This window comes from Uloborus diversus, chromosome 1 (genome assembly GCF_026930045.1).
Source record: "Uloborus diversus isolate 005 chromosome 1, Udiv.v.3.1, whole genome shotgun sequence".
NCBI lineage: Eukaryota > Metazoa > Arthropoda > Arachnida > Araneae > Uloboridae > Uloborus > Uloborus diversus.
Genome location: NC_072731.1, coordinates 243,140,253 through 243,282,922, shown reverse-complemented (window position 1 = coordinate 243,282,922; position 142,670 = coordinate 243,140,253). Strand labels below are relative to the sequence as shown.

Genomic DNA, 142,670 nt, shown 5'->3' with positions numbered 1-142,670 from the left:
TTTAAGACAATATCTAGATTCCCGAGCACGTTCAGTGGTCCACTGGAGCTACTAGATTTTACCTTTTGAGGAAGTGCTCTTGAAGAGCTGTGTCTTCACGTACTATATAACGAGCTGATGTGTGCATCATATGACTTCCTTTTACACCAATTTAATGTTATTTCCCCATTATTGGCAATTTTAATGTGAGTCAATAGTTTACTCTCTAAATATCACAAACAGCGGCAAAATTGAAACCAGATTGAAAAAAAAAAAATAAAAAAAAAAATGAACTTTGACATGATGAATTCAAATTATGTTTTTCGCAATCACGAGTGTATGTGTGTAGGTAGGCGTGTGTGTATGTGTGGGGGGGGGTATGTGTATGTGTAGTTGTGTGTATGTGGGATATGTGTGCGTGAGTGGTTAAGTGTGTGTGTTTGTGTGTGTGTGGGGGATATGTGTATGTGCTTGTGTGCGTGTATGTGTATGTGTTTGTGTGTGTGTATGTGTAGGTGTCTGTATGTATGCGTGTGTATATGTGTTTGTGTGTGTAGGTGTAAGTGTAGGCAAGTAAGTGACGCAACCTGGAGACGATTTTCGCTAGAGGAGCAGCATCGTGAGGCGGCCGGCCTACGGTGGTGCTGCAGAGGGAGGCGGGGGAGGTGGAAATCATAGGAATTCAAAACTGTCAAGTGAGAACAATAAGCAATCGTGATTGCTCAAAAAATCGCCAAATCTGTCGCCAAGTTGGAGACAAAACTTGGCGACCAAAAGACTGGCGAAAAATTGCCAAGTGTCCGCTAAATTATAACACCACTTGAGTTTGCAGCGAAATTAACAATGATTTCCCCCCAAAAAGATGAAAAGACCCCTAAAAACATCCGAATGAAACCAAAAGGGGAGGTGCAAAGCTAAACCCCACTAGGAGCCTACGTACCAAATTTCTACTTTCTGGGACATACCGTTCTTGAGTTATGCGAGATACATACTCACATATGTACATACATACGTACATACAGACGTCACGCAAAAACTCATTGTAATTAATTCGGGGATCGTCCAAATGGATATTTCGGGTATCTATACGTTGTAAGGCATGTAGCCACATGCAGTAGGGTTGAAAAAAAAAACTCAACCTTCATTCCGGGGCGAGCAAATTGGAAATGAAGGCCTATTTTTGGGTCAAAATTTTTTCGCGAATACTTCCTTTACTATGTAAAAGGAAGTAAAAAGGTGGGCTGATTGTTAAAACCAAGGGGGAGATCTGCGTCACCAACAGGCGTTTAGTAGTTCGTAAAACGTACTTGACGTCATGTACAGTCGACTCCCGCTACAACGCGATTCGACTTACTCGAAATGGCTGTAACGCGAATTTTTCACGAATAACGAATTTTCGAGCTAAAGCGAATTTTTTGCCTAGAAGGAAGTATCAGCTTCGTTCTTGGATACTAAATATTGATTTCGTGAATGTTATTACATCTCTTTAAGCTTCACTGACAACCAAAGTTCCCGCAACAATCTAGTCTAGTGCATCTAATAAACACTCAGTATCTTTCATTTATTTATTTTTTTTTTTCATTCTAAATATAAAAGTTGATGAAATATAATGGCAGATTAGTGTCACCTCCATCTAAAGTTTGTGAAGATGGGAAGAAAAAAAAAAGTTTCTGATAAAAAAAATTAAAAAAGGCTAAGATTGTGGAAGTGCTTGAATAACTACAAAACGTGGACGGTAGTACGACAATAAGTATGAGTGAATCTTCCATACGAACAATTAAAAGTCAAAACAAAAGAATATCCGTAAAAGTTCAGAACTTAGGTTCAATATTGAACCTTGGAGAGCAGTCTAGCAAAGTAAATGTTATGAAAACGGAAGCTGCTCTTGCATTGTGGATTAATAAAGGGATCAGGATGAGAAGATGTTGCCACAAATTGAAACGTTATGAAAGAAATGGCGAAGCAACCGTATTTTAAAACGTATTAAATAAGAATAACGTTCTAATAATGGTGCATAAATCATCACTATCTTAATTTTTTAACTCTTAAATATTGGTACTGTATCTACTGTACTATTATAGTGCATCATTTTGATTTTACTACATGCTGTGCGTACCGTGTTGTTATATTTTATGTCTTTCATTCCCACTGGTCTTTCATTTTGTGCATCTTAAGTATTTAATGTTGAATAACAGTTATTTATTTTTTAAATGTAGTAAAAATTCAGTTCTTAATGCCAGAAACTATAGTGTATGGTTAAGGAATGCTTTTGAGAGGTATTTATACTGTTTGTTTTCTTTAGCCGAGACCTAGCGCCGATTTGCGCATGCGTCAGGTTCGCTCTGATTTTATCAAAATAGGGGGGGGGGGAGGAAAATCCAGAAATAAAAGGTGCAAAAAAACGTGTTCAGCACTTCTTCCAATGTAGCGTCGAAAAAGACAAGAGATAGCAAGGGCGAGCGGAAAGTGTCCATCCTCAACCTATCGCCCCTTTTTGAAATGGAACCTGTCCTGAGTGATAGTCTTTGCTTTCGAGAATGGACAGTAAGTGTCTAAAAGTATTTGGTATGCTCAAAAAAAAAAAAAAAAATTGTATTCATATATTTTTTCGCAACATGAAATTTAGACTTACGCAAGGAGTCTTGGAACGCATCCCTCGCTAAGTCAGGACTCGACTGTACATGATTAATTTGTTTTAAAAAACAATAAAAAATAATTTATAAAAATTGTCTTTTAACACAGTTTTGAATCTACCCGGTATGAATTGACCGTGTTATATGAAGGACATCCGTACTTGTTTTCAACATTTAAAAAAAAAAAATATTGTAAAAATTGGAGATAGGTTGTTAGTAGGATCCCTACAGTTTATCATTGGCACTAGACCCTATAGGTTCACCACTGCACATTAGCGAAAATATTTCAAACGTCACTCTAAAACCTTAGCAATACAAAAATCCCCACTAATTCGTGGCACAAATAAATAAACAGAGGCGCTGTTTCGTAATGCAGCCATCTTTCTTTATTTCCAATGGCAGATTATGAAGACTAACAACATGATAATAACAGGAAACAAAAAAGAAAAGAGAAAAAGTGAACAAAAAATGCTACAACTAAGTTCATTAATCCATAGTGTATCTTTTGGTGCTGCCATCTATGTTCATAAAAAAGAGCTAGAAAATGACCCTATATCAGGGCTGTCTAACTGACGGCCCGCCCACACAGATTGTGTGGCCCGCCAACTTCTTATTCCGTGTATTTCTTTTTTTGACATCTTATAGCATCAACAAGCATCCGAGACTACCATTCTTGGTCAAGTCGGGTCCCCGAAATTTCCTCTTGATCGCATTTTTAGACCTTTCATTGTATTGAGAGAAAAAGGTACAGGACATCTACAGGTCAAGGTTAAGCAGTCTCACCCTACACGCTGGAGTTCAAACGAATACCTAGAAATAGTATTGCCTCGCTTTGGCGGGGGGAGAAATGGAGGGAAGAGAGAAATATTTCAGATAAGCAAAACCTGCCTGCAATTCGTTAAAAATAAAGACCCCCCCCCTCACTGATTCTACGGCCTTTGTTGATTTTGAAAAAGAAATTGAAACCTTGCTCTTTTCCATTGATGATATTTATCTGACTGTTTGTGACGAGTTTTCCCATTAAAATGTAAGAAAATTGTTTTATAATTAATATTATCAATTGTTATTGTATAAGAGGTAAGAGGTTATTCTTCGACTTTTTCAAACTGCGGCCCGCCAGGTATTCAGCAACCCAGGGGTGCCCACAAGGGGGGGGGGATTATGGCGCAATTTTGCCATATCAAAATTTGAGAAAAGGGGGGGGGGTTATTAAAAAATTTTTTTAAAAATTTATTGATTCATTTTTTATTTAAATTATTTATTTTATTTTATTCTGTTTATATTTTATTACATTTATTTACTTAGTTTGTGTATGTATGTATGTATGCCATTAAAAGTCAAAACTTTTCTAATAAAATAATAATAATTGTAAATAATAGTTAAAAACAAATAAATGAATTTAAAAAATAAATAAATATAAAAAGAGAGCTCAAAATAAGAAAAGGAAAGAGGATTGAGAAAAAGGGGGGGGATTGCGCCTTTGAACTTGGGGCGGGGGGGATGAGCACCTCTGCAGTAACCGGAATTCTGGCCCGCGTGCTCTTTGCAGTTGAACAACCCTGCCCTATAACATATTCCATCCCAGGGGCAAGAGCGGTTTTGGAAACATTTTAAAGTTCTTGTCTATCATAACGTAGAGTAATGTCACAAAGTAAAAAAAAAATTATCCAAACGTAGGCATTTAGAAGGTCAGGAAATGAAAATTAAAGGCAGAAAAACATGTTGGAAAGTTGCGTTTCGCAGAAAAGAAATATATTTGGTAGTGTTGCCATCTACGTTCATAAAATGAAACTACACTATAACTGCAATTAGAGCTATGGGGATGAAAGGAAAGAAAAAAAAGTCAGGAAACTTTTAGACTATGTTAATTTTCTCAACCTGTGATGGACAAAAAACAGCTTAAGAAACTCTGAGTGACTCAGGAAAAAAAAGGAAGGTAGAAAATGGATCAAAATAGTAGCATTTCCAACGAAAGAACAATACTTGCAATTCAGTAAGTTACCGACCTATAGCCAGGGCTAAGGAAGAAATACATGAAGTTTGGCACTCTTGGCTTCCTTAAGAGGTTTTCCACCTCCAGCTCAGTCACTCCTACGCCAGGATGATGAGTGCTAACAAGCACGAAACTGCAGTCCTCGGCTGGAATTGACTGCTCTGGCGGTGTATTTCACGTTCGCAATGCTACCTATCTATACTTTTAAACAAACTAGAAAATTTATCATTTACAGCCGCCACTTCCGGATCTATAGGCCCGCTGCCACAAAATCTGTAGGGCCCTCCCCCAGAGGCCAGCAGTGTATATTTGCAACGTAAATAAGGTTAGTGCTTTTTTTTTTTAATTTTTCAATTTGTTGGGGTGTTGGGCTCCTTAAAGACGAGGGCCCTACTGCACTGCGGGGTCTTTTGGTATGCAGATCCGGGCCTGTTTACAGCAATGTTTGGGTTTATTCGGTAACAACTTCTTTTTTAAAATAATTTGTTAGCCTTTTTTGCGATATTCGGGGTCAAAAATTAAGAAAATATATTTAACTATATAAACCATGGAAGGTTGTTAAGCAAGAGTTTTATGAATGTACGGGGGGGGGGGGGGAAATACGCTCAGTTGTCGCAATAGATTTTCTTATCTTGGTTAATCTAAAATTGCCGTAATCGTCTTTTCCTGCCGATTCCACGGCCCTGGCTTTAGCTAACCCCCCTCTCCTCCGGTGCGGTACTTAAATTCCAGTTTCTGAGTGTTTTTTCTTCTCCAGAAAAACTTTCCATGCATAAAGAACAGTGAATAGATAATACCTTAACGCTGTATGAGGTCTTAAACATAACAGATGCAAAAAAAAGTTACGCTAATTTTGAAAATCATATGTATAAAACGAGCTGATGTGTGCAGTACATGACTTCCATTTACGCCAATTTAATGTTATTTCCCTATTATTCCCTTTTTATGTGATTCAATAGTTAACTCTCTAAATATCAACAACAGTGGCCACCAAAAAAAAAAAAAAAAAAATCGCCAAATTTTTCGCCAAATAGATTACAAAATTTGGTGACCAAAAGACTGGCGATATATCGCCAAGTGTCCGCCAAATTATAACACCACTTGAGTTTGCATCGAAATTAATAACGATTTCCCCCCAAAAGACCCCTTTAGAAACACCCGAATGCAACCAAAAGGGAGGTGCATAAATAGACCCCATTAGGAGTCTACATACCAAATTTCAACTTTCTAGGACATACCGTTCTTGAGTTATGCGACATACATACGCACATACGCACTTAAGTACATACGCACATACAAACGTACATACAGACGTCACGAGAAAATTCGTTTTAATTAACTCGGGAAACGTCAAAATGGATATGTCGGGCGTCTATACGTTCTTAGGTATGTATGCACGTGTGGTCGAATCGAAAAAAAAAACTCAACATTCATTCGGGTCTGAGCAAAATGGAAATTAAGGCCGATTTTTGAGTGAAATTTTTTTCGCGAATACAATACTTCCCTTTTTGTAAAAGGAAGTAATAATGGTGAGCATGACTCTGAATCTAAATGAAACATAGCAACCCTGCAAAATCCCAATAAGGCCAAGCAGCCCCTCAACTAGTAAATTTTCACTCAAAAATTGCGAAAGAATGAAATTATGTTATTACTTCCTTTTACAAAAAAGGAAGTATGTATTGTATTCGCAAAAAAAATTTCACTCAAAAATCGGTCTTAATTTCCATTTTGCTCATCCTCAAATGAATGTTTTTTTTTCGACCCGACCACAAGTGGATATATGCCTAGGAACGTACAGACGCCCGAAATATCCATTTTGACGATCCCCGAGTTAATTACAACGAGTTTTCTCGTGACGTCCGTATGTACGTATGTATGTGTGTATGTATCTCGCATAACTCAAAAACATTATGTCTTAGAAAGTTGAAATTTGGTACGTAGACTCCTAGTGGGGTCTAATTGTGCACCTTTCCTTTTGGTTGCATTCGGATGTTCCTAAGGGGGTCTTTTACACCTTTTTAGGGGGAAAACATTGTTAATTTCAATGCTAACTCAAGTGGTGTTATAATTTGTCACACACGTGAAGATATATCGCGAAGCTTTTGTCGCCAATGTGGCGACAAATTTGGTGACTTTTTTTTTTTCCAAATCTGGTTTCATTTTTGGCCACTATTGGCAATATTCAGAGAGTTTACCATTGAATTACATTAAAATGTCCAATTTTGGGAAAATCAATCTGTATAAACGTTTTTTTGCTTCGGTTCGCAACAAACTTGGGGTAAAAATATTTAAAGTGTTTCTTTGCATAATCCAAGGCACTACTGTCATTAAATTGACGTAAAAGGAAGTCATGTGATGCACACATCAGCTCGTTAATTTATGTCCTGGGTATTTACACTACAAAGAAAAAAAGGAAAAATACTTTGCTAGCTTAGATTTTTTTTTTTTTTAAAGCTTGCTCGAATTCTCTTTATTTTTCTCTCTTGGCTGATCTTGAGGCGAACTAAGTAACATTTTAAAGTAAATTTATTTTTCATTGCTTATTTTATCACGCTAATTATGACTCTCGCAAAATGATTTTAAGAAGATCAAGTTAAAACAGAAATAAGGCCAGTTTAAATAAATTTGCACCTGTACGCTAAATTTTGTCTGAAACCTTGCCTTACTTCTTGAGATAATAGCAGTCATAGAAACGAGAAAGAATATCTGTTTGCGCCATCTCTTTAAAAGGATAAACATCAAAAAAATTAAAAAAAAAAAAAAAAAAATCAGCACCTTGTGTTTCACAAGGTCTGCAGACCAAATTTTGTCTGAATCCTTGCATTACTTCTCGAGATATGACAGCTACAAATAATGAGAGAAAAACGTTCGACTGCTCCGCCCTCCTGAAGCTATAGGTACCAAATCGAATCATCTGTACCCTCTGGGATCTACCCTTTTTCTAAATCCGTCAATCATTTCTTGAGATATAGAAGTCCCGCATGACATAGAAACCGTCGCACACCACGCTCTTAGAGAAAATGGAACCAAAAGACCATTCAGCACCAAATCACATGTGATTCCATGCTTGTACCAAATGTCATTTGAACTCATATTGAACTCTGTTTTGAAATAAAGAAGTCACAAAAATAGTAATGTGTAATATGCAAACTATACATGTAATACATGTAATATTACATATATATATATATACACACACATATTACATATATGTAATATGTGTAAGTGTATATATGTATGTAATATGCATAAAAGTGAACATTTTATGTAATATGTAAACTTATATTAAAAACTGAACATGTGTCGAAAACGAAGCGCCCGCCAAAGGCGGCTAGTATTTAGTTAAAAATTGTCTTTTAGTAAGCAAAATTGAGTGTTTGTGTTTAGATTTTGTTATCGGGATTTTCTAGCTTGTCGAGATTTTGATGATTTCGGGATTCTGGCTAGTCGGGATTTTGACCTTGTCGGAATCCTGGCTTGTCGGGATTTTGACCATGTCGGGATTTCGACCCTGTCGGGATTTTGACCATGTCGGGATTTCGACCCTGTCGGGATTTCGACCCTGTCGGGATTTCGACCCTGTCGGGATTCTGGCTTGTCGGGATTTCGACCCTGTCGGGATTTTGACCATGTCGGGATTTCGACCATGTCGGGATTCTGGCTCGTCGGGATTTCGACCCTGTCGGGATTCTGGACAGTCGGGATTTCGGCAGTGTCGGGATATCGGGCAGTCGGGATACCGTCTGCCGGGATTCTGGCTTGTCGGTGTTTGGGCTGTCGGGATTTCGACCAATACCCGATATAACTGAGCCATTTGTTGATCAAATAATGGACGAAGCAGAGCAATTATCTAAAAAGAAATCTAAGAGCTCAGATTTTGCGAATCAAACGAATGATTTTCAAGAAAATGTTAATATAATGGGGAAATACTACATCCAAGAATTTGCACGAAATATTAAGCCAATCCTCCCATCAAATAGGAATTCTTTTGATGTACAAACACGGATTCCAACGAATTAAAGAGGAAAACCGGTTCTATTTTCCTATCATAGGGAAATATTACAAACTTGACTTCTAATGTAAACACCTTCAATCTACAAAATAAGTTTCAAAGGATATCAAAGAAATAAATATAATCATCCAAAATCATAAAATAGTATAATAAAAAATCTTGTAAACAAAACTGACTTTTCATATCTCATGTAACTGTAGAACCTTTTCCCAATAAAGTGTGTGTGTGTGTTCAAGAAAGGCTTCATTGGGAGTTAACTTACTGAGTTCATCTGTATTTACCGCAGTAAAAAAGACACAACTGATTGAAAGACTAGGCGATTTAATTTGAGAGTTTTATATTTCGTACAGTTCAGAGAGGGACGAAACATTTTTTTTTTATTTGATGACTATCTGAACTAGAAACGTATGAAATCCATTCATGTTTCAAAAATTAAGTACTCTGAAAAAGGAAGACAATACAATTTTATTACAGGGTTCGTTTCACAATAAAATGAGTATGAACTATAACGTTTTAAATATTCCGTCATTTATCGCATGTCTGTAAGTCAGCATATAATTAACCCTGGTGCATTAATTTTTGTGTCACATGATAGAGCTGTTGCCCGGCAGTTAGCTTAAGAAAAATCTATTTCTTAATGCTAAAATAGTTTTTTTAAAAAATATGTTTGTGCATACTGACTGAACCATCTTGCGTACGGCATAGATGGTTTCTTTAGTTGAAAGTTTTAATTTAATAGTAGTTATCTTATTTAACTGTAGTATTTATTGTAAAATAAGCATCCGAAATCATTGATCTGAAACGTGAATATATTTCGATGAATATAATCTGAAGACATTTTTAGTTAAACTGCTCTGCTATCTTTAAAATAAGCTTTACTTTTGCGTTAATTTTACGTGCCTAATGAATGTGTCTATTTGCTAAATAAAATTACTAATGAAGGGACAATAAAATAATGATAAAAGAAGGTTACTACTGTCAATTAATTTAGGACAAAATTCCATTTAAAAAAAAAGTTATGTATTTTTTTTTTAAACTACAAGTTATTCATTCAACGTTCTTTCCTATATTTTTTTACTTGAAGAATTATTAAAAAAAACTATCTTTATTTCACTTCCTGAAAGTGTTTATAGTAAGGAGAATATAGCTATTTTTGTTCCCGTAGAGACCATTCCTTAATTACATAAGGAAGATTTTGGCAATTTTAACCCCTCCTCCCCCCACGTAAGGGTACGTAAGACTTTTCAAACCCCTCCCCCTATTCTTTAGTAATATTCCATTTCGTTTTTCAAAATAATAAAATAGTAAATCTTACATCACTGGAATCGTTGTTTAATTCACTATTATTAATTAAGCCTTTTTGTGTAAAGAAATATTTTCTAGAATCTAGACCGAATGTTTTTTCGACATTTCTTTGCATATGATGCGATACTAATTAAAAATAAAACATGCCGTACATAGTGCGATTCTTTTATTACATTATTTTACACTAATTTATTCTTTGTAAAACAAATAAAAAAAAGCTTATACTAATATGTTTTTTACCTTCCAGACGCAAATGAAATATGATCACTACAAAACCACTTGACCGCGTGATTTCTAATATAAAATATCGACTTGGAAAATATTACGTAAGAATGGGTTTGGACCCCCCCCCCCCCAAAGTAAGGGTATGTAGATATTTTTTCAACCCCCCTCCCACTCAGGACCCTTACGTAATTAATGAATAGCCCCTTAGCAATCTAAGTTCATGTGTTTAATGCAAGATGCAACCGTCAAAATATCGATTTTCATTGTTTAGGAATTATAGTTAATATAAAATAAATTTTTATTATATTAGTTACCAAATGAATCAATATTCATAGAATAGTCTAATAAGCCTAATCGCTTTTAATCATGTTTTCCATCTCAATAAATAAATGGGTAGATTTTATGACGTATGGACGGAAGGCAATACGCATCCATCAATGGTAGCGCTGAAACTGAACTAAAAACTCTCATAAACCTCTAATTGTGAAAGAAAATGACACCTTTGCACGAACTAAACATCCTCATAAAAGAACTAAATTACTACTTCCGTAATGCATTTACAAAACTTCTCTTGATAATTATCGATCTTTTTTCTTGGGAAAATGCGCTTAGGTCGTTCTTGCAAAAATAGTACAAGCCATGTAAAACTATTTCAAATTTCTTATCTATTTAATTATTGCTATCGATTCATCGAATTTTTATTGATTTTCCATTTGTGTGTAGTAAAGTATCAATGTTTTGCACATAATTTCAGAAGGGTTTTACAATATTTTTAACACTTCGCTACAAGTTGACTTCTAACGGAGTGGGCAACTAAGTCTTAATAAAAATTATTCTAATTATAAAGGAAAAGTTGAAGTATTTATATTACTTAGTCTTCTTTGATATCTTGTCCGATTTCATGAAATTTTTTTGTTTTATTTTGAAACGGCTAACCGAGTGGACAGTATAAACCTCGGAAAATGTTGGGTCATAAATTAAAGAAAAGGGGGGGGGGATTCTTCTTTCTCTTTTACTTCTTTTTACGAAAAAGGAAGTATTGTATTCGCGAAAAAAATTTCACTCAAAAAACGGCCTTAACTTGCATTTTGCTCACCCCCGAATAAATGTTGAGTTTTTTTTTTTCAACTCGATCACACGTGGATAAGTGCCTAAGAACGTATAGACACACGATATATTCATCTTGACCCATCCCCGAGGAAATTACAACGATTGTTCTCGTGACGTCCGTACGTACGTATGTGCGGATGTATTTCGCACAACTCAAGAACGGTATGTCCTAGAAAGTTGCAATTTGGTAAGTAGACTCCTAGTGGGGTCTAGTTGTGCACCTCCCTTTTTGGTTGCATTCGAATGTTCCAAAGAGGGTCTTTTACACCTTTTTGGGGAGAAATCATTGTTAATTTTAATGAAAGCTCCAGTGTGTTATAATTTGGCAGACACTTGGCGATATATCGCCAACCTTTTGGTCGCAAAGTTTTGTCGCCAACTTGGCGACAATTTTTTTTTCGAATCTGGTTTCATTTTGGCCACAATTGGCAATATTTAGCGAGTTGACCATTGAATCACATTAATTTGTCCAATATTGTGAAAATTAATCTGTATAAAAGTTTTTTTGCTCCGGTTCGCAGCAAACCTTGGGTAAAAATATTTAAAGTGTTTCTTTGCTTAGTTCAAGGCATTACCACCATTAAATTGACGTAAAAGGACGTCATGTGATGCCACACATCAGCTCGTTTCAAGCTGTATTGTCAAAATTTACTTACATGAAAGATATTACTTAACTGATATTTTAAATCATTGCCGAAGTTCAGCACGATCTAAACTCACATGCTAACTCCTTATTGTTTGAAATTAGGAAAGCCTAATGATCTCCTCCTTGCTCTAAACAAAGTATTTTTCGTTCTTCATAAATTACTTATGTAGGGGAATGTGGGGCAAAGTGAAATGGTTAAGATGACTGAGTTTTTTCAAAATAAACAAATCGGTTTAACAAACTAACGAACGGCTGCTTTGAGATTGAACTCATCAGCATTTTAAATTTCAAAGTATTGAGTACCAGAACTACAATGGGGCTAAAAGCAGATTAAATATTTCACTATTTCACTCTGCCCCGCTATTTCACTTTGCCCCATGTTCCCCTACTAACTATTGATACTGGATTATATAATAAGGTGGGTGTTCAAATAATGCCAAGTAGACCAAAGATCCCCTCCGCAGTTTTACTATTCTAGCAAAAATCCCTTCGATCGTGATTTTATCTTCATCAGAAAGTCTAACTGATGATAAAGAGTTTCCAACAAGCAGTTTGTAATCAACAGGCAAAAGTGTATCAATAGTTATTGGGGTTGTTGGCCTGATCGGTAAAGCATTGGACTTGCGGTCGGAGGGTTCCGGGTTCGATCCTAGCTAGTCGAAGATCCACCGTCTTCATAAATGGTGACAATGCTCGTGGTCACAAAGTCCTTCAAGTCAAATGATACCTCTGGGGGCTAGATCAGGGATTACTTGGCTCCTGATATGGACCAAAAAATCAGAACTGTCATCAGGGTTCCATCTAACTGGCTAAACCAAAAATAGTGGTAGGTAAGGGGGAGCCTGGAGTGAACAGTAGCAACAGTTATTACCAAAAGAGCTTTGTCAAAGTTGCCTGATCTTATTTTGCAGTAAATTTTGCTTCTTCATAGCTCACTGTAGTTTACTGGTGTAAAAAAAAAGTTGTTAATTGTTCTAAGAAGCCCGGTTTATGTAGTGGACGAATTCAAACAGAAAACAGAAAAAATGTGCTGTGTAATGTCATTTTCTCCAGCGATTTGATAGCCCTCGAAAATTAGATTGCAGCCCAATAAAGTCATTCCTGGCTCTATTCTTTGGACTTTGATGTCCTTATTAAGAGACCGAAGGAAGAAGTGCGCAGGATATGATCCTGTGCTGTATATGCTGCACATATGCGCACGAATTGACCAAAAAGACGGGAAATAACGACTTAACAGTCGTTCCGTGGACATACATATCTTACCATTCGGCAACTGAAAAATATCTCACGAAATTAACTGTAATTGCTTTATACATCTAAATCTGAATCAAGTTTTTTTTATATATTTATTTTTCATAGGCATATTTTCTTACTTTTAGATGTGACTTTAGTAATTTGTTGTTTAGTAATTAAGTATGTCGTGCAGAGGGATCACCTGCAACTTTTCTAAATGAACGAAGTCGTTCAAATGAACGAGTTGAAAATGAACGGATCAAAAGAATGAGCGATCCTCTAATGAACGGATCATTAAAATGAACGACACTGCCCACCTCCATTCTCTTGCAATGTTTAAGTCTCCCACATAGCACACAGAATATGGATTTTTTAAAGTTTAAGATAAATTTTTCATTTTAAATACGTTATTTTTTTATTATGTATTTGAAAATTTTGATTTGAAAATATGTTCGCTAATGATTTTTGAACTTGATATTTTATTGAAAATGTATATGTAATTTTTTAAAAGAGAAATTGAAAAAGTCATTTTTTTGAAGAAAATCATGAATTTTAGGCCTCCTGATGGGCACCAACATATTTTTTAATTTGAATAAATTTATTTGTGGTACATGTGGGGCTATAGGGGCAACGTTTTATTAAAATGAAATTTCCAACTTCGAAAAAATTTTTTTTACAAATATTCTGTCTAGTAAACAGGACTGATTTCTACTTTCGGGCGCAAGTCGGCACGGGTTGCCGTTGCTCAAATTATATGAAACTTTTAAAAAATTGCTTTGACCTAAAAAGAAAAATATTAGAGGGTGTGCGACTTGAAACATCGACTTTTTTTTTGGATACCCTAATGTGTAGATATTACTCCACCAACTAAGTCTACAGTGGTGGCCAAAATTATAAGGACAAAAGAAAAAATCCCAAAATTTTGACTGCATTTAGTTGGAAAGTTATGCAAAATTTTTAAGGGGTCTAAGGACCTTTAATCTTCAAAATTTTCGAATTTCTGGAAAAAATATATGTTATGCATAATTTCATTCTGAACAATTTGATACCTTATTTATTACCATATGCAAAAAACTTTTCAAGTTATCGGAAAATTGCGTATACTTTCCCCACAAAGATTTATGTTAACAGCAGCTGTTTAAGCCTCTTTTTCTCAGGTGCCGTTTCGCTAGTTTCTCATTTTCCGTGCTTGATATCTCAGAAAGTGTCTTATATATTTTCGTAATGCATCTTTGTCTGGTTTATTTTTATGACCTGGGCCTAAATTTATTTATTTATTTTTAATTAATTAATGTATTTTTTTTTTGAAATTTTATAACTCAATATCAAAATTTTCGGCGAAAATATTTTTTAAAAAAATAATAGCTTTCATTTTTTTGTTAAAACTTAGATACAGATCATAAAAATAATCAAGACAAACATGCATGAAAAGTTTTACGGAAATGTATAAGAAACTTTCTGAGACATCAAGCACGCAAAACAAGAAACCCGCACCTGAGAAAAAGAGGATTAAACAGCTGCTGTTAATATAAATCTCTGTGGGAAAAGTTTACGCATTTTTACGATAACTTGAAAAGTTTTTTGCGTATGGTAATAAATAAGGTATCAAATTGTTCAGAATTAAATTATGCATGACACATATTTTTTTTTTACAGAAAGTCGAAAATTTTGAAGGTTACAGGTCCTTAGAATCCTTTAAACTAATGGTAAAAGAAACCTTTTAAAACTAATTTCATTGGAAATACACAGGAATTTTGCATTCATAGAATGAATTTTGAATTTAGACATCCCTGTAATATGGACAAAATTATAAGGACACATAGATTTGTGTGCTCTAAAAAAAAGCAAAATTTGCTCTCTTTTTTTGTGCTCTGCACACTGCACTACATAACGATATAAATGTTTCGTAAGCGATAGGTGACGTCACATTCTATTCTTAGTCATGCCGCTAGGTACTAAACTTAAAGAAATTGAGAGAAGGAAAGTGGGTGATTGAAAATCTTCACGATTTATACTGTAGGGTAGACCAAGGCACGTTTACGCGGATTTTTTTCAATGAATTTTCTAATTTTACTCTTTTAACTTAGGAACTTTTAGACATTCAGGTTTTATAAAGCAGTTACTGGAATCAAAATTGGAACATCCAGTTGTTGCTCATTTTATGCTTTTAACCGTTAAAAAATATATTTTTGAGTCCAAGTTGGTTGTGTAAACCTGCCCCAGACACGGAGCACGTTTACGCATATTTATTTTGACACCAAATGTGGCTGTGTTAGTGTTTTGATTATAATGTCTAACCATCGTTAAAATAAAGCAAATTTACTACAGACTAAATAGTGTATAAAGTTAAAGCTGAAGGGGCATGAAGACAGCACTTTTTGATTGTAAGCTATAAGATACAAATGTGTAACTTAATTAAAAGTCAAATGGTAATTTCCAAAACTAAATAGCCGGAAAATACTAAAAAGGCTTGAGACAGATTGGAGCAAAAAAATGTCAAGGGCACGTTTCAGTAAGAGACAGTAAGAACGTGCGTAAAGGTGCTCCGACGTCAAATTTTTAACGTATAGTCATAAGGGGAGGTGCACAACTAGACCCCACTAGGAATCTACTTACCAAATTTCAACTTTCTAGGACATACTGTTCTTGAGTTATGCGACATACATACGCACATACATACGTACAGACGTCACGAGAAAATACGTTGTAATTAACTCGGGAATCGTCATTATGGATATCTCGCGTGTCTATACGTTCTTAGACACTTATCCACGTGTGGTCAAGTCGAAAAAAAAAAGTTTATTATTCATTCGGGGGTGAGTAAAATGGAAATTAAGGTTGATTTTTGAATGAAAATTTTTTTTTCGCGAATACTTATTTTTTTGTAAAAGGAAATAAAAAATAACTGAATTAAAAAAAAAAAAAAAATTGCCGAATTTGTCGCCAAGTTGGAGACAAAACTTAGTGACCAAAAGACTGGCAATATATCGCCAAGTGTCTGCCAAATTTAACACCACTTGAGTTTGCATCGAAATTAACAATGATTTCCCCCCAATAAGGGGGAAAAGCCCCTTTAGAAACACCCGATTGCAATCAAAAGGGGAGGTGCACAACTAGACCCCACTAGGAGTCGACGTACCAAATTTCAATCTTCTAGGACATACCGTTCTTGAGTTATGCGAAATACATACGCACATACATACATACGTATATGTCACGAGAAAATTCGTTGTAATTAACTCGGGGATTGTCAAAATGGATATTTCGGGGGTCTATACGTTCTTAGGCACTTATCTGGTTGTGGTCGGGTTGAAAAAAAAAAAAAACTCAAAATTCATTCGGGGGTGAGCAAAATGGAAATCAAGGTCGGTTTTTGAGTGAAATTTTTTTTTTGCGAATACAATACTTCCTTTTTTGTAAAAGGAAGTAAAAAGCAGTTACAAAATGAACATTAGGTCGGCCCTATTTGGCGCACTTAACTCACTAAATGAAAAACCGATGAAAAAGATGTATAGTTAGTTAGTGGCATTTATTGAAATTGATTTAAAAAAATCAAAAGTGTCGGATATTTTTTGTATTATTTTGGCGAAAATGATGCATTTATAAACGAGATAAACTACGGAAAACACATAAAATGACATTGGTGTTGATGAATGATTTTTTTTTTTTAAATTTCCGTACGTATCTAATAAGATTTACCTAATCTTTAAAAATCCTCCAAGCTTAGAATTCGACGAACTTGATTATAATCCAATCGTCTTCTACTATCTCGCTTTCTCAATCAACAAGGAAATAAACAGAATGGTTCCGGAAGTTCGTATTTAATCTTTCTAAAGCATTATGTTGACAGGTTTCGTCTTAATGCCTTTATTTTTCAGAATCAATAAATTTTATTATTTGTGAAAAAGTTTTTTTGTTTTTACAGTCTTAATCCTGCAATCTTTTGTAGAGCACTGTGTCGCATCGTAAATTAGAAAGCGCTTTGTCTCTTGTTCTGTGCAATGAATTTCAATGCTTTCTTGCTCACAAATATAAAAAGTTAAAAAGTAGGAAAATGATTCGTAAAATCTGGAAATAATAATCGTTTTAATGATCGGATATAACGAAAATTTTGAATGTTTTGAAGGTAATCGAAATTTAAAATTAGTTTGAATAAACTAAAATGAGAAAAGAAAATTTAAAAAATCATAAATAATACAAAAAGCATTAATATCCTTCCTTATAAAAACTTAAAAATTTTATTGAATCGATTTTTTTTTGGAGATTCAAAGATATAAAATTCATTATTATATATTTATTTCATTAAATGAAACCAAAACATTGTATACAGATGATTTTTGCTAAAGTTTCAGAAGTTTCTAGAATCTTATGCTTGTTAAACTGTTCACTTGTTTACAGCACAAAATTAATAAAATGTTCCCCCTTTTCAGCACTTATATGCCTTAAATCTCATACTGTTCCTTTCTCAAATATGAGTCTTGAAATGCAAAGAAGTGTCAACAGGATTGAAATTTCATATAACTCATACAAATTTACCACTTTAGTCATTAACTTTTTTGTATCCTCACGCGGCATTTCAGAAGAATTATTGTGACATGTATTGACATTTTTGAGAAGGCTACTCTTAAGTGAAGTTTAAGAAGGACTAATTGTACTAAATTAAAAATTAAAGATTAAAATAAAAAAAAAAATCAAAGGGACAATAGCTAAGAAAACTCGATATCAAATCATTTTTCAGACATTTTTATTAAAACCAAAATCCGTTCTCCTGTTTAGGGGTCAATTCAATGTCAAAGACAGACATACTTAGGTGAAAGAGGAGCACATGTGAACGAAGTATGTTTTAAAGGACAAACTCACGCAAAGAATCTTGAAAACTTCTCTAGTAATGTCAAGACCAGTCCAACCGTTTCGTCAAACCTTTAGAGCAATGAGACATTTTATGTTTCTGTGGTGGCAACTTCTTTGCTTTAGCAGGTGTTGCATGTAATTTTATCACCGTCGTTCTTTCGAATGATAAGCTTAAATTAAGTATTGCATATCATTGTATGAACATTCAAGTGCATTTATGTCAATATTTAATTTTTTTTATTAAATTAAGAATTCTCTTTTTTTGCAAGTTAGTTCTGAGCTAAATGATGGGGCACTTGTGAACACACCATCTAGGAGCACATGTGAACAGTTTTCATATTAACTCCGCAGCATTAATATTAGTGTTCTTATTATAAATACTAAAAAGTGCAAATTTATGGTTACTTATAATTGTTATTAAATAGGTATTGATTGATATTTGGTGTTTCTTTTTACTCTTATGTTACTAAATAGTTAATCTGCAATTTAGAGTTATATAATACTTTCGGAAAAGAAAAAAAGGCACAAAATATTTTCCTTTAATCAAAAACTGAATTTAAAAAAAAATAAAATACGTTATCATATTCTGTATGGAACTTAAAAACAATGTATGGCTAGATGAATCCTTAAGTTATAAAAATATTTTGTACTATTTAGTCTTATAAGTGTTCTTCGTGTCTATCCAGTGATAATAACAGGCTAGGAGATTTTAAAATTCGGCAGTGAGCAGTTACATGTTTGGAAAAAATAATTTCTTAGGTTACAAATCCTTCAATGTAATAAGTATCTACCTATAAGTTTAAAACTTAAGTTCATTAAAATGTGATGTTTTTCATTAAAATATGATGCTTATCCTAAATTTTTAATCGTGTTCATATGTGCCCCTGGACTTTTTACATGTGTCCTACTAAAGAGGCACATCTGAACAATTGAACATACTTTTTAAAAATATTATGCAGTTTAGAAATATTTTTTAAAAAAATCTCAAAAAATGCCACGGCATAAAGAAAAGACTTTTTAATCATGGGGACATTTTTGTGCTTAGAAATTGACAATATTTTTTTAAAAATAATGAATTGGAAAGAAAATGTTCAAATGTGCCCTCCTTTCCTTATGCCGGACATTCTCCAAAAGAGTGCTCCCCCCTTAAACTTTTGAATTTTCATTTTTTTTTTTTTTTACAAAAGATGCAATTTTTCACTTTTTAGTAAGACAACATATAGGGCAGTGATAAGCAAAGGGATGTAAGTGGCAAAATTAAAAAATTTTGAGGTAAACAGTACAAATGGTAGGGGAACCTCTCCTGCGTCTTGGGGCAAGAGCTACTAGTAGGGTACTAGTAGGTAGGTGCTGTACCTGCTACCCTGGTAGGTGCTGTAAGGCAACATGATTTAGAAAAATCAATTAGTGATAGCTTAACTAGGACCTAATTTTTAATTATTGAGAGTTAAATTAAGGTGAGTTTCCGCTCTCTCTGTGTGTCATTTTCCTATTTAAGATCGTTACCGTGAGCTTAGAATCTCCCTTCGCTCACATGTACTATACACTAATATTTTTAACTTTTTTGTGTTTGTTAGTCAATTTTTAATAAATGTTTAGCTGTTCTGAAATGCGAGATATATATATATATATATATATATATATATATATATATATATATATATAAGAAAAAAGTTAATCGTAAAATATACATTAAAAAAAAACAGCATTTATGAATGTTTTGAATTTGTCCACTTGTACCAATTAAATTTATAGGATTTTTTTTCTCATGCTGCTTTAGGAAGTAAAGTTTTAATCTTTGTACCAAAAATAACAAGTGATCAAAATATGAAACCAAACGCTGCTATAGAGCAAATTTCCAAAAAGTAAGTAAATAAATAAAATAAATATGAGATTTATTCACATTTTTGTCTTTCAATAAAGTTGATTTTTAACACGTTAAATCAACTTTTAGCTTCACCAACAAAAATTTTGCTTTAGATGATTCGGGTAATTATCAAGGCCACTGGATATTCAGTTTGAAACTCTCTTATAATCCGATCCTAAAAGCCATTAGATGCAAAATCAACTTCCTCTCTGAAGACTTTTACTCGAGCGTAAAATTGGTGCCATCGGAAATGTTATAAAGCTCATATTGTAATCTTGTGTTTTAAACAGGCTGAAACTGTAAGTGATAACAGTAAGTTGACTTTTTCCTTTTATGCAGTTTTTTTCAATATCACGTATTATTATGTTTTCGATTGTAATTTAAAATCGTAATAGAAATGCTGTTTATTTCAAATGTACCTCATAATTCTATAGTTTTTATATTTTAAAGTTCATTTCCTGTTCTAAAATTTTTGATTTATCTTTTAAAAGTGCTAGCTATTCTTGACTATACTCGACATTAAAATAACTACTAGCTACTATTTGCTAAGAATCAGTGGCTACGCTTCTATTTGGATTGTTACTTTTAGTTGTTGTTTTGTTTTACCGTTAACAAATTTCGTCTCAGTGTTATAAATTCTAAGCTTAGTTGTGTTTCGAGTTCTGTGGCAAATCACAATAATTCCTGTTTAAGTCCGCCTTTTTCAACATTTTCTGAGCAGCAGATCAGAAAAACAACTGCGAAAAATTTCGTAGATCAGTGAGACGTTTATAAATAAGTTAAAGAAAAAGCTTTACCAAGGAATAAAAAACTGTTACTCAAAATAATTTCAAGATTTATATTTAAATTTAATTACTTTTTTTAAATTTTAAGTAATTATTGTAACGATTATACACATGTGAAAAACGCCTTGGAGGAAAAAAGCACAGACAGTTCAAAAAATTAACGTAAATAATGTCGTACAAATTAACTATTATTATCATCTCTTTTATAACTAAAAAATTGCCGAAGTCATTTTTTGACCACATTTGAACGAAGCCATTGCCTGTTTGGTGATATTTTTATAGTTGAAGTTTTAACACTAACATCAGCGGATTAACTCTTAACTCCAGTACATAGCGTTTATTGTTGACCCCTTAGTTTGCATTGTTGCAACCACTAATTAGTAGATTGCACAAATTGTTTAGTAAAGCCTGTTTTGCGGAATTAATTAAAGAGAAAACTATAGACACTGGCTCCCACTCCGACTTTGAAGGAATGAGTAAAACCACCTGAGATAGTCTCTGGTTACAGTATGTTCGTGACGTTGCTATCCTAAATAATATTCCAGAAACGTGACCATTTATTTGATTGATTCCATCATCAGCAAAACCAGGACTTTAAAAAAAATGGCATTTTTTCATTTGAAACGGGTCCTTTAGATGATATGTGGAACGACGATTTCGAAAACATTTTGAAACCTGGAATTATATCAAAAGAAAACATAAACAGCATTTTAAACGAAAGTTGCGTTATTTCGATTTGTAGTAAAATGGCAAAATTCGATAGTTACTAAGAAAAAACTTCTAAAATGCTGGTGCCTTCGCTACGCATTTTTTTAAACTTAATTTTAAGAATTCTATGTTTTGGTAATTAAAAATACAACATAACCTAAAAACTTTCACTTTTTTACTTCCAACTTTTAGTTTGTTATAAGAGTACTGAGAAGTAAATATACCAACATTCTAAGTTGTTGATAAACTGTTCTCTTTCCATTTTTTCCAAAAGAACTGAAGTAGAAAGAGTCGAAAAATATGCGAAGGTTTATTTTGATATCAAATTTATCGCACAATGTCTTTATTTGCGCAAGTAAACAATGTTAGCTTGTAACACTTTCTTAAAACTGAGTTTTTTTAGGATTTACTAATTGAGCATTTCAAGGTTTTTATTACTTAACGTTCTTTTAAAAATGGCGAAGCATGATAATTCTAAATTAATGCATGCACGTGTTTTGAATTACATGAAATACCTTAATGCAGAAGACGTGATCTTCCGGATGAAAGAACATCAGACAAGAAAAAAATATTTTTTTTCTCAGATAATCTTTAATCCTTAAGCTCAATTGTTCAGCATTTAAATACGGTTTCTTTTTAAACTCCTGAAAATTATGCATGCAATAATTGGTGTTTCTCGCTTTATTGACGTTGGTTTTGTCACCCCATCTTGCAAAACAGTTGACGAAGGCTTGCTGTTTTTTCTTGACTGTGCATCTTTTATTCTGGTTTGGAAAAGACTTGAGTAAACAGGTGCCACATTTGTTTGGTAGTTCCTACGTGAAATTTAGAGGAAGGTTCCAATTTTTTATATTAACTGTTTTTGAACAGCATCAGTAGTTGTTGAAAAAAAAAATCGATTTTTTTCGCCCTCGCCTATGTTTTACGGCAAATGAAGCAGTGACTCATGTAATAAAAAAGCAGTGGATTTAGTACTTGTTAATGAATATTATCAAGTAAAAGTTTTATACAGTCAGCTATTATTGTGTATTTTTACAATGGATCAGAACGCTACATCATCTTTTACAGACAACATGGATATTGCAAGTGAAAGTGCGTTCCTAGGTCCTTTAGTAAACTCTACTTTTCTGCCGATGCTACTTCTATCATTGGCAGGACAGAAACACACACCAAGGACTGCAAAAACAATATACAGGGAATACGATTATGTTATTGGTAAGACTTTATTCAGTTTATATTTCCTTATTGTCATGTAAAAAAAAATCAAACTTTCTGAAGTTAACTATTTTTTATTGTTTTTATTATTTTAAATTTTTGAACTTCAATTAAATATTTGAAAAATTCTTAAAATAGACTAAGAAAGTGAAAAATAATGTTCTGCAGGCATTACTGGAGCTGGTTGCGACAGTGGCCACAGAGGCTGAATAAATAACGCTACCAAAAGTTGATAGTTTTTGTAGATCTAGCTAGTAAATAATGTTAAATGAAATGAACATTTTTTTTCATTAACAAATTTTTTGAACTTCGACTAATATATCGGGGGTTTAAGTTCACACAAACGCAACTCAAACTGAGAGTGGGTGTAGTTACATTTGTGTGACCCTAGACCCCCGATATGTAACAGAACACTCATTTAATTTGCATTTAATCAACCGTTCCCCGCAACCGGTATTCGACCTTGCTATTTAGTTGGTAGAGTGTCTGTGTCTGGTTATGAAAATGTCCATAAATCGTTTTTATTTGTTTTTTTTGTGAAACTTTTTTTTTTTTTTTTCTGAGCATCTTTTGGAAGTGACTGCAAATTTTTATTTCAGTGGGTGGAGGATCAGCTGGATCTGTGCTGGCTTCTCGATTGTCAGAGATTCCTTGTGTCAAAATCTTGTTATTGGAAGCCGGTGGACCTCCTCCTTTAGTTTCGGAAATCCCTGCCATAGAAAGATTACTTTGGCATACGAGAATTGACTGGGATTTTCGAACTGCGCCACAGCGGTACACAGGAGAAGCGCTCAAAGATCGGGTAAGTAAAGAATGTCTCTTTAGGCAGACTGTTGAATTTCATTAATAGTTTGGGGCAAAAATTATCAAAGAGAAAACCTAATTTATTTCAAGTATGGCAGTGAGAAGTAAAAAGTTTGTACATGGACTTTTAAAAGTTTTGTTCACTGAAAAGATTTCTGAATCACGCTGCAAAACAGCACCTTCAAGTGTTTTGTTTACCATCTTTTGCACCAAAATAATTGTTAGTTTCTCCAAATTTCAGAGTTGTCTGCAGGGCCGTACGCAAGGAGGTGGTTTACAGAGTTCAAACACCCTCCGAATTTTTTTATCCAAAGAAATTCTCTCCATTATTTATTTTATTTATTTATTTATATTTTGGTGACACAAATAATATTATTATTATTATTTGAATAATATTATTTCAATTTTATTTGTGAAATGAAATTAGTATGATTGAAAAGTTGTACAAACTCATTGTGTGTTTATAGTAGTTATTGAGAAATTCATTTATTATGTAACAATATGGTGTTTTGTCTCCTCCCTCCATTTAGATAATCTATTGTAACAAAAATCAATAGAATACACATGAAAACTGTTAAGTATTGTATCATGATTTTATTACCAACAATTCTGCTCAATACAAGTTTAAAATTAATCTTTTCCAATATCAAGTTACGTGGTTTGTTTTCTCGATGTTGCCAATCTGCTAAAACATAAATACATGACAAAAACAAATTTGATAGACCATATAATTGTTCAAAAAATGTGTTTGGTAAGAACCCCTCCGAAACAAGTCTGGTTACGGCCCTGCTTGTCTGCGTGGGAAGGTAAAGCTTAATAATGGGGTAGTTTCCAAAATTTTAAAAGTATTTTTTTCTGAAAGAGCATGCTTAAAACATAGGATCTGACCATTTTTAAAATAATTTGTTTAAGTTTAATATTTTTAGAAAAATACTTAAATTCGGCGCGCTTTCAATTTTTATGCTTCTGTCCGATGACATCACAAATGATGAAATGCCATTCTGTGTTGCCATTCACAAAGAAAAATATTTAATTCGCATTTTTAATCACGTGTATTGGCAACGCATTGGTTGATAGCAAGCGTAGAGCGCAATTTTAATTCGCTTCTTGATTATCATAACGTGGAATCGCGGTAGAAAGATGCGGCAAAGTGCATCATTTGTGCCGTCATCAAGAACACACATTATTTCAAAAACCGGACATTTAAAAACATAATTAAAGAATAACTGTTGGGAAAATGAAAATATTTTCTGGGTCCATGTTATTTGCTTTTTTTTTTTTTTTTTTTTGCTTATTCTATTAATTTCAGTGACAAAAAGTACTACTTTTGACTGAAGAAAACAACCCCATTGCAAATTTTTCAGTTTTTTTTTGTGCAATTTTGCCTTAATTATTGCATTTTTGTACAATTTTGCGTACTTTATTTGCGCTGAAAATATAGCACTAAAATGTGTCAAATTCCAACATTTGCCCATTGTTAGTATAGAATCCAAAACGCGTTTCTTTAAATATCTCAAACACTCATTTTTTGCAGACACTACGCTTTAACTACCCATGGCAGACGTTGTCTTCAAATGTTTAATTTTGGCCGTTACAACTCTTTGCTTAGCATCAAATGAGCTAATTTGTTTTCATCTAACTTAAAAACAAAAATGAATTTCCGTCAAATGTTTTGCGATGCTAATTTCTTACAAATCCCTTCAAACAACAAAATAAGAGTACTTGATTGCAGACAAAGATAGAAAGAAAACAAAAAGTATGGTCTCCAACACATTATTTTCAATGAGTATATTACTTTGGGGTTTACTTCCATTACTTTTCCATAAACTATGCTATATATTTTGCAGTAAGTTATCGCCCTAAGCCATGGCTTATGAAGTTTTTCGCCTCCAGCTCAGTTGCTTCCTATTCCGGGCTGATGAGTGCACAAAAAGCAGGAAACTGCAGTCCTCGGATGGAATGACTGAGCTGGCGTTGTATTTTATGTATATTATATATGTCCTCATTATTTAAAAATAATTACAAAATGTAAAAGTTCGCTAAATTAAATAATTTATTCCACATAACTAACTTTAGTTTTGCTCTTCCCCTTAGCAAATTGTGTGGCCAAGTGGAAAAACTTTAGGTGGTTCTAGTGTGCTGAATGCTATGTTGACAGTTCGTGGCAATCGTCAGAACTATGACGATTGGGCTGCGCTGGGGGCAACAGGCTGGAGTTATAAAGATGTACTTCCTTATTTTATTAAGATGGAAGATAACAGAGATCCAGAGTATGTTGCAAATGGTAATGACTATTTTTTTTATCATTTTAACCATTGAATACGCTGGTCATTGGCTATTAGGGTGGTTCGAAAAATTGGTTTCTTTATTTCAGAATCGCGTTACCACCCGAAAGTTGTAGTTTGGTAGCCTCATTCGGGGAAAAATAATAACTCTAAGTTGACATCTTCAGTTCGCAATAAGGCTGAAAGTTTAAAAAAATGCTAAAAATTAAATTTTTAAAAAAATAATAAAATTATTTTTCAAAGTTTTTTAAATTTTTTTAACGCGACAGCCATAAACTGTCAGTATATAGCGCAATTAGAACCTAAAAAAATTATTTTATTGCTTTTTACATAAGATCTTTCTTTTGCGTATACGCCTTAAATTGGATTAAAATCTAATGCCCAATATTTTTTCAAACTTTCAGCCTCATGCGCGGACTGAAGATGTCAACTTAGAATTCTTTTATTATTTTTATAATGCAACAGTCATAAACTGTCAGTATATAGCTCAGTTTGAACCTAAAAAAAAATATTTTATAGCTTTTACATAAGATCTTTCGCGTATACGCCTTAAATTGGCTTAAATTCTCCTGCCCAATATCTTTTCAAATTTTCAACCTCATGCGCGGACTGAAGATGTTAACTTAGAATTTTTATTTTTTATTTTTACCCAATTAAGGCTACCAAACTACAACTTTTGTGTGGTAACGCGATTCCAAAATAAAGAAATCGATTTTTTCGAACCACCCTATTAGATATTATTACAAAATTACACTGAACGATCTGTTTTCAATTTTTCAATCTTTAATCCAAAACACTTGGCGAGTTCACACATTTTTGGCATCTTAAGGACATACAAATGTAAAGTAGGATTGAACAATTTGACTTGGGACATTAATCACCTTAATTTTTCATTTTTTTAATGTTTTTTTTTCAACGACTTGAACAGGAGATAATTTTGACTACGAGTAGACTTTTTTTTTAAATATTTTATCCGTTAATTAAAATTTTTTTTCTTTCTTGAATTAAAAACCATGAACGTAAGTGAGGGAGCTATTTGTAAAAATGAACACTTATCGTAAATTTTCACAATCATTGAGTTTTAAACTTGTTTCTTCCTTCTTTACGTTGCGTTTTTACGCCTTCAACAATCCTTCAGTTTGTAGTAAGTTTATATTCGCATCAGGTTATGCTTCTTATCCTTTTTTTTCCAAACATTACGTTACAATTCCTCATTCTGGGACAACATGCTGTTTTTTAATTTTTTTGCGTATTAAGTGTAACAAACAATTATGAACATAGATGTAAGTCTTATTAAATGTTATTATAATTAATTACTGCACAATTAATTGAATGTTCGGTTGGAGCAACGCTGATTGTTACAAAATAAAATATTGACAGGAGCGAGTTTTTTTTTTTTTTTCTGAGAGCGCAATTTAATATAAAAAGATGCCAAGAAAATGTCCCATTCAGCGTTTGCTCCAGTATAACAAACGTTTTCCTCCAGACGATAAACTCAAAACCCTTTTTCAACGAACCAACCACCGGATTCCAATAAATTCCACAGAAAAACCAATTTAAAAAAAAAAAAAAAGAAAAATAAATCGCATCCAGCGCTGTTCCATTCGACTATTGAATAATACTTTTAAAACTGAAGAGTATGAAAAATCTTTGGGAGAATAAATAAATCTATACTTTAGAACAGTTATGTAACTGCAATGTAAAGTTATTTTGTTTTGCAAACCATATTTTGTTGTCATTGAAGAAAAATTAATTTTCCTTCTTACATTATATTTTTGTTCTTAAGGATACCACGGTGTTGGAGGCCCTCAAACCATACACAGACCAAGATATCAACCAGAAATCAAGGATCCAATATTTGAAGCATCCAGACTTATGGGTGACAAGATTGTTGATATCAATGGTAGAACACAAATTGGTAAGAAAATCTTCGCTATAAGGATTGCAATCTTCTGCAATATTTTAAAATTAAAATCCACATTGTGATCCCAAGCACATGCTGTAGCAGTTATATGTTTAATTCATATAGAAACGAAAATTAGTACATATCTCTTAAACGTTACGCGTGTCAGAAATTGAATTTTAGGAAGAAAAATTAATGTTTTTCATTTAAATTATCATTTGGATTATTTTAAGATAACCATTTTGTTTTTATTTGTAAATGCAACAGTTAAAATTTAAAGGAAGGTTAAAGCTTAGAATTTTTAGAGCTCTAAGCTAGACTGTTTTTTTAGTTGCGAATTTGTTGGTGGCATCGATTCCTCAGTCAGATAATTAAAATTCATTATGGTCAAAACAAATTGAGTCATGAAGTATTTTAATTCTTTCATTTCATCTTCCTCTGCTGCCGTTCTAGGGGCTCAGAGCTATAGACAAATACTACTCAAGGAGGAAAAGGCTACAGAGCCTTTTTTTTTACCCCTCCTTCTTCTTCAAATATTTTAATCGGCTACTTCAGGTTCATTTCTTCTTTTTTCTCGCATGTCATTAGGGAAATATACTTGGTTCGGATACCATAGCTCATTTAAGTGATCATTTAAAACTCATTATTTTTTCCCAATTAATAAATCGTTAAAACAGTTACTTCCCGAAAAGAAGTTAAATCTGTACTGCATTTATATTGGTATCAATAAATGTCAATGTTTCGATGTTAAAAAATGTTGTCTTAACTGATACGCCTCGAAATGAATAATTTCGGTAATAATTTGGAAATGGAGCGACACCATATTTGCCAACCTCTTTCTGGTGTGCTGATGTATTTTTCGCTACCAATGTGAAGATAACTTCAAAATGAAGATTTTTGCCCGCAGTACTGTTATGGATATTTGAGACTGATAAGCACAAAACAGAAATGAAACTGCAGTCATTGGGTTCTGTAACGAGCTGTTCTGTATTTGCTTGCAATATGCCTTAATTCATATACGAGTTTAATATGTATATACGCACATATACCATTAGTACTTTCATGAGTCACAACATAAGAGTTATTCCTGGCTCGATCGCGACACCGATGTTTAAACATGGTGTTCAAACTCTGCTAAAAAATGCTCATTGATTCGCAGAAAATAAGGGAATTTCTGCATTTAAAACGTTGTTTTCACTGTACGGCAACTTATATTAAGTTTTTAATTCTTTCAAGCGATTCTTTAATGCGCTGTAATTACAATTTAGGATTCAGACGCCAACGAAAAACATTACATTTCTTGAAGCTTGAACGTACTGTCCTTTGTATTTACTGTACGAATAACTACCTATTGAAAACTCCAAAGATGAATTGGGATACTTTACTGAATAATATTCATCGATCTATTCATTTTATTTTATTTTAATTAAGTTTGCTTTATTTTGCATTATTCAATTTAATTTTCCTGTATTGTATTTTATTTTAAATTGCTTTAGTTTGTATTAATTTCATTTGTATGCATTTACTTATTTATTTTGAAAAATAATTTCCTTAAATTTTGTTTTCTCTCAGGAATTTATGACATACAAGCTACGCTTCGGTCTGGTCAGCGTTGTAGTACTGCTAAAGCTTATCTGGTTCCTGCCGAAAATCGAACGAATTTGGATATTCTTCCCAATGCTCTTGTCAGAAAGGTACACATCATTTTTAGAACTCTTTTTTAAGTATATTATTTTATTACTCGATTCCGTAACAAGTACATGTCCCTAAGAAATATTGAACTATTTACAAAAGTCAACTGCAAAATAACTACTTTTCTAAGAATACACCATTGAAAACATTTGAAATTTAGTTTCACACTTTATTTTAAAATCAAATCTTCGTTGTATGATATCTTAGTTATTTATCTTTGTCAAAACAGGTTATTATCGAGAATCGCAGAGCCATCGGCGTACGGTTCGATTTCCAGGGAGATACGTTCGAGGTAAAAGCAAAGCGAGAAGTCATCATGTCCGCAGGTACAACCAACTCCGCTCAGCTGCTTATGTTATCCGGAATCGGCCCAAGAAAAGAACTTGAGAGATTTAAGGTAGTTATCATTTTATTTATTAATTTGATTTTATTTCAATTAATTAGTTTCTTTTGCATATTTATTTATTATTTGCTTTTTTAATTAAATCTTTTATTCTGGCGCTGGAGTAATTTGCAGTGCAAAAATTAAAAACGATTGAACTAAACTTTCAGAAACTAATCTAGCATAAACAATCAGATTCTGATTAAATGTTAATGAAAAGCAATTTATTGGACAGCTTGCTCTAAAAGTTATATTTGCATATTAGCAGATTTAAATGCAGTACTAGGGGACTCCACATTCTGCTCGCTTCGCTCGTCAACCCTAGTTCACCTCGTGCTTTTTTAATTAAATCTTTTATTCTGGCGCTGGAGTAATTTGCAGTGCAAAAATTAAAAACGATTGCTAAACTTTCAGAAACTAATCTAGCATAAACAATCAGATTCTGATTCAATGTTAATGAAAAGCAATTTATTGGACAAATTGCTCTAAAAATTGTATTTGCATATCAGCAGATTTAAATGCAGCACTAGGGGACTCCACATTCTGCTCGTTTCGCTCGTCAACCCCAGCTCACCTCGTGTGGGGGCTTAATGGCGAATTCAGGGGAGGACAGTTGATGATTTTAATGCTTTTACCCCTGGATGTCTAGTCCCTAAAGGATTAAAAGGTTGAGGCAGAACGGAATTACTTCCTCTAGATGTCTAGTATTGACTCGGTAGACATTCACAGCCCGGAGAAGATAGGGTTACAGCTACACAAACAGACGCGCACAGGTTTTAATTTCATCAAAGATAAGCACCGTAATTTGACCCATTATATTTCTTACTGTGAATGTCTGCCGGGTCATTGTTTAGTATTGACCCAGGGGACATTTACAGCCCGGAGAAGATAGGGTTACAGCCACACAAACAGACGCGCACAGGTTTTAATGGCATAAAAAATAAGCACCGTAATTTGACCTATTATATTTCCGATCCAATGGTTCCTGCAGCGACGCTGCCGGAACTAATGGGTTAATTTTATATAGCACTAGCTGTACTCGCATGGCTTTGCCCGTAATGGAAAATGAAAAGGTCATTTGGTTCGCCTGTATATTTACAAATATTGGATGATGAATTTCTTGCCAATATGCTGTGTTAATTTACTCGTCCACGTTATGGTAGTTTGCTCATCCGTGTTACAAAATTATTTTGTGCCACATTACATGAAAATTGGCCGAACGGTCTAGGCGCTATGCGCGTCACAGAGATCCAGACTTTATTCTTACTAATAATAAAGCTGAAAGATAAATATGCAGGCACCCTTTTTTTTTTTTTTTTTTTTTGCAGCGTACTATTACCATTAGTATTATCATTCCAGAATAACTTGAAACTAGCTACCTAATCCAATGAATTAGATTACCTATGTCTAAAGGAAAACTTAAATTTGTGACAAAAAAAGTGTGGTGAGGGAAAAGTTTTCTCGAATGAGCGAATCTTTAAATTACGAAATAGCGAAGGGACAAAAGAGTGCGATTTATTTATTTCAGTGGGGCCCAACCTTTTTCTATCAGAGGGCTTAACCGTATTTTAAAATAATAATCACGGGCCAGAACACATATAAAATTTCAAAATATTAAAAAAGATTGCTGATAACATGCGAAAATAGGGAAAAGGAAAGAAAATTAAAAACCAGTAATTGTTGTTATGAATTTTATGCTTCTTTTTTAAAAGGCAACTTTTTTTAAACCAATTTCCGACCATTTTGCTAAAAATCTGTCACATTGCGATTAATCGTGCTTTCCGATTTGTAACATTAAACAAAACTACGGACCACACTGATCAGCTTCGCTGGCCGAAGGTGCAAAATCACTGATTTACTTCATTGAATACACACAAAGAGCAGTATTAAGATATCATGATATAGTCAGCTCACGTTACGCCCGAAGGCGTTATAACGACTTTCAGGGAAGAATCGGATGACTTCCGTTCGAGACAGTGTCGTTTCACCTTCGTTATGACGACCGTGAAAGCGAAACGATTCGTGGCACAAAGAACCAAATAGCGAATTAGCACCGTTGGCAGCCCTACACTGGAAAATGTTAAATTTTTGCATTTTTCTGACGCCAAGAAGAGGAAAAAAAAATGACCTTAAATAAAAAACTTTGACGTCTACAACATATTGAGCTACGGAAGAACGTAGAGCACCTATTGCTCTTATTTTATTATTTTATTCATTTACTAGTGGTACCCCCGCACGGCTTTGCCCGTAGTAGAAAATTAAAAGGTCTTTTGGTTCACCTGTATGTACAAATAATGTATGGTGAATTTCTCGCCAACTGGCCATGCTACGGTTCCACGTTACGATAACTTGGTAATTTACTCGTCCATCTTGTAATAATTTTCTTCGGGAAAATTTTCTTAAAATTGGAATAGAAAAAGTTCAAATTCGAAATTTTCGAAAAATCTTCGAGATGCACCCCCCTCTCATGCTACAAACTAATTTTGTGCCAAATTTCATGAAAATCGGCTGGACAGTCTAGGCGCTATGCGCGTCACAGAGATCCAGACAGAGAGAGATCCCGACAGACAGAGATCCAGACTTTCAGCTTTATTATTAGTAAAGAAGATTTAATTATCTATTTATTTATTTGTTTTTTTGTACTTTTTCCTTGTTTAGGCATTTTTTTTGTTTTTTAATCTTGATCATGGAAATTACCTATCAGAGAGCTATCAATCGTATAGAAAACTGGACTTTTCAGAACTTGAAAACTAATGCAGATTACATGTAATACTTTCTACAAAAGAATTTACATGCATATGTAAATATGCTCAAAATTCATTCCAGATTTCCATACAAAATGTACATAAAAGGTCCATAACCTTTTCTTTTTCAAGAAATAGTGAACCCTTTGAGAGAATGGGCGGTGAGCACCACTGTAGACACATGTTCCCTATGCTACTTCTGCTTTTTTTTTTCTCAAACCCACCATCAGTTTTGGAACGCTAAATATTTCTATGTTTCCTTCAATGTCATTTAATCCGAAAGTGATCGAGTGTGAAAACAATTTATTATTGCATGCAAAAAACTAACATTCCAGTTATCACATCCAGAGACGGCAGTTTCGTCCATCTTATAGACTCATCAGTCTGGAATAAGGAATAACCGAACTGGAGACAGATGTCATCTCATTGAAACTGAGACTACCAGAAAACTGGTAGATAAAGCAAACTTATCTCTTTGTTAATAAAACTTTATTGTGTAAATTATAATCTGCAGTTTAAAAAACGATACACGCTTCACTAATTTATAATTTCCCAATGAAGCTATTATTTTCATCAAATTGTACGAGAGTGTGTTCGGGCAAACCAATTAATATTTTAATGAAATTTAAGGGGTCTAAAACCCCTTAATCTGCAAAATTTATGACTTTCCGAAAAAATATATGTAATGCGTAATTTAATTCTAAACAATTTGATACTTTATTTGTTACCATACGCAAAAAACTTTTGAAGTTATCGTAAAACTGCGTAAACTTTCCCCGTAGAGATTTATGTTTACAGCAGCTGTTTAAGCCTCTTTTTCTTAGATGCCGGTTTCTCGTTTTGCCTGCGTGATATCTCAGAAAGTTTTTTTGTATTTCCGTAAAACTTTCACGCATGCTTGTCTAGTTTATTTTTATGATCTAAACCTAAATTTTAACTAAAAATGAAAGTTAATATTTAAAAAAAATATTTTCACCCAAAATTTTGATATTAACTTATAAAATGTCAAAAAAATAATAATGATTTTTAAAAAATTAATAAATTTAGGTTCAGATCATAAAAATAAACCAGACAAAACACGTTAAATGTTTTACGGAAATATATAAGAAAATTTCTGAGATATCACGCACGAAAAACGAGAAACCTGAGAAAAAGAGGCTTAAACAGCTGCTGTTAACATAAATCTCTATGGGGAAAGTTTATGTATTTTTTCGATAACTTGAAAAGTTTTTGCGTATGGTAATAAATAAGGTATCAAATTGTCCAGAATTAAATTAAGCATGACATATATTTTTTCCAGAAAGTCGAAAATGTTGAAGGTTAAGGGTCTTTAGATCCCTTAATAAAAAATAAATTATTCAAAGCTGAATTATCGATTTATTTGTTGCAGTGATTTTTTCGATCCAATGGACAAGATAGGTAATGATAGCTGTGGATGGGGTCATTATTGCGAAAATCACATTTCAAATTCAGACGTTCAAACGAAAAACACCCATAGAGTTCCTTCATTTCCTTCGAATTAAAAAAAAAGGCAGTAAAATCACAAGGAAAAAATTTAAAAGCCCTGCTAAGCCTAATTAGACAGAAATTTCAAATCGGAAAGTTATCGTTTGCGCGATTTCATTTTAAATTAGCGTTCAGAAGGTTGCCACTTTTTTTTCTTGGCTGCGACTAAATAAAATTTTGTTTTCGTTTAGAGGTACAAATTTCCTCTTTTGATTATTATTTGGCCATTTATCTTTTTTTTTTAGGACTTTAGTTGTATTTATGGAGGGTTGCGTTTAATTATTTCGGGAACTTTTGATATGCCGTTTTCTTTTTTTGAGAATGATTATTTTGACGGGAAATTTTGTAGTATATTTTTTTTTTCTCTCCAATTGAAGCCTGATTGTTGAACACGCGTCACTTGATACAACTTTTACTTTCCAGATATACCATGCAAAGCCGGGCAATGCAGCTAGTTATTTATAAAAACTTTAATTCTTATTTTTCGCTTTAGGTGGTTTGCATCGATTGTCTGAAATCACAATATTCTCAGAAGATTCGTCTGTTAATCTTCTTTACTAATAATAAAGCTGAAAGTCTCTTGGTCCTGATCTCTGTCTGTCAGGATCTCTGTGACGCGCATACGCCTAGACCGTTCGGCTGATTTTCATGAAATTTGGCACACAATTAGTTTATAGCAAGGTAGTGTGCACCTTGGAGCGATTTTTTGAAAATTCGATTTTGTTTTTTTTCTATTCCAATTTTAAGAACATTTTCCTGAGCAAATTATCATAAGATGGACGAGTAAATTATCAAGTTATCATAACGTGAAACCGTAACATGGGCAAGCCAATTGGCGAGAAATTCATCCTACATTATTTGTAAATATACAGGCGAACCAAAAGACCTTTTAATTTTCTACTACGGGCAAAGCTGTGCGGGTGCCAATTCAGTTAGAATTCCAGAAATATAATTTACAAATCTGGTAGCAAGATCGTACACCGCCTTGCGCTACTGACCCATCTTTTTTATTGCACTACTCTGTAATACAAGCTAGTCGTTACTTCTGCAAACTTCATGAATTTTTTTTATGTTTCAGATTCCAGTTATTGCTGATCTTCCAGTGGGAAAAAATATGCAAGATCATTGTGGCGTACCGCTGTTATTTCTTCTCAGCCCCTCTATTCCATCAGCGTTATTTAAAGTATTCTCCCCTCCAAATATCCTTCAGTATATCACCACGAGAACCGGTAAGGATAACGATTATGATGCAGTTTAATTTTTTAAACTTACATATTAATAAACTTATAATTATTGTGCGTTGAGATTATATCAAATGGAGTTATCGCACCGAAGTCTAATTTAATTAGTGCCCTTTTGAGTTGCAGAGTGTAATTGCAGTCCTTTGCAGAAAACAATACCTGTGGTTGAAATTATCTCTATTAATTTCGGTGTAACTTTGATATACACCCCCAAAAATTACGCGCCAAATCTGGCATTTCCTACGGACTTTTTAGGGTTGCTGTTTCTTATTTTGGTGTTGCCAATTTAGGTTTTTTCAGCTTTTAGGTTTTTGCTGTTGCCAAATTAAGTATTTTCTTGTATTTTCTACCATTTTTTGAGGTTTTTTTTAAAGTTTTGTGGCAGCAATTTTTGTGGCAACAAAGTTTTGTGTCAACAAAAACAAAAAAAGTCGCCAAATTTCCGATTTGGGGGGGGGGGGTATATCAAAGTAGCTCCTTAATTTCCTCCATGGTAATATAATACAATATCCTTGGCGAGCTACTTACATATGAAATATGAAATTGGAAACTAAGTTCTCTGGAAGCATAGATAATTTAGTAAACATGCAAAGCCATTATTGATAAATTTGTAATATGACTAATGAAGAGTCATTTATCTAATCGAAGTTCCATTAATTTACACGTTAGGTTTGCAGACAAAGTTTACAATTATAAATTGCTTAAACGAGTGCATGACGGCAAACAGCCGACTCGGCTGACGAAGAAAAATACGACGACTTAAAAGAGAGAGAGAGAGAGAAACTCGACGTTAAATTCCGGTTATCACACATTTGCCATTTCAACTGCGCTTGCGCGCGGACTTTCCTGATTTCAAAAATCTTGCTAAAATTAATTACAAGCATTTTAAATTTGTTAATAAATATGAGATGGCAACAGATAAAAATTAGAAATCACAAAGCTTTCTCTGATTTAGATTTTAGGCCTCGGTAAAGATTGAGTTTTGCGTCTTAATTATAAATGGATTCGAAGTCTGATTTTCTATCAAACAAAGGCCATTTTCAGGGCCAAATTTTTAACCTTCAAATTAAACGAAAATGTACAATACTAAACTGTTTACGCCTAACGTAAAATATCCGCAAAAGACATATCTATACTCATGTTCCAATCATTTTTGAAGTACACAACGTGTTTTACGTTTATGTTAAATAAATATTTTAAAACCAATAAATATTGAAGTGTCATTTTTCTATTTTCATTATAAAGATAATTAGTTATTCATATCCGTAGTTTCATATAATGTATCACGAAATCGATGTGAAAGTATTCTAATCGCATTCATTAATTTGTTGAGACTCTAGCTCAGCCTAAATATAAACAAGCAACACGAAATCTTAAAATAGAAAGCCCAAAAAGCTAAGTCTGCGCGCAAGCGCAGTTGAAATGGCAAATTTGTGATAACCGGGATTTAACGTCTAGTGAGAGAGAAGCATCTGAGCTACCGAAACAACATATATATAGTCAGCCAGAGTCATTTGCATGGATTTCAGGACATGCATTTGAGATGCGCATTTCCCGATGTTGCCGACGCATCAGCTTAAGTTTAACCATTTTGGATCGGATTTTTCATTGTTGCACTGCTTGGGTTACCACAGCTAAGTTTCGAATTTCGCCAAATTTGCAGAAAATAATATTTAATTTTATAAACAATTCACGTGCCGCTAATAATTGCTTACAGTGAACAATCACCAACGCGATAACTCGCCAGAAAAGACAACTACTCAAACTCGGCTCGTATATATAAGGGACCTTAAGGAAATACGTTACAATAAGTAAAATGAGCATTTGTGACTTTGCAAGATAAAAGAATTGGGATTTGATTAAAGCCAAGTATATCAAAATAAACGTAAATAATTGATAATATTATTTGGAGTTCCCAACAATAATTAACTTGCATATTTTGAACAACATATTTTCATTTGCTCATACACTATTAGAGTTCACTACTAAGATATCTTCCAAGTACGAGTGAGCTGTCTAGGCGGAAAATGAATCCCCCACTTTAGTTGTCATAAACTTCCTTGATAATTAATTTACTTAATTAATGCACGTTCTATTAGGGAGCGTGGTATGGTAAAAATGTTAAGAAATGAAACTTATAGCTCCACATGTCAGAATTTTGCACGATTGTTAGTAACAGCCGGGGAATAGCTTAATTATTTTGTGTAGATACTGCTGCGGAAATTAGGATATACATTGACGATGCAATTCTTCAGTCAACAGAATTGTAAAAAAGGCAAATGGTATGCAATAAAGAAAAACATTCTTTTTGCCAGTAAAGATCATTTACAATAACGCCGACTGTGAGGTAGCAGTTCCAAAGAAATTCCATTCGTTAAACAGCATGAAAAATGGCTGTGATTCGATGTTCGTCAAAGATCTGAAGAACATGATGATGAAATTTGAACAGACATTTTCTTTCGAAGTGAAATTCAGAAGGGGGAGGAAATCAATTGCTTCAATGTCATTTGAAGATGTTCTTTTTGTAATGCTATGCCTACATTTTTCATATGCCATACAGTTCCTTTTTGTTCAAGTACATTCAGTTTGAAATTTTTGTAACCTGTGGTTCTCGTTATACAGTATTTTGAAATTGGGACTTCGAATATAAACCCAGTATCAGTGTCGTAGTGAGAAAAGTTTCATCGGAGACCATCTGAAAATTTTCGAAACTAAAGGCTAAAATGTGTAATTTTAGGGCCAATTGGTTACACCACTGCCCTGTATAGGAATTCAAGAAAGGTCGTTTTCTTTCTTAATCAAATACTTCCTTCAGATTTTTTATTTGTTTTGTCCATTTTCAAAAGTTAACATTTGCTTTGTCTTAATTCTGTTTTTTACGTAATATTTATTTCAAATAAAACGATTTAAACGTTGTGGTACCTTGTTTTTCATTATAATTTATATTTCAAATAAAACGATTTAAACGTTGTGGTACCTTGTTTTTTACTACAATATATATTTCAAATAAAACGATTTAAACGTAGTGGTACATTCCTTGTTTTTTACAGGTCCTTTAACGTCGGCATCTCTTATACCGGCTATGAGTTTTCTGAATGGCAATCATAGTCATACAAAGCACTCTATCCCTGATTATGAACTTTACTTCGCAGAACTTCCAGTTGAAATCGCCGAGACAACATTCGGTCTCCGAGAAGAAGTAAATATTTAAATACAGCTCTAGCCCTTTTGTTGACCTGACTTCGTCGACATGAAAATGTTTCTAATATTTTCTTTTTCTTTTAAGATTTTTGAACAGTACTATGGACCTTACAGAGGAAGGGGTACATATAGCTGCATTTCACAAATTCTTCACCCCAGAAGCAGAGGAACTGTTACTCTCCAGTCTACAAATCCATCTGATCCACCATTAATTGATCCTAACTATTTTGAAGATCCCAAAGATATTCAGGATATTGTTGAAGGTAAGCTTCTCTAAAATTTCACTTTTATGTTTCCATTATACGCGCAGAATATAAATCGAAGGAATTTATTCATATTGAAACTAACTCTTTACTACGAAGTGAAATTAAAGGCGAATGCACATAGGTGAGAAACTGCAAGTTTGATTTGCCTGCGGTAAATTTGGGTAGTGAGAAGCAAATGGATCAAAGGGGACTTTTTTAAGTTTTAAGGAAAACGGATTTTAAATTCAGATCCTAAGTAGGCTTTCATTGATTTTTTTCTTCTTAATCATGCTGTACAGCAGAATCTACTTGGCCTACTATTACTATTTTTTTTGCACAAACGCAGAGGAGAGGTTCTATCATTTGCACAGGTTATCATGAAATTTTTAATTTTTCCTCTTTTCATCCCTTTGCTTATCGCTTATTTAATTCATTTCTTTCATTTTTTAAAGAAATATTTATATTGTAGATAGAAATTCTTGCGTGAATGAAGTTATTTTAAGATAAAAATTAGTAAAAGGAGATAGTATATTGTGTTTAAACAGTAGGTATGCCAATATTGGTTTGAATACTGGCTAATTTGGAAACTGTATCGTTTACGATTATTTTCTGGGTCATAATTTCCTCATATAGAGCGATTGATTTGTAATTGTATCAGAAGTTATCCCTTTTCAAATATTCATGTCAAGTTTTTAAACTATTTCAAGATACTGAAGATTTCCATAGTAATTTATGGCAAATTTTGGGTATATCGGGGGAGGGGGGTAGAATTCGTTTTGATTTCAAAAAATGTCATGCTAACTAAGTTTCTGCGATAATACTGGACTTTTAGTTTGTGCTCAAGCATATTCTTAATTTTATAAGTTGTGGAATTATTTTCTCAAACTAATACCACAGAATGTAGAATATCGTTGCTAATACTATGAGAAATGCCCGAAAAAAATATTTGCGTTTCTCTTTTGTTATTTTCATGATGTGTTTATATTTATGGTAACTTTTGGAGATTTTATGCTAACAGAACAGTTAACAAAAAAATTGGACTTTTTATTCGAAAACCAAAAATAATTTTTAGCCATATTTAACCTTAAAAGAAATTAAATATCAAACAAGTTATGAAATCTCTTACCGAAAAGATTAATAAAATTCTGCTCTTAACTAATTAATGTTAAGGTGGAAAAATTTACGTACTGTTGGGGATAACCTAACCTGGCAGCATTGTGAAGGCTACACAGATCCTAATCACAGCATTACGACGCTATCAGGTTAGGTGTGGGCCCCAACTATAGTTTTAATCATGTCATAATTTTCTGAATAGGAATGAAAAAATGCATGAGGATAGGTACAAGTGGTCCATTGCAGAAGGTTGGATCAACTCCACTGCCGAATATCTTTCCCGGTTGCGAAGACTCTGCTACCGACGAGGATTCATACTATTGGTGTATGGCGAGACAGTTTGTGGTGACTTTCAATCATCAAGTCGGGACAGCCAAGATGGGAGATCCCAGAGATCCTACAACCGTCGTAGATCCTCAACTGCGGTAAGCTGCTTACGGTACTTTCCATGTTCCCGTTGGATTTGGGTGTTTCTTTTTGATAAGTATATTTCTTTTGGAGAGTCCTATGTCTTTTGGATTTGGTGTTTCTTTTTGATTAGCATATTTCTTTTGGAGTGTCCTATGTCTTTTGGATTTGGTGTTTCTTTTTGATTAGCATATTTCTTTTGGAGTGTCCTGTGTCTTTTGGATTTAGGTGTTTCTTTTTGATTAGCATATTTCTTTTGGAGTGTCCTATGTCTTTTGGATTTGGTGTTTCTTTTTGATTAGCATATTTCTTTTGGAGTGTCCCGTGTCTTTTGGATTTAGGTGTTTCTTTTTGATAATTATATTTCTTTTGGAGTGTCCTGTGTCTTGGATTTGGATGTTTTTTATGAACATATTTCTTTTGGTTCCCTGTGTCTTTTAGATTTGGACGTTTCTTCTCAAATTGTTTATTTCTTTCGGATTTGCCTGCTTTATTTGGATTCCTGTGTTTCTTTTCGATTTGCTTACTTCTTTTAGATTTTTATCTTTTTTTAATTTTTATACTTCTTTCGGATTTGCGCGCTCCTTTTGGATTTGTATGTGTCTTTTGAATTTCGCTGTTTCTTTTTGATTTGCAAACTTTTTTTGGATATACATACTCCGTTTGGATTTTGATTTTCACGATCCTCTTCTTTTCCTTGAAATCCTTTTTCTGTTGTATAAACTCTCAAAGTTATCCGCGTAATGCTTCTATTCTACATACTCAACTCGTGTTTGTTTACATAAAACATGTCATTTTTTAAATGCAAAGTATTGGTTATCGAACATGAAACGGGTAACAGAAAACGTTTTCGTTTTGACATATGTCATTCTTCCGTTAAATTTCAAAAGTATCTAAAGTACGTTCTCGAGAAGGTCTTCAAAGAGAAATGTAGGCAATTACATTGACAGCTTGAATTGAACGCAATTTTGCTAAGAATTTGTACCTTTTTTCCAAAGGGGGCTTGAATATTGTTCTGCGATCTTTGAAATGTATGATGTGGAAAAGTTCGGAAAAAATAGCTTAAAAGGGGGGGAGGGGGAATTGAATTTAAATGTCAGTTTTTAGGAGCACAATATCCACTTTTGACCTATTTTTCTGCCAAACAAGGCCTCTAAAAGCAATAATTTAAGTTAAACTCTTCATATTTGCAAACAAACAAATAAACACACACACACATTTACTTTCCTTTATACACGGGTTATTTAAGAAGAACATTTTTTTCAAATCTTAGTTTTTAAAGAACTTTTATGCATTTCATTCGTTTTACAAGGAAATTGTTGGTTTAACTGGTTGAAAATACTTTTGATACTTTATAGAAAATTTCGAACAACGCAAAATTGTTTTGAACTGCTTAACAGTTACAGCTTGATTTTTAAAATGAATTATTGCTAATTAAGTTACTTCCTTTTCTTAAAAGGTCTAAGTAAATTTTACTTTTTGTAGGGTGAAACACATAAAGGGCCTGAGAGTGGTCGATGCTTCAATTATGCCTTTGGTACCATCAGGAAACACAAATTTACCAACCATAATGGTGGCCGAGAAGGCGTCTGATATCATTAAAAGTACCATAAAATGTGGAGAAGAGAATGCTCATGATGAATGGAGCCACGAATATCCTTCAAGTTCACCAATCCATAGCGAAGATTTGGACCACGGTGATCAATCGGATTTTTTTCCCGGAAATGGCAATCCGGGTCTTACTCAAATTGCTGATAAATGGAAAGATGCCTTTAATCCAGGGCATAAGCATCCAGTGACTGATCATACAAAAGTAGTTACACCTTGGAATAATGAGTTGTTAACTAGTACAAATGCCAATGGACTGCAACAATTAACCGCTATTGTTAACATCTTATCTCAACTGTCTGCAAACGGGCAATCGCCAAATTCAAGTTTGAATCAGGACTTGGCGTCAATACTTCAACAAACTTTACCATCTTTGAGTGGAAACTCCAACGGAAATCCAATGTCTAACGGGACCACAAATTCAATCCAAGATATTCTGCAATCAATTAGAAACGAAGATAATCAAAGCAGATTTGCAAATTTGAAATCGGCAAAAGGAGCAGGAAAATCTGGAATTAAAGAGCTGCTAAGTAGCAAATTAAGTTCTTTAAAAGGAAAACAAAATGGTGATCAAAACAACAATGAAAATGAAGGGAATATGCTTTCCAATAAATTAGCTGCCATTCTTCAAAAGAAAAATTTGAAAGCAATTAAAAATAAGTTTTCCAGTAATCAAGATGATTCTACCCTTCAAAACAATCAGGGAGGTAATCTGTTTGCAAACAAATTATCAAAGCTTCTTGGGCAGCAAAATGAAAATCAAGACGGTAATAACAATCAATCGAACCGGCCAAACTTTCTGCAAAACAAATTAAACAAAATGTCACAAAAGAAAAATAATTTATTTAATGCAGTTTCTGCAAATTATAACGACCCTTCAGGCATTAATGATAACGGCAGAGGAAAAATGAATTTTATGATATCAAAGCTAGCGCAACTGCTTGGAAAGAAAAATAAAGGTGTTGTGTCCAACAGCCAGAATACAGATTCAGGCTTAAATAATGAGCAGAATAGTAATACTAACTTCAATTCTATGTTAACTGAGCTATTGCAAACGCAAAACAACGAATTCTCCAGTATTTTTACTAGTGGTCAATTGGTTCAAGCGCCGGACAGTAATGACGATGAAATGCGTTCACTTTTGCAAAGGTTATCGGAACTTTTACAAGCCCAAAGTAATAGTTCTTTTAACAATGATGACTCTGTTAGCCAATCGAATACCGAATCCACAACTCCGGGAAGGAAGAAGAACAATAAGCTTAATTTTTTAAACAATAAATTCGCACAGTTAATGCAAAAGAAAAACAAATTCGGCGGGCAGGCTTCAGGAAATGATGACAGCCAATCAAACGTAAACACTCAAAATAACAAACAAAACAAATACAGAATGCTAATAAGCAAACTTACAAATATGCTAAGTAAAAAGAACAATGGGTTTTTGAGTGGAAGACATCCCGATAATGAAGATGTTTCATTTCATGGTTACGATGGTGACTCCGAAGCCGAAGATACTTGTCATTCATTAATGAATATTATGAGGTGCCAAATAAACGGACACTGTGACGGAGATAGAGAAGTTCCAATCATCATGTATTTCTATCTCTGCAACGATGGTGTGTAATTCGTCTATTATATGTAAAAAAATATTTGTTGCCTTATTATGTTTTGTAGCTTTGTAAATATGTAAAATACTACCATCAAGAATTGAATGTTTAAACTTGTCCAACTTATATCTGATAAGTCTACGAATCTTTCAAAAGTTTGTACATTTAACCAAAAATACATTTTCAGTTAATTGAATAAGTAAATAGGAAGTAGGCAATTTCAAAACAATAATTTATGCAACTTGCATTTATATCCTACTATTTTGCATCGCCTGACTTTGCACACTGTTAAAAATTTTCCCGAAAATTTAAGGTAAATGTTATTGGCATCCATGTTGCCAGTAACTGTACCGTAAAAATGAAATGTTACTATAAAATTTTACGGTTTCCTCGGTAGGCCACAGCAACCAATTGGTGCTGGGATCGCTTATTTCTCCGGTATAAATTACCGTAAAAAATCAGCGATGCTGTAAGTCCGCCATTTTACAGTAACAATTACCAGAAAATCTTCCTGAATTTTTAACAGTGTACGGTCAATCTCGAAAATAACAGTTACGTCAAGTGACGCGCGTTCAACAATCAGAGATAAATTAAAAAAAAAAAAAAACATGGCGTAATATATCACGGAGGAGTGATAACGACAGTTCTCATCGTCATTACTGAAATAAGCTTTTTATTCCTAAAAATCCCAGTTTAAATTTGAATCTTAGTCGCTAAAAAATCCTATTCGAATGTTCACTCAAATAAAATTCAAAATATCCGAATGAATAGGGAGAAATATAGATGAAAAGACTATTCGAATAATTCAACAGCCTCACAATAGCATCAACATACCCTTTGAATCATCATAGACTTAGGACAACTGCCTAACAAAATTCTCTGTAAAACATCGACATTAATGCCTAAAAATCCTTTAGTGAGTGAGGAATCTAGTCCTTAAAAATCCCAATCGGAATTAGGACAACAGCCCCTAACAATTCCCATTAGTCCCCCACACTCTCCATCAGAAAAAGAAACACATTCCTAGCATCTGTTTCTAAAAATCCCTGTTAGAATAAAATATTTACTGTTTTTCAATAACATCAAGAGTTTTTTAATTTCCGTCAAAATTAGAATAACACCTTCAAAACTTCCCCGTTGAGTAAGTGCTTTGAAAATCTTAATTAGAATAGCGACGTTAATACCTCAAAACTCACATCAGCATCAACAACTCTTAAATAACGTTAACGGCAAGTCTAAAAGCCCCCATTAGATTCAAGTAATACTGAAACATTACAAACGTCTACTATAGCATCTTTTACCGGCACTGCAAAAAAATTAATAATTTGCAAAGAAATAATCGGAAGGAAAGATTTTTACCCCCCCCCCCCGATCACAGGAAAACACTCAAAGCAAAAAAAAAAAGGAGCATTTGTTCACATTCAAGCAAAAAATGGCCACAAGTATTTCTTGATTTCTTCGCGCTAATTAAAATTGAGTACGATAAATATCCAATAAAAACAGATTCTTATTTTTACTTGCTTAAATATGCTTATATCTATTTTCTTGGTGATTGAAGTTTTGAAATCTAAAGAAAAAAAACTCCTGTAGCTTTCCAATGAAACTAAAACCGAGGAGATACGATAGTTATTTCAGGGAGAAGAATCCATTTTTGTGTCCTAAAATTAGAATTTGAACGGTTCCGTACTATCCTAGCGTTTCCCCCCCCCCCATACGACCTTTCCCAGGTGCAAAAGTACATCCTTGCCAAATCTGGCCGAGATCCGACTTAAAGTGTGGATATGAGTATTTAAATATCAAGATAAGTCTCGTTATAGAATGTGAAAACAACCAAAAATGACGAATTAGGGGTTGTTTCAATTATTCCTCGAACTTTGGGCGAAGCTCATCTTGTGCAACTTTTGAATAGCTTTATTAGGCGGCATAAATCGAACAAATATGATGTTTTTGCGGTGATTACTTATAAATTTGTTTTTTATTTTTAAATTAAAATAAAATGTATAGAATACATTTTTTTCTAAACGAAAGGAGCCCCATGTTCTATTCTGCCCTCTCTACAATGTGCGTACAAAATTTAGTGATGTTCGATTGAGTAGTTAAGGCTCGAAATGGTAAACAAAGTCACTTTCACATCGCATTTATTGTATTAGTAAGGACTTTCAAACATTCCATGAGATAATGTTGTGAGACCCCCAAACGCTTCGATCGCATCTGCGGCGGTCATCGTCACTGTATACGTGGTCTAAGCTTCCAGAGAGGTGACTTCCTAGCAACTGATGCAGATTTCGAAGTGTTGTCACTTTTTATGTGGGAAGAGCTCTCCCTTCATTTTGGGATAGGATTAGCTGGTGAACTTTTGTCCTTGTTTCTCGTTGGCTGAAACTTGAGCTCTTTTCAATCTGGTTGGGAATTGGCTGCTGGACGTCCGTCACTGTTTCTGGTTGGTTTAAAGTATCCCTCGGGATAATCCGTTTAAGTGCAGCATGCCAGAGTTTGTTTATCTCAATTCATTCTTCCTTTTTGTTGAAATTGTTGGCTGTTTGAAAATTTCGATCGCTTCTCTGTTTAATCTAGCCTAATAGTGGGAAACTTATTTTGGTTTCTTTGAATTAAATGTCATGGGTCCCATCACTAAAAGTGTGTTCTTCGACTGCTGATTTCGCAGTGTGGCCCAGACGGCAATTTACTTGGTGTTCTTTTATTCATGTATTTACGCTTCTTTTTGTTGTTCCAATGTAGGCCGATCCTCAGGAACAGGGAATCTAGTAAACTCCTGCAGCGGACAAAGGATCTCTCGCATCTTTCACTGATCGTAATAAGTCGGTGATTCGATGGGTAGGCTTTAAAACAGTCTTGATGTTGTGTTCGCGCAGAAGTCTTTCGATTCTGTCGGTGACGTCCTCAATGTAAGGGGCTGCAGATTTAACCGGTTCTTTTTCAGGTGGTTGTCTTTCAACTTAGGGGTGGAACGCTCTTTTAATTTCTTGCTTCGAAAATCCGTTGAATTGGAAGACATTTGTGAGGTTGGAAAGTTCCCTCTCAACAGCAGTTGGTTCACAGATTCTGTTGGCCCTGACGAAAAAAGTTTTCAGGACACCACTCTTCTGCTGAGGATGGAAATGCTTTATTCGTCAGGGCCAACAGAATCTGCCTGGAAGCTTCGACCACGTAAACACTGAAGATGACCGTCCGGGAAACAACACTCAGACCACAGCACAATCCAGAATCTCACAACATTATTAACACTGGCCGTGAAAGCCTTTATTCTTACATTCCACGAGATATGTTTTCAAATTATAGAAATATTAATGTATTTACAATTGTATTTTTGAAAATTCCTGGTACTTTTGATTTATCTGTTCTCGAGTGTAAAAAGTAATATGTTCCTGTTTTTCTTCATTTAAACTTTGTTTTTGTCAATAAATGCATTGTTTATGTTGTACTTGTCTTAAAATATATGCATTATATGAGTTACATTTGTTTTTTATTGGTTCAATTTTTCTTTATAATAGAAATATTTTATCTTAAAGCATGTGACAAAAAACCTTATAACCCCAATTTAACGATTGTCAAAGGACTGGAAAAAGTTATTGTTAAATCAAGGATATCCTTAAATCGAGGAGCATATAAATTCAATGCAGTTAAATCCGGACCAGTGAAAAGTATCATTAAATGGAAGAAATCCTTAAATCGGGTATCGTTAAATCGAAGTTATACAATACTTAACTTCCAGTTTTATTAATGCTTTTCTTTAAATTCTAAAATGCACAAAGATGTTTCGCTTTATTTGAATTCACTAATAACGAGAGAAAAAAAACGGATCTACCTTTCTGAATTACGATTTGAAGCTTATATCTTTTCTAGACGCAGTATTAAAAGGCGATTCTGGAAAAAAATGTCCCGCGCTTAAAGCAAAGTTTTTTATTTTGTTCAAGTAACTATTAATTAAATATAGGATTAACTGATTAAGCTTTGATAGTATATTTTAAAGCATGTATTAGTTCCCAACAGCATTAATTTTTTAAGGCTTTGGTCAGGTGGAAAAAAATAAATAACTTAGCGTTACGAACGGGACATTTTTTCGAGAATCGTCCAAAACGATAATTTGACATTACTGTTACTTTTCTGTATGCTGTAGGCAGTGTAATAATACATTTAGTTAAATATTTTCGTGCTTTGCGTCACACGGCGAGAAAATATATACACCTGTTATTTAATGTAATATTTCACATTCAGACAAAAGCTTAAGTACTATCATTAAGGTTTTGAAAAACCATCTCCAATAAGATAGGTGTGATGGTCAGGTAAAAGCATAACTATATATAGTTGCGTTGTAAACAACTTTTTCATATCAAACAAGAAGTTTTCCGAAAAATGAAATTGCCTGTTTTCCCTTCTACCACTTTCTTTTTTTGACATTTTAGATATGTCAGCTCCCCTTCCCCTTCAAGTTTTCTCTTTTAGCGGTATCATTTTCAAGTATACCTTTGTAACAGTTTATCTTGCTTTCATATTAAAGCAAAATAAAGCTCTTTTAATTACTAAGAAAACTGTTATCATATGAGTCAGTGAGAAGCAAAGGGATGTAAGTGAATTGTTTCAAGAAAAACGTGTATAAAAGATAAGGTCCCAGGTAGGCTTTCATTGATTTTTTTTCTAAATCATGCTCTATAGCAGCATCTACCAGGGCTACTAGTACCATCTTTTGCCCCAAGACAGAGGAGAGGTTCACCTACCATGTGAACTGGTTATCTCCAAATTTTTAATTTTGCCACTTACATCCCTTTGCTTCTCACTGCCTCATATATTCCACAAACAATATGAAATTCATCTTCTCAGGTCATAGGCATTATATTTTAGTAATTTCTAACTATCAATATTTTTAATAAGAGAAGTTAAAAACTAAACACAGTTTTTCAGCATGTAGAACTGAGTAAAAGGTAGTTTTAAAATGTAAAACCGGGTCTTGACGAAAATTTCTCTTAGCTGAAACTTCTCAACTTTGTAAATGGAGTATATAAAAATATAAACAACGATGTCATAAATAGATTTCAATAAAAATATGTAACGCTTGCAATTGTTTTATTCCGTAGAAAAGAAATTGTTTTAGTCAAGCTTAGCAAAAAATCCTGATGCTAAAACTAGGCACGGAAAAAAATCCACATTTTAAGAACCATTTGCATTAAAAAAATATTCCAAACGCAATCGTTTTTGTAAAAAAAGATCTGCTGAATCGCATTTTCTCCACAAAATAATTTTTTACCTCCGTCAATGGGAAGACTAGGGAAAATTACGTTGATTTTGTTCGCTGATGATTATGTCAACAACAATAATATTAATAATAACAATAATAAGTATTAATAAAACTAATAATAACAATAAGAATAGTGAAACAAATAATAGAACTTTCGAATGAAAACTATTTCAATAAACATTTATACTTACAGTAAAATCGTTTCAGTTTTTCATGGCATGAAAAGAGCTATGAATGCCATTTCCATTGAAGAGTCTACTTTTTATGCTAAAATTTAATTAACATTAATCTTTAATGCTTAGACCTCTATCAGGACTATGCAACTCAGGACTTGGCTCTTTATTTTTATATTCTTCGCAAAGTGTCAAACTAAACCTTTTTTTTTTGTGATTTTTGAGGTGGAAATACATGTTTTAATTTTTTTTTCTGCGTATTTTTTGACCACCTAAACCGTTTGAAGCTCTTCCAAAAACTTTCCCGAGTAAAGGATTCAAATTTATTATGGCGATTTACTTACAGTATAAGAACTATTTTTTCTTTTAAACCTAAGTGTAATACTATAACAGCAAATCCATTGACGTGGTTCATTTGATTCAATTTAAAACCATGGAGTTTAATGTAGAACTTCAATTAATAAAATTTGGAAATAAAAAACCGGGAAAAGCATGTTTACTGAGCCTAAATTAAGAGCAATCTATATCCTCAAACAAAAAAATCTTTTTGAAATAAACAAATCCAATCTAAAATAATGAATATGTCCAAAGACAAATGAATTAAAAAATATTTTCATTTATAAACTTTAATTAATACTAACACATATTAAAATAAAGAAAACAAAGTAAATTAAAACGACATGCTGAAACCCAGCTTAAACTGCAGTTATGAAAATTAAAATAGTCTTTTAGCATCACCATAAACATTTAATTTCCTATAAGAATTGCAAGAAACATACATTGCAACATCAAGTGAGATAAAATTTTAAATAAATGACGCATTTCTAAAATGAACTATCAACCTGTAATTAAGTGTTCCTTTTGAAAACTCATTATATGATAAACTAGCTGCGTTGCCCGGCTTTGCCCGGTCTATTTTGAAAACGAAAATTGTGTCAAGTGACGTATATTCAACAATCAGGCATAAATAAAAGCAAAAAATCATCATGCAAAATTTCCCCTCCAAACAATGACGACAGATATTAAAATACTTTTAAGAAATTAAAATAAAATGAGAAAGATGGATTTAAAAAGTGTAACCATAGAAACACAAAATAAAATAAGTTTTAGAATTGAAAATGAGAAAGATGCAAATATAGGATTCAAAAAGCGTTACCGTGGAAACGCAAAATAAAATGGTTAAAAACTTGAATAGAGAACAGATTTTTAAACTTCATTTCATTCGCTTGTAACTTTTTTTTTAATGGAGATAGAGGGTTAAACTTCCGACCATAGGTCGAGTTAGATCTGGAGTAAAACAGGTAGCTCTTTTCAATGGTGTCAAAAAGAAAACTGTAGGACAATTCCTTCACTTTTTATTGATAAATTTAATGAAGAAAGTAGTGCCTAAATTTCAGCTAAGCCTAAACAAATTCGAGCTAAAAACGTAAATAACTCCCGCCCCAATTAAGTTAGAGCGTTGGAACAAATTGCGTAGAACGCGGAAAATTCTTCCCTTTCCAACGATATATACTATTACTAATTGCGAGTAATTTTTTACCCCCATATTCGGGAATTTATGTGAAAATTGGGCATAAATTGGAATAAAAAAAGAACTATTCATCGAATTGTTTTCGAACTGGTCTGCAAACCTTCTCAGGACTTAAAGGAACAAATTGTAAAAATTTCAGCGAAATCGGCCGGGTAGTTCTCGAGTTTTGCGAGTTCAAACAAACAGACGCTTTTTGGACACTTCATTTTATACTATGTAGAGATAAGGTTAGTATTTGTAAGCAAGCTAACTCATTGATTAGGCCGGGGCGATAGCCATGCATTTAGAAATATAGGTTTAAAAGCGTTCATATGCGGATTTTCTAAAATTTCTTTTTTCTGATCACTAAAATGTTATAAGTGGTTTTAAACTTCAACGTTTGACTGGTACTCTTGGCTTCCTAAAGAGTTTCTCCACCTCCAGCTCAGTCACTTCCTATTGCGGGCTGATGAGTGCTAATAAGCACGAAACTGCAGTCCTCGGATTGGAATGACTGAGCAGGCGGTGTATTGCATGTATTTCTGCCTTAGCCATGCTATAGGGCTGCTAACTTACTGAAAATAATCTAATAGTTAGTTTTAAAAGCACAATTTAATTGCTGAAACTTCTCACTAATACATTCATCATTCATAGCAGCTGAGTTCTTTCTTAATTTAACTACTTTGCTTGTGAAGTAATGAACTTCATTTTGATCATTGTATAACAGGAAAATATTATTTTTCAAAAATATTTCTGTTCTTGAAATACTTTAAAATTTTCAGAAATAGTTTTTCATTACGGAATGGGGTCGTTTCCGAAATTTTAAAAATATTTTTTTCTGAAAGAACATGTTTAAAAACATAAGATCTGGCCACTTTTTAACTAATTTGAGTAAGTTTTTTTTAATACTTTAATCGGTGCGCTTTCATTGTTTACGCTTCTGCCGATAACATCACAAATGGTGAAACGCCATTCACTATTGCCATTCACAGAGCACGATACTAAATTCGCTTCTTTACTCACATATGATGTGCCAACGACATGGATTTATTCGGCCATACGGACATTGGCAACGATATGGTTGATTGTTGATTCAGGCAGAATTTGCAGTTGTGTTCGGCAAACTTATCGTTCTGCGAAATTTGGAGTTCTATTCGGTAAAATCATGATCATTCGGCGAAATTTTGAGCAATTCAACAAAATTTATAGTTCTATTCGGCAAAATTTAGAGTTTTATTCAGCAAAAGACCAGGGGGCGGCATATGTCCCCATCACCTGGGACGGTGAAAACTACTAGAGTGTCACTTCCGCCCCAACCTGCAACTCGTAGCTCCGACTTCATAATTAGCGTCGTCGTCTAATAAATGCTAAATGCCAAAAGAGAGATTGTGTGCCAAAACGCGACAACGTCCCAGCCGAACTAGTCATCTGACCTCTGACCTGGGAACATTGTTTTTCAAGCTTATCTCACTGAGACATTTGCCTTTACTCCCTGCATTAGTATTTCAGCTTTAAGACTGGAACACATAAGACTATCGCTAGTCAACTTGGAGTGAACTTATTCGTTACTACAGTGGACTCGCGCCACAAAGCGGTTCAACTTCTGTGAAATGGCTTCAATACAAATTTTTCACGAGTTACGAATTTTAGAGCAAACTGAAATTCTTCGCCCACAACAAGGAAATTTTCGAAAGAAATCGCGGGGCGCTAGTATCGGCTTCTTTATTTGGTTACAGAATACAGTAGACTTGCGCTACAACTCAATTTGATACACGTGAAATGAATATAACACTAGGTTTTCGCGAGTAACGTACCTCAGAGATAAAGCGAACTTATCACCCACAACACGAGATTTTTCGAATGAGAAGCGCAGGACGTAGGTACCTGCTTCGTTACTGGCGACTACATATTGTCTCCGTAATTCGACTTTCACCTCTTTAGCATATCATTGAAATCCGAAGTTTCCTCACTGTACCAGTCAAACCTTGCTTTGTTAGTGTGTACGAATAAACAATCAGTTTTTTCTTGTTGTTTAATTTAATTGCAAAATTTTAACAAAATGGCACCTTTGTGCACTTCTTCATCTTCAGCAGTTGCTTGAAATTAAATTACCATTCACTGCAATTTAAGTATAGAGAGCGCTGCATGTGATTTAAACAGACAGCGAGAGCGCAAGCGCCATATTACATTCGGAGATGTATCTTCGGTGATGAAAATTGCCTCTTGAGAGAGCAGCTAAAATAAAAAGCAAATGTATACAGTCCATGAGTTTGAGTTTTAATTTACTGCTAAATGTCCGACCAGAACGGTAGTGACGATGGAAACACACAGAGAAAGTTTCTTACAATAGGGACGTTGCAACATATTAAATATTCCTATTTTGACTATGGGATATTGTTAATTGATCCTAAAAACTCAAATTTACCATCGCCGAATTTTAAAACACCAGGATTGATTTTTAAAGAATTTTTAAAAATCCACGCGCAAAAGTGCGCTCTTCTGAAACGTCACGAGCTTACGTCACATGGCTCTAGGGGGTAGCCTTCTGTGGAAGATCCCGTTTTCGCTACGGACATTTTGAACGCGCCGATATTTTTATTTTTAAGAAATTTAATAACCCTTTCAACACACTATGGAGGCCGAATTCGTTAAAACACAGTCTCATAATCTTCATCATGTAACATCAATGATGGTGTTCGAATATTTCCAAGAGGATGAAGGATTTAAATGTTCCAGAAACGCGATGCCAAGTGCGTCTTGAACAAAGCGTACTGCACTTTCGTCGGCTTCTTGTCCGCTGAAGAGCGACGGAAGAGCAGATGACGTCACTTCCTGAGCCATTTGACGTCACATTCGCTTGAACGTTAAAAATTATTTTAAAAAAAAACTACTTATCGTATCGCAAAATTTTTTTCACCGATGATGTTCATACATGTTATTCTATCATATAAAAAAAAAACTGAAAAAACGAAAACTTCCCTATTAAAGAAACTTTCTCTTAAAACAAGAAAGATTTTGTGCATCGTAACACAGTATTTTATACTGAATAGGACAGCTTTTACAAAATAAAATACATCATAAATTTAGTTCTTAATACAAAGTGGTAGTTTGTAGTTTAGGAATGGTTTCAGACACTTTGAGGGATGTTGACAAGTTTTGAATAGTGTATGTTCATCAAAAAGTCGTGTAATTGCCCTGTCCTACCACGCAAAAAACGCATCCTCGCGTTAAGTCGCATTGTTGGTAAGACCTCATTTGGAATATACTGTTCAGTTTTGATCTTCTTAAGAAAGATATTAATGTATTGGAAAGAGTTCTAAGGCAGACTACAAGGCTAATAAATGGACTTTCGCATTTAGACTACGATTCCAGGCTTAGAATGCTAAAAATGTAGTCTTGAGCAAAGAGACCCAGGGGACATGATTCAGTTGTTTAAATTTATTAAAATGAAAGATGTTACGGGGCTCAAGTTTAGCCCTGAAAACAGGACAAGGGGTTATTGTTTTAAGCTATTTAAATCTCAGGCAAACATGGATATTAGACAAAATTATTATTTTAGCAGGGTAGTGGAACCTTGGAACAGCTTACCGGAAGAGGTGGTAATGAGCAAGGGAATAGACAGTTTTAAGAGGGTCATTGATCTTCACTGGGGATTGTAAATTGACTAGGACCAGCCTAGCTGGGCCCAGAGCCTGTTGCTGGTCGTCACTTTTGTATTTGAATTTCAATCACAGCCATGCTTTCTCCCTCCGGTTAGAGCAGGAGTGCCCTGAACTTAAGTTTTTAGGAGGGGAAATTTAGTTTATCGAAAAAAACTCAAACAAATTTTGCCGAATGATAAAACACCGGCATGGACACATATTGACATGCCAACGTCCAATGAAGAGAGACGTAGGATATAAATTTTGAAGGAAGAACAAGAAATATTTTAATATTGTCATCAAATTTGCATAATCGTCGGATAAAATTCGCTAATAAAGGCTATTTTTAGTAGGTCATCATAACTTCCCGTGACCTCATATCGGGGCGCTCCTACGCGTTTGAACAAGTCAATGTAACAAAGGTAGATATCACGCTATAATATATAAGGACTTTAAGAAGCTTTCAAAACAAAAAGGTTCCTTCTTTAAAAATTGTAATTTATACCAAATAAGGAAATAACCAACTTAAAATTCTTATTCATTTTCCTCATCACTCAATTCATCGAGACCGGAAAGTGTTCAGTCGGGTAGATTTGATGTTTATCGGATAAGTTTGTTTACTCAAAGGTTTTATTACTATTATTTTCAATTACCATCTACAAGTTTTATGAATATCTTAACAATAGTTTTCACTTGATTGATGGTTTGAAAAACAGCAAGTTTATTTTTATGAAATGATCAGCCGCAAACAAACAAGTAGTATACCATTTCCTATAGGACGGAAGTACGTTTTTTATCTATCTCAAAAGTTTTTGAAAAATCAACACCTGTATATTTAGTAAATCTTTGTTAAAAAAAATTTTGGTAAACAAAAGCTTTCGTTTAACTTTCAGTAGAATGATCGATATATTTTCCTCAACTGTCATACCAAAATCAGTGATTAATATACGTTATAAGGAATTAGTGTTATGTTGTGGGATTTGTTTCATCATTGAGAGTTGGTGTTTTCGTTTTGCTTTTCCTAAAACTAGATGACGCGTAACGAAGAACTTAAACAGCAGTTGATTTACTTTTACTTTCAGTTCAAGGTATTAACTCAACGTAGCGGTAAGTGCCAAACGTTCTATTTACCTCTTTTAAGCTATCGAAATAACTTTCTATTTTAAAAATTTTGGCTGTCTTTTATATTTGCATTTTTACAAATAAAATACCCATTAATTCAATAACCGTTAAAAGCTTTAAACGTTAAAATCAAACACCAAGAAAATCTGACAATCTCTATACGCTAGTTAATGACAACTGAGCAAAACTCATATATGAAATGTCTATGAACTACTTATACTTTGAGCTAACAACGTTTTTCATAAGTTGTAGCATTTATCAATAGATTTGTACCTTCGTCATTCGTTTTACACGTTCGCTGTCAATCACGCTATATTGCGCGAAAACAAAACACATCTTCTTCAATAGGTATGACACATGAGATGTGTTTGAGGCCTCCGTGCCCTATTTTAGAGCGCTTCGTCTTCGAAGCCGGAGGTTGCAGGTTCGATTCCAGCCGGTGCTTTTGGTGTTATTTACTTCTATTTTGTTCTAAATGCTGCCTGTGTGTGTTTGGATCCTCTATGTATGTGAAGCTGTGCAGCTTTTGTATAAATAAAATAAGTGTCTTTGGAGATTGGCATGAGGGGGGGGGATAGTTTATAGGCAGCGAAAGTATTAAAAATGCTTGATATTAATACTTATATTTTATACAATGAGTTAATTGAGTTCAAACAAAAGCTAAAGCGTCGAATCTTTAGACTGGAGAAACATAACACATTAATTTAATTTTTTTTTTGAAAACGCTTCTTTACTTCCATTTTCAATGTAAAGGGAATATTGTAATCACAAAAAAATATTTCACTCAAATTTCAGCAAAATTTTTCATTTACTTACTTTGAATGAATGTTCAGTGGTTTTTCAGTCGCCTGCTCGCGCTCACACACATGAACTTACGAAAAATAACGAAACGGATAGCCGAAATATCCTTTTTAACGATCCCCGAAACAAGAATTCTCTCGTAAAGTCCGTATGTAAAAAGGGAAATATGTACATGAGTACGTATGAACGTGCAGTAGGCAGCTCTAAGCACGTACGAAAAGTACTGCCCCGATGCGCTTCTAAAATGCGAATCTGTCGGCGCCGCTGTATACTTATACCAGGTCCCCACAAACTCCTATTGCAAAAGGTCCCATACCTGTGTACCTATCTCGCATATGCTACAGTCGGTATGCCAAGGAAGATAGAAATTTCGTATGATGTATCTGTGTGGTGTTGAGTCCATGTCAGACTTTTTACCGCTACTATATTTAAGGGTGCCCCATCGAAGAGCAATGGCGCCCCCCCCCCCCTACCGATGCCACGAAAACTCTCCAAGAAAAATACCCCGCTACCCTAAAAGCTTCAATGGCGCATTCTTTGCCGTTAGACACCCCTACCTGTATACAGAATCTTGATCTGCAACCCACGGTTGGTCGCTTGTCGGGCTTTCAACCCGCTGTATTGATTTCAATGACTCGTCTGGTGATTTAGTTCAATCCTTTCTTTTCCGTATGTGCTGCCGTTTCGATAACCACTGGTGTATCAAATGGAACATATTGCACATACTGCATTTCAAATACCGACTTACAGGAGTATCTTAAAAACTTTGGACTGTTGGATTTTTATTCATTACATGTTTAATGAGATCAGTATCCAGCAATTCAATCTCATGCTCTATTCTTAATATTCTTCGGTAGCACTTACATCTGACTCATATCATGTGTCGCCATTCCCCATAATCATATGACATAGATGCTGTCAACTTCCAGCATTTTGAAAATACTCCGACCGAGCGAAATTTGAACTCACACTTTTCGTCGTATGTGATCCATATGCTAACCACCAGGCCACTCTGTCGACTTTCTCGGCAAACTTGTCGGGTTTTTACTTCCTTTTACAAAAAAGGAAGTATTGTATTCGCGAAAAAATTTTCACTCAAAAATCGGCCTTAATTTCTATTTTGCTCACCACCGAATGAAGGTTGGGTTTTTTGTCCGACTCGACCACACGAAATATCCATTTTGACAAACCCCGATTTAATTACAACGAGTTTTCTCGTGACGTCTGTATGTACGTATGTATGTATGTACGTATGTATGTATATGCGTATGTGTGTATGTATCTCGTATAACTGAAAAACGGTATGTCCTAGAAAGTTTAAATTTAGTACGTGGACTCCTAGTGGGGTCTAGTTGTGCACCTTTCCTTTTGGTTGCATTCGGATGTTCCTAAGGGGGTCTTTTGCCCTTTTTGGAGGGAAATCATTGTTAATTTCGATGTAAACTCAAGTTGTGTTGTAATTTGGCGGACACTTGGCGATATATCGCTAGTCTTTTCGTCACCAAGTTTTGTCGCCAACGGCGACAAATTTGTCGATTTTTTTTTTAAAATCTGGTTTCGATTTGGCCGCTGTTGGTGATATTTAAAGAGTAAACTATTGAATTACATTAAAATTGCCAATAATGGGAAAATGACATTAAAATTGGAGTAAAAGGAAGTTATGTGATGCACACATCAGCTCATTTCAATTGCGTTCGTGTAGTTTCTGCCAGACATTCATTTTAAATTTCTTTTTTCCTGCCAATTAATGAAATAAAAACTTTCTCCGAGAATGTCATTTGCCTATTTCCAATGCACCACTCAAGGATGAATACTGAATGACGTTATGGAGGATACTAAAACTGATAAAAACAGTTTTAGTATCCTCCATGGTAGAAGGTAATCATAAGAGCTAATGTGTCCATTTTTTTCTTCTAAATTTCACCTTTCAGACACCATGGACATTGAAGCCGAGCGAGCTTTCCCTTCACCCTTTGCAAACGCCACTCTTTTGCCCATGCTCCTATTGTCTCTAGCTCAACAGAAGCATTCTCCAAAAACAGCAAACACAATCTACAAAGACTATGACTACGTGATAGGTAAGGGTGTTACCTTTATAATATACACTAAAAATTTTTCACTTTAACTTTGTGTAAAAAGGTAAATTATTTATGTTGCTGAAGAAGCGGGGCTTAATTATTGAATTGGGCTGGGATTCTTGTGATGTCAAAAAAAAAAAAAAAAAACAGTAACTCTTGTAATTTGTAGCAAGAATTAGTTTCGGTAATTTGCAAAAAAAAAAAAAAAAAAAAAAAAAAAAAAAAAAAAAAAAAAAAACTAACATTGTTTTACTAATTCTTGGGGGTCTTGTATTTTAGTGAAAATCGCCCTTTGTGCTTATTCACTCTTAATTAGGGCTGTTTTTTTGTTTGACTTATTTTCTCAAGACGTACGTATAACTATCACCACTGGTAGTCGAGTCTTAAAAAAACGCAGATGGGGATCATGGTCATCTTTTTAGAGAAACCATCTGTTTTTCCTGAAGTTCGAGTGTTTTTTGATGAGCTCAGCATCTTTTCAATTCTCATTGAAAAACCTAAACCGTTTTAACTTGCGTAAGTGACGCTACTGTTAGCTTGATTTTGACACGCATGTACTTTCCGGGAGTTTAATCTAGTAGTTCACTTAATGTTGTAATAATGTAAATATTTCACCTTTAAGGTTCACGTTCTACTCTTGAACTTTGAATGTCTATGTAGCGAATTCGGGAGAACGATTAACTGAACTAGCTGGTCGTAAAAAACATTTATCTGAAGAGGAGGTTTTAAATGATTTCGTGAAAAAAGAAATGAAAAAGGGATAGAATATAATATATAATATTAATAATAGGAACGGTACTGTTAAATGTATTTTGCTTTTTCCTCCCTCCTCCTCTTTTTTTTTCGTTTTACGTTCATTGACTTGAACTTCAATATTGAACTTGTTCATATTGAACTTCAATATTCGAGGTGAACCGAACCGTTGCTTCGGTCACTCGTCTGGTCAGTGCTAATTCTGTATTAGCTACCAGTTTGTTTACCACTCTTGGCTTCCTTAAGAGGTTTTCCACCTCCAGCTCCGTTACTCCTATGCTGGGTTGATGAGTGCTAATAAGCACGAAACTGCAGTCATCGGAGGGAATTGACTGAGCTGGCGGTGTATTCCATGTAGGTTAGTTCTATCCTAAAGTAACAATACTATTACAGTGGTTCAGATCAAGCGAGCAAATATTTTAAATTTTCTAAATTACATTGTTAGTGCCATATCCATGGACAAACTGTGTCCACAGATGTGATAAAAACAACCATTTTCTACATTTAAGAACATGTGCTTTTGAGGTTTTGACTTGAAAGTTGAAAAACAAATATTTTACATTTAATGCTATCAATTCATTGAATTATTGTATTATCTTACTTGGTTATTTTAAATCTGTATGAGACACAGATGTGATGAGTTGATCTTTACTTTTTATTAATCAAAGACAAAAACTTTAAATAAAGTCACAGAAATCTCAAAGCAAGCTTCTGTTTCTGTCCCACTAAAGAAAATGGCTTCTTGAGAGTTGATCCTTCAACCAACACAGTTTGGTGCTGCAACCTGAAAGAATTTATTGGCTTTCTTTTCTGTCTACAGACGTGACTATTTTTCTGGTTACAAGCATCAATATTGCAATTAAATAAATGTGGAAATTAAGTTTAACTTCAATTTTTTGAGAAGTGTGTACTAAATGTGTACTTGATTGAAAATATAGCTTAAATAGCTAATTTCTTGTTTGGTGCATGAAATATAAAGTATGGAAACGAAAAACAGGATAAATGGTTAGTCCACAGATGTGATAAATCACATTCTGTGGACAAAATTTAAACAATAAATGAAGTGTAATCGACTAACAGTTTAAAATGATGCAAGTTCCAAAACGCTGCTTTTCATATCTCGGTGAATATATAATATTGTTTATACTAGTGTAAAACTTAGAGTTCGATATGTTTTTTTCTGCTTTTGATTTCTTTAAATGTAATTTAGGGACCATATAAAAGTTAGATTTCATACACTATTCACTATTTCTTTTCGCTTCAGACTTTCCATATCTTAACTGACAAATGGAATGAAATGGAAATGGAGAAGAAATTTTCACCTGTCATATATAACGCCAGAGATTTTCTAGGATAGGAAAGGTGAGGCACGTCCATAAAAAAAAAGAAATAGCAATTAGAATGCGATAATAAAGATATGATTATTATGGCCAATTTGCATTCGTACACTTATGATAGATTATATTTACAGCTTACACCGAAATAGTATTTTTATTTATTATCAATCTAAAATGTTGGGAATTAGTAATCAGGAAAAAATTTGTATCTGGATGAAGTTTTGTTATTTAAGTTCATCTACATAGGTGTTTCTAGTGGGGAAAAAAGACGTGATTTTACGCAGAAAAAAACGTTTTTTTACGTAAAAATTGCTTCAGTTTAGCCTTGAAGGAAAGCAACGCATAAGATTTGTAACCATTATGACGAAAATTACTCTGAATAAATATTAAAAACAACGAGCTAGACATTCTCGTCGGCATGGATATCTGAAAAATCAAAGGAACAGGAATCGATTTTTTTTAAATTCACTTTTTTACATTTTCAAAAAGAGAGATTTTTTAAATAAAGTTTTCAATTTTTCTGGTTGTCTGAAATTGTTTTTCTCTTCAACTGTTCAAGTTCTGTCTTTTCTTTTTCCTAGACGAAATGAGGGTTATCTCTACCTTGTAGGAGTCATTTATACCTTACCCTCCCATTAAAAGGTATTCCTTGTAAACTTTATTAGACTACTTTCTCGTGAAAACTAAAACCCGTAAAAAAGAAGTGACAGAAAATTTAATGCATAGTAAAAAAATCACTAAAAACTGAAAAAGGAATAAAGTAGTTGCCTTAATAATCAAAAGTAAAATTTTTGAAAATAGATTTATAAAGTGGGAAAATGTGTGTTTCCCTACCCCCACCCGATAGAACTTTTAGAGGTAGTCCTCGATATGTTTTTTTAAAAAAATGCTCCAATGATTTCGAAGAACTCACTTTATACTTGTTATTCATTTTTTGTTCAACTCTCATGAGAGAAATTTAAAGAAACACTAAAATGTAGTCTTTACACAAAATTGACTTTTTCTCTTTAAATTATGTATTTTGAATAATTTGCAGTATAAGCGAAATAAATGAGATATTCAACAGGTGTCAAAAAATCAATCAATGGACAAGATCAGAGGGGACAGTAGGCTTGTTGAGTTTTGGAAAAACTTATTTAATCCTCATTAAATTTCTTTATTTCGAAACTATTTAAACAAATTAAACTGTGTACATTCATTTCGGTTGAAACTGCTGCTTTATCATGTATAGAGCAGTAATATTTACTTGCATCAGTATTTAATTTTTAGTTTTTAGTTTTTGAGCATTTTAAACTATTTTATTAATTTTTTTTCTGCAGTCGGCGCAGGCTCCGCTGGATCTGTACTAGCTAACCGGTTATCTGAAATTTCATGTGTCAATGTACTTCTGCTGGAAGCTGGAAGCGCACCGCCGCTCATTTCAGAAATTCCGGTGATTTCCAGGTTTCTTTGGTTCACTCGTATAGACTGGTCATACCGAACAACACCTCAAAGGCACACGGGAGAAGGAATGAACAACAGAGTAAGAAACGTTTCACCTCATTGGTTATTTATTTTATTTTATGAAGGATCTTATTTTGTACTACCAGCACAGCTTCGCCCGTAATCGAAAAATTAAAAGGTCATTTTGTTCGCCTGTATATTTACAAATAATGTGTGGTGAATTTTCTCGCCAATTGGCTTGTGCCCATGTTACGGTTCCACGTTATGACAATTTCGTAATTTACTCGTCTATCTTATGATAATTTTGTTATTAAAATTGGAATAAAAAAATACCACATAGAATTTTCGAAAAATCGCTTCGAGGTGCACACTCCCATGCTACAAACTAACTTTGTGCCGAATTTCATGAAAATCGGCAGAACAGTCTAGGCGCTATGCGCGTCACAGAGATCCTGACAGAGACTTTCAGCTTTATTATTAGTAAAAATAAAGATTTAAGTATTATTGTAAGCAAATAATAAAAACCTTGCTATTAAGTTGTACAACAGCTCTTACTTAAAACTTTTCTTTTTTAGTGCAATACATGAAATACACCGCCAACTCAGTCATTCCAGCCGAGAATTGAGTTTCATGCTTATTAGCACTCATCAGCCCGGCATAGGAAGTGACTGAGCTTGGAGGTGGAAAACCTCTTAAGGAAGCCACTGAACCGAACCGTTGTTTTGGTCACCGGTCTGGTCAGTGCTAATTCTACATTAGCTACCAGTTTGTTTGGCACTCTTGGCTTCCTTAAGAGGTTTTCCACCTCCAGCTCAGTCACTTCCTAAGCCGGGCTGATTAGGGCTAATAAGCACGAAACTGCAGTCCTCGGCCGGAATGACTGAGTTGGCGATGTATTTCATGTATTTCTGTCTTAGCTCTGGCTACAGGGCGGTAACTTACTGGAAATGCGTTATAAATACCATCTTATATAATTAAAAACTGAGCGTATGTACCTATGTATGTATGTCCAAGTTACTTCTCCCAAACGACAGTGAACTGACCATCGAACCAGGTATCCGTGGATTCGTAATCTTCCCATCTTTATGTTGTTGTGTTAACAAAATCCTCCGATAATAATTAGCGAAGATATCAATTAAAAACTATTAATTATAACACTTAAATTTCGATATGAAATCCATATTTTCCCGAAGGCTTACCTCCATTCTAATTATTATTCAGTGCTTCATCTCAACTTTCCGTAACAATGCTTTCATTAAAATTTGTAGCGGTGAAAAAAATCATTAGATGAAAGATCTGTTGCCATTTTTTTCTCGAATATAAACAAATAAAATTTCGGTTTTTCTTTTGAGGCTTTTCCTGCAATCGGAGGATTAAAAATGTTTACTTTATGGTAATTTTTCTGCAATCTGCCGCAGAATTTTACTGATTTTTTTTTTCTTTTTTTCAAGCCTGATTGTTGAACAGCCTGATTGTTGAATAAATATTTCCGAGGTGCACCGTGCAAAGCCGGGCGACGTAAATAGTTTATAATTATTCACGCTAATGCTACTTAATTCATACTTGTTTTTCTGTAGTCGAGACGACAATTTTACTTCATTAATGGTATAATTCGGATTTCATTGTTGCAGGAAGTCGTTTGGCCAGCTGGCAAAACGTTGGGCGGTTCCAGTGTGTTGAATGACGTTTTATATGTGAGAGGAAATCCTAAGGATTACGATGAGTGGGCCGCAGCTGGAGCTGAAGGATGGAGCTATGATGACGTCTTCCCGTACTTCATAAAACTGGAAGACAATCGGGATCCAGAATTTGTTGCAAATGGTAAAATGGAAGATTATCTGATTTTATGACTGATTGATGGATTAAATTTTCTTTTCCGTTGTTCCTTATTGTTCATTTTTACGTGCATTGTTTGGCATAATGCTAAAAAAAACCTCTTAAAAGTATTGTTTATTTAGTCAAAACTAGCTAAAATACCCGGCGTTGCCTGGGTCAGTAATGATTGTGAGAAACAATCGCTACTTTCATTCTTTTTTTTTTGTAAATAACTGTAAGAAATCAAAACACACCGCTTTGACGTGATTAAAAATCGAGCTTCTTCCTTACCCATAGAAATAAAATAGCACTAAGTATGAATAACAAAATAGTATTCAGTTAAAAAAGAAAATACATTTAAAAACATAAAATTTGAAGAATTACCAAAATATGAACTAATAAAAACGAACATCACTAAAAATACTGTGCGCTTTATTTATTTAAGGAAATGAATAATAAAAAAACTTTCTACTTTATTTCCCTAAGTGTGCAAAAAATCAAGTTTCCAAATATTTAAATGACTTTAAATTCATGTTTGCTTCCGAAGAAGCGTAGATTCAAAATTTTCATTATGATTGCTATTAATATTGCTGTTGTACGACTACGAATTTTTGTAGCAATGGGTTTTATATTTAACTAATCAATGGTGAAATTACATGAAATTTACTGTTTTCCATCATATCTCTTTTAAACTAAGTTTTTTAGAAATAAATTATAGCCTATGTTGCTTCCTGATAATGTAGCTCTCTGTGGAGGAAAAAATGGTTAAAACCGGCTCAGTAGTTTTGAAGTTTACCCCGGACATCCTTACATACTGAAGTAGCCATTTATGTATATAGGTTTAAAAAAATATTTAGAATGAATTACTGAATTGATTTTAGTTACCCTGCAACATAAGGTCTCTTTTTACCATGTAAGAAATGTGATGTAAAATAGTTTTTCTAAACGTATTGTTACAGTGAGCCAGAAGAAAGATCTAAATATTGAATTGTCAAATTTTTATTCCCTTTCATAACAAGATTTCGATATTTTAGTGTATAGGATATACAGGCTGTGAGCTTTCTTCTAAAATCAGAAGTTGTGTCTTGGTTAATTCAAATTGTTCAAAAATGAGAAAATGGCTTTTATTTATGCATGTAATGAAATAAGATGTTTGTGTGTTGAATGCTTCCCGAGCAAATCATAATAACAAGAAGTATCAACTTTGGCATAGTTAGTTTTTAGTCGACGATGTTCACCTTGGAGTCAGATTTTTGATGAAGTAATTGGGAAAAAGGTTTTTCTACGTTTTATGTTGTTTTAGCCCCTTTTATCCGATTGATCCAGACCTAATTGTTGGGTTTGTTGTGGAAAATAGCGAAACTCAATTTAAACTGTTTAGAATATTTAAATGAAATTTCCTCCAAGAATAATTGAGTTCCGAGTTAAAAAATTAATAGAAGTTGTTGTATGCTACGTCGTTTACCCTACTTTCCGCCTACATATAAAATGCCCTCCCCCTTAAATATTAAATGTCGGCAAAAATTAGGGGACACTTGCTATGTATCTAGAGGTGCGACAATGTTGAAATAGTCTAGCTACCAAAGGTTACAGTTTTGGCGAAAAATTGAACAGTATACAAAGTGAATAGTATTCAAGGCACCGACACAGACGCCAAAGGCGGCTAGTACATATTGTACAATAAGATGTTTGTTTGTGTGTGTGTGTGGTGTCCTTCCCGTGAAAACGGTAAGGCCTAGAAACATGAAATTTAGTAAGCAATTAATGAATACCTTTGCGCCGATGAATAACAGGAAATATCCAACGTTGTTTAGCACAAATAAATAGATTACAGAATACACGTGTTTTGTTATGAAATTTAGTATTCAGATGTAGTTTTTTGCTGACGATATTCACCTCCAAGCAAGATAGTTGAAGTTACGAAAAAGTTACTTTTTTTTATGCGATGCTTAGCTGTTTTTATTCAATTGAAACAAAAATAATTGTTACGTTAGTATATTGTTGCAAATACCGAAACTCAATTTAACTGTCTCGTAATTGTTAAGAACGTTAACAATGAGAGTTTATTCCATATGTTCGTTCCAGTTAGAAATAAATATACTACATTGCTTCGTTATACAATGTATCTAACTGTATAACAATGTTGAAACATGTTACTATTTTCACTCTTAAGCAGACTTTAAGTGTAAGAGAGTGAATGGCATAAAACAAGAAATGCGCTAAAGGCGAACTGTCTAGCTGCCGAAGGCATTCAGTGCAACAATATAGTATTTAAAAAATTGTGTCGGATAAGTATTTTTTAAACCTAAATTAAAATACTTTCAGAGTTATATTTTTACCAGCAGTTCATAGTGAAACCAATTTTGAAGCAAGATTTATCACAATGGGGTCGTTTCCAAAATTTTAAAAGTATTTTTTTTCTGAAAGAGCATGCTTAAAAACATAGAATATGACCATTTTGTAAATAATTTATTTAAGTTTAATATTTTAAAAAAATTACTTAAAGCGGTGCTCTTTCATCTTTTAACGCTTCTGCCGATGACATCACAAATAATGAAATGCCATTCAGTGTTGCCATTTTCACTGTCCAAAATATTTAATTCGCATCTTTAGTCACGTGTATTGGCAACGATATGATTGATAGCAAGCATAGAGCGCAATTTTAATTAGTTTCTTGATTATCATAACGGTAAAATGCGGTAGAAAGATGCGCCATAGTTCATTTGTGACGTCATAAAGACCACGTCTTGTTTGAAGAATCGGACATTTAAAAAAATTAATTAAACAATAACCGTGGGGAAAATGAAAGTACAGACTGACCACGGATTGTATAGAAAGACAAACATCCGTTTTACAGCCGGAAATGGACGAATCTATTATTTTTTTTGCCGATGTCAGCTTTTGCAGAAGCAGAGTCTCACTCAAATGAGCGGAATACGCTCATCAAATTTTTACTTTCCCCCCTCATTCACATAGATTCGTCTTATCTGGACGTTTGAAAATTCCATGCAATCCGTGGTTGGACAGTATTTTCCGAGTCCATGTTATTTTTATTTTTTTTTGCTTATTCTATCAATTTCAGTGACAAAAAGTACTACTTTTGACAGAAGGAAACAACCCCATTATGTTTTTCTAAAATCATATATTTCCAAAATTAAGTTCCTTTCTTTATTTTATATTGCAAAGTTACACAAACTAAAAACGGGGAAGAATACAGGATTAAACTTTTTATTTCGGTTGAGGAAAGTTATGACGTTTTACATTTCACTTTGTCGTGATCTTTTTTCATTTATATAGTAAACTAATTAAATTTAAAACATGCCTTAAATTCAGGTTATCATGGCGTTGGAGGGCCTCAAACTGCACACAGACCACGATACCAAGGTGAAATTAAAAAGCCTTTATTTCAAGCTGCAAAATCCCTGGGATATGACGTAGTGGATTCAAATGCAGACTATCAAACAGGTAAGCACAAATGTTGCACAAGTCATGCTTCAACTCAAAATATGAATAATGTAAAGCATTACAAATATGATATGTTTGAATTAAAATCTTCGCATCACACACTATTTGACAATTGCTAAGGAATAGTTGCGTTTTTTGTAATGATTAAGAACAGAAATTGATTGATGACATTGAACTAAGTGCATATTTAGTACGGACGCATTTATTATAGTGTAAAATGGTACAAATACTGTCACATCGTAGAATTAAAAACCTTAAGGGGGTCCGGGACACATTTTGAAAAAAAAATTATTAAATACTTTAGAGTTTTGAAATTTTTTGCACTGATTCACGATATATTTAATAAGCAAAATCATAACATAAATACTAAAAAAATTTTTTTAACTTAAATTTAATTTGTTTTTTTTTTTTTTTTTTGAAAAAAAAATATGGGGTTGCTTTAAATTGCTATAACTCAAAATATTCTTGGTTAATTTTCATTTTTTTTCCAAAAAAATATGCACAAATATCTAAGCTTTAGTTTTTATTCGGCGATTTTAAAAATATTGATTCAATAAAAAATAGAAAATATTTGAAGAAAAATTTCGAAAAATTCGAAGATACTTTTTTTTTTTAAATCATATTTTTTGCAGTAAACGTTTTTTTTCAAAATCTCCGAATAAAAATTAAAGTAAACTGTTTGAAAAAGACATGCTCCAAATTTCATTACTTTATCTTTATTGGGTTCCGACTTATAAGAGTTTGAATGCAAGAAATCGGGAAAAACTGCATCATGGAGAAAAACGCGTTTAAAGTTTTAAAGTTAATTACACATTAGTTTGGTGCATGCAACAAAAGTAATTATATCTTTAGTTCTAATTAAGATAGAAACAAGGTTCGAACGTTCTTTTAAGCAGATAAAAACGGAGTAATTTTTCAAATGATTAAAAAAAAAATTCAAAATTTCACGTTTTTTGTGTCCTGGACCCCTTAAAATAAAAAAGATGCTCCTTAAAAGGAAAAAAAAGGTTAAACATTCATGATTTTGATGCTAAGCGCCTCATTTACAGTTGAGAAGTATTACATTTAGTTAAAAATACTGTAATACAGTTCTTGTGCTAAACCTGAGAGTTTTCATTTATCTATTACAAATTTGCAGTATGTAATAGACCAGCGTTTCTTAAATTGTGTTCCACGGAACCCCGGGGTTCCATGGAGATTACTCAAGGGCTCCACGAAACTTGCATTTTTTCTTTTTTTCAAACCGTTCAATTTAGTCACTTAAAAAATAGTGGTTTGAGTGTGTTCAATGAGTGCTTTCCGAATGAATGGCTGAAAAATATCAATAGTGGATTAAAAGCCCATTTATTTTCAACGTATAGCCTTCAGTTATGTCAGGCTTAGAATACTACCTTTTTCTGAAATGCCACTTGGTCCTTCCTTACTCCAGAAAGTTAAAATTATGCTATTTAGTAAAATTGTGATGCAACTTAAAAGATGAATGTTCTCAATAAATGTTCTCAACTGTCCCGAAATTCCTTTTTAACACGTTTACTGTTTGCAATTAAATTCATGTTTTCTACTTCTCTGTCGTCAAAGCCAAATATCATACAGACTTGCACTGTTAAAAATTTTCCGGAAAATTTACGGTAATTGTTACTGGCATCCATGTTGCCAGTAACTATTACCGTAAAAATCAAATGTTACGGCAAAATTTTACGGTATCTTTGGCAGGCCACAGCAACCAATTGGAATAGGGATCGCTTATTTCTCCGGTATAAATTACCGTAAAAATCAGCGACGCTGTAAGTCTGCCATTTCACAGTAACAATTACCAGAAAATCTTCCTGAATTTTTAACAGTGTAGTGCTAAACCTGATCTGAAAATGCAACTTTCATCCATAAAGGATGATCTGTCGTAGCAGAAACAGGTACACTCATATCAGTAAAGTTAAAACTGTAACAGTTTGGTTGAAATGAGTTGCAGACGTTTCGGGAAAATTGTGTTAGAAAAATCGACTTAGAGAAATAGTTTTTTGGAAGTATACATGCTCTTAATACTAGCCTAATGAATCATGAGGATAAAAATAACCTATGAGGATGAAATGTTCTCGTCAAGAGTCGTCATTTTTTTTTTTTTTTGCTTAAATTAAGCTAGTATGGCAACGAGAAGGGGTGAAAATATATATTTTTCCCATCTCATGATACTATTCTTTTTTTTTAAATTTAACTAGGATTATTGTGTTTATCACATTCGAAACTCAGTTAAATCAATGTATTAAATCAAGCACGCGTTCATTTAAATTGTTCCTTATTCCCCAATTAATCTATTTATTTAAAAAAAAAGAATAAACTATTTCATATTGGAACAAAATGTTACTTTACAAGAAAGAACATTCACATTGCAGCTGTGAAATGCAAAATGATGTAAGTGGACTTTTTTCTTTTTTTTTTTTGAAATACCTTGTTTTAAGTAAGTAATTTTTTTTAAATAAAAAAGTGCTTTTATTGAAAATAAGCAATTTCTAGAATGCTGCATGGAAACTATTTTCACGGAAAAACCAGGGGCTTTGCGAAAAAAGTGGACATTCAAATGGATTCCACATATCAAACAAATTAAGAAACGCTGTAATAGACTATCAAGTATGGAACTTTTCCATCCGTGGAACGCAAAAACTTATGTATACTTGTCAACGAGTGGTTTTACTGAACAGCAATGCATTAACATCTTTCCGTTTCAACAGAGAAAGCTACATTTTGATTGTTTGTCTTATTCATCAGCTGATTTATAAAATTTGTCAAAATAGGTCTTTTCTCATTTTTGTTTTGACTGAAGTTGTGTTTTTCTTTTCAGGTTTTTATGACATACAGGGAATTTTGCGTTCCGGTCAAAGGTGCAGTACCGCAAAGGCATATTTAGTACCGGCTGAAAATCGTACAAATTTGGATATATTAACGGACGCTTATGTCCGGAAGGTAAGAAAATGTTTCTATTTTACTAGGAGTAATAATAAAACATTGGTCCGTCAAATTTAAGAAGTGGTTTTTCAAAGCAGGTTTGGCTCAAAGGAAGAAACAATCTTTCCCTTCTGACAAAAAATGAACAATATCTTTTTTTTTGTCTGCATGATGATTATATGAGGTAGTGAGAAGCAAAGGGATGCAAGTGGCAAAATTAAAAATTTGGAGATAACTAGTACAAATCGTAAGTGAACCCCTTCTGTGTCTTGGGGCAAGAGATAGTACCAGTAGTCCTGGTAGGTGCTGTTGTACAGCATGATTTAGAAAAAAAAATCAATGAAAGCCTTCCTAGGACGTAACCTTTATACGCGTTTTACTCAAAATTTAAAAATGTCCACTTACATCCCTTTGCTTCTCACTGCCTCATATGTAATCACTTTTTTTTTTAGACCCTACAGCTACGACCTTAACACTCTGAAAAATTATGCAGCGGAATAGATAAAGCTTTTAATGATCTGTTTGAATGCAGCTCACTATAAACTTCATGGCTGATAACAAAAGGGGAATTGATTGTTGATATTGAGTATAGAGAAATGAAATAATCATACTAAGCTTGGACAAGTCGGATATTGTTATTAGGTGTATAGACATCGGTTTAAGTTTTCTCGGTAAACAAAATGTTCTTTAAATATATTTCTAGCATTTGGTATCACTTGCAAAAACATTATTTGATACAACTAGCAGGTATGTGTGATTCATTCACTTTTAAATACATTCCAAGCGCACTTACTCCAAAGAAGACGCGTACTTGGACTAAATGCGACTTCAATGTGAATATGTATAGAATTGATGTTAGTTTCAATCAGAGGTAATTTAATTTTTGAAAAGCAACAAATACATAAAAAAAGTACAAGGTGAGTTTTAACGTTTGGTGAACGTATTAACTAATTTACTACCCTGCAATTCCCTATTTTTCTTCTGTGTGGACTCCATTGTTAAAATTGGTTTAGATTTTCCTATTATTTTTATGTAAACATCGTACATTTCTTACTTTTATTTTTTTCATTTTTTGCTTTTTTATTTCGTTTTGTGATTAACTAATTCCAATATGTTTATCCTTCACTCTGTTTTTTCCTGCATTTCTCCATTTGATACATTGCTTCCATACATAGTTTTTCCCGCTGGTAAATTTATTCAGAGTGGTTTCATTTTTGGACTTTTTGCATTGTTTATGGGTTTTCTCGGAAAATTTATTACTTAACGGTTTTTTCTTGATGAAATCATATAATACATTTTACCTCCAGGTGTCATTTTATCTTTTTTTGTTTTGTTTAATTTCTATTTTTTGATATTTATACTATTTCCTGTTCCATCGTGTTGCTTTTCTCGGATGACTTTTCATCTAGAAGCTCACATTTCTTTGCATTGAAAAAGGTATTCCTTGTAACACCGAAGCACGTGTCTGCAATAATTTGCAATTTTTGTGCTTCATAACGTTGGATTACTGATTATTTAATTTTAATGCTTGTTTAAGCATTTAATGATACGCCTTATAGTACTGTACATATTGATCCTTATACCTAGCAAGACGGGAGGGGCCACAGTGGTCCCGAAGCTATTTTGAAATAAAAAAGAGGTTTTTTTTCGATTAATTGCTGAAGCTTTAATTTTTTTTTTTTTTTTACTCTAGTATAACTTCCTCTTTATATAACCGGTTAATTATCCAAAAGTTATAAATCATACCGATTGCTTACCAGCGAAACGGTAGCCATTTCTCTTAGAAAGATAAACTAATTCTACCTTTTGGCGAGTAAAGACAGAAAAACGAAAAATACTAAGTTTTTATTTAGTCGTATAAGAAGGTGCATCGGGGTATGTGGACTGACTCAAGTCGAGTTTTTAAAAGAATTCACCCAAAAATGTGTAGGCGCCACACTGGCCCCTTCAGTCTTTCTAGGTATACATGAAAATTCAGTCTTTCTAATGTTAATATATTTAAAAGAAAATTAATACAGAAAAAATATATCCACTGTTATTACTCGTCCTTAGATGCCAGCACACGTCTGACTTTTAACAACACAAGCAAAAATTTGCAATTTAACTAAACGAATTCATCGAAAATCCGGTTCTGACGTGAAATTTTATAGAAAACTGTTCTTAAGAATATTTCTTATAGAAAATCTATACATTTCTATAGAACTCTATAAGGCTCTATAAAAGATTTTCGTAAGGGATAGCCTTGCACCAACTCAGAGGAGAAGTTCTCGTATCATTTGTACTGGTTATCTCGATTTTTTTAAATTTTGGCACTTAAATCCCTTTGCCTCTCTCTGCATCATTTGATGCAGTCTTTTTTGATCATTAAGTAATATTGATGAAATAATTTGATCTTTGTTAAATCGTTAACTATCTTCGAAAGACATAATTAGTATTATCAAAATTTAAGTATAAATGTGTGATGTACAAAAAGAAGCTTGAATATTCTGTGAATTAGACAACAGTTTTTGTAAGAAAAACTCATCACTCAATTAGTCTTTTTTTCCCTTCGTCATGTTTACACAGTTGAATAAAATTCCTCTCTTTTTTTCCTTCCTTTTTTATGGCAAAGAAAGTATTGTAATTGCAAGAAAAAAAAATCTCTCAAATTTTGGCCAAAATTTTTATTTTACTCACCACCGAATGAATGTTGAGTTGGTTTTTTGGCTCATCCGCACGTGCATAACTAGGGTAAGGACCCCCGGTAATTGGCACTTTAAGAGTTTGTCCTTAATCTTACTTTTGTTTTCATTACTTATAAAAAAAATATTCACTTGCAAATATTTTTTAATCAAAGAATGCACATCTGTGCTTCTATTTAGTTCACTAAAAGCAAAAATATTTGAAGATATTTTTGTAAAGATGTATGTATAAAAGTTACCAAAATCACCAGTAATTGGCACCTGAAAACCCAGTGTATGACACCTTGTGTTCCAGAGATTAGCACATGTTAATATAACTGGAAAATAACTTTATTTTTCACTTTTATAAGTGTATACACATATTAGTGTATAAAAGGCACACGTGCCAATTACTGGAGAATAGCAAAACTGGAGAACCACTATATGGCACCCATCATTACTTCAAAAATCCAAAAAGGGACAAAAAATATACTTCTACCTACTCAAAGTAAAACCTTTCTCCCAACTAAACAAAACTTTTGACAACCAAATTTTAAAATATATTTTAAGTCAGATTTTAATGGATTGATGTGCAGGCTTCCCTTAAGCCAGAGAAGCTTTTGCAACAAAAATGTCTGAGTTGACACAAGCCACAATTGTTTCTGTTTTCTATGCACTGTTATTTGGTAACATGAATTGAAGTTATAATCTTTAATGTAAATGTACATTCAGTTGGTATATAGGCTACTTTTAAAATATTGGATATGAATCTTATTTTAGGACATTTTTGTTGGAAGTGCCAATCACTTGTGACCTGCCAATTACTAGGGGTGTTATCCTAGTTAAGAAAGTAAATACAGTCGAAATGATAGCATAATGCTATAATCTGTAATAAGTAATACGATAATTTGGCGATCCCTTGGCGATATGTCGTCTAGCGTTTGATAGTTACGTTTTTGACAAATTTGGCAAAAAAAAAAAGATTTTTTAATCTATTTTTGATTTGGCGCTGTTGGGGATATTTGACGAGGTATCCGTTCAACCATATGAAAATTTTCGGTACTTGGAAAATGAAGTAAAACACTTTTTGCATCGATCCGCGACAAACTATTGCTGTAATTATTAAAGTGTTTCATTGCTACTTCTAACTCACTATCATGTTGTTTTTGTTCTTAATAACATGTTCTATAGAGTTTTTACGCAATTTAAAATCACAGATGCTGGTAAAAACATTCTTTTCCTGACATTTGAAAATACAATTTCTTTCACGTTAATATTCTGTTTATGCGTGTATTCATCCAAGAAGTATTATTTCTAACATTCGTACATGAGTACACGCACTCATTCTTTTGAAACATCGATTATTTAACAAAGGAATTATCAGATCCACATCATATTTTCTTTTTCCCCCGTAAATAGAAACACTGCTGATAATGTGTTGCCGAAGAAATAAATTCATTTTAATTCATTCTGCTTTGATTCTTTCCTTCATCTTAATGTTTATTCACTCATTATTATTCTTTACACACAGATTATTATTGAAAAAGGGCGGGCTGTCGGTGTGCAATTCGATCATGAAGGCAGTACCTACGAAGTGAAAGCGAAACGGGAAGTGATCTTATCTGCTGGAGCAACGAACACCCCAAAAATCCTAATGCTTTCCGGTATTGGACCTCGAAAGGAATTGGAACGATTCAAGGTAAGTTCTATTCATAAGTAAGAAATTTTCGAATCCGCATAGAAAACAAGTTGAGGACCATGACCTTCTAGCATTGCGTGACTCTTATCCCTTTCTAAACATTGGATTAAAAGAATCCTTTTAACTCTCGACGTGTTTTTAATCCATTTTTAAAGCAGTATGCAAATTACTTGTGTTTTAATACAACTGGGCTAGCAACAAAGCCTGATGAATATCCGTATGGAAGCATATCATAGAGCATTGTTCATTTAAATGCATGAATAATAAAAACCACTTTTCTTACACAAAATCCGCGTAATCTATTATAAAACCCATTCTGTTTCGATGCACTTCAAGGACATATAGACAAATACTTGCCGATAGAGTGTGGCTCTGATAAGCTGCACTCTGACCTTGCCATTGTTTACCTCTTTTCGGTGGATTCAGTGAAGTCGGAATACTTTTGCAACAATGTAACTACGAATGTAACGTCAGTCACGTTCCGCTAGTCACACACAGTCTTTCGTAAAAGCACCACTATGGGCAAAAAAAGAAATTAAATATAGACTTTATTGTCTGAACATTGATTGTATGGAAAGGCTGATATCCGGTTTACAGGCGGAAATGGACGCGTCCATTACCTTTCAGGGATGGTAGTTTCTCTGCTATAGATGTGCGCGTTTGCCTCTTAATTATTTCGACTTTGTTTTTTAAAAATGACAATTTATTCAATGCAATAATTTTTAAATCAAAACTACATTTAATCATTTTTCTCACTCAAAAACTAATTGATTTATTTTGTTTGCAACATAATTTGAAGCTTACAATTATGCTTTTACATTTCCGAACGAAATGAAAACATTTTATCTTCTTTTTGTTGTTTCCATAGAAACTCATTTTGTTTCCACTCATCACATCTCCCCTGCTAGATTCATTCAGATGGAAACGTCTTAACTTGGCCAATTACCAAATTACATACAATCCGTGGTCAAACAGCACCTTTTACAAGTATATCAGCCAATTTTAAATGCTGCGTAACTTTCAGAAAAATTTGCCTCGTAACACAAGCATTGCAAAACTGTCAAAATTGCAAAACTGTTACTTAAATCGCATTACCTTTTTTGCTGAACAAATACCTATCAGCGATAATTTTGTTTAAAATACTTGGTAAAAATTAGAAGTTAGCACCAAACTTTTAAATCTGCATATAAACCAAAAAATAAATAAAATAACTTCTGGTTTTAAATAAAAAGAGTTAGAAAACCAGCTGCGATAGTTACGTTAGCCACTATGGAATGAACCTATACCAATTAATCTTTCGGCGTAGCCAAGCGCTTGAATGTTGGAAAAGGCAGATTACCAAAGTTGGTTTCTTTTCAAAACTGTTGCTTTTTTATTAGAGCGTCCACTCTAAAGATATCATGTCAAAAACAATGTGCCTTGCACCACTCTTGTCTTTTTGGCCATATAAATTGGAGTGGAGTTGAAGGAAAATGTCTAGTCTACAATGCTGAAGTGCTCTTACGCCCACAGAAGTACAATAACTTCAAAAATGTGCTTCTGGTTCACTTTTTGATTCATTTTGCGGCCCTCATTCACAAAACACTAGAGATTTTTTGTCGCTTGTCCTGATTCCATTTCAGACCAAGCCTGACTTCGGATTTTGGCGATATCTAACACTTTCTAAAGTGCTTGTCTACCAAGGGCGCCCATATGCAAAATTTTAAGGGGGGGGGGGGCTCTGATATTTTCCCCATGGAAACCGACTTGAGTACAGATTAGAGCTAATAAAATTTAACAGTTTTGATTACTTAATTCATTAATGGCTGGAGAAAAAATGTTTTTACATTTTTACAAAGAAAAAAGTATTAAAAGGAAGAGGAAGTTCTCATTTCCAAAGGGGGGGGGGCTTGATCCCCCACTTTCCCCCCTATATGGGAGCCTATGGTGTCTACAGACCAAATCCCATGGTTCTGGGGGATATTAACCGGTTGAACGGTAAATCTTGAAAGGTATCGGTTGAAAGGTATCTTTTTCAGCGTGGACTTGCGGGCCCGTCTCAAACATTTCTGGCATCTTTAGAGTCATACGAATGCCTGAATTTTTGGAAGTTGCAAAACTTCTGTTTGAGCTGTTTGTTTCCTTAGTCGCACTTATCGGTCACAAATTCCCACAAACGACTGCTCTCGTGGAAACCTGAGGATTTCATTGAACTCACTTTTGGATGGCCTAACGATTAACTGAAATGTTCACTGTTAGTTTTTGTACACTTTCCGGACATCGACTATCATACCCAAGCCACTTGAAACGGCATGCCGTTTCAAATACTGTTTGTCGAGACAACAAGCAAACGAACTGTCGTTTTACTTGGTTAAACAGCAATAGCAGTTATTTCGCTTAAAAATATAAGAAAACCAAAAAACAATAAATATACTAGGTAATATATTGTAAATTATTTCCTAATCAAGTGAGAAACAAAATAAATTAGGTACTCATTAAAATGAAATTACCTTTCTTCCATTCGATGATACAATTTTTGTCCGATATTTTTTACCGCACCCTGTATACTGCCGTGCTAAGCAAAAAAGGGGACTTAGCAGTTGGGCTCAAGCTGATATATTGTATTTTAAAGTGTGGCTCTTCCATATATTTGATTCAGATGTTTTTTTTTTTTTTTTTTTTAAGAATTTTTTAAAACAATAGTTCTTGATCAAATGACCCTAAAACATTTTATCTATTAAGTAAAATACGAAACAGAGAACAACTTGATTATAAAAACTCAAATTTGTTCAAAAGGGCTGGTATGACTACTTTTACTACTGTGCTTAGCACGGCCGTATGAATAAACATAAACTCCAGTTTAATTTTGGTTCAGCTTAAGAAAAACCAATTTAGTTTTGATTCGGACTTAGACTGGATTGGAAAAAAATCAAAACTCAATAGCTTTCATTTTCAGACAGTAACATTGTATTTATTTATTTATTTATTTATTTATTTTTTTTTATTTATTTATTTTTTTTTTTTTTTTTGAAGAAAAATAAAAGAAATATCAACCATGTTTGAAAGTCGAAAATTTCAGAAGTTTCAAATGCAATCTAAAATAGAAAATGTAATTGGTATGATTAGACACACATTACCCAATATTATTGATGAGTGACGACTTGACTTATTTCTGGGTTTGACCATGAAAGCCCTCGTTAAAGCTTTTGTTATAAAAACAAAAAGGTTTTTTCTTCTAATTAATCTTATCTTTATGTGTATTTCTGTCAAGCAGAAAAAGAAGATGTGTGGATAGCATATATTTTTTATTGCTTAACCCTTTATATGTTACAAGAAACACAGAGCTATTAAGAAACCCAAATTTTATTCATAAAAAATCAAATTTTCCATTTTTTCCAATTTTTCCCGAAAAAACCCGGTTTTTTCCCATCACTTCCAAATTTCCGGAAATTTTACATCTCTAATCTCAGCTAACTATTATCTGAAATCAAATTCAGTTTGAATTTAGTCCAAATATTATTTAATCCTCCCCCTACGTCCTCAGATCTTTTTTCGTTTGACTTCAAAATTTTTTGGTGTCATTTGAAGTTAAAAGTTGTATTTTTCACGAAAATCTTCCGCTATTTTGTTTAAAAAACCCATGGAAAAAATTTTAAAAACTCAAACTCAACGTAGGGGAAGGTTCGTATGCAGAATGTGTGTACTAAATTTAAACTGAATCGGTCAATTGGTTTTAAAATGAAAGTAAACACAGACATTGAAAAAGTGGTTTTGAGAAAAACGCATTTCAAGTTTTAGAAGCTAAAAAGCATCGGTTCCAGCTCCATACAGTACAGTCCCTGTAGCAGCTTTGATCTACTCAGCATCTTCATCTTTTTTGTTCATTCTGAGCGTCAGCATCTGTCAGAACAGCTGCATTCTTCGGCAGCTGTCGGAGCTACAGTTTGAAGGATCGTAGACTGAATACGTGATAACTTTGAGAATTTTGCTCTAAACGACTTGAAATTTTGGGAATATATTTATGAAATGTTTAACTAGAAGACGAAATAAAAAAGAAATCACTTTTTTGAAACTGCCCCCCCCCCCTTAATGATGTAGTTAATGACAAGATCTTTGCTAGCTTGTTTGTCGTTTTTTTAAAAGCTATCAAGCTTAACGATTGCATTTTAAAATAAACAGATACGATTCCTTTCGCTTTCTGAAAGGTTGCATTTTTCACTGATAATAGGATCATTGTGTTTCAGCGTTTCGGAATTTCATGAGAATCTTCTATCAAATTTCAAATATGTTTTCTGTTAGTGTTATAATTCTAATTGAAACTAAACCGATAAAAACATGTTGCTTTTTTCTGTAGACAAAATTAAAAAAAAAATGTTTAACAAATATTACAGTTGTATTATCATAATAATGTGGTTTGAGCCGTATTTTTGCAGTCTACTATAATATATAGCAAATATTCCGACTCTGAAAATCTGGAGGAAGCCCCCCGACACACGAGAACTCAATGTACTTCGATATTTTTTCTTATAGTAATTTGAATTCAGGCTAGTTTATAATTATTTTATGTTATAAAATAGCCTACATCCCATTATAAATTAGCCGTTAAGCATGAATATATATATATTTTCTGAAGAAAATAGAGCTTTTTTACTTCTTTTGTTAGAAATTCAGCGCTGATAATATCAGTCTGCATACGACCTAAGAGTTAAGAATTCTCTTGAAACAAAAACATCGTTTTAAATAGTGGTTTCCTACGCTTCATAAATCAGTCAGTTTTAGTAGTAAAAAAGTTTTACTTTTTGCTTAGAATTTTGATGTGTAGAGGCAATTTTACTAACAAAGATGGATAGGATTAGGGGATTATATAAAAATGTACTTTCCGCAATCTATATGAGCCCAAGCAGCATTAATTAAAATTAATTAAATGAACTCTACAACCTTAATATAAGACGCTCTCTAATAGATTGATATCTTAAATAACTTTGACACAATCCACCAGAGGGTTTCTAGGCAAAATACTTTTTTGGGACCCCTATATGCAAACTATATACTGATGTATTTTTTGTCAAATAGGGGCCCCTAAATTTTGGGGGTCCCAGGTCACGGTTTAGTTGTCTTATTCATTAATCAGATCCTGCTGCTACTATGGTTTTGTACATGAATTTATCTTTTTCTAGATTCCTATAGTCTCCGATTTACCTGTAGGAAAGAATTTGCAAGACCATTGTGGATCTAATGAAAACTTTCTTTTAGATCCAAGTATTCCTGAAATTCGTTATAAAGTACTGGATCCACTTAACATTCAGCAATACCTTCAAAATAGAACAGGTAAGAACGAAAAAAATCTTTTCTATCTCTACTAATAATAAAGCTAAAAGTCTCTGTCTGGATCTTTCTCTGTCCGGATCTCTGTCTGTCAGGATCCCTGTGACACGCATAGCACCTAGACCGTTCGGCCGATTCTCATGAAATTTGATACAAAATTAGTTTGTAGCATGAGGGATGCACATCGAAGCGCTTTTTCGAAAATTCGATTTAGTTCTTTTTCTATTCCAATTTTAAGAATATTTTTCCGAGCAAAATTATCATAAGATGAACGTTTAAATTACCAAGTTATCATAACGTGGAACCGTAACATGGTCAAGTGAATTGGCGAGAAATTCACCATACATTATTTGTAAATATAACGGCGAACCAAAAGACCTTTTAATTTTCTAATACGGGCAAAGTCGTGCGGGTGCCCCTAGTACTGAATAAAAATGGTTTGGTGGGGAAAAAAATGCGATCATAAAAGCACTCACTAAAATTTTTGAAACAATTTGAATGCTAAAAACTTGCAGAGTATTTTCAGTATTTTACAAGAAAAATACATGCAAACGCGTCCAAAAGCATTTAACAAATAAACTACTTTTAAACCGATAACTCTCGATTTTAGCCACCTCTATATTTCGGGCAAACCAAACCTGGTAACATTGTGAAGGCTCGATTGATCCCAATCACAGCATTACGACGCTGCCAGTTAAGGTTTGTCCCAACAACAGTGTCTCACAATTTCGCGAACAGCGAGCTAAGAACTGACAAACCTCATTTTAGTTAACTCGACTAATAAGTCATAGTAACGCTTTCTCTGCTCTTCAATGGATAATGAGTTGGGTAGATAGAATAACGCTTAAAATAATTATTTTTTAAACTAGAGGGGAAATTGTAGTGATTGAACACACCCGTATGTGCTCTAATTTTTAAAGCATTTTCCCTTTTTTAGCTGAACTTTTGGGGAGAAGATGATAGCGTGAAAATCATGTCGCAAAAATGCCCTTCCATTACCGTTTTTCAAATTTGAATTTAAGAAAAAGTTACTAACGGAAAATTTTTGGCTTTGTCTTTTTTCAGCAACATTCTATGATGTGTATACAAGTCTATGCATCAGTTTTTGAAAAAAACATGTATTTTGATCGGCTCACAGACAGAAAGGCATCGATCTTTTTGTACAAAGTGTCCTCCCGTTACCACTGGATTCCACCAGAACTAGAATTCTCAGAGAAGAAAAGAATTTTTTTTCAGCTTTGCTACCATTTTATGTTTTGCCGCCATTTTTTTATTCCATAAAAGAAACAGCTTCAAAACCGGCCAGTCGATCTTGCCATTATATCAAAATTTCAGATGTCTTTTTCAACAATTACTTCCAATCTCAAAAGGCAAGATGAAGGATTTTTTTTCATAATCACAGGTTTTTAGGTCACAAAATCGTTCCATAGTTTTGTAAATGCTCTTGTATTTTTTAACCGGGAGTTAAATAGATTCGTATCTTTTTGTACGTACAAGGTGTGTTGTGTGTTTGAATAAGCAGTACACACGTAACATTTGAATAAGCAAACAGCTTTTTTTTTCTTCTTTTTGTAATTTACATGGAATTTTCTTAATGTTTCTCATCAAACTGAAGAAGCTTACTAACTTTGATTGTTCTTCCACTTTTTAGGTCCACTAGCGTCTGTGGAATTCATAGCTTTTTTGGCTTTCCTTAATAACCATTTAAGTAAACAGATCAAAGATTCTCCTAACTATCAACTCTACATTTTAGAAGCGTCTACTTTGATAGCATTGGAACAGTTCAATCTTAGACCAGAGGTGAGAAATTTTCTATCATTTAATATGATACTTGATTCATCCAAGTATATTAGTAACCTGTTCATGTTTTAAGAGCCATGTTTCATGCTTATTGTGAAATGTAACAAACCACTGATATTTTTACGGTTTTATTATGCCATTTACATTTTACACGCATCCAGCGCGAACATAAACTATTTAACAGAATCTTTCAGTAAACAAGTGTTATTGCCCTGTAGCAGTGTTGGGCATTAATCAATTATTTTTCCAATTGCCTTGTTGATTGATGAAAAAAGTAATTGCAATTAAATTAATTGCAATTAAACTATTAATTTCATTTTGCAATTCATTTAATTGGATTAATGTACGTTAATCTTTTCTCACAATTAAAATAATTGAATTAATTATTTTAATCGTTTTATGAAACAATTAAAACTAACAATTAACTTTATGTATCAATAGGTATAGCGCAGAGGTACAGAGTCAAAAGTATTATTCAATTTCGTATTTTCGTTCAGTGGTGATTTCTTTCTCGCCGCGTGAAGTAGTCTCGTCTAGGCTAACTTTTTCCACAGACTGTACATTAGGGTGGTTCAAAAATACATGTAAAAAAAAGATTCTCCTAGATAACGGGACACCCCTCAATATTTTTAGACTTGTGGATAGCAATATACTGGAAGAATTTTAGCTTCCTATTTCAACCGAAAGAGGGTGCTCAATCCCCTCCCCCAAACTTCAATAGCATGGGGAGAGGGGGTTAAAAAAATACTTTGAACTGAAAAACAATGCTACATATTATAATATACACAAGTTATATGCATATACATTGCAATAAAATAATTATTTACAAAAAAAAAAAAAAAAACAGCTGGGAAAATTAAATGTTTTTAAATTTGTGACATTTTTTATGCAACGGCTAATAATGTTAAATTGAGGGGTCATTGAGCACCGACTTAAAATTTGAGTAAGAAGCTAAAACTTTTACAGCGTAATACTATTAGTAATTCTAAAAAATTAAGGGGTATCCTGGACTCTAGCTTAAAAAAGTTTTTTTGAACCACCCTAAGCACCAGTAGCACCCTTTAAAGGGGTCATATTGGTGCCCTTTGTGATCCAACTGGTGCTACAAGCGTTTCACTCCTAACAGGTGCTATATGTAGCCCGCAGTTTTAAGAGCGTGCAAGTTCCTATTCAAATGTTTTATACTTTCAATATTATGAACTAAAATACTTCAAGTAAAATTCTAAAAATAAAGAAAAAACGGTATATATGATGAAATATGAAATGCACATCCATTCAATATACAATAGCATAATAAAAGTTTATCCAACAATACAGTTATATTCAACAAAACACATTTATACAACTTATACAGCATTCCTATTTTATTTTTAACTACTTTAAACGTTTTTCGTATTGAAAACGTGATAAACTTTACCATGTGAGGTTTTTTCTTAAATAGATTAGTTCTAGGAGTTGTATGAAACGGAAAGTAATCGATCTATATTGTTTTTTCAATTCATATGGCCTTTTATCAAATCTCCCTCACAACAGTATCAATTTTTTTTTCCAATGGCACATTTAAAGACAGTTGAATATCAAAAGGATATAACAACAAAACTATAAATGAAAACGAGCAATCCAATAGCGTTCCCAGATGGATGTCCGAGGGAGAGCAGGACATCTGGACAAATGAGGCATGCCCATTACTTCGTGGAGATCACACAAAGTGCAGAAAGGGTCAGGAACCACGGTGATACGACAGAGATGTTTTCGTAGGCAATTATGGCCAGATAATAAACGAAACATGGCGACAGATTTCATCCTAGGCCAGTTAGGGACATTCAGAATCAGCTCAAACCATGGTTTATTGCTGTTGCGATTTTTGAGTTCTTCGTGAAAAGTGTCTTTAAAGATTTTCTTTATTAAGCTTTTGATGTTACTAAATGGAAGCTTAGGATTTGTTCTCTGAAGAACCGATGCTCCCTTTTTGGCCAAAAAATCGGCCATCTCATTACCTTGGATTCCACAGTGGGCCGGAATCCACTGAAGAACAACTGTCTTATTATTTCTGGCAAGCCGGTTAAGGAGCTTCAAACAATAATCGGTGGTTAAAGTTCGGGAGTGGCTAGGTGTATCGATAGCTTGGAGTGCAGCCTTTGAGTTCGTTAATACAACTGCTTTTGAAAAAGAGTCTAAATGTGGCTGGAGCTGTGACAGGGCCTGGCAAATGGCAGCAATCTCACCATCGAAAGCTGATCTATGGTTGCCAATGGGGATGTAAAAGGAAAAAAGTTCACAGTAAACACCAGCACCAGTATTAACACATCCATTCACTTTAGAGTCGTCAGTATATATTCTCAACCATTTCTCTCTGGGGTAACAGGATTCTATTGTTTCGAGAGCAAGAGCTCTTAACACTACATCATTTGTCTCCGCTTTGAACACATTCTTAATCAAATTAAGGCGAATGGAGAAACCTTTTTCACAGTATCAATTATCAACCGGGGAAAATAGGGAAGTTTGATAGTACCGTAAGTATTCGGAATAATTGGGCTATTTTTTTAAAGCTTTTTTTCTTTTTTAAACTGCACCATTTTTTCAACATAGAAATGAAAGATGATTTAACACGAAAACATTAGGTTACAGAGTTACTCAATTATTATTATTTTTTGTAAGCTTAACAAAATTACTCAAAAAAAAAAAGTATCATACTTCTACGCCTCGTTTTAATCTGTAAATTCTTTTTGCGGTATAATTCACATCGACACATAAATGCACAACCGTATTGAAGGGAAAAAATTTTATTAAATTTTTCCAATATATATCTTATAGGGTAAAAAGCCCCCATATATGTGTGCCTTTGTACCCAATCATCCCCTAAAGAAACAACAAACCTAGAGGGCAAATGAACATATCACCAAACTTTATCTTTACGAAATAAATTTATATAATGCGGTGGTTTAATGGTCATTATTTTTGTACTAGAAAATCGCCCGTCAAAATATGACAGGTGAAAATAGTACATTTGAACGAAGCAACTGTTTGTTTGGGGAAATTTTGACAGTTGAAATTTTAACTCTAACACCAGTGCATTAACCCTGAACTTCAGTAGATAACCCTAATTCGAGTGAATTATATCCAGGATTAACTCTAAACTCCCGTCCATTATTAACCTCTTTTTCGTTTCTTCATTCCCCTGAAATAACACAGTCTTACCAGTAAAACAGTTAAGTTACCGGATTAGGCTCAGGCTTGTCACAATAAAGCCTTTCCCTACATTTTAAACGTTACCAAAACATATTTCAAAATTATGAAGTAGAACTAGTTTCATTGTTCATGACGACAGGAGCGTTATCTGACCATTGACTATTATTTATATATGAGGATATTGAGAAATTCATATTTTCATTCATTTACAGGTTTATTCAGCTGTGTATGCTCCGTATGAAGGCAAACCATTTTACGCTTGTTTAGTGTCTTTGCTTAAGCCCAAGAGTCGTGGTACCATCACATTAAGGTCAACAGATCCTTATGATCCTCCCGTAATTGATCCAAACTATCTAGAAGATCCAGAAGATATTCAAGATCTTGTGGAAGGTAGATTTTTCATCAATATTAGAATATTTTTAATACAATAAGAAATCTTGATATTTGTATACATTTATATATAATTTACCGAAATGCATTTATTGCAGTCAAGTTTCTTTCAATCAACGAACGAGAGGAAATGTATTAGCAGCGGCGAGAAAAAATAACGTAACTAAAACATCGGCATTTTTTGTGCGACAACAGAGAAATTTCAGATATTTTCTGTAAACTCTTGACTGAATCGATAATACAAAATTTTGTAATTTTTTTGAGTTATAAATATTCTATGATGGTTTTATGGTGAAAAGAAATTAAAGACTAAAATTCAATTATTTTCGTCAATGATGCAACAGATTTGTTATTTCTTGCGTAGAAGTCAATTTATTACTTTTTCATAATCATTGAAGTTCTTCACAGAATTTTAACTTTTTTATAAAAAAAATGGGGCTAAACTTCCGATTAATTTTGACAAAAAACTCAAAGTTAGTGATTATTTTTCCAATAGGTATTCAAGCGAAAGGGTCATGTGACTGGACAGACCAATCAAAATAAAAAAGTTTGTCCCTTAGAACATCTATGGGTACAAAGTGAGATCCATAGCTTCTTCATTTCTAAAAAAAAGAAAAATTAGGAAAATAAAGAAAATTTTGACGGAAAAAGGGGAGGGGGATTATTTCTTTTCTTTTGGGTGAGCTGGGTAGGGGGATATTGTGAGCACTATTGGATGGAAAGTTTGTAGAACTTTTAAGCAACAATTTAATGCTTAAATTAAAAAAAAAATCATTTCTCTGCTAAAAGTTTTTTTTTTTTTTTTGAGATTTCGAGATATTTAAATAGTCCCCAATACTCTTCTTTCTAAATCCACAGAAAACTTTTCAATAGATAAATTATTTTTAAAGAAGAGAAAAAAAAAATAATAAACACAAACGTATTGAAAATCTTGTATTGGAATTTATTTTTCTTTCATCATTATCTCAAATCCAAGGTTTAGAAAATTTTAAACAGCAACGGAAAAAGGGGGGGGGGAGATTAACTCTCTACTGAAACGCGGCAAAAATTGTAAATTGATTATGAAATATTTTAAAATCTGATGTACATTGTATATTTAAAAAAAAACCGCTGCTTTGAGGGCGAGTGGAAGGAGATTTCAACCATTTGAATCTAATATTTGTTTTTAGTAATTGATTTATTATTTTTAAGGCCTGTTGCATTCTCTGGTATCTAACAAAGAGTTGGATATAAAAAGTTTAAAAAAGCGAGGAAAGTTTTAATTCACTTTATGCATTTACGGGGGTCTGAAACACATTTTGAAAATTTTTTTATTAAATACTTTAGAGTTTTGAAATTTTTTCCACTGATTTACCATATATTTAATAAGCAAAATCATATCATAAATATGAAAAAAAAAATTATTTAAATTTAATTTGTTCTTTAAAAAAATGGCGTTGCTTTAAATTGCTATAACTCAAAACATTCTTGGTCAATTTTCAGTTTTTTTTTCTAAAAATTGTGCACAAATATCTAAACTTTAATTTTATTCGGCGATTTTAAAAATATTGATTTAATAAAAAATAAAAATATTTGAAGAAAAATTTCGAAAAATTCGAAGATACTTTTCTTAAAAAGCCATATTTTTTGCAGTAAACTTTTTTTTTTTTTTCAAATTCGTCGAATAAAAACCAAAGTAAACAGTTTGAATGCAAAAAATCGGGAAAAATTGCATCATAGAGAAAAACGCGTTTAAACTTAAATACACATTAGTTAAGTGTATGCAACAAAAATAATTATATCTTTCGTTCTAATTAGGATAGAAACGAGATTCAAATGTCCTTTTAAGCAGAAGAAAACGGACTACTTTATCAAATGGTAAAAAAATTGCAAAATATGCCGATTTGTGTCCCGGACCTCCTTAAAAAATAGTTTTGCAGAAAAACGAATAATTTTTGCAAAAATAATATTTTTTGTTATTTTTTTAATCTTTCGTCAAAAAGTATTTTTTTTTTTTTTTGTAAAAAGTAATCATGTTATATTTTAGAGGTGTGCAATGAATCTATCTTTACTAATAATAAATCTGAAAGTCTGTCTGTCAGGATCGCTGTGACGCGCATAGCGCCTAGACCGTTCGGTCGATTTTCATGAAATTTGGCACAAAGTTAGTTTGTAGCATGAAGGTGTGCACCTCGAAGCTATTTTTCGAAAATTCGATTTTGTTATTTTTCTATTTCAATTTTAAGAACAAAATTATCATACGATAGACGAGTAAATTATAAAATTATCATAACGTGGAACCGTAACATGGGCACAAGCCAATTGGCGAGAAAATTCACCACACATTATTTTTAAATATACAGGCGAACCTAAAAACCTTTCAGTTTTCTATTACATCCAAAGCCGTGTGGGTACCACTAGTATTTAACAAAGAAATTTTTTTGTCGTTCGCTTACAGTAAGTCGTAATCCTTTTATATGAGCACTTCAATCCTTACATTATTATCAATTTTAATTCGATTACAACATAGTTTATAAGATTATTTTCTAAGTCTAATTAATCCCTTGCAATAAGTTTTAACAATAATTTTTTCAATGTGGAAATTTTAAATTTGCCCTATCAGACAAAGTTTCTTAAATAAAAAATGACTACAAAACCCCCCTTTAAAAAGATATGTAATCTCCTAAATCTAGTAAGGGCATTTCTAATCTGCATTTTTAGGGCTCAAAACTTGTCGAAGGATTGGAACAAGCGACGCCATGAAGAAAGTGGGCTCCGTGCCTTTCTCAACTTCGTATCCTGGATGTGAGGAACACAAAGGAAACGAGGATTTGTATTACTGGTGCCAAGTGAGAAAATTTGTGTTAACCTTGACCCATCCAGTAGGCACAGCAAAAATGGGTGACCCTCACGATCCAACAACAGTTGTGGATCCACTTCTAAGGTAAATTTTATGTCACGCATGTAGCATAGCGTTTATACAGGGCGAGTCAAAATGAATATAGCGATTACAAACGGCTATAACTATTTAATAAAAACGAGCTGATGTGTGCATCACATGACTTCCTTTTACTCCAATTTAATGTCATTTGATCATTATTGGCGATTTTAATTTTATTAAATTGTTTACTCTCTAAATATCAACAACAGTGGCCAAATTGAATCCAGAATTTAAAAAAAAATCGCGAAATTTGTCGCCACGTTGGCGACAAAATTTGGCGACCAAAAGAATGGCGATATATCGCCAAGTGTCCGACACATTATAACACCACTTGATTTTACTTCGAAATTAACAATGATTTCCCCCCAAAAAGGGGCAAACGACCTCTTTAAAAACATCCGAATGTTACGGAAAGGAGTGGTGCACAACTAGGAACCACTAAGAGTGTACGTACCAAATTTCAACTTTCTAGGACATACCGTTTTTGAGTTATGCGAAATACACACACTCTCACATACATAAGGACGTCACGAGAAAATTCGTTGCAATTAACTCGGGGGTCGTCAAAATGGATATTTCAGGTGTCTGTAAGTTCCTAGGCATATATCCACGTGTGGTCTGGTCGAAAAAACTCAACATTCATTCGGGGGTGAGCAAAATAGAAATTAAGGCCGATTTTTGAGTGAAAATTTTTTTCTCTAATACAATACTTCCTTTTTTGTAAAAGAAAGTAAAAATATATTGATAAGATTTACACAGAATGTAGACGGAACTTCAAAATTTTGTATACATATCTGAGAGATTTTCTGTGTGTCTTCCCTTGTCACACGGACAATATCTAAGCAGTAGTTCATTATGTTGTTCGAATTTAAAAGTTCTTGATCGTACCGCTGACCAAATTTTCTCTTTACTGTATAACAGAATGACAACTGCTGAATTCCAACACGCAGAATGCTTTCTGCACGGGACTAGCCATTTCCACGAATGAGACGACGCACTGAACGGGTTTCTTGTCGTTGCGAAGTTTGAATTCGTGCAGTGCAGACTTCCACTTTTCGCCGCACCTGAGCTTTACGTAAAATTTTTTTGAAGTTCTACATTCTGTGTAAATCTTATCGATATATTTTCTTTTTCATTAAATAGTTATAGCCTTTTGTAATCGCCATATTCATTTTGACTCACCCTGTATATACACAAAACGGTGGCTTCTTACTTTGTACTTAATCAGGTAGCACACGTGGCGTGAAACCTTTTATGAACGTGTGAAAATGGTTGTCTCAAAGTTAACAGCCAATTAAATACGTTTAGGAAACAAAGTTTACAACCTGGGTAAATTGTAGGGTTCAACTTAATATCGTGGGGGTGAATACCAGAGCTAGTTAACCTCTACCGTTCAGTGTTTTTTCAACTTGCTTCAAGAAAACTCACAAAATTACTGTTTACTCACGGTTTTGTAGATTGTGAAGACTTAATCTAAATATTGTCAAACTACTTTTTCTAAATTTCATTTATGTAAAGTAAACTCCCGATAACAAGAAACTTTATAACTCGAACAATTTTTTATCTCGAAGTTTTCATTGAATCCCAAACTCTTAAGAAGGCCGTAGGAGCTTCCCATAAATCTAACTATTAACTCAAAGGTTTTAGTCATTCCTTTGGGACTTCGAGTAATCGCGAGTTGACTGAAAGTATTCATGTCTTCTTTCGAACAAAAATTTTAGACAAAAAGAATGAGCTATTCTGTCGACTTCGTAGCTACCATGTTGTAGTACTAAGCTTACACTATAACTTTTGAATTTTCCCTTTTAGATAGGTTACAGCTCATTTTAAGTAAATTATGGCTTCAGTGGTATGAACCTTAAGAAATAATTCCGATAACTATGGATTTTAAACGATAAAGCCAAGCCGTTTGAGGCTTTGAATTTAGAAAGTACGAAATGTAATTTATTTCCAAGTACTTTTAGTAAATTTTGTATTTAGAACGTAATGGCTGCTAAATGTTACAGAATGTGCAAGAAAAATTAGTCCTTTTGGAAATTTTTTTTCTTTCGTTGATATGGATCATTTAAAGACCTACTTGGACCCCTGGGGGCTCCTTTGAACCACTTTGGGATCCACTACCGTACATACATGAGACCTCTCACCGTTAAGGGAGAAGAGAACACCTTACCTTTGTGTTTTCCCTTGTTGCTGAGGTGTTATTGAGTCAAGAAAAATTCTCACATAACTGTTCAAAAATATACAAAGAAATATCTCACGGAAAAACAAATTATTAAATAAGTTATTCCCCATTTTTTTTTAAGATGTCGAATGTCTTATCACAACAAAAAGGGAAAATATTATTTTGCTTTAAGTGCAATCAAGGAACAAGCAATGTTTGTGAAACTCATCTATTGCATATTTTTCTAAACTGGTTCACCATGTAGTAACTGTGGTAATGGTAAAAATTTGACTGGAAAAATAAGTTTTGAGAAATAGGGCCAATTTATTTTAAAGCTGTGACATAGCGACAAAATCTACGTTAATATTGGCAAGTAAAATTCTGGCACTTTCTTGAAGCAATAATTTCAATCACAAGCAATTTAGATGAAGTATATAAGCTAGCAAATTACAATCACTGATGCCTGTTTAATTCTGTATACTCCTATTTCCTGAGCACCCGTATTATTTATCGTCCTTTGTTATATTAATCCAATTTTTTCGAGCATCTACAATTGAAAAGTTCCTTTTCTGAACTAAATCAAGGGCACTAGCATATGATTTTATTTTTTTAAAATGATGAAATGAAGTTTCATTTTTTAGTTAACTTAAACAAATATCATTTAATAATTACTTTAGTTATTAAAGACGCTTTTAAGTTTTTGCCTTTTAAAACCAGTTTCTGCAACTGGCACAGCAAAAACTAGTTTCTGCCGGCAGAAAGCCAACCCTGAGCATAGTTGAAGAAAAAAGATGAAATTTCGATAGAATAGTGAACAATCGATCACATATATTTTTCATTACTAATAATACCTTTGAAAAAAAAAATTATTAAAGCGTGTTTTAACTTATTATAGTGAATTAATCTACATTTTCTTCCAGGGTGAAAAATGTAAGAGGCCTTAGAGTAATTGATGCTTCAGTAATGCCTACTGTAACTTCTGGAAATACAAATATCCCAACCATTATGATTGCTGAAAAAGCATCCGATATTATCAAAGCCACAATCAAATGCCATGGAAAAAATCCTAATACAGACCATGTTGACGAGTACGATGATTGGCCAACATCTCATAGACCTACAAACGAAGTTCACCTCGTCCAAGTGCCAAATTCTTTTCCATCGAAATGGTTATTAGAAACGGAACCCCAGTGGGGGAAAACTAATTCTTTAACAATAAATGGAAACGAGAAGTTGTCTCACGGTGTACTGCCAAAAGGTAAAAGACTTTCTCCGTGGAGAATTCAGCTTCCTAGGGTTACACCTTGGAATAAGGAGCTTCTTCAAAACAAAACGCTGCCAGAAAATGCATCTAATTCTTCAATTGTTTCGAATGAAGAACTTTCAAAAGGAAGCGAACCTCAAGACGATAATATGGACAATCTTCTAAAACTCTGTGAGTCAGTTTTGAATTTTATAGAATGTCAACAAGCTGGAAAGTGTGGAAACAGTCAAGAATTTCCATTGCTCATGTTTTCAATGTTTTGCCAAAATTAAACATAATATACACATTTTTAGTTGTCATTTAATCTTTGATTTAGATCAGCGATTCCCAACCGGTGGTTCGCGAACCCCTGGGGGTTCGTGAGAGGTACAAAGGGGGTTAGCGAAAATATTATTGTAATGGCGGACATTTTACCTGTTTGAGATGAAGTCTTAAGTTCAAGCGGTTTTTGTTCATAATTTGATTATTTGCCTCTGTCACATTCCTCTCTCTTTGCATAAAAATGTTTGCCTACTTGACATATTTTTCATTTAAACATCAAGTCTGTCATTAAAAGGCGTAAGTTGTAGGGTTTTCATTGATAATGATAGAATTGAAGCCATGTAGAAAAAGTTCCACTTCTGCAATGTAATCAGATGAAAGAATATGAATGCTTTGGTTTTCACAGAAATTCAGAACAATTCGATTAAGCCTGATGGAAACATTAGACAGATCATATGAGGCAGTGAGAAGCAAAAGGGATGCAAGGGGACATTTTCAAATTTTGAGTAAAGATTAGCTCCTAGGTAGGCTTTCATTGGAATTTTTTTCTAAATCATGCTGTATAGCAGCAACTACCATGTCTTGCCCCAAGACAGATCAGAGGTTTACCTACAATGTGTACTGGTTATCTCCAAATTTTTAATTTTGCCACTTACATCACTTTGCTTCTCACTGCCTCATATACAAGTGTCTGAAGCATTTTTAGTTAATTTCGATGTTACGTTTCTTCACTATTTGCGTGCGACGAAGTGCTGTCGCACTTCTCTTGGTATGAAAGTGCGATCGCGTTGTTATTTGTTGCTATAATTTTTACACTACATAGACCACAATTTACTTCTAGCGTTATAACCAAAGAGATTAAATGGCTAGTAGCACAAAAAGACCACTGGGGGAGGGGGTGAAAAATAAATTATATAAGAATATTTTTCTGTGTGAAACTTGCGAGTGTGAGGTACGCAGTAAAAAGTATCAACTGAATAAAACCTTGCAACTTAATTTGCACTGTACATATGAATCTCTTTATTACATGAAATTTATGCAGGAAATTTCACTTGTAAGAAGTTAGCTTAAAAATATATTTGGTGAAAAAAATACTTTTATTGTAATAATTTGAGTTAATTATAAGCGTTTCTATTAGTTTTCAATATGCGTATTTTATTCCGCACTTTTTAGTGTATGCCTTAAATATTTGACATATAATATTGTTTTCCATCATAACGTTTTTAAACTAAGTTTTTCAGGAATCAATTATAGCCTCAGTTGGAGGATTGGAGAACATTGGATCAAACGTTGTTTAAGGGCAAACTGTAATTAAACTGTAAAAACAAATATTCACGATCAACATGGATGGCCGATTTCAGATGATCACTCTCTCAAAATATTCGTTGGGTGCAGAACATCTTACGCTTATGATAAGCAAAACATAATGTGAATAAATTAAGTAAAAAATCCAATTTTTGTTGCTTTTCTGAAATAATGGACTAAAAAAAGTTTAGTCATTTAGAGGCCCCTAAAAATTGGGTACTCTAGACCGCTTTCTTTTTTTGTCACAGCTTGCGGTGGATCCTCATCATTGCATCACGCAATAATTAACTAGAACGTTAATTTTTCTTCATCTCTAATATTCATTTATGATTATTTATGTCTACAATGCAAGTTTCCTTGTATTTTTTACTTGGCTCATGCTTGATATTTGAACTAGTATGTTATGGCCATTACAAGACTTCCTTCTATCTTACATAATTAAAAACTGAGCGTATGCATCTATGTATGTACCTACGTATCTATGTCCAAGTTTCTTCTCCCGAACGACAGTGAACTGACCATCGAGCCAGGTATCGATAGATTCGTAATCTTTCCGTCTTTATGTTTGGCTATTTAACATAATCTTGGACAAAAAACCTCTAATTTTAGAAGGCTTTTCTCCATTTAAATTATTATTCAGTGCTTCATCTCGACTTCGGGGTACGATGTTTTTATTAAAATTTATAGCGTGGGGGAAAATCATTGAGACGAAAGATCTGTTGTCATTCTTTGTCTCGAATATGAGCAAATAAAATTCTGGGTTTTGTTTTAAAGTCTTCTCCTGTAATCGAGGGATTTAAAATGTTTACTTTTTGTTTATTTTTCCGAAATCTGCCGCAAAATTTTGCTGATTTTTTTTTTCGTTTTTTGTTTAAGTCTAATTGTTGAACACGCGTCACTTGACATAATTTATATTTTCGAGGTGGACCGTGCAAAGCCGGGCGACGTAGCTAGTATCTATATTAGAAATTCTTGAATCTAATCTCTCTTATGAAATCGATACTACAATGTTCATTTCTTCGGGGGAAAAAAAGAAGCTTTCGATAATTGGGGAATTGGTGATCTTAAATTGATTTCACTAAATTTTTGGCACCAGTGCCAGCGTGAAGTATAATCTTTCTTTACATTTATAAGAAAAGAGTAGGGAAATATCTAGCTGCATGAAGTTAGCATAACTCAACAGGGTTACCATAAGGAAATGCAATAATTTTATGCAATCACACAATAATATTATGATCGTGCCTCTTTCCGAATTATCGAAATATCCCAGCAAAAGCAGAATCAAAGAACTGAAATTTACTTTTAAAGCGCTACTTAAATTAAGTACAAACATTCATTTGTTAGCAAAAAGAAGGTAGCAGCGTATAAAAATTTCATCTTATTGAGATTTCTTTGATCGTCTGCTATACTGACGGGCTAAGCACAAAAGTTGTATTTGTATCTAAATTCAAAATGAGAAATTGCCTTTTAAATTTTGCTCCAACATGTATTTGATCCAGATGCAACTTTTTCAAATCAAAAAAATATATATATTCTCCATTCACAAATTCCACAAGAGAATTATTACTAGCAAAGAATCACCTCTAGCAAAAATTACCACAAATTACCACTAGCAAAGAATCACCTGGTGACTGCAACTCGATTTTAATAAAAAGTGCAGATACGACTTTTTTTCTTAGCACGGCAGTATAAAAAAAATCGCGTGAAAGGCTCATGCGCAAGTTAAAACATTTTAAAGAGATTTTTCTTTCACAGAGTTCATTTAATTCAGCTCAGAAAATGACCAAATATATCCCCCCCCCCCCCCAATAGAGCGTTTACGTCAAAATGTTTCCGCATTACATCGAAAACGTGGTGTTACTTCTTGAGATATAGCACTCGCAATGAACTAGAAAGAACGTTTGATTCAACCCTCTTTTTTTCAGCTATTAGTACCAAAATTGAATCACTTTCTATACCCTTTAAGATGAACATGTGGACTAAATCTTGTTTGATTCCTTCCGTTTCTTCTTGAGACGTAGCATTCACACATAACGGAGAAAACATTTAACTGATCCATCCCCCTTTCAAGAATGCAAAAAAAAAAAAAAAATAAATAAAAATAAAAAAAAAAAAATAAAAATAATAATAATAATAATAATAATAATAATAATCGACAGCATTCACATGAGTGCACATATGTGTTTCAAAGTTCGTTCAATTTTTTGCAGCAGTTTTTGCTCCAGAGCGATCACAAAAACTGGTCACACATATATATAGACACACTGACCGACAAATATTTTCCAAAAATAGTCAAAATGGACTCATTTCACCTTAAAATGTGCAAATCTGTCAAAATTTGAAATTCGAAAATTTGTGAAGCCAATAATTCCTTCTAAAAATATTTAGATATAGAAGAAAGTAAAAAGCATTTCAATTCTACCATAGATAACTTATTAAAACTTTGATTAGTGAAAAGCAGGCTGGCCTTTTTATTTATTTTTTCAGTTTTATCGACAATAAAATTTACTGAAAAGTGATATTCAACTGAATACAAGTAGGGAAATGTAGGGCAAAGTGAAATAGTGAAGATTAAGCTTTTTCAAAATGAACAAATCAATTTGTTTTGACGGTCAAATAACGTAAAGAAAGAACATTGAATTTTATAAAAAAAACTTGCGTTTAAACAGTGTTTTATACTTTTGTCACTAAATTTACCCCTTCAAAAAAGAAAAAAAAAAGAGTGGATAAAGTTCACTTTTTTTAATGGGGCAAAGTGCCACTTGAATGTTTTTCTAGGGAATTATTTTCTAATTGATTACAAAAAGTATTTTTGACCAAATGAGTCACTAAATAAAAAATTAAATGATTAAATGAAAAAATAAATAAACGAATAACTGAATAGTTAAATTAATTAATACATGAAGAAAAGATGAATGCGTGAGTAAAAGAGTGAATGACTAGGAAAAAAAGCGAACGAATGAATAAATAAGTTAATCACTAAATGAAGAAATGTAAATGAATTAAGTAAAAAATGAATACACAAGTGATTAAGTAAATGAATGGGTGAATAAACGAAATAAACTATTTCACTTGCCCCAACCTCTTTGCTCGCATGTAGGGGAATGTGGGGGCAAAATAGTTAAGATGACTGAGCTTTTTCAAAATGAACAAATAGGAAATTTATTTTGAAAATTGATGAACAATCTGTTTTATAATAAAACTTTCGTTGAAACAGTATTTTTCATTTTTGGCTGTAAATTTACTCCTTTAAAAAAGTGAGAAAGTTTCAGTTTTTTTCGCACTGAGGCAAAGTGAAAAATAAAATATTTTTCCAATGAAATATTTTGTATTAAATAGTAGCAAATATCCAGTGAATTGGTAAATTTAAGGCTAAATGAATAAATGAAATGAAAAGATACCGAACAATGAATTGAAAATTAAATTAGGTAATTTATTCTTATATGAAGAAAAATAAATGAACAAGGAAAGAAGTGAATGAATAAGAAAAAAATGAATGAACTAATAAGTGAAATACTGAATGGAGGAATGAAAATGAATGAATTAATAAATGAATGCGTAAGTGAAGTGATTTAGCAAATGAATGAGTGAGTAAACAAAATAAACTACTTCACTTTGCCCCCTCTTCTTTGCCCCGCATGTACTTCATTGATTGTAGAAAATATTTAAAATATAACTGAGCTTAAAATTACATAAATAGATAGTTTACTGAGTATTAGAAGGTCTCATTTAAATTTGAAAAGGTTAATAACAAGAACTTTGTCATTTTGAAATAACAAAATTACTCTTTGACTTGCAACAAAATATTACAATAAGAGTATAAAATTTTGAAAATTGCCTGTATTGTCTTATGCCTTAATCTTCGGTAGCATTTTTTTCCCGACTGAGATAGATTACATGTGCTACTGTACACTCGTAGTTAAAATATTACCAGATAGGTGACGCTAAAAGCAGAGTAATAATATTTCACCGAATACACATATATTTTCACCAAATATTTCACTTTGCCCACATTCCTCTACTATTCAACTAAGAAAAAAATTTTGCGAACCACAATAAGGAGAAGAAATAATTTAAATAACTCAAAAAATATATTTAATCGTTTTGAAACAAAAAATTGCATGGTAATAAAACATAAAGAAGATAATAAAAATGTTCCTTGCGACCTTTTTGTAGCAAAACGCATTGTCAAATGAAACATTTTGCCTAAGCAATAATTTCTGAAAAAAAAAAGTCAGCACTCAACTCAAATTTGGTGATCAATCTCATGTTTAACGATATATGCCTGTGTTTTATTTTTTTCCATATATTTAAAAAAGAATACTACAGTGGTGGACAAAATTATAGACTCAATTTTTTTTTCTTTTGTTTCAATTATAACATGACTCAGTTTAAATTATTTTTATTGAATTTAAGATGAATAGCTGAAGAAATAGTTCTAAAATTAGTACATGTTATCAATTAAATTAAATAATTCATGAAATTAGAAAATTTGCAAATTTAATATTTTATCATTACGTGAAAACTGGACAAACGTATAAACTCAAAGGTAAAAAATCCAGGATTACGAGAAAGTTTCGTTCGAAAATGTTAATTTAACGGCATAGAATGAATAAATGCTGGCATCAGTGACTGCTGAAAGTTTTGGTTTTGGAAATTAATGAGAAACATATAAATGCACCGCCGGACAAAATTATAAACTAATTTTTTTTTTCCATTTTTTCAATCTTAATTTAACTTAGTTAGTGTTTTTTTTTTTTTTTTTGTTCCAGTTAAGATAAATAACTGACTTAATAGTCCTAAACTCAGTTTAACTCATAAACTTTATAAAATAAATAATTTAATTAAAACAATTATCAACTTTAATATCTTCATAACACATAAAACCTGTACAAAAGTATTAACTCAAAAGTAAGAAACTCTGAAGTTTGGTAGAATTTTATTTAAATACTTAACAATTTAATTCCAAAAATGAACCAATGCTGAATTACAAAATTACAAACTTACGATACTGCGTAAACACAATTATAAGCTGACAAAAAAAAAATTTTTTTTTGAGTTTAATTAAGTTACATTTGCAATTACTTTGGCAAACAAAGCAGATTTAGGAAAATGTAATTTTGCTATTAACATGGACAAATTGAAAAAAAAAATCAATATTTGAAATGTTTTAAAAATTAACACTGCATTAAATCTAGCCCTTAGTGTAAACTACAAACTTTTAAAAACGAGTTGGGGCCCCCAGTTTTCTGAATTACCTTGAATATGCGGCTGGGCATGTAGATTTCACAAGAGTTTCTAACAGCTGCAGTGGCGGCATATGGTTCCATGCAGAAAGTTTTGCCCTTTTTAATTCCTGTGTGGTTTGGTACTGGTACCGATCATGATAAACTTTGCAAACCGTGGTCCCCCAAACATTTTCAATCGGATTAAGATCCGGACTACGAGCTGGCCATTTGATAACTTTGATACCTCAGCGCATGAACCATTCTTTTGTACTTTTCGCTGTGTGTACACTCGCGTTATCTTGTTGAAATAACCAGTTACCTCCAGGAATCAGATGAGCAAAAGGTAAGAGATGATCTTCCAGTATTAATTGGTAATCTTCAGCGCTCTATCTTCCATTAAGAAATGCCAATCCTGCTTTACCATGTTGAGAGAGTTATTTATCTTTACTGGAACAAAAAAATTTTTAACTCAATTAAATTATGATTGAAAAAATGAAAAAAAAAATGAGTCTATAATTTTGTCCAGCGGTGCATTTCTATGTTTCTCATAAATTTCCAAAAACAAAACTTTTAGCAATCACTGATGGCAACATTTATTCATTGTATGGCGTTAAATTAACATTTTCAAACGAAACTTTCTCTTAATCCTGGATTTTTTACCTTTGAGTTTATACTTTTGTCCAGGTTTCACATAATGATAAAATATTAAATTTGCAAATTTTCTAATTTTATGAACTTTTTAATTTAACTGATAAGATGTACTAATTTTAGAACTATTTCTTCAACTATTCATCTTTACTTCAATGAAAATAATTTAAACTGAGTCATGTTGTAATTGAAACAAAATAAAAAAAAAATTGAGTCTATAATTTTGTCCACCACTGTACAATCGTAATTTCTGTGGTATTTTTTTAAGCGAAAAGGTTTAACATTGTTTCGTGAATGTTGTAGTTAAATATTTCTGAACTGCTGCACTGTGCATTTTAAGTCAAGAGCTCTTTCTCATATCCCGACTCTACGGAATCAAATCTTCCAATAAATCAGGAGTTGTGTGCAATATAAGCAGACCAATTTTTCTACTCCAACGTTTAAATTTTTTTAACTCTAAGCATTGACAAAATAAAAAAAAAATGTTCGAAGAAACAAAATTACAAAACTAAGATACTCTGGTGAAAAATTTAAACAGAAATAAAGAGATATTTTGTTAACTACACCCAAAACAAATTGACAAAGTAATTTTCCCGAACCAACAGACATTGCAGGTGTCCCATCTCATAAGTTTATGTAACTAATTTGAAATAATTTTCCAAAAAGGGCATAATTTTTTTTTTTCACTTTTACGTTCGTGTTTGAACATGTTCTATGCCTAGAGCATTTTTGAAAAACAAAATTCCTAGAAATCCGCCAGTAAGCTCGGGATCGTTAGGCGTTAGTTTCTTCGTAGGCGTTAATATTAAGTTTTTTTAACTACTTAAAATTTAACAGTCTTATTTAAATCAAATGATTAAATCTGAAAAGGTATCCTCGTCGAGATTTTTTGAAAGAAAAAAAAAGAAAAAATGGTTACTCGAATGAGGGACTATACCCTCATAAGTTATTGGGAAAAGGGGGGGGGGTGCCAGACAAACACTTTCTCCTTCAAGATCAAATTTCAACTGCTTTTGATATTCATTTAAATTTTGTTTTAATTTTAAAAAAATGTTTCGTCTTGTTTTTAGTGATATATTGAGATGCATTTAACCGTCTTTCATGTTTTCTTCTTACTTTTACGGGAAAGTAGGCAAAAATCGACGGAGAAAAATGAAAGCACTTGAAACTACCCATAAAATCAATCATTTAACACTCTACTTTTAATGACTTGACTTTGGTACGCAATAATTAGCTGTAACAATTGCGGGAAATGTAAAAAGCATGGCATACTATGATAACAAGAACTTGACATAACACAAGATCTTTAAACTGTGAAATCATAATTAAAATGTTGTTTTAAAGTTTAATATAATTCGAGAAGGGGAGGGGGGAATCATTTCTTCAATAAATTTTAGTTAAAAATAATAACGGAGAAAATCATTTTTTGACTCCAAAGTTAGTTGCCTTACAGCAAGACGCTAGTTTATGTAAAAGAATTCTAGCATGTTCTTGAGAAAGGAATTTATGCGACCTTAGTATCAAAACATGACGCAAAAAATTACTACGATGAAACATTTTTTCCAGGACAGGCTTTTGGTATAGTAAGAAAGACATGTGCAGTTTGATCAAGGTTGGCACCGTTAATATTTTTACCAAAAATTAATTTAAAATCTGTGAAATTTAACGGTAATTATGAAGATACATTGGTGCCTAAACTTATGGCCAAAGGGATATGTGCGGACAAAGTTGTTGCACTCAAATAAAGGAAATACTACACTGATAGTATGAAGCAGAGAACGTTGCACCTTCAGAAACCACGATTTAAAACCAAAAGATTTTATTTGACTGTTAAAAAACACCATGCATCGTTAGGGGGGAAAAGCAATATTGTTTTGATGAAACTTTGTTGAGACATTTTATATATTTTTTTTTATCAAAGACGAAATATGTACATAATTTCAATTAAAAATCTAGCATCAATTTCAGACATTTATCCTAAAAATGAATATTATTCTGTCATTTAAAGCAAGAATACTCAAAAAATCTTTTTGCACAAAATTTTAATTCATGTTTTAAAAACTAAGGTAAACTCACCAGTATTGACCAGTGTTTTAGTAGTGACCACTACAAGGTTCTAATTTAAAAAAATATGATTCCAGGTCCCTCAAAGGATTGAAAAGTGTATCAAACGTGCAGGAGGTTGGTAATACTTCCTGCATGTTTGAATGAATTGGTGAAACCTGGAATCCTATTTTTTCCAATATATACCTTGAAGTGGCTTCCTACTGGTGTGTTTATCTAATTTCCGCAGGTTCAGTCTCCATTCAAGAGAAGATAAAACAAGAAACAAATGATTGCTCTCTTTCCAGTAGGCGACTCTTGTTACATGTTTCTTTACCATTTCAAAGTTTGGTGTAATTTTTCTTCTTTTCGGAACTATTCACATTACTCGAGTTATTTCTGAGACAGTATGAGCAACAGATTTCCTAACTATTTATGGTGTTTCTTTAAGTTTCACTATCACACTCTCAGCGACATGCCCACTTACCAGTGGTGCAGCGAAGGGGGGTTCGGGGGTGAACCCCTTCCCCCAGTTATTGGTTTTAACTTAAATGCAAATTCTAATACAGAAGTTTATGCATTTGAAATTGCTGTTTTAATATTAAAAAAAACCCCTTCAGAAGGTATTTTTGAATAAAAAATCCTCTGCAGAAGGTATTTTTCCCCAAAAACCCCTTCCATAAGGTATTTTTGATTTAAAAAAAAAAAAAAAACACTCCAGAAGGTATCTTTCACCATAAAACCTCCTCCAGAAGGTATTTTTGATCAAAACACCCCCTACAGAAGGTACTTCTGGCTGCACTAATGCCACTTACACTCGGGTTGCCCTGGAGTTTAAAACTGAGTACACGTGATTCTGTTGCCAAGATGTTTATAATAGTATTTGTGAAACACTGGGGAATGCGTTTACTTGAGAATATGTTTATACCTTACATACAGTTAGATTACTTAAATCACTATATGAACCAATTTAAATTTATTTCAATCATGCATTAAATTAAAAAGATTTTTTTTGTGGGTTTGTCTTGATTTTTTTTTTTTTTTTTTTTTTTGAAACGTTAATTTTGCATTTTTGTTAAAATTCTTTTTTTTTTTTGAGTTCTTGTTAAAAATTATTGAACTGAAAGGAGCAATGCATATCTAGCTTTCCAAACATCTATTTTAAAAACATTAGTTTCCAAAAAAGGTAACAGAACGAGAACATATTTCAAATCTATAGCACAAACTACCGTAATAAATTTGTGAACGTTACACATACCATTCAAATTATATTAACAAACCAACAATATATATATATTTTTCAAATCAAAATGTTTCACAATAGTTGTTGAGGTAATTAATAGTACACAACACAAGAATAACATAAATGAGGTGCATTTCATATTAGCAACGCTATTGAAATAACAAGAATTCATGGCAACAAGAGTTAAAATATTATTTACCAGTGAAATTAGAGAAAGTACATAAAAAATCTCAAAGATTTTAAATACAGGCCACACGCCATTTTTTTCCCTTGCTTTTTTTTTTTGTGGAAAAGTTTCATTTTGGCTTCTTATAAAATATTTGAGATATTTTTAGAAACTTAATTATTGGAAACAAATATTAGGTGCACACTTGACTATATTCACAACATTCCATACTACCCGACCAAAAATTAAAAAAAATAGAAATTTATATATATATTTAAATGCAAATTATTAGCCTTTTAAGAATTCTTCAGGACTTCTCGCAAAATATCTGAGGTTATACTTAAATTGCGTTGAAACTACAGCGAAGGTCTAGTGGGAGAACTGGTCAATGGAGTGAAGTGGTCATGCCTCAAATTGCTGTAGCTTAGAAATAATTGTTCAACTGACACTAAAAATTTTATTCTAGAGCTCAGCAATTAACTACATTCTAACTTCTAAATTTTCTTATTGGCAATAATTTTAGCGAAAAAAATAGTTTTTTGTACAAATGAAATATTTTATCTGAACATTTCTTTCAACATCTCTCGGACACTTTTTTAGAATTTTGAACAGAGTGGCTGCGCAGAAAGCTTCTTACATATCTCAAGAAAACTAATGTCTTTCGTGTTTAAAAAAGCTAGGTTTCATGCATATCAGTCATCTAAAGTCAGTTAATCTTAATTAAAAGCTTTTACGAGAATATACGTGTTATACTGCTTTACACGAATATATACATGTACATTAATCTGCATCAAAGGTATATAAATATATGAATATGTACGTCCGAATATATAAGTGTCTTTACGTAAATACGTATATGGTCGTGTCTACACGACTATGTATTTGAATATACCCTGCATCACAAAAATTCACGTTTTTTCAAATTTCTCGAGAATTTAAGCGACCATTTATTCTATAACAGTTGTCACATAAAAGGTAACCTCCTGGTGTTATTTTTCAATTAAAAGTAAGTCACCCATGAATTTATTAGACCCGCAACAAGATCACAAACGTTTTTAGATCAGACGTCATCGTACTCTTAAATCATTGTAAATTTATAGTTTCGGGAATAAAATTTAAATTTTCAGAAATAGTTCATGAACGATGTCGAGTTTGTTTTGATATTTAAAGTAAGTATCACTTACTTTTACATTTGAAGTAAGTTATACTGGAAGTAAATATTGTGAATGTAAGTATCACTTACATTCATGAAGCTATAAGCATTACTTTCAAAAATACTAAACTCGCACTCTGGTTTTTGCTCAAAAAATGCAGACTTGCACGTCAAACTTGACAAACTTTCATATAACTTATCAGAATACAAGATAAGCATAATAGTTAAATTTGAAATTAAAACATCGGAAATTTGAAAAATAATGAACGTTTAAAGCAATTTCGTAATAAATATTAATATAGCGCATGCGCAAAAGATAGCAATTTATGAACTCCATAATTTAAAATTCAAGTAGATCCCCCAACTCCAGGAAATTCGAGTTCAATATCTTGAAAATTGATAAATATATCAGCGATCTAAATGATACGAATTTCAATAATTCTTTGATAGGCGACGAATCGTAATGGAACGGTCGCAAATAACCTGTTTTTGCCGCACAGAACGATTGCAGGCAATTTGCGAGCGACCCTTTACAATTCGTCGCCCAGTGAAGAATTATTGAAATTCTGCTCATTAGATTTGTTGATATCTTTCTAAATTCTCAAGATACTGAACTGGAATTTTTTATTATAAATTGAGGGATCTACTTGGTCTTAAATTATGCAAGTTATCAATTGCGCGAAAAAATTAATCTTTCGTGCATGCACAGTGAACATTTAATTGCTTGAAACCGTTCATATTTTATTCAATTTTCAATATTTTAATTTCAACTTTTCGTGGATATTTTTTCTTGTATGCTACCAAGTATTCTAGAAGTTTGGTAAAGGATGACGGAAATTTCTGCGTATTATGAGCCAAAACTCTTCAAATAAAATTTATGTTTTCGAAAGAAATACTTTTATCCTCGTGAATAAAAGCGATACTCTCACGAAAATATGAAAATAAACTCGTTATAGTATGTACACTTATTTCTGAAATTTATAGTTTATCCCCAGTATTTTCGAAGGAAGACGATCTAAAACTTTTTTTCTGTTTTTTAAACTTATTGCTGGGTCCTTAAAATCATAGGTAAATAAAAATTTTATTGGGAAATAATAGCTGAAATATACCTTTTATGTGACAAAATTACAAAACAAATAGTCTATTTCACGAGAAATCTGCAGAAATGTGAATTTTTGAAAGTTTCCCAATCTTTTGGGGACATAGTGTATGTATAAAAACGTATATACACATAACACTTATATACTCAAGTAGACGTCTGCACAAACGTATATACACGTACATACAAGCATCTTATTCGTACATGTATTAATTCGTGCATAAGAGTAAATACTTGCAAATGCACGCATATACTAAAGTATAAACGTAAAGATGCATGTGCAAAATTGTATGTGCGTATGAACGTACGTATACGTATTTGATCTATACATGTATAGTCATGCAAATATTTGTGTATACGCATATATATATATATATACGCATATATATATATATATATATATATATATATATATATATATATATATATATATATATATATATATATATATATATATACGTATACGTTTATACACGTATATAATTGATACACGTACATACAAGCATATGATGCACGCATGGATGTACTCGTGTACATGCGCATATACTAGTGCATTCGCGCATATACTTGTGTATACAAATTAATGTACTTTTATAGGCCTATTCAGGTATATAATAGTGTATACACGTGTATTCTCGTTTACACGCACATAAATGCATTTGATCTATACACGTATATTTATTCATATACTTGTGTATGCCTATAAATGTTTGTACACTTATAAATGCGTCCAAACACGTACATATTCAAGAACAAACATACACGAATACGATGTTCTTCTATGCAGGAATACATTCGACGATACACGTATATACTAGGTTATACACATGACACGAAGGTACTCCTGTAGACACGTATACACACGTATACACTCGTGTGCACACTGGTATACACGCATATAGTCGAGTAGACGGGTACATATGCGCATAGTATGTATACAATAGAGATTTAAATAAGTGTGTATACTCTTGTACACACATATACACTGTTAAAAATTTTCCGGAAAATTGACGGTAATTGTTAATGGCATCCATGTTGCCAGTAACTATTACCGTAAAAATCAAATGTTACTGTAAAATTTTACGGTTTCCTCGGTAGGCAACAGCAACCAATTGGTGCCGGGATCGCTTATTTTTCCGGTACAAATTACCGTAAAAATCAGCGATGCGTTAAGTCCGTTATTTTACAGTAACAATTACCAGAAAATCTTCCTGAATTTTTAACAGTGTATGCGCATGTATACACGCATATTTTCGTAAAGCTTATATGTGTAACCATTAAAAATTATTATAAATCTAGAATACATAAATAGTATGGTTATTTATAATGATTTCAGGTCAACTTTCAACTATGACAATTTTACCCCGTGATATGACCACTTAACCCTACCCGAAGGCATAAAGTGGTCACAAATACATAGATAAAAGAAAGTGTTGTAAAACTACTTGAATCAAAATTATTCTTTCTGAAACTCAATGCAGCATAATCCTGAATAATATATGTATTAAAAAAAAGGATTAGTTTAGTTTTTATTCTTTTAAGTTGGAAAGCCTCAGTTTTTTGACCACTTTGCCCCACCAGACCGCAAATGTTATCAATTGCATACTTGATATTATTCACAAGACTGTGAATCATAGGGAGGTTAAAAAATAATAATTCATTAAGCACTCTCTTTGCAAGTATACGCTTATAAATGAGCAACAACAGCACATAGATATACTAGTCTTCATTAAGCACTCTTTTGGCAAGTATATCCTTGTAAATGAGCAACAACAGCACACAGATATACTAAATATTCATTAAGCACTTCTTTTGCAAGTATACCCTTGTAAATGAGCAACAACAGCACACAGATATACTAAGTATTCATTAAGCACTCCTTTTGCAAGTATAACCTTGTAAATGAGCAACAACAGCACACAGATATATTGATGAAAACAAGGCTTTACCTCTTTCGAGAAAAGCGTTACATTTATGTTTTCAGTGTGCTCGAGCAATATTTTAGAAAAATAGATTTTAAAAGCAGTGTGATTGTATTGTTTGATGATAATTGATTACACATTAATTATTTCTATATTATTTTTATAAATTTCTTCGATACAATTTGGCTTAATACCACCTTTTTTTTATTCTTTAAGATCTTCGTTCTTATTTTAAAAATAATTATCAAAATAAATAATTTAATTTTCGAAATAAAAGGGCAATCAAAGTAAGCTACAAATTTTTGCTCAGAAATGTAGCACAATTTACAGTATGTGTTAAAACAGTTAAAGCAGGTCATTGTTAACATTTTCGACAATCTTCTTATTGCATACGAAGATTGTCGAAAATGTTTGAAGAACAGAACATTATATTTCATAAACTATTTTTTCGTCTTTGTATAATTTCTCAACAACTGCTACAAAGACAAATTTTACCCAGATTACAGCAAAACAGTTGAAAACAAGAGTTGCAACTTTTATTGGAAAGCAAATTTTTGCATAAAATCTGATTTTTATGAAAATACCTTTTGAAGTTTAAATCGAATCAACTCATATTTTTACGAAGTTTAGGTTTAGGCGAAAAAAACCTAAACATTATTTTATTTTATGTTTGGGGGAAAAAAATCAATTTTCCCAGTCGAATATGTCATTATATAGAAGAAAGTTTCTTTAAAATTTATGATGGTAAAAAGATACAGGTTTCCTAAACGGAGTTAGGTAGCCTACTTAGTCATTTCAAGGCAATCTCGAGAATTAAAGAGGGCGCGTAAAATAGGGTTTGTGTCTCACTTAATAATAGAACCATTATTTTTTACACACATATATACATGTTTGGACACTTTCAAATAATTTCATAAAATCAAAGATATCACTTTCAACATGATTTTAAATATAACAAAGCAATTAGTTTAACAAAAACTATGTTGACAGCGACTGGTACAAAATATTCAACATTCATTTTTATTTGATGAATCACTTTAATGCGGTTGTTTCAGATTTGACTAGGCCTCCCCCGCAATGCAGCTTCTTCGACCCAGTTGATCAAATCCTAATCCAACAGCTATGATTCACAAGCAATATACATTTTAAATGTTCAATTTCAATTATTACAACACAATTTCTCCAAAATTTAAAGACAGTAAAAAACTACAGTTTTACTAACTGGAACGATTTTGTTTACTTAGTCATTTCAAGTCAATCTCGAGAGTTAAAGGCAGCACATACGTAAAATAGTTTTTGTATGTCACTTAATAATAAAACCATGATTTTTACGTAAGAAATATATAAGGTAACGTCACCAGGAACAGACAAGGGTCCAGTAACAAACATTCATAAGATTGAATTTAAATATAAGCCTTTTAAACGGGCAAAACTGATGTTGCTGTGGCCCATGAATACAGGGCAGACATCAAGTGTTATCAGAGTGAATTTTATGAGCAAATTGGTATTTACAAGGCAGTGGGGGAAGGTTATGAACAGCTACCGTGCGGTCAGCTGGTGTTTTGTGCTCATTTGAATTTAATAAGGCTTTAGTTCTAAAAATACAGAACTTTCGCACATTTTGACGGGAAAAGGGAATTTTGTCTTTTACTCATCCTTTCCTCATTCTGCCTGTTTCTGGGAGTCGGAACTTTTTTCGAAATTGAACAACTAAAAGTAGAGTTAATTCAGAGGATTCAGAAGCAGCCAAACGTTAGATGAGATCAGATGCATGAGAGAAAAACAGTTTAAAAAGTCTAAATACAGAAAATTGAGTTAACCTGAGAGCGATGTCTTAAGCCATATGTGTGACTGGTGCCGTTACCTTATATGTTTGGACAGTGCCAAATACATTCACAAAAACAAACATATCACTTTCAAAAGGATTTTAGAGATAAAGTAATTAGTTTTGCAAAAGCTATGTTAACAGCAACTGGGACAAAATATTCTACATGCATTTGTATTTGATGAATCGATTTTGTGCAGTTGTTTCGGATTTGACTAGGTCTCCCCCGCAAAGCAGCTTCTTCGTCCCAGTTGATCAAATCCTAATCCAACAGCTATGATTCACAAACAATATAAATTATACAAATGTGTGACTGGTGCCGTTACCTTATATATTTGGACAGTGTCAAATACATTCAAAATATCAAAGATATCACTTTCAATATGATTTTAGAGATAAAAAAGCAATTAGTTTAACAAAACTATGTTAACAGCGACAAAATATACGACATGCATTTGTATTTGATGGATCAATTTTGTGCAATTGTTTCTGATTTGACTAGGCCTCCCCCGCAATGCAGCTTCTTCGACCCAGTTGATCAAATCCTAATCCAAATGCTATGATTTACAATTAATATAAATTTTAAATGTTCAATTTCAATTAATAGAACACAATTTCTCTAAAATTTAAAGATAGTAAAGAACTACAGTTTTACTAACCGGAACGTTGTCGCCTACTTAGTCATTTCAAGTCAATCTCGAGAATTAAAGGGAGCACATACGCAGAATAGTTTGTGTCTCATCTTAATAACAAAACCATGATTTTTACGTAAGAAATATATAAAGTAACGTCACCAGGAACAGACAAGGGTCCAGTAACAAACATTCATAAGATTGAATTTAAATATAAGCCTTTTACACGGGTAAAACTGATGTTGCTGTGGTCCATGAATACAGTGCAGACATCTAGTGTTAATAGAGTGAATTTTTTGAGCCAGTAGGTGTTATGAACAGCCACCGCGCGGTCAGCTGGTGTTTCGTGTTCATTTGAATTTAATAAGGCTTTTGTTCTAAAAATACAGAACTTTCGCACATTTTGAAGGGAAAAAGGGAACTTTTCTGTTACTCATCCTTTCCTCATCCTGTTTCTGGTAGTCGAAACTTTTATCGAAATTGAGCAAATAAAAATAGAATTAAGTAACTCAGAGGGTTCAGAAGCAGCCAAACATTAGATGAGTTGCATGAGAGAAAAATAGTTTAAAAAATCTAAATGCAGAAAATTGAGCTAAATGCTTAAGACATTGCTTTTAGGTTGTGTGACTGGTGCCGTTACCTTATATGTTTGGACAGTGTCAAATACATTCAAAATAACAAAGATATCACTTTCAATATGATTTTAGAGATAAAGCAATTAGTTTGACAAAAGCTATGTTGACAGCGACTGAGACAAAATATTTGACATACATTTGTATTTGATGAATCGGTTTTGTGCAGTTGTTTCGGATTTGACTAGGCCTCCCCCGCTATGCAGCTTCTTCGACCCAGTTGATCAAATCCTAATTCAACAGCTATGATTCACAAACAATATAAATTTTAAATGTTCAATTTCAATTAATAGAACACAATTCCTCTAAAATTTAAGGATAGAGAAGAAATACAGTTTTACTAACCGGAACGTTGTCGCCTACTTAGTCATTTCAAGTCAATCTTGAGAATTAAAGGGAGCACATACATAATAGTTTTTGCCTCTCACCTTAATAATAAAACCATGATTTTTACGTAAGAAAAATATAAGGTAAGGTCACCAGGAACAGACAAGGGTCCAGTAACAGACATTCATAAGATTGAATTTAAATATAAGCCTTTTAAACGGGCAAAACTGATGTTGCTGTGGCTGATGAACACGGTGCAGACATCTAGTGTTAGAGTGAGTTTTATGAGCCAGTTGGTATTTACAAGGCAGTGGCGGAAGGTTGTGAACAGCTACCATGCGGTCAGCTGGTGTGTGTTTCATGTTCATTTGAATTAAATAAAGCTTTAGTTCTAAAAATACAGAACTTTCGCACATTTTGAAGATAAAAAGGGCATTTTGTCTATTACTCATCCTTTCCTCATCCTGCCTGTTTCTGGGGGGTCGAAACTTTGTTCGAAATTGAGCAAATAAAAATTGAATCAACTAATTCTGAGGATTCAAAAGCAGCCAAACGTTAGATGAGATGAGTTGTATGAGAGAAAAATAGTTTAAAAAGTCTAAATACAGAAAATTGAGTTAATCTGAGACCGATGTCTTAAGCATATGTGTGACTGGTGCCGTTACCTTATATGTTTGGACAGTGTCAAATACATTCACAAAATCAAAGATATCACTTTCAACATGATTTTAGAGATAAAGCAATTAGTTTGACAAAAGCAATGTTGAGAGCGACTGGTACAAAGTATTCGACATGCATTTGTATTTGATAAATCGGTTTTTTGCAGTTTGTTTCGGATTTGACTAGGCCTCCCCCGCAATGCAGCTTCTTCGACCCAGTTGATCAAATCCTAATCCAAATGCTATGATTCACAAACAATATAAATTGTAAAATGTTCATTTTTTACTGAGCCCGTTCGAGGTAACCTATTCAGTTAGGTCCCGGATTCGTTTCTGTAGTATCAAAACTTCGACAACGGGGATTCAAAGCCACGTGAGCTCTGAAGAAAGTTATATCTGTCGTGGTTACGAAGTGCTGATTCCCACTGCAAATCGATGCATATACGGGTGCTGAATCAGAGGTTGCTCGGCTTCTCCTCTGGATCGAAGATTTCGTCTTAAGTTCTTCATCCAACTAGAAAACCACTTCTACAACACACACCATGATCAAGGGTATCAACTATTTATTTTCCATAAAGGCTCACGTTATTAGAGTTGTAGAAACTCTTATTTTCAAGTAACGCATAAATTATGCATTAAATACATTAGAAAAGCATCAAACAGAAAACTTTCAAAAGGGTTTAAGAGTTTACATATTTCAATTTCCCTTCTATGAACAAAATGCTTTGTATTTTTTTACCAAAAAGTAGATACATATCTGAAATTCCTGCAATTTCAAATTTAAACAAAATAGCAGCCTTTCCTTTCAGTAACCTTAACATAGGCCAGCCTAGCATAGTTCAATGCCACAAACAGTATAAAAGTGTCACACTGCTGTTTTTATTATAATTCTCTTAATATTTATCACCATGAACATTTTTGTAATGGAATAATGAACCATATCTCTCACAAATTTGAAAACTTACAGACTTCATGCAAATACATAGCAAATTGGTGAGAAATTCATCATCCATTACTAGTAAATATACAGGCGAATCAAATGACCTTTTAATTTTCTATTACGGGCAAAGCCGTGCGGGTGCCGCCAGTATTAAAATAAAATTGCTTCATCTCATATGTACAAAATTAGAGCGTGTGCTTTCATAAGAGCTATGTTCTTCACAAATATTGACATCCAAGAAGTTACTTGCCAGTATAAAACAACACCTTTGATATTTAGAGACGATTATGCGACATGGAGCTTGTGTTCAATAAATAATTACAATTGATAAAGACTCATAATGACAAAAGAATTTCCAAACACAGTCTTATGAAAGTAAATGAGGTCAATTTAGTTTAAAACTAACAGTAAAAAACAAAATGAGAATTTCTTTTTGATTAGGATTATTAACATTGTATTTTATGTCAGCAATTCAATGCACTTATACAAATAAATAAAATAAAACTGTGGTGATAAAAACAATTACCTATTACTTAAACGTTTTGAAATTTTGAAGCTTTTCTTTTCAGTAACCTTTTTCAAAAGTCTTTCAGTATCACTTAGAAAAATACAAGTATCATTTTTCATCTTCTCTGAACAATGTTACAAGCAGGTTTGAATACAAAGCCATAACTACATTTTCTTTAAGGCTCACATAAATAGTGAGGTTCAAAATACAATTCAGCAGTAGTATTAAAATTAAAAAAAAGTTTTAATTGATATTGCAAGTAAAATTTAAATTGTTAATTAAGTCTTTAAAAAAATAAAAGATAGCAGTACACTATAACTCAAAAATGTTAAAATTTTGTAGCTTTTCCTTTCAGTAACCTTTTTCAAGACATCTTTCGGTATCGCTTAGGAAAATAAAAGTCTAGCATTGTTAAAAGAAGATTTTTTTTTAAAATCTCCTCTGAACAATGTTATAAGCAGCCTTGAATGCAAAGGCATGTCCCTCACAAATTTCTACGTAGTAACGGTTACCAGCCAGGAAAAAGCAACGCCTTATTCACCGTTTGAAAGCATTCAAGCGAAAGGAGCTTGAAGTTGTCATACTTTAAGGCTCGAATTAATTGTGAGGCCCAAATATATGTCAGCGGTGTATAGTTAAATAAATTTTGATCAAAAATATTGAAATTAAAAAAAATAATAATAGAGGTTACAAGTGAAGGCATTAAGATTTTAATATATTTGGTCTAAAAAGAAAAAAAAATCAGACACCAGTCAACTACTTCTCAAGAACGTTGAAATTTTGAAGCTTGTTTTGTTTTAATAATCTTTTCTATGAACACAACCTTTCAGAGTTACTTTAAAAACATAACCACTGTTAATAACGTTGGTTTACGTAGTGTAACCAACTTGCTTTTAATCTCTTCGCAACAAGGTAATATAAGTAGGTTTTAATATACAACTCTGTCCCTCACAAATATGGACATTGCAGAAGTTGCAAACCATGAGAAAGCAACACATTTTCTGTTCAAATGTGTTTATGACTCTTTATAAAAGCTTAAACTATTACTTAAAATGCATATTGTTCTCAAATGTAGATTATGAACTTAATTTAATATAATAAGATTATATATTAGAATACTGAAAATAAAAAAAAGAACTATATATTTATCATGATCATAATCTTCATTAGTTGTTGATAGCCAGACTATGTTGTTTCTTGCTCCAAAAAGAAAAGAAAATCATTAAACTATTTCTCAAAATTTTCAAAGTTTTGAGGTGTTGTCCTTTCAGTAACTTTCTTTACAAAACCGTATTTCAATATTACTAAAGAAAGTAAAAGTGAATCACTGTTAATATGGCATATTTTATATTTACCCTTAACAAAATAATGAGTAGGCTGGAATGTACAGCCATATTCCTTGAAAATTTTGAATTTGTATAGGCCACTAACCAAGAAAAAGGTTTTTTTTTTATTTGTAGGTGCTTACGCGGAGTGCATTTTCCCTTTCAAACAAATTACATTTTTAAGCAAAGATCAACTGTGGTTCATTTTATTTTCCTTCTATAAGTCTTAATAAAGTAGACCGAATTTTTAAGGAGTTCAAAATGCAACTGAACAGTTTTTAAATCAGGGTTACAAACAACATTTTAACTGTTGCTAATAAGACTTGATTGCAGGCATTGAATTAAACACGTATAGTAGAATGATAAAACTATTACTAGAGCATTTTAAAATTTGAGTTCTGTGCTTTGCGTTTTAATAACATTTTTCAAAACATTGATGAGCATCATGAAAAAAATAAAATGATACTCAACGCTAAGAATATTTTTTTTCTCTCTCCCGAACAGTCTTATGAATAACAATGTTGTCCTCAAGACAGAGACATGATCATACAAATTATTAAATACTTTATGTTCTTAGCTTGAAGATAGAAACTCCTATTTAGTTGTTTCAAGACGTTCCAGCGATGTAAGTGTTACATGTAAATCTTTATTACTTGAATTGTATTCACAATTAATACATTTTGCTACTCATGAATCAATACACATTTTCAAAAACATAACATACACATATCGTCGCCTCAGAGCAACAGTAAGATATATAATCCCAGAAATAACACTAAGATATCTTACTATTGCTCTGAGGCGATGATATGTAGAAAGAAATAACCGACTTTGCTTTAAAGCAAAATAAGCGTAATAGTATATTGACATGGTACAATGGTACAAAGCAAAATAAGCAGTAACAGTATATTGACATGATACAAGGGTACAAAGCAAAATAAGCAGTAATAGTATATTGACATAGACATGGTACAATGTATTTTACATAAATCTAAATTCACTATCATCTGACTGGAATAAAAGGTATTTATAATTATTGGGATGTTTTTTTTAAATGTTTTCTTTTTGAAGAATCAGGTATGTGCAGTAGTTTCGGATTCGACTAGGCCTCCCCCGCAATGCAGCTTCTTCGACCCAGTTGCTCGAATCCTAATCCAACCGCCCTGATACACAAGCCTAATACACATGCATACAACACAATGTATCACACATTTAACTTGACTTTATAACAAAAGGTTTTAAGTATTTTAAAAAGTTTTTTAAAAGAAAAAAGCAGTCTACAAACTGAGTTTTAAATAAAAGTTTACACGTATATTTTTCACATAATCACAATGTTTCAAAAGCTAAATATGTACGAAGCACGTATATATTTTCATTACATGCATATATTTTTATATACTCCAAAAATATTAATAATTAAACCATTAAACTATACCTACGCATGTTGAATTTTTTAAAGATTTTTCTTTCGGCAACTCTTTTGTGGAAAACATGTTTCAGTGTCACATAAGAGAAAATAATGTTAATCTTGACTAATTATAAAGCTGAAAGTCTTTGTGTCTGAATCTCTGTCTCTCAAGATGCCTGATACGCACATAGCGCCTAGACCGTTCAGCAGATTTTCTTGAAATTTGACTCAAAAGTAGTTCGTAGCATAGGGGAGAGCACTTCGAAGTGATAGTTCAAAACTTCGATTTTGATCTTTCTTTTCCAATTTTAAGAACATTTTACCGATCAAATCATCATAACGTGGACGAACAAATTACCATAACTAGGACTAGCGAACTACCATATGCAACCACGGGCGAGAAAATGAACATAGCAAATTGACGAAAAATTCATCATCCATTATTTGTAAATATACAGACGAACCAAATAACCTTTTTAATTTTCTACTACGGGCAAAGCCGTGCGGGTACCGCTAGTATTAAAATAAAATTGCTCCATCTCATATATACAAAGTTGTGAGTGTGTGCTTGCATAAGAGCTATATTCTTCACAAATATTGACATCGAAGAAGTGACTTGAAAGTATAAAACAACACCTTTGATATTTTAAGACGTTCACGTGAGATGTTGCTTGCGTTTAATAAATGATAACAATTGATAAAGGATCACAATCACAAAAAATTTCCAAACACAGTCTTATGAAAGTAAATGAGTCCATCAATTTAGTTTAAAATTAACAGTAAAAAACAAAAATGAGAATTTCTTTTTCATTAAGTTTACAAACATTGTATTTTATGTCAGCAATTTAATGCAATTGCCCAAAGAAATAAATAAAATAAAACTGTGGTGATCAAACGAATTACTAAAAAAAAGTAAAATATTACTTAAAGTTAAGTAAAATATTATTTTAACATTTTTAAAATTTGAAGCTTTTCCTTTCAGTAACGTTTTTTAAAAGTCTTTCAGTATCGCTCAGAAAAATAAAAGTATCATTTTTAAAAGATCTTTTTCATTTTCTCTGAACAATATTTTAAGCAGGTTTGAATACAAAGCCCTAAATACATTTTCTTTAAGGCTCACATAAATACTGTGGTTCAAAATACAGTTCAGAAGTAGTATTAAAATTAAAAAAAAGGTTTTAATAAATAAATACTGAGGTTCAAAATACAGTTCAGAAGTAGTATTAAAATTAAAAAAAAAGGTTTTAATAAATAAATACTGAGGTTCAAAATACAGTTCAGAAATAATATTAAAATTTAAAAAAAAGGTTTTAAGTGACATTGCAAGGAAAAATAAAAATTGTTAATTAAGTCTTTAAAATTAATGAAAGAGAGCAATACACTATTTCGCAAAAATGTTAAATTTTGTACCTTTTCCTTTCAGTAACCTTTTTGAAAACATCTTTCGATATCGCTTAGGAAAATAAAAGTCTAGCATTGTTAAAAGAAGATTTTTTTTAAAATCCTCCTCTGAACAATGTTATAAGCAGCCTTGAATGCAAAGGCATGTCCCTCACAAATTTCTACGTAGTAATGGTTACCAGCCAGGAAAAAGCAAAGTCTTATTCACCATTTGAAAGCATTCACGCGAAAAGAGCTTGAAGTTGTCATATTTTAAGGCTCAAATTAATAGTAAGGCTCAAAATATATGTCAGCGGTGTATAGTTAAATAAATTTTGATTAAAAATATTTAATATTAAAAATAAAAAAAGTTTTTAAAAGAGGTTACAAGTAAAATTTTAATTGATATTTAATATACTTGGTCTAAAAAGAAAACAAATCGTTTAACCAGTCAACTACTTCTCAAGAACGTTAAAATTTCGAAGCTTGTTGTTTTAATACTCATTTCTATTTACACATAACTTTTCAGAATTACTTTAAAAAGTGAACCATTTTTAATAACGTTGGTTTACGTAGTGTAACCAACTTCCTTTAAATCTTTTGGAAACAAGATAATATAAGTTGGTTTTAATATAAATCTCTGTACCTTACAAATATAATTATTGCAGAAGTTTCAAGCCATTAAAAGCAACACCTTTACTATTCAAAGATGTTAACGAGGAGAGGAGCTTAATGTTTGAAACTTGTGACATTTTATAAAAGCTTAAACTAATATTTGGAATGCATATTGTTCTCTAATGTAGATTATAAACTCAGTTTAATATAATAAGATTATATCTTAGAACATCGAAAATAAAAAAACTATATATTAATCATGACCATAATCTTCATTAGTTGGTGTTAGCCAGACTATGTACTTGCTCCAAAAAGGAAATCATAAAACTATTTCTCAAAATTTTCAAAGTTTTGATGTGTTGTTCTTTCAGTAACTTTCTTTACAAAACTATATTTCAATACTACTAAAGAGTGTAAAAGTGAATCACTGGCATATTTAATATTTACTCTTATTAGAACAATGAGTAGGCTGGAATGTAGAGCCATATTCCTTACAAATTTAGAATTTGTATAGGCCACTAACCAAGATTTCTTTTTTTTTTTTCTTTTTGTAGGTGCTGACTCGGAGTGGATTTAGCTTTTATAACAAATTAATAAAAATGCAACTGAACAGTTCTTAAATCAGAGTTACAAACAACATTTTAACTGTTGCTAATAAGATATTGGATGCATTGAATTAAACATGCATAGTAGAGTAATAAAACTATTGCTAGAGAATTTTAACATTCGAGTGCTGTGCTTTGCCCTTTAATAACCTTTTTTCAAAACATTGTTGAGCACCATGAAAGAAACTAAATATTTCAACGCTAAGAATAGATTTTTTTTTTCTCTTTCCCGAACAGTGTTACCAAGAACAATGTTGTCCTCAAGACAGGGCCATGATCATATTAATCTTTAAATAATTTATATTCTTAGCTTGAAGGTAGAAACTCCTATTAAGTCGTTTCAAGGCGTTCCAGCAAAGTGGAACATGTAAATTTTTTATTACTTGAATTGAATTCACAATTGATACATTTCGCTACTCATGAATCAATACACATTATATTTTCAAAAACAGACATACACATATCGTTGCCTCAGAGCAACAGTAAGATATATAATCCCAGAAATAGCACTAAGATATCTTACTGTTGCTCTGAGTCGACGATATGTAGAAAGAAATAACCGACTTTGCTTTAAAGCAAAATAAACAGTAGTAGTATATTGACATGGTACAAAGCAAAATAAGCAGTAATAATATATTGACATGGCACAATGGTACAAAGTAAAATAAGCAGTAATAGTATATTGACATGGTACAAAGCAAAATAAGCAGTAATAGTATATTGACATGGTAAAATGGCACAAAGGAAAATAAGCAGCAATAGTATATTGACATAGGCATGGTACACAATGTATTTTACATACATCTATGTTCACTATCATCCAACAGGAATAAAGGTTATTTACACTTATTGAGATGGTTCCTTTTCTTTTTTTTTTCAAAATGTTTTTTTTTTTTTGAAAAATCAGGTATGTGCAGTAGTTTCGGATTCGACTAGGCCTCCCCCGCAATGCAGCTTCTACGACCCAGTTGCTCGAATCCTAATCCAACCACCCTGATCCACCAGCTTAATACATATGCATACAACACAATGTATCACACAATTAGCTTGACTTTATAACAAAAGAAGTTTTTAAGTATTAAAAAAAGTGTTTTTAAAAGGAAATCAGTCTACAAACTGAGTTTTAAACAAAAGTTTACACGCATATTTTTTACATAATCACAATGTTTCAAAAGCTAAATATGCACGATGCACGTATATGCATTGCTCTATGAATACTATTAGAATAGCTGGAAAAATAGTTTCAAAATAGTTTTGTACTAGTAATATCATGTGTCTAGTAACGTCATCAGAACTGTGGACTTAAGTCCTAGAAGTTATTTAGTCGAAAATAGAAAAAAATTATAGGTATTTAAAATAAAAAATTATCCATAGCGGTCTCAAGTAAACGCATTTTTTTTTAAAGTAAATTTGTGAAAACGGAATAACATTAAAGAATATTAACCAAAAGATTCTAATCTAAAAGGCAAGATAAAAATTCTAGACTTTAGGTGTAATATAAATATCATTATCATTTGTAAAAACAATAAATACCAGTATCACCAACATTAAGACCAAGAATAATTTAGCGTACCGCGTAGTGAACCCTAAGCAAAATTTAGTATCGGATTACGAGTCGTGGACTAATGAAAAATGATCTCGAAAAGAAAACGATTAATTAAAAATCAAATGAAGAAAACTGAATGGGTCCGTAGAAGAGGGGAATATGTTACACTTTATCTTTATTAATATTTAGTCCTTCTGTCCTAGAAGAAGGGCATATGTTACAAATTAAAAATAAGATTTTTAATTGTACCGTATGCCCTTTCAGTAACCCATTCACTTATATTTTAACCGTTCTTGCTTGAAATGAGCAGAAAAAATTCTCAAACTAGTACCTTGATTTTTCAATTATTCATAATAAAAATGCTGCTACTCATGTTTCCTATTTTAACTTATTCAAAGTTTCGGGAAATGATTCAAACCAAATGTTTTAATTGCAATTATTCACACATTCTTAAAAGATGAATTCATCTTTTTTATACAATTATAAGAAGCTTCTATACGGACAATTTGGAGTAAAAATCGAATCCAAACAATATGCTATTTCGAGGTGCAACGTACTTCTAGCTACACGTGCAACAAATTTCCTGCATTATTTATAAAATTCACCTTGTATCTAGGATTTTCTTTTTTTTTAACATACATATTTTTTTCTGTAAAGCTGAATACGAATATATATATCTTCCGATAATAAAAAACAAAGTAAAATAAATTTTATAATAAATTTATATTTAATAATAAAAGTAAAAAAAAGTTTTGAGTATGAGAATCTTTTTAGGAGCAGTTAAATTATTAGTTTAGCAAAGGGTTCATTTCTCGCCTGATTTCCCGTAAAAGGAAATACGCATGAAAATCCTTATTTACAGTAAAAATTCGAGAAAAAAAAAGCGATAAATTTGAAATGAATATTGAAAAATAACACAGTTGAAAACTAAGTCGTGGAAATGTGTAAAGTTTGGCCTGTTCACTTCTAAGAAATGTTCATAGAATGGCCCAATTCGAACGAACTCTTCTTAGTATTTCAACCTTGCATGTAATTCTCACATTTTACTGAGCAATCCCTAATTACTTATCCTCACTTGACCAAAGTTGATGCTCCTATGATTTTTCAAATTAACATGACGATGGTTTTTTGTATGTTTATTTAGAAAGTGAAATTTTCGATGTCATAAATACAAATCGTCTTATGTTTGGATTTATTCATATTTTTTTCAATGCTTAACACAAGCAGACTTTAAATTAAAAAAAACGTTTTTGGGGTAAATCTACGTTTTTTTTCAGGGGTAAAAAGCACTTTCATTTTTAAATAGTTCAAAAAGCCTAATTATAAGCGCCTACGGTGAAACTAAAGGCAAATACAGATCCCAAACTTAAAGGAGGATTTGCTTCAAACAAACTTTGTTGGAAAAGCACTTGAGGAAGAAAATGTATAGACAAGTTTTTTTTTTTGGACAATTTTTCGTATTGTTTTAAACAGTTCAAATTGTTTAACCTTGCGGACAATACAAAACATTTTTTTACCACCAAAACAACTGAATCATTTGCGCAGGTATTACATTATAATTTTTTGGTTCTAAGAAATAGAAAAAATAAATAAATAAAAATGAACGCAAGTCAGACATTGACGCAAGTAAGACATTAAAAAGGCTGAATCGAAATGCAATGAATTAATAGCGCAAATATTTTCACCAGGGCTGCGAAGTTGGAGGGAAAATGACCGACTTCCGACTCCGGGAATTTTAGGCCCGTTGACTCCAGCTTCGACTCTCTTACCCTCCAATCGGACTCAGACTCCACTACTCCGACTATGACTCCGCAGCCTTGAGCGAAATACTAACTAGAAGAGAAAATGATAGATTCCGTCTCTTTTAATTTTAAAATCTTCAGCTCCAGACTCCTTTAAGCCAAAATCAATCCGACTTCAACTCTGCAGCTTTGGTTTTCTGGTTTTAACGAAGGCTACGGAGTCAAAGGGGGAAATGACTGACTCCGGCCCTGAATTTGAGAATTTCAGGACCTTCAATTATGACTCCTAAACCCCAAAATCAGTCTGACTCTTACTTTGACTCAACCAAGCACTGGACGAGTTGCGGATAGGGAAGTTTTCGATTTTTCAATTTTATTTTTATATGATAGAGTAACGTGTATGAACATCATAGGTGAAAAAAATTTTGCGATACGATAAGTAGTTTTCTTTTAATCAATTTTTTAAAGTTCAAGCGCCTGTGACGTCAGATGGCATAGGAAGTGACGTCCGATAGGAGAGAAACGCTAGCGAACCGGTTCCCATGTCATGGGAGAAACCGAAGAACGTGCATTCGACTTCGAAGATGAAACGTAAAAGGCTTATCTCCTCGCATTAAACTCCTCGCGTTTCTGGAACATTAAACCTCTCATCCTCTCGGAAATATTCGAATATTACCATTTGAGGAAGATTATTTAGATTGTGCTTTAACGAATTCGGCCTCCATAGTGTGTTCAAAAGGATTATTGAATTTCTAAAAAATAAAAATATCAGCGCGCTCAAAATGTCCCTAGCGAAAACAAGGGATCTTCGGCGGAAGGCTGCCCATTCGCGCCCTGTGACGTAGGCTCGTGACGTTTCAGAAGAGCGCACTTTTGCGCGTGGATTTTTAAAAATTCATTAAAAATCAACCACGGTGTTTTAAAATTCGGCGATGGTGAATTTTTTAGTTTTGAGGGTCAATTAACAATATGCAATAGCCAAAATATGAACATTTAATAGGTTGCAACTTCCCTATTCTGCCAGTGCCTCAAACAGGGACTAGGCTATCGAACTTTTTTGTCGTCACTTGCGACTGCTATATTTCGAGAAATAATGAACGGAATCACACAAAACTTTATCGACAAGTAGACCTCAGAAGGTAAAATAGTTAATTCTATTTAGGCATCAATAGCTGAAAAGGGAGTGGTACAGTCGAACGTTCTTTCTTTTTCATTGCGAATGCTATTTCTTAAGAAGTAATGCTATGTTCCAAATAAAATTTGGAATTAATTATGAACCTATATGTAAACAGGCGTTTGTTCGATTTTAGCGCCAATCACTCCAGGGGGGAGGCTGTTTCTTTTCTTTTTTTTTTTTTTTGTGCGAATAAAAATAGTTTTTTTGATGCAACAAGAAAGATGAATCGTAATAGACTGTCGTCTGCGTATTTCGCTTGATTTTAATTCGCAACTCCAACGAACTATAGGGGGCACTGTAGCCACTTTCTAATGCGGACGAAAAAGGTAAAACAAACGCACGTGGTAAGGAAGAAAATGCTAATAAGCCTAGTAAATTTTGTTCGTATGCATGATTTTTTCGCTTTATTCTTTTTAAATTAATTTTCAAAGTCTTGTTGATATTCTGACCCACGTACAAAAAATGAGAATTCAAGAAGCATTAATAAACGTTAGAAATTAATGCAAATTACGTAGTTCGTAGTTCAAATCAGCCAGTTCCACGATGTTGAATTCGATATTTATCAATTCTTGATAAAACTAAATAATAATTGTGGCCTGACAAGAATAATAATTAATGCTAGAAAATTTAATATGACATTACGAATTATTATCAAAAGAAGATGATAATTCTTTGCCTTGCTTGGCTAGCGCTTATTGTTTTGCATTCGTAGTTGAATTACTTTTCTCAAATTCCCGAAACGGTTAATTTAAAATTTTTCTGTTTCGAATGTTTCTAATTTCAGAGTTATGATTTAATTATGTCATGTTATGCAAATCATCAACAAAATTCTCACGGATATATGGTGGTAGTTTTCTTTTCAGTTGATCTACCATTATTTCTTTTTACTTATTGAATTCTGTAATCTTTCTACCATTTTATTCCACTCATGATAAAAATTAAAAATAGTTTAATTAACGTCCGAAATCTCGCCAAGGGTACTTTGCTCGCACAATACTAAAACTATAACCCTAAACAAATTTGGCGAAACCTTTCAGCTGAGAATAAAAGCAATAAAGTAAATTCTTTCTCGGTTAAACATTTTTCATTTTGTTCTACAAACTCGGTAAAACCTTTTTTGTTTTTTTCTTCATATCCAAGAAGAAGTTTTGCATACTGTCTATTCCAACTAAATGCTGCTGTAAAATATGGTTAGTTAAATTAATTTAAGATTAAAAAGAAACCATGTTCTTACAAATTCACACAAAACAATAAAAAATTTTTACCTGGTATAACGTTGTCCAAGTTTGTTAATCCAGAGTTTTCTTGTGTTAACGCTTTCACCATTTCTCAATCAACTTACTTTTTAGAAGGAAAACTAACATTATTTTGAGAAGCTCGAGAATACTATTAAGGGACGAAACAATTTCTGTAGCTGAAAGCAATCTAAGACACATCGATTGCATTAATAAATACTCAAAACTAACTGCCTGTGTTTACGTCAACAGACACACGTGGAACGCAATGTGGCAATGTTTTAGTTTTTTCGGCAGTTTTGTAAATCACCGCAATGTAGCGTATTCGAGCGCTGGAGTTGCGAATTGTTGGGAAAGGATCGGAAATGATATCTCAATGCTTTTTTTTTTTTTGCTTGTTGCCATCTTATGTTTATTAACAAATAAAACATTTGTAATTAATTCAAGAAATGCTTTAAAAATAACTTTCAATTTTTGCTCTTTGCTTTACTTTTGCTATAATTCGGAATTTGGGATGGTCGTCAAGTTTTGGCTTGTGTAATTTTGGTTTTGGTTTGGAATATTGCTTACATGTGAACTATGAGGAGGGATCAGAATTCATAAAAAAGATTTAGAAGAACGTTTCGTGACGCCCACAACATACTAGTCACGTATCTATTGGATCAGATGAGAATGGCAAAACTTGTTTTTAATCAAATGAATCAAATTTGTTTTAAATCAAATGAAAAATGACGTAATTTCTAATCTTAGCTGATAAAGAGAATTTGTAATAGTTATGAGAAATTTGATGTTGATATAGGGGAAAGTAGGCCCGTTTAGTTTTGAATGGAACTTCTGGAAAACCTTTTTTTTTATTCATTATAAGTTTCAATTGATCTCAGGGTTCAGTGATTAAAAACGAGCTGATGTGTGCATCACATGACTTCCTTTTACGCTAATGTAATGATAAAAGTGCATAGCACTTGGAGTAAGCAAAGAAACACTTCAAATATTATCACCGCAAGTTTGTTGCTAACCGAAGCAAAAAACAAAAAACAAAAAAAAGTTTTATACAGATTAACTTTCCCAAATTTAGCAATTTTAGTGTGATTCAATGGTCAACTCTCTAAATATCGCCAATAGTGGCCTAATTGAAACCAGATTTTTAAAAATAAACAAACTGCCAAAGTTGTCGCCAAGTTGAAGACAAAATTTGGTGTCCAAAAGCTTGACGACGAAAAGCTTGGCGATATATTGCCAAATCATAACACCACTTGAGTTTGCATTGAAATTAACAATGATTTCCCCCCAAAAAGGTGGGAAAAATCCCCTTTGGAGCATCCGAATGCAACCAAAAAGAAAGGTTCACTACTAGACCCCACTTAGGAGTCTTACGTACCAAATTTCAACTTTCTAGGAAATACTGTTCTTGAGTTATGCGAGGTACATACACACATACGCACATACTGACATCATGAGAAAACTCTTAGTAATTAACAGGGGTATCTTCAAAATGGATATTTCGGGTGTCTATACGTTCTTAGGGATATATCCATGTGCGGTCGGGTTGAAAACAAAAACTCAATATTCATTCAGGGGCGAGCAAAATGGAAATGAAAGCCGATTTTTGAGTGACTCTTTTTTCGCGAATAAAACTGCTTCCTGAAAGGCTTCCAAGAAGTTTTTCTATTCCCCTCCAAAATGTTGATCAAAAACAATGGACCTTCATAATTGTACGTATTTGAAGGATCGTTAAAAATTCTCTCCTTGATCTTAGCTTCAACATATCTTTTAAAGTGCCCTCTAAGGTATTGGAAAAGCATTTTCGTTCACAGCTTTCACGGAGTTCCTGATTATTCTCCGCAAAATGAGAAAGAGTGGAAGCAGAAACGAGTGGATCTACTAGAGGCTCATTTTGGGCATTTGTCTCCCTGAAATTCAAATTTCTTCAAGTAAATTTGGGTTATATGTAGTGAGATTTTCTATCTCAACTAGGGGTTAAAATTTAGAAGACGGTCAGTCCCATTGGAGTTGCATCTAACTGCGTGGGAAAATATAGCATTTTTAAGATTTCACTACTCCAGTTGGCTCTGCATCTTGAAGACTAGAGCTAATCTGAACTTCTTATGGTGGTTTTCGTGTTTTTTGGTGTTAAGTAGTGTAATTATAACGCGTGGGCAGGGTTATTAAAAAAACCCATTCCTCATTTAAGTTTTTATTAATTCATTCATATTTTAAATATAAAATAGTAAGTAATTAAGAAAACCATAGCTTCATAACATATAAGTTTTATTGAAGAATTCACAAACTTTTCTTTGCAAATTTTAAAGCAGTTGCAGATTTGTTTTTAGAACTGCGATACAGTTGAGAACATTTTGATGCTCCATGTCGTTTCCATTAATATTATGGTTTTATCAAGGAACTACCGTGTCATTTCTTTCATTTTTGCATTTTTATAAGAAATGTATTATTCCGCAAATAGGTTTCGGGATCGAAATGACTCTTCTACGCATTAAAAAAAAAAAAAAGCATAAAAAAAATTTCGATTTCATAATAAGAAAAAAATGTCTATGTTTTAGAGAAGTCAATTAAATAACAATAAATGCAATAATTCAATTAATTAATCCCTTTGGTGGGAGTGGGGCTGCTGGTCAAAGATGTACACTTCCAGTTATAAAAATGGTCAGAATATGATGCAGAGTTATGATGTTGAAAGTTTAAAGCGAAAATAAAATAAGTAGGAACATATACAATCTACAATTGTTCACAGCCCCCAGTTCCTACATTCATATTTAGTAAAATCACAAACATTAAAAAAAAAAAGGAAGAAAATCAATTCGAAGACAAAAATTGAGATACTGAGATTATTATAACCAATTGCTTAATTGTGGGAGAAGGGATGGGGGATGGTCTTGACCCCATGCTTTCCCCTCTGCATCCACGCTTTGGGTACCAGTGGGAATCGAGCACACGCCCTCCTTAAATGAATTCAGTTTGTTGTCGAAGCACGGGCTTTCCATCCATCACTTGCTCACTTTGAGAAAAAGAGCTCCGACACACGTGCCTGCAGTTTTTTGCACATTCTTGTTTAAATAACTCCCAACTAATTCGTGCGACAATGTCAGTAATAGGAGACACGAGCATGCGAAGTGTAAACTGAAACGGGAACGCATCGAGGGATAAAAGATTTCTTCTGGGTTCTCTTTTTTGAAGATGCTCGGAGAGAGAGAGGTATTTGTTGTCTGTTAACGGAAGAGAGCGTGACACGCGCGACGCGTTTTTTGGCGGCGACGCGCTCCCCCGAAAGAGAAAGCGAAGTCGGGGAGGGGGGGGGGGAGCGACGGAGAGAGAGCAATGTGATCCTTTTGCGGCACGCCGCTATCGACACGTAAATGATAGGCGAGCTTTCATGATTTATTGCGATAATGGATATGATGGAGAAAGTGTCCGAGAGCCCCCCCCCCCCCACGTTATTTGAAATATCTCGTCTCCCGGTCTGAGACGCAATCTAGAAAACGTTCCTCGGGAGTACCTGAGGCGGAGCCTTGTACCTCCCATGTCGGTGATTGGGTGGGATTAACATGGGCTGTTTTTTAAACCAATGACGAGCTGGTATTCGTTGTGTGATATGGGTGCGTATTTAAATTTAAAAATTTAAAAACAACTTAAAAAGGTTACATATATAAAGTAAAATAAGAGAAGTTACGAAAAACACAAGTTTTTTTTCCCCCACGCAAGGCAAGCCAAGCGTATTTTATAGTAATAAAATAAAATAAAAAGAATTAGAAGAAAGAAATAAGTAGCCCAGAGGGCGTTAGCGGTCTGTGAGGCATGTGTAAGCAATTAAAGTCATTTAGGTGGAGTTCCTGGTGCTGGCTCGGGACAGAGGGGGGGGGGGGGGGCGCACGCTTGCCTACAACGCCCAAACATAAGTTCCGCTCTCCTCTACACTGCTTCCCCGTCGCTATTTTTTCTTGACCTTTATACACGGAATATTCTATTTTACGAACTGTATGGCATTAATACAATGTAATTGACGAATTTGGCTCGTCTCTCTGGGAGCGTTTTTCGAGAAATGATGGATCCTCGTCTACAACAGGCCGTTTGAGAAATGCACTTCCCGAAACCCACTTCTCTTTTCCCACCTCATATCTTTTGCCTCAGAAAGGATGTGCTCTTTCCACGTGTTCTTTCACTCACCGACTCTTTATCGAATAAGACGAATGATTCGACACAAAATGCCTAATGTCATCCTTTCTCTCTTCCACGCGATGTGCCATCAACTGTCTTATTTCCATTTTGAAAAAGAAAAAAAATCTCAAAGGAAAGAGTTATACAAAGGAAAAAATAGAGAAGAATTCAATTTTCAAAATTTGTTTAAAAACTAAAAGCTGCACAGTTCACTCAAAGTGTTTTTAGCAGCCTTTTTACAACGAGCTGATGTGTGCATCACATGACTTCCTTTTACTCCAATTTAATACCATTTTCCCATTATTGGCAGTTTTAATGCGATTAAATAGTTTACTCTCTAAATGTCATCAACAGTAGCCAAATCGAAACCAAATTAAAAATAAAAGTCGCCAAATTTCTCGCAACGTTGGCGATAAAATTTGGACTAAGACCAAAAGACTGGCGATATATCGCCAAGTGTCCGCTAAATTATAACACCACTTGAGTTTACATCGAAATTAACAATGATTTCCGCCCAAAAAAGGGCAAAAGACCACCTTAGAAAAATCCGAATGCAACCAAAAGGAGAGGTGCACAACTAGACCCCACTAGGAGTTCACGTACCAAATTTCGACGTTTTAGGACATTCCGTTTTTGAGTTATGCGACACGCATACACACATACAGACGTCACGAGAAAACTCGTCGTAATTAACTCGGGGATCGTCAAAATGGATATTTCGGGTGTCTGTACGTTCCTAGGCATATATCCACATGTGGTCGAGTCGAAAAAACCTCAACATTCATTGGGGGGTGAGCAAAATAGAAATTAAGGAGGGTTTTTTAGTGAAATTTTTTTCGCGAATACAATACTTCCTTTTTTGTAAAAGGAAGTAAAAAAGGATACATTCCGCTATACTTTGCGAAGACTCGGAAAATTGTGAACTTAAAAGCTAAACCACCCTTATTTATACTATGTAAAATGATGGTAAATGTAATGTGTGGAGTTAGTCTGGTAAATGGAAGCTACAGTCGTACCACGACATATTTAGCAGTCGCCGAAGTTTAAGACTTTCATGTAAATGAATCTAGCAGAGAAGAAAGGAAAATTACGATAAGAGTTTGATGTCACGCGTTTTGTAATGTCACTAGGGCCTTATTAACTTATTGAATTCCCTAAAATAAAATGAGGGGAGATAAAAAGTTTCTATGGAAACAACAGAAAGAAAAGAAAATGCTTTCATTTCGTCTGCAAGTGTAAAAGCGAAACATAAGATCAAACATTATGTTGCAAAATTACAAATCAATTAATTTTTGCAGTGAGAATTTAGATAGCAAAGATATAAAAATTTTGTATTGCTGTGTGCAAATTGTCACTTTTACAAACTGCGTCTAAATAATTAAGAGGCATCTGTAACAAACAAACCTACCACTCCTGTAAACTAATAGCTGCGTTCATTTCCACCTATAAACTGAATGTTTGCATTTCCGTATTATCGGTGGTCAGACTGTAATTAACAGCACTATAATGATCACTAGCATTGCCAACGCAATTTTGAAATGCCATCAAGGAAAATAAGATTCATTAGAATATCAAATGAAGAATTTTCTTTAATTACTGCTTCATTAAAAAGAAAACCATAGGCGTGATGAGATTCTAGAAATATAATTTTTATTAATATCAAAAATTAGATGTAAATGGTACTCTTCCCTCATTGATTAAACTAGATTTCTACACCATTTTAATTAAATACTATTGTAAGAAGGTACAGCGCAGAAGAAATGTGTTTCTGAGATACATGAAAAAACTCATTTTGAATCTCATACATAAAGATTGGGTAATGTTGGAACGCTACCCGTTTTCTAATTTTTTTTTTTTTTTTTTTTGTGTGTGTGTTTTTTTTTTTTTTTTTTTTAGCGGAAACAAAACTTATGCAATAAAGCTGAAGTACAATAGGTGAAAAAATGCCAAAAAAGAAAAAAGAAAAAATTCTAGAAAATTCTTTTTACTTTTAATTTGCGAATTTAAAAGAATAAAACTATGTTTTTTGCTAGTAGTGTATTCAATAGAGATGAATTGAAAGAATAACAATCTTGGTTGCCAAATGTTTTTTTTAAAGAAAATGAACTAATTTTGCTTTAAAAACTAATCCAACCGCATGTATTTTTTGAAAAATTGTGAGTATTCTCATATATACATATAATAACGAATGATCGAGTAACGCTGGCATCACCAACAATGAAACTCGCGCCACGGCATGATAATTTGATAATGTTTAACATGCAGGGAAATGTTTTATTTTGACAAGGCTGAACTGGATCCGGTAACTTAACTGTTTTACTGGTAAGACTTTCATTTTAGAATGATAAAGAAACGAAAACAATTAACGCTTTCTATCGGAGTTTAGGGTTATTCCACTGGTGTTAGAGTTAAAATTTCAACCATCAATCTATCGGCAAACAGGCTATTGCTTCGTTCAAATGTAGAAACAATTTCTAGTAGTTAATTTTCTTGTAGTTAAATAGTGATCAATAAAATTTTGTGAATGATTGTGTTAAAGCTTATATATATATATACGAATAAGGAAAATATTATTCATGAACTTGTCTGAAATACAAATCAAGAAAGCACGTTTATGACTTCTTAAAGAATACTAATCCAGTTTTTAATTTAGAAGTGATTGAAAATCTACGTTTTCAACCATGCTGTTTCAAAAAACAAATTAGATGGATTAAAATCCTAATTAATGTGAACTAAACAAATACCATTCCACAGAAAAGTAAAAGAAAATATTACTACATTGAACCGCACGAATTTTTAGGGAACTTGTTTTGGGGTTACAAGGCACTTCTTTTTCAAAGCACAAAAAGTGAGTTCATGTATCAAAACAACGGACAAAAGTATTTTGTCAGAATAATTTTTTTTTCATCCATGAGCTCTTTTGCAAGCAAAAAGTTGTTCTTCGAAACCTCACAACACGTATATGTACACTCTACGAGTTTGAGTCTTTTAATGCTGTAGTATATTCTTTTACTAATTGATTTAAAAAACCCTTGTTTTTGTCGCTATTAGAGCAAAGTTACATAATGGCCAAAAACACACTGAAAATCGCGAAGAAATTTGAGAACGAATGAAGTTGCATTATCTAAAAAAGCAGGCAGTGAAATAATTGAAAAAGAAGTCAGTTATAACGGGTATTTGAAAGGCATTAAAAAGAAATTAAAAATTCCCAATGCATCCTACCATTAGCATCCTAATGAACATCCACAACAAGATTAGAACTGGTCAAAGTATACAATATCTCAGGGAAAAAGGAATAACCATGCAATTATTATCTTCAATCGCTTGCTAGTTACGAGACATTTTACCTTAGTAAAAAAAATCCAGATGCAATTATTCACATACAGCATATAGTAAAATTTGAATTCATGATGTATTTATTAATAATATTTAGAAAAAAAAATATGCAGGTCTGTATTTTGAATTTTAATACGAAATGGCATTTAGTTTTCTGTTCCCTTACACATACCATTTTGAATCCGATAAAAATCCTTTAAAAAGTAGTTCAAAGCGTGCATGTTTGTTAGAATGCGTTAATTATTATATTTGTTTCAGCAAATCCCAGAAAATCAAAACAGAATTTTAAAAAAAATCATAATAACTATATATAACATGAAACACAGATGCTCAAAACTGACATGTTTGCTTCTGCAAATGCTATCAGCTCATATGATTAGAAATTGAATTAGTAATTAAATTTTCCCCATTGATTAAGTCCGGTGATAAAGCTATTCATAAAAATAATGATGCTTACAAAATATTCATATAATTTAATAAAATATTTTTTTCGTTTCTTTAATGAATCTGTGCGTAGTAATAATGAATGTACAATGAAACATAAAAATGATTTAATACCATTGAAAAGCTTAATTGCAATTAATATACTCCAGAAAATATTCTAATCAGTACGAAAAGAAAAGATTTTTTTTTTTTTTTTTCACTTAATAAAGTTTTACAAAAGTAAATACTGAGTGTTTTGTTGTGATTTTAGGCGGGACAAAGTTAAAATCTATATAAATAAAACAGAATATATATGTATGTTTCCTATACAAACCAACAGTTTATGTCAGATCTCGACCAAATTTGGCAGGGAGGTACTTGGGCACCCGAGAAGAAACTTAGGGGGATTTTCAAGCGCCAAAAAAGAACCAAACCGTACGAATTTTAAGTACCGATAAGGCATTAAATGGCTCTTTCATCCCGACGTAATTATCTTATTTTCTTGCTTAAGGTCCCATTCTAAAACCCGCGAAAAATACCCCTGAAATTGATTTTTCTTCGTATTAAAAAAAAACCAAGGCTATAATTCACCGAGAAAAAATTTAAAAGCATTTTAAGCCTAATGGAACAGCATTTTCATATCGGAAAACTATCGTTTGCGCTATCTCATTTTAAAATAGCTTAAATAAAACCATTCAGAAGGTTGCCATTTTTTTCTCGACCCTGTTACTGAATAAAATTTTGATTTCGTTTTGAGGTAAAAATTTCCCATTTTGATTGTTATTTGGCGATTTATCTTCTTTTTTTCTACCGCCATCAGAAGATAATCAAGGATTTTGGTTGTATTTACGGAGGTTTGCGTTTAGTTTATCCGGGAATTTTTGATTTGCCCTTTTCTTTTTTTAAGAGACCATTTTGGCAGGAAATTTTTACCGTATTTTTTTTTCTCTAATTGAAGCCTGATTGCTGAACATGCGTCTCTTGAAATAACTTTTATTTTCGAGGTAGAATGTGCAAAGCCGGGCTAAGCAGCTAGTTATAAAATCAAATAAACGAATTTTGCAACACAAAACGTAGAAATTTGTCATCGTTAAAAGTGTAGTAAATATTAGTGTTATTTTGAAGTTTTATTTTGTATCAATTTCAGAAAAGAATTAACAGTTACGTAGCTTACTTCTGGTGTTATTGTTCAACTAATTGCGGCAAAATAACTGCGGTTTTGTGGTTACATAACTGAAAAATTCAACATGTTTTTAACAGCTGCTTTTACAGAAAATAATTAAGAGAAGAAAAAAATGTTAAGATATTGTAATATTATTGCAAAAAAAGTTACCTTTTAGAATTAAATTTGCTATTAATTTCAGTTGCTCATTATATTTCACATGATGAATTGTTTAATGTTAAAAAGGATTCGTTAAAATACTGTAGCAAAAAGCTACCCCCTTTCATTCCAAAATTGAGCAGTTTTCGCATACGAGATAAGTAGCTAAACAGATACGAGAAAATGAACGTAGTCGTGATCAACTCTTCTGAAAATGTGGTTTTTTTTTTTTAATACATTTTGTTTTTTGGGTGATTATGTTATTTGAACTACGTTAAAATTACGACTCATTCTGAAGGAGCAGTGTCATGGTAATTTTTTGAGCAGAGCAATGTATGCTTCTTTCTTTTTGTAGCTCTTATTTTTACTCTATTTCCGCCTTTCAACAATTTAGAAGTCAATTTCATAAATTTACACTTGCATCGCAGGACAGGAAAATGAAGTATTCAAATATCAAGCATTGCTGACATCCTAATTACAGCATTCCAAAGTAATGTATTTAGTTAAAATTATTGAATTAAACTTTCAGTTGCTTTTCAGTTTTAATGGTCGCTTAATGCAAAAACGTTTCGAAATGACGGAAATAAAAATTAGTAATTCAAACTATAGTGATCCAAGCAGGTAATAAATTGCCAAAAATAAAGATTAAAATTCAGACATAATAACAAAACATCCGGGCCGTGGAACTGGGAACAGTTATTCTTATCTAGTCGTAAATAGATATAGTGGTGGATTTACCATGTTGCAAACGTCGCAATTGCCAGCGGCCTCCATGACATAGGGGTCCTGAAGGGGATGCAAAAATATTTTACTTATTTCCGTATATCTCTAATAGGCCCCCAAACCCTTGGGAAAACTGCTAAGGTTTCCCAAGCGTGTTAATCTAGTCTGAATCGATGCATAAAATCTTTACAAATACGAAGAAAACGCAGCTACGGTACCAGTTTAATTGTTTATTTTGAATTTTTTACAGTGCTAAAAAAAATTTCAACTCAAATTCAACTTTTTAAAATGCGAACTTGTAGAGCCTGAGCAAGAAAATTTGTTTTGGAACTCAAAAAAGACAAAAAGCTTCTTGAACCTTAAAACAAATGATTGCTTTCATGATAGTTTTTAACTATCAAGATTAACTAATACAATAAGCCACTTTGCCTCTATGTCAAGTAATGGATAAATAAAGTTATAACGGGGAAAATACTAGTTTTGAACAAATTTAATGCAAAAACAGTATATATATTTATATGTGTGTGCGCGTGCGTGATTTAATGCGTTGCAATAAGAAAATTCAGTTTACGGTTTCCAAAATCAACACCCATGCGGTACCTAGTGACAAACAAGTTAATTTTGCGTTTTCATTACAATTGATTGCACAATTAACGTACAAAGTAATGGATGTAATCTTGTTACAATTATTTTTGTAATGCGAAATTGACTATTTAATCAATCAATTACGATTCTCTTAGTACAAATTTTATTTCGATTTATTAAAAAAACGAGTTGTAATATGATTATTCACATCAGGTTTTAACATAAGTTCTCTTTTCAAAGATTTTAGTGACTAAGAACTACAGCACTGTGTTATTAAAGCTCAGCCGAAATTTTGGCTTTGGAAAAATCTATGAAAAATTGTAATTGTTTGAATCTACATCTTGAAATTAGAGAACACGGTAACAGAACAGTGCTGTTTCCCAATTAAAAACAAGCAATCCATGCAGCACATGCCCGGCAAACCAAAAAGTCCCCACTTTGACAGAAAAAAATTAAACAGCGGATTTTTTTTCCCAAGCAAAACATAAAAAGTACTAATCGTAAGTTTCCTAACCTTACTAATTAACGAAAAACTTTATTTTTACTATAATGGGGTTGTTTCCTTCAGTCATGTTTCCTTTAGTAAATATTTTGACGTTTTTTTTCAAGCAGTATGTCTATTTTCCCTCCATGGATTGTTAGTCTGTTACAAGGAAACTACTCTTGAATAAAAAAAGTGCTGTTTTAGCACTCTATTATATGCAACCGTTTGTTAATCTAAAAGTACATTATTTATACAATCAACAGAAAGCATTTAAGTGAAATTTTAGTTTATATTTAAGAAGCAGAGATTTTATATATTTAGAGTTAATCTTTTTTTATGTGCTTTAGAATTATTTATTCTATTCCTATTAGCTAAACACATTTAGTGTCTACTTCACAAGGTTTATTGCCTTTTTAACTCTGCTCATTCTAAAAGTACATTATTTCTACAATCAGCAGAAACAAATACTAATACATATTAGGATCAAATACGAGTGAAAATTGAGTTTCCTTTTCAGACATGCTATGCTTACATAGAAACATTTCTTTAATTTGTAAGAGCACTCTGATATACTAAACATATGCAAACAATTTACAAACTGAAAATTTTAAATTCATGCATCAATATTCTATGTTTAACCAATTAGACGACATGTACTCCATATTAAATGCTCATATTTCGATTAGCAAAAGTTATTTGTTTTGTACAGAATCTATTCATATCCTCATCGTGCAAAAGTATTCAAACTCGTTTATAGCAAAAATAGAGGAATGTCGGGTAAAGATATTACTTAGTCGGAAACAATGGTCGCAGATGCAAACCCCTAACTGAAATATCTGAAAGGCAAACGAATTTAGTCGTTTCTTACAAAATACATATATTTCATAGCCCTTTTAAGTATTGTTTTACTATGCACTTTTATTTACTTTTTAAAGTTAATGTAATGTGAAAACACTAGCATTGGCCAATGCTTTAGTAGTGGACACTTCAAGGTTTATATTTGACAAAATAGGATTTTAGTTGCCCCAATGGATTCAAAAGTGCATCAAACGTAAAGGAGGTTGGTAAAACCTCCTGCATGTTTGAATCCTTTGGGGAATCTGAAAACCTTTTTTTTTTCAAACATAAATCTTGAAGTGACCACACTAGTGGTGTGTTTACCTTAGTTAAGGAAATTCTGTGAAAACATTTTAAAAACGTTTTGGCGTAGCCAATGCTTTAGAAACCATATTAATAAAAAAGTAAAAAAGAAAAATAAATAGCAACGTTAAATTGCGCAAACTGCAGATTGCTACTGAAATGTGTTTTGGGTTTGCAAGGAATCTCTTTTTCAATGCAAAATACGTAAGTTTATGTATAAAAAGACATAAGCTTACTTATTTTACATTGAAAACATTATTTCTTATTTTAATAATATTCTAAGCACAAAGGAATTTATTTAACTTTCTATTTACGTAAACTTTAATCAGTTTCCCAACAAGATATCTCCAAAGCTTTAAGTTGCATAATCATTGGCTATTATTTCATTATTAAAAACTATTTTTATCCAGACTATCATGATTAGTTGACTGTTTTCTTTAAAATTAGAACGAAATCTATCAGAATGAAATCATAGAAATAGGGATGACAAAGTGGTTCTTGGTTTTTACGGGCAATGTGAGTTTAGCACTACTCTTAAAGGCGAAACTTATTGATAGTTTCACACTCAAAAAAACGCTTGCAAAACCACTCAATATCCCTCTCAGTTAGCAAAAAAAGTGCGCAATAATGCAAAAAAAAGTACAATTTTTCCCTTAATGAGTAGTGGACTTAAAAAAAAAAGAAGCCTAAAAGCTTAACGGTTCTTAAAAAGCCGTACGTCGTGCAACATTTTGCTGTTGTTGTTACTTATCTCGAAATTGTCAAGCAGGGCTAGACAATCTAGCAGCAGGGCTAGACAATCCCCATAAATCCGAATATCTCCAAAAAGTCCGGGAAAAATTGTGGGTTGCATAGGTTCGCATCCTTTGTAAAACTCAAGCAAGTCAAGTTGTGAGCTGTTGAGGCCTCACCAGAACAACAGTGACATTTTGGAAAGACCTTGAGATCCCCACAAAACCTGAGGGCTCTCGTGTGGCCACTTAAAAAACTGTGGCACCCCGTGTGGTGAACAGGTTGCCCCAATTGTGACCATGTGTAACCAAGGGATAAGAATAGTTCCACTGTAGCTTATGCATGTCGTAAGAGGCGACTAAAATGGGCATTTGGGGCTAAGTCAGACTTTTTACTTCGGTGCCCCGAATCTTCGGGTCATCTGAAGCTGCCCCTTTCTCCTTGCTATGAATCCTTGATGCATTGCTCCTTATAGCATAGAAAAAGATTCCTTTCCACAACTATTAGTAACGATTCACCTAAGAATTTACTAAAATATATTGTGCCCAAGAGCACTTTTACTTATGACTCAACAAGAAAAATCAGTATTATTTACTAATTACGAAATCAACCGTGCAAACTTTTATACTTTTAGAAAACAAATATAAAGGAAGATACGTAAAAAATAAACGTAATGGTTACTTATTACAAATGCACTTAATGGTTGTGTTTGCAGCACATTGTTTGGTACATGCATCGTTAATGCAATTACTTAGTAGTAAAACACTACAAAGGTAATGAAACATTTATTAAAGAGATTGCGTGGTTGTATTAGCTTCAATGTGTGCTTTAAAATTTTCAGTTTGAATTCGGATATTTTAATATAATCACTCATATTTCTAAGAAATGCACATTTAGTTTATTTTAGAACTAACGCGAAATTTTGAACTTAAATATATCAACTATCATATAGCGCTACATTGTGGAATAAGAAGAAATAATTTGGTGCGGTATCAGATATACTGCAACTAAGAACTGCAGTACTACTAGGAAATCTCTAGGAAACTGGGCTTCTATAAATATTTTCTAGCAACAATACAGCGTTTTCTTGGGTTACCCTGTCAATGTTAACTATAAAAAAACTGTTTAGTTTGTAGAAAAATTCATGGAATCCCAGTTTCCTAGAGATTTTCTAGTAGTAGTCAAGTAGTTCGGAGTTGGTGCAGTGTAATTTGACATTGAATTGAAATTCTGTACCTTTTATTTCCATTAAGGGGCAATGGGAAATGACTGCAGTTATGCAGCGTAAATTAGATCCCCAATTTTCTATTTTAAATGTGATTACGTAAAACTTAAAAAACTCCCCTGAAGTCAGAAATAGTTACCCAAATATATGAAATAATATTTACGAAAAAATTTCAAGAGTATAGCAGATAACCAATTTTAAGGTACTCTGCAACTTAGAACCAAAACCAATTTTAAGGTACTCTGCAACTTAGAACCAAGAGGGAAATGGGGTGTAAAATTGATTTTAGTAAAAGAAAAGCAATTTTAACCATAACTTAATACTTTCCAAATGTTTACACGCTCCCTATTGTTATTTTTGATTTCATCAACTCATTATTTCCAAAACATATTCGGTAAATACTCGCCGATAATGTAGGCGAGAATTTTAACATTTTAAAATAAACATTCAAGAGCAGTGTTCTAAAAATAACTTCAGAGTGGTTAAAAGATTCAATGAGCTGTTTACAGTACCTTGCACTCAGGGCCGCGCCGTCCCTATGTGCAAGGTCGTGTGGCGCACGACGGCGCCTGAGTCTAAAAGGCGCCGAGCTCCACCAGCCAAAAAAAATAAAATTGAATTTTTCATTATATCTAATAGTTGCGGTGAAATTATAATGCTCATTAAAACAAGCAATCCTCCTCGCTACCTATCTAAAAAGAAAAATTATTGCCTTGTAGCGATCGATGCCTTTTCAACGATTCCGTAATTTAGAATTTTTCGTTTTACCGGCAAGTTTCAATTTCAGATTTTAAGGTGGAATATTCTCTACAATATTATCCTTCAATTTAGAAATATAGACGGTACACTCCTGCTCCGTGGCGCAACCAGAGGGGGGGGGGGGGGTCAACAGGACACCCGTCTGGTGGCTCCACCCCATGCCCCTTCCCCTCCAGAATGCTAAGTTGAATGTTTTTCAAAAATATTCTTTGTTAAAGATGAGAATAAAAAAAGCGTCTTTGGAAAGCAAAGTGAATTTAATAAGAAAAAATAATTATATTGGGGTAAAACTTTAAAATTTTTAAAAAGAAATCTTAGAATTAAAAGTTTTCAATAGTTACAGCTAATTGATCAGCTACTCGTCCACCTCCGTCCTATTTTTCTTTCTCTTTTCTTCATTATTTTTCTAGTTCGTCTAAAAATAAGAGTTTTAAAATGCTACTCTTCCGAATCTTCTCCCCCCCCCCCCCCGAAAGCATTACGGAGCATCTCAAATTTCGTTTCCAGATCTTCAATTTCGCAAATTTCCAAGGAAAGCCCCCTAAATACCGAACAACATCACTTGAAACTGCATTCGAAGATAACCTAAAATTGCGTTTTTGGAGCTTCAACTTCGGAAGATTACCGGCCCTAATGTTACCAAATATGGTCTTACACAATTGCGTTTTTAAAATTTCGATTTCAGAAAATATTCGGGCTAGGGCCTCTGAATCGCCATCCTTTAATATCATTTAAAAAAATAGGTGACATGACTTACGAAAAAATTAAGTGAAGCCTCTGAACCTCTTCCCCCAATCTCATAGAATATTGCTTAAGTTTTTAGGACTTTAATTTTGAAAATTTTTCCAGGGGGAGGGGAGCTCTAGAATCCCCTTCTTGTAAAAATTTTCAAAGTTGCCAGTAATTGCGTTTTGGGAAGTTCAACTTCAAAAGATTGGAGGGGAGAGAAGGGGAATTAATTTCTATCTATTAAAAAAAAAAATTTCGGGTGGAATCCCAGAGTTCAGTGCCATTCCTTGTTCTAACGTCAAGAAATATGACCTTTAATCGCGTTTTAAGGCTTCAACTTCTACCTTATACCCTTTTTCCCTGTAACACCACCAACGATCGTTTAAAATTGCGTTTTTAAAACTACAAATTTCAAAATATTTCCGGGAGAAGCCCTGGACTCCTCTTTTTAATAGAGATTTTTCTTTCAATGTGCCCCCCCCCCCCTAAATCTGTTTTCTAGTAGCGCCACTGCCCCTGTTGTCATGTTTTGACAGGCGTAAAAGTTTTATTAATTATGCATCATTTAGAGATCAGATAAATATTCAAAGTGGCGTTAACTTCGATGTTTAAAACATTTTCTTTTTCCAAAACGCATTATTAGCATATCAGAGGAGTTGCTGAACTCGAAATAATTTCGAGATATGAAGTAAAAACGTACATCATATTCCGAAGTTTATATTCATACATTATTTTTTATATGAATTAAATGCCAAACGTATTTTTTTCCATTTTGTATTTGTTTACAAAATCTCTTTTCAGGCGTTAACTATATTTTCCCTGAACGCCAGAGCATAGAGGCGCTCACGAGACTTTTGCACTACGGCGCCGATCAGGCTTGGGGCGGCCCTGCTTGCACTCTTGCAAGGAAAACAGATATCATCCCTTTGCCAGCAGAGAGCCCTCTTTCTAGTCTTTTGAAATCAAACTTAATGAAAAAAAAAATGAAGTGGTGCAAATTTGACCCGCATGGTTCAAACTTACATGAAATAATAAACCCAGTACAACGTAAAACTAAAACACGGAACGTTATAAAAATAAATAAAATTGTTGCTGTAAAAGTGCTCAATTTCTATCAGTACATTTACCCATATTGTTTAAAATATTGTACACTATAAGAAATTTTCGCAAAAATAAATGTGTCTAAGAAATACCAGATACATTAAAAGTTATACCGTAACATTATTTCGTTAAAAGCCTGCTCTGTTGTGATAAAACTCAAAAAAGTATTTTTTACAAAAAAAAAAAAAAAAAAAGAGTAAAAGAAAGGGGGAGGGAATTATACTAATTGAACTTGGTTTTTGTGTGGTGTCAGGGATGGTGTAAAAAAAATTAAAAAAAAAATTAATTTTTAAAATAAAGAACTGATTTACGTTTTTTGCAATATATTCAAAAACGAAATGGACCATAATAATTTAGGTAAAAAATAATCATGCAAAACTGCATTTAAAAACGCATGAAGAAAGAAATAAGATTCGAATGCATTTAACATAACTTTCCGTATATAAACACAAACTTTGAGCAGACGAAATTATCTAATTTAGTTTTATCTTACGTTTTCGGTACGAAAGAGTAACAGAATACATTTTAGCACATTTAGTAATGCTACGTAGGTATGATGCGCATATTGAAAAGCATAAAAGCTAATTTAAACATTAAAAAAAAAGTCCTCAAAACGCAGTTGGCGAAAATCTGCTACATTGGAAACACAATTGCATATTTGTATACAAAATATATGAATCTCAATCGTGAGCAAATTAACGAAGTCCGAGTAAAATCAAAAAGTGGGGTTACTACATTTTTTAAAAAGTGAGCATAAAAAAAGTTTTAAGTCCACAGAAAAGTTTCAAGTCCATAGAAAAAATAAATAATTATCCTTTAGATTGAATTTATATTGCTTAAGGATCTTAGAAGACAAATCTTCTGGACTACTTTACTGTCATTTCCGTTTGCAATTATACCAACTATATTTCTTCACAATACTTTTGAATGTTAAAGGTATGAATCACAGATCCACCATTTCAAAGCACTCTGTAGTACTTAACAATATTTTAAAGATCAATTTTGAAGAAAAAAACTCTTCCGTTCAGTAATATTATAATGAAGTTTTGTGTACTCCAATGTAAGTTTCGGCAACGGCAATAATAATTTATAACATTAATTTAAGTTTCATTTTACTTGAGCGTTGAAATTCAACTTTACGAGATGCATATGAGGCATTGAGAAGCAAAGGGATTTAAGTAGACTCAAGTTCAGCTCTTCGGTAGACTTTTACAGATTTTTTTTTTAAATCGCGCTGTATAGCAGCACCCGCCAGAGCTACTAGAACCATCTCTTGCCCTAAAACACAGGAGAGATTCTGTCATTTGTACTGATTATCATCATTTTTTTTAATTTTGGCACTTACATCCAGGGCTGTGGAGTCGGAGTCGAAGAGTCGGAGTCGGGCTAATTTTGGAGTAAAGGAGTCGGAGTCGGATTCGTTAGAAAACATGTCGACTCCGACTCCGGGCTTCTTTTTGTCTTTCATTTTTACTAACTCTCATTGTATTTTTTAAAAACTTACTACTACCAATTGGTTCGATTACATGTATAAAAAGCTACTAATGAAAAAATAACTACTATTATGGCAATCATCTAGCTTGAGTGCTTATCGAACTTTCTGCAGCCGTTCCCTAGTTTGCTTGCTTTTTAACTTAACTAATATATAGCAACTGTCAACAAACGGTTTTGTCGCCTAACATTTTCAAGTAATCACTTTCAAATTAAAAAAAAATATAGTGTTTTGTTCGATCTCAGTTATAATAGTAAAAGGAACGTATCAATAGTATCGGGGCCCGTACGTCAGGTGAAAACTTTTGAGAGTGATCGACAAATTCAAATAAGTTCTGGCGCGAAAGCACGAATACAAAAGATCCGATGAAATAATCTAATGTTTTTTTTCTTTATTAAGACTATTTCTATAAGTTTGGTTCTCACTAAAAAGTATGGAACAAAATAAGTATGAATGATTTCTTGATTACAATACTCAATAATTGCAGTTAATCTTAAAATCTTCATATTAAGGTGAATTCTAAAGCAGCCAATAAAATTTAAATTAAAAATTTAGCGAAGAAGAAATATAGGTATAGAAAAAACTATTCGTACAAATCTGTACAGCACCGCATTTTGTCTAAACTTTGCTCCTGACGCATATGTGCCCTATTTTCGTTGAAATTTTATTGATGAAATATAATTTAAAATATAATAGGGAACATTTTCAGAATTAAAGTATTTATACTTTTTATAAACTCTGAAATCTACTTTTGGTGTCACCTGCCACATGGGTGTCACCCGGGGCAAACCACCCTCTCTCAAGAACTTGTACTTAGAAAAAAAAAGCTTTTTTTCTCTCAAATTACAACTTTTAAAAATTGAAAGCACACGATTTGATCAATATCTATTTGTTAAATATTAAAGGGGGGCAAATTATAGGTAATCCTTTTCAATTTTTTAAAGGGATTTTTAAGTGATCTCATTTTTAAACTCGTAACTATTGGAAAATTTGATTTTTAAATTGAATTTCTAACGTTGTATGCGTCTTGGGTTTACGAAAAAAATGCGAAATTTTCATAAAAGGGAATTAATATTTTAATCCCTGTTTAAAGGTTTTCCATTTTCTCCTGAAGGGAGAGAGGGAATTGAAAAATACAATTTTTAAAAATTTGGAGTCGGAGTCGGGCGTTTCAAAATCCAGGAGTCGGAGTCGGGGTCGGCCATTTTCCTTCCGACTCCGCAGCCCTGCTTACATCTCTTTGCTTCTCATTGCTCGTATGTTATTTATAAGGAAAGAAATTTAGTCGCTAAAACAACAACTCCAGAAGGACTTAGTACTTAGTAAGAAACTAAAAAAGAAAGACTTAAGCCTCTAAAAGTGTTGTCAAAACTTTAATGTTGACTAACGTATATACGATACTGATTTCTCCCATCGCATTTATTTTTGTTCATTTTTACAAGTATGAAGCCCAAAAATAATTCAATTAATGGCTGCAAATTGATGCTCATCATTACACGGCGAATACAAATCTGAAATTTCAGAGAATTTAAAGTATAACTCAACTAATGTGCTTTCATTTGACGAACATTTTAACAAAACGAAAAATACTATGCGATAAGTACGATTTGTATGTAAAATCTTACTCAATATGACAAAAGTTTCGCATTTACCGAGGGGACTTCGTTCTTTTATACTCATTTCTACCTTTTTTAACTAGAGAATTTTCTAAATATAGCAATTGTAGTTCAACGTCGGTTTTTTAATTAAACCCATGTACCTTTTTTTTACGTTAAGAAACACAAAATGCAGTAATAAAATCATAACTAAGTG

The 142,670-nt window shown here is 32.9% G+C and overlaps 1 protein-coding gene across 1 annotated transcript; it reads left to right on the top strand.

Annotated features, from left to right (window-relative positions):
- The first annotated feature begins 22,384 nt into the window (after positions 1–22,384).
- LOC129219656 (uncharacterized) lies at positions 22,385–91,286 on the top strand. Its single transcript, XM_054853934.1, has 22 exons — positions 22,385–22,562; positions 23,162–23,364; positions 25,461–25,650; positions 27,438–27,569; positions 29,127–29,248; positions 29,476–29,643; positions 34,957–35,107; positions 38,170–38,318; positions 38,406–38,583; positions 39,881–40,103; positions 41,572–41,783; positions 57,731–57,877; positions 61,287–61,489; positions 63,042–63,231; positions 66,559–66,690; positions 69,524–69,645; positions 73,819–73,986; positions 79,143–79,293; positions 80,942–81,090; positions 84,492–84,669; positions 87,370–87,592; positions 90,671–91,286. Exons 1-22 carry the CDS (start codon positions 22,385–22,387, stop codon positions 91,284–91,286), a joined length of 4,185 nt encoding a protein of 1,394 aa, XP_054709909.1.
- Positions 91,287–142,670: the final 51,384 nt, after the last annotated feature.

What these genes read in the sequence shown, in the direction of transcription:
- LOC129219656 (XM_054853934.1), top strand. Translation starts at nt 22,385, where the DNA reads ATGGATCAGAACGCTACATCATCTTTTACAGACAACATGGATATTGCA. An exon ending in TCCAGAGTATGTTGCAAATG is followed by an intron (nt 25,651 to 27,437) that starts GTAATGACTATT and finishes TTTGTTCTTAAG; the next exon opens with GATACCACGGTGTTGGAGGC. An exon ending in CCAATGCTCTTGTCAGAAAG is followed by an intron (nt 29,249 to 29,475) that starts GTACACATCATT and finishes TTGTCAAAACAG; the next exon opens with GTTATTATCGAGAATCGCAG.